Source organism: Chenopodium album, chromosome 16, assembly GCF_948465745.1.
Source record: "Chenopodium album chromosome 16, dcCheAlbu1.1, whole genome shotgun sequence".
Lineage (NCBI taxonomy): Eukaryota > Viridiplantae > Streptophyta > Magnoliopsida > Caryophyllales > Amaranthaceae > Chenopodium > Chenopodium album.
Genome location: NC_137849.1, coordinates 43902709 through 44043988, shown reverse-complemented (window position 1 = coordinate 44043988; position 141280 = coordinate 43902709). Strand labels below are relative to the sequence as shown.

At 33.8% G+C, this 141280-nt stretch overlaps 16 protein-coding genes across 23 annotated transcripts in view; 3 read left to right on the top strand and 13 right to left on the bottom strand.

Moving 5' to 3' along the window:
• Window positions 1-4580, bottom strand: part of LOC145585493 (NAD(P)-binding Rossmann-fold superfamily protein) — a 6171-nt gene extending 1591 nt beyond the window's left edge. Inside the window, exons 1-7 of one of the 2 annotated variants that reach the window (XM_081642196.1) lie at window positions 4147-4580; window positions 3512-3604; window positions 3049-3127; window positions 2882-2960; window positions 2342-2381; window positions 2119-2253; window positions 1881-2018 (exon numbers count right to left, since the gene is read on the bottom strand). In XM_081642196.1, the coding sequence (XP_081498322.1) occupies window positions 1881-2018; window positions 2119-2253; window positions 2342-2381; window positions 2882-2960; window positions 3049-3127; window positions 3512-3604; window positions 4147-4211 (629 nt within the window). In that variant the 5' untranslated portion in view covers window positions 4212-4580. Of the gene's footprint in view, window positions 1-1880; window positions 2019-2118; window positions 2257-2341; window positions 2382-2881; window positions 2961-3048; window positions 3128-3511; window positions 3605-4146 lie in introns of both variants that reach the window. The other variant, XM_081642195.1, reaches the window with a different exon arrangement.
• Window positions 4581-10818: 6238 nt separating this feature from the next.
• On the top strand, window positions 10819-13340 carry LOC145585492 (uncharacterized). The gene is made up of 5 exons (XM_081642194.1): window positions 10819-11127; window positions 11319-11459; window positions 11625-11744; window positions 12594-12689; window positions 12968-13340. The coding sequence occupies exons 1-5, from the start codon at window positions 10909-10911 to the stop codon at window positions 13073-13075; spliced, it is 684 nt and encodes a 227-aa protein (XP_081498320.1). The 5' UTR covers window positions 10819-10908; the 3' UTR covers window positions 13076-13340.
• Window positions 13341-19876: 6536 nt separating this feature from the next.
• LOC145584376 (putative germin-like protein 2-1) lies at window positions 19877-21158 on the bottom strand. The gene is made up of 2 exons (XM_081641232.1): window positions 21020-21158; window positions 19877-20493 (listed from the first exon to the last, which is right to left on the bottom strand). Exons 1-2 carry the CDS (start codon window positions 21156-21158, stop codon window positions 19877-19879), a joined length of 756 nt encoding a protein of 251 aa, XP_081497358.1.
• A 15718-nt stretch (window positions 21159-36876) lies between these two features.
• On the bottom strand, window positions 36877-43905 carry LOC145585491 (uncharacterized). The gene is made up of 7 exons (XM_081642193.1): window positions 43356-43905; window positions 40480-40622; window positions 40056-40327; window positions 39410-39564; window positions 38713-38975; window positions 38195-38257; window positions 36877-37439 (listed from the first exon to the last, which is right to left on the bottom strand). Exons 1-7 carry the CDS (start codon window positions 43642-43644, stop codon window positions 37188-37190), a joined length of 1437 nt encoding a protein of 478 aa, XP_081498319.1. The 5' UTR covers window positions 43645-43905; the 3' UTR covers window positions 36877-37187.
• Window positions 43906-46834: 2929 nt separating this feature from the next.
• LOC145585490 (uncharacterized) lies at window positions 46835-48316 on the bottom strand. The gene is made up of 4 exons (XM_081642192.1): window positions 48167-48316; window positions 47781-47890; window positions 47535-47665; window positions 46835-47295 (listed from the first exon to the last, which is right to left on the bottom strand). Exons 1-4 carry the CDS (start codon window positions 48216-48218, stop codon window positions 47157-47159), a joined length of 432 nt encoding a protein of 143 aa, XP_081498318.1. The 5' UTR covers window positions 48219-48316; the 3' UTR covers window positions 46835-47156.
• Window positions 48317-50694: 2378 nt separating this feature from the next.
• Window positions 50695-52578, bottom strand: LOC145585489 (putative pectinesterase 11). The gene is made up of 4 exons (XM_081642191.1): window positions 52076-52578; window positions 51767-51955; window positions 51419-51654; window positions 50695-50946 (listed from the first exon to the last, which is right to left on the bottom strand). The coding sequence occupies exons 1-4, from the start codon at window positions 52451-52453 to the stop codon at window positions 50799-50801; spliced, it is 951 nt and encodes a 316-aa protein (XP_081498317.1). The 5' UTR covers window positions 52454-52578; the 3' UTR covers window positions 50695-50798.
• Window positions 52579-55949: 3371 nt separating this feature from the next.
• On the bottom strand, window positions 55950-57341 carry LOC145584375 (putative pectinesterase 11). Its single transcript, XM_081641231.1, has 4 exons — window positions 56946-57341; window positions 56645-56833; window positions 56301-56536; window positions 55950-56170 (listed from the first exon to the last, which is right to left on the bottom strand). Exons 1-4 carry the CDS (start codon window positions 57339-57341, stop codon window positions 56023-56025), a joined length of 969 nt encoding a protein of 322 aa, XP_081497357.1. The 3' UTR covers window positions 55950-56022.
• A 9576-nt stretch (window positions 57342-66917) lies between these two features.
• Window positions 66918-69047, top strand: LOC145584373 (uncharacterized). The gene has a single exon (XM_081641230.1). It carries the CDS (start codon window positions 66918-66920, stop codon window positions 69045-69047), a length of 2130 nt encoding a protein of 709 aa, XP_081497356.1.
• Window positions 69048-71609: 2562 nt separating this feature from the next.
• Window positions 71610-72982, bottom strand: LOC145585488 (peroxidase 9-like). The gene is made up of 4 exons (XM_081642190.1): window positions 72707-72982; window positions 72420-72611; window positions 72127-72292; window positions 71610-72033 (listed from the first exon to the last, which is right to left on the bottom strand). The coding sequence occupies exons 1-4, from the start codon at window positions 72980-72982 to the stop codon at window positions 71621-71623; spliced, it is 1047 nt and encodes a 348-aa protein (XP_081498316.1). The 3' UTR covers window positions 71610-71620.
• Window positions 72983-76142: 3160 nt separating this feature from the next.
• LOC145585486 (uncharacterized) lies at window positions 76143-82255 on the bottom strand. Its single transcript, XM_081642189.1, has 13 exons — window positions 81759-82255; window positions 80840-80982; window positions 80245-80361; window positions 79664-79778; window positions 79432-79569; window positions 78826-78921; window positions 78613-78726; window positions 78204-78272; window positions 78054-78124; window positions 77886-77979; window positions 77469-77597; window positions 77245-77334; window positions 76143-76537 (listed from the first exon to the last, which is right to left on the bottom strand). Exons 1-13 carry the CDS (start codon window positions 82158-82160, stop codon window positions 76442-76444), a joined length of 1674 nt encoding a protein of 557 aa, XP_081498315.1. The 5' UTR covers window positions 82161-82255; the 3' UTR covers window positions 76143-76441.
• A 1678-nt stretch (window positions 82256-83933) lies between these two features.
• LOC145586615 (BEL1-like homeodomain protein 11) lies at window positions 83934-86763 on the bottom strand. 2 transcript variants are annotated; one of them, XM_081643499.1, is made up of 5 exons: window positions 86627-86763; window positions 85038-86242; window positions 84521-84909; window positions 84374-84434; window positions 83934-84282 (listed from the first exon to the last, which is right to left on the bottom strand). In XM_081643499.1, exons 2-5 carry the CDS (start codon window positions 85803-85805, stop codon window positions 84148-84150), a joined length of 1353 nt encoding a protein of 450 aa, XP_081499625.1. In that variant the 5' UTR covers window positions 85806-86242; window positions 86627-86763; the 3' UTR covers window positions 83934-84147. The 2 variants fall into 2 exon arrangements, with proteins under 2 accessions (XP_081499625.1, XP_081499626.1); XM_081643500.1 differs by lacking the exon at window positions 86627-86763 and having other exon boundaries at window positions 85038-86604.
• A 1732-nt stretch (window positions 86764-88495) lies between these two features.
• On the bottom strand, window positions 88496-94142 carry LOC145586614 (BEL1-like homeodomain protein 7). 4 transcript variants are annotated; one of them, XM_081643497.1, is made up of 5 exons: window positions 93644-94142; window positions 91671-92772; window positions 90187-90551; window positions 90041-90101; window positions 88496-89478 (listed from the first exon to the last, which is right to left on the bottom strand). In XM_081643497.1, the coding sequence occupies exons 2-5, from the start codon at window positions 92643-92645 to the stop codon at window positions 88909-88911; spliced, it is 1971 nt and encodes a 656-aa protein (XP_081499623.1). In that variant the 5' UTR covers window positions 92646-92772; window positions 93644-94142; the 3' UTR covers window positions 88496-88908. The 4 variants fall into 4 exon arrangements, with proteins under 4 accessions (XP_081499623.1, XP_081499621.1, XP_081499624.1 ...); XM_081643495.1 differs by having other exon boundaries at window positions 93730-94142; XM_081643498.1 differs by having other exon boundaries at window positions 93571-93651.
• A 7299-nt stretch (window positions 94143-101441) lies between these two features.
• LOC145585485 (uncharacterized) lies at window positions 101442-109476 on the bottom strand. 3 transcript variants are annotated; one of them, XM_081642187.1, is made up of 12 exons: window positions 109198-109476; window positions 108863-108930; window positions 108275-108371; window positions 108064-108192; window positions 107518-107626; window positions 107281-107425; window positions 106696-106738; window positions 106289-106462; window positions 104921-105036; window positions 104766-104836; window positions 101827-102266; window positions 101442-101727 (listed from the first exon to the last, which is right to left on the bottom strand). In XM_081642187.1, the coding sequence occupies exons 1-9, from the start codon at window positions 109411-109413 to the stop codon at window positions 104938-104940; spliced, it is 1080 nt and encodes a 359-aa protein (XP_081498313.1). In that variant the 5' UTR covers window positions 109414-109476; the 3' UTR covers window positions 101442-101727; window positions 101827-102266; window positions 104766-104836; window positions 104921-104937. The 3 variants fall into 3 exon arrangements, with proteins under 3 accessions (XP_081498313.1, XP_081498312.1, XP_081498314.1); XM_081642186.1 differs by having other exon boundaries at window positions 101442-102266; XM_081642188.1 differs by having other exon boundaries at window positions 101442-102266; window positions 104931-105036.
• Window positions 109477-110855: 1379 nt separating this feature from the next.
• On the bottom strand, window positions 110856-115776 carry LOC145585484 (putative ubiquitin-conjugating enzyme E2 16). The gene is made up of 6 exons (XM_081642185.1): window positions 115631-115776; window positions 115335-115438; window positions 115115-115217; window positions 114886-114949; window positions 111303-111391; window positions 110856-111190 (listed from the first exon to the last, which is right to left on the bottom strand). The coding sequence occupies exons 1-6, from the start codon at window positions 115658-115660 to the stop codon at window positions 111095-111097; spliced, it is 486 nt and encodes a 161-aa protein (XP_081498311.1). The 5' UTR covers window positions 115661-115776; the 3' UTR covers window positions 110856-111094.
• A 7931-nt stretch (window positions 115777-123707) lies between these two features.
• On the top strand, window positions 123708-128491 carry LOC145585483 (putative metallophosphoesterase At3g03305). The gene is made up of 4 exons (XM_081642184.1): window positions 123708-124122; window positions 124951-125192; window positions 125477-127024; window positions 127855-128491. The coding sequence occupies exons 1-4, from the start codon at window positions 123867-123869 to the stop codon at window positions 127969-127971; spliced, it is 2163 nt and encodes a 720-aa protein (XP_081498310.1). The 5' UTR covers window positions 123708-123866; the 3' UTR covers window positions 127972-128491.
• A 5374-nt stretch (window positions 128492-133865) lies between these two features.
• On the bottom strand, window positions 133866-140414 carry LOC145586613 (cytokinin dehydrogenase 5-like). Its single transcript, XM_081643494.1, has 5 exons — window positions 139564-140414; window positions 139255-139382; window positions 138504-138782; window positions 136164-136426; window positions 133866-134535 (listed from the first exon to the last, which is right to left on the bottom strand). The coding sequence occupies exons 1-5, from the start codon at window positions 140126-140128 to the stop codon at window positions 134199-134201; spliced, it is 1572 nt and encodes a 523-aa protein (XP_081499620.1). The 5' UTR covers window positions 140129-140414; the 3' UTR covers window positions 133866-134198.
• Between the last annotated feature and the right edge of the window lie 866 nt (window positions 140415-141280).

The window sequence follows — 141280 nt, the reverse complement described above, 5'->3', positions numbered from 1 at the left end:
TATGAATTATGGTCCAGATTGCATATATAAGCGCTGGAGGCTACTCAAAAGCAAGTGAGGGAAAAGGAATTATACAGTTCCTGTTGAGATTAGTCGCCAGTATCGAGGGATCTACAATGCATTAAATTCACAATTTGCGTTTTGAGGTTATGAATTTTGTGATATTAGCACTCCTAGATTCTGTGAGCTTTTCCAATGATCGCTGGAAAGGGCTTGAAAGGTGTGTGTGTTAGCCTTTATAATGGACTTAATCAAAATCTTTTTTAACCAGTGTCATCTCTAAATCAGATGTCCATCCAGGTAAGGGCTTATCATGGTCCTAAGGCAACCATGGGAGGTTGTTTTGGCGATGTAGAAATTAACCTCCACACTTCCCACCATATTAACAACATAATAGGCATGTGCTATGATTTTTCATAGGAGATTAGAAGCATAATCAGGACTGGTGTCATCTATAAGCCATTGGGTCATTGAGCAGCCTCACGATGTTTCTCAATTCTCAACGATTCTCTTAAGGATTATGAATCCATGCACAAGTCTCATAGGCATCACAAGCAAGAGTTATGGATGTCAGCCCCATCTAGCACAAGTACTGCTACTTTTGATTGAATTTTAAAATTGGTCTTACAAAATCTCTTTCATATAAGGTCCCTCAGCAATTGGCCATCCCCTACTGGCTTACTAGTTGCAAATAACATTTCCCGTGCATGCCATAGGGCTAAAACAACGCAAGGCCAAGCCAAGGCACCTTAAGACATGATTAACAGGGGTGGGCCAAAGTATGTATGAGATGGTTCCAGGCCCCACGCAGGCATCCCAAGGCCTTTTGTAAACCCTGAGAAGCACCTTGATGCATAATTTTGTTGGGTCCAAACAAACCTCTCCATACACGAAATTGGACCAATTTTGATGACCTGGTATCGTATATTGATGTGATGATATGGGATGATCCCTAGGTCATATAATGTTGTTTGGAACCATATATGGCCACTAGTCTATCACAAAAAGGCTCGTGAAACCCTTAACTTAATGAAAGGAGGAGTGTACGTAATCGGCTAAGTTGAAGGTAAAGGCAAAGTGGGCAATCTCAACCACCCAAATGGCCTCCCGACGTCCCATGGGGTCCATGAGAAACTCTCCTATCTCTTTCTGTTTTGGGCTCAAAAAAGTCGAAAATTACCAAAAATTGAAGGCTATAATCCACGCTTAACCAAATTTGGGAAATTTTTCCAAAATTGGAGTGAATGTGGTTGGTGTCCCCAAGGGTCATATAAATTGGTTTTGAACCATAACAAGCCTACCAATAGGTCAACATTTTCATTTATTATATATATATATATGTGTGAGCTACCTTAGAACACTAGAAGGGAAGAATTCCTTACATTATCTAGATGTTTTACTAGAGTTCAAAAGTGATGTCCAAGAGGTGTATCATGGCCTTTGATACAGCAATCAATGTCACAAGAGTTATAGCCTTCAAATTTGTTCATCAAGCTATCCTAAATTCAGCATCATTTATATTCAGATCGACAGTATCAATACAGAATGCTATTAAAAAGCTGCCAAGGATGCAGTACTTCTAATTTTCACGACACAAACTACCAATGTCTCATAGGGATCTCTTAACAGCATAAGTTCGTGTTAACTTCCACGGTAATAGGGAAGATTAAAGAAAAGAACAGCTAAAGAACCACATGCAGTGTGTTATTGGCCTACTGCAGTTTTGCTTGGTAACAGAACTTTTATGCCCACATACCTGTCGAAGATTAAGCAGTACAGTTCCAAATGTTTTCTTAATGGAACTAAGTATAAATGCTTCATCAAAATTGCTAAATTTACTAGGCATATTTTTCCAAAAATCCCCTAACTAGGAAACTAACCTCTGGACATGCAACGAGATACTTGCTTTTAGAGCTTGACAAATGTCTGCAACATGAACTCGGGATGTAAAATTTTTAGTTGCTCTCCTCTTCTGACGTTCTGACATTTCTTTCTTCTTTAGAATGGTATCAATAGCACTGCAATACAACATACATTGCATAAAAAATCTCCGCAGTAGCTACTTAAAGCTCAAAGTTTATAATTAAGACACCACTGATCGACAATTAATCAGCAAACCTTTTTCCAGGGCCATATATGCCACCAAGCCGAAATACATAGGTTGAGAGGTCAAGATCTTGTCCCAGCTTTAACCACCCTTCCTCTGACTTTAGTCTCATTTTGGTTAAGTTGCTTGAAGGCTCTGGGATATAACAGCTGCATATCAAGAATCTATAAGTTACCTGGGATATGATTAGCACAAGAAATTCTGATTCAAAGAAACTACTGTGCAGATGCTTACTTCTCATCAACCCATGCTCCTCTAGCATCTCCGTATACACCTGCATGTAAAAATAGTTTGTACAGAAAGAATAAGATGCCTTATTTACAAAACTTTATTAGCTCTTAACTGAATAACGATACTTCAATGAAACCTTCAGCTAGGTTTCATAGTCCATTAGTCTATTAAAATACTAATTAGCATAGTCTGCAGCTTTCCTTTGCATTATACAGTGACTTATTGAGATGGTGAGACCTTTTTTCAATAAACCCCTTCCAATGTACTTGAGAAACACATCCGTCAAGGAATGCTCTCCTGAGTCTCTTAAATGTATTCATATGGTTATCCATACTTAACCAGAGCAATCAAGTTAAATCGTATCTGGATTCTGGAAACAATAAGATGCACTCTTCAATCCCTATCCCATGTCATGTGACTCCCTATTTACACCGGTACAATATTTTTTAGGTAGATAGAATCAGTGTATGGAGCACAGTAATAAGTCAAAGCTATGCTTCATATAATCATATACATCTATGAATGAAAACATGGAGCACGTACTTGTAGTTGACAAATAACAAAGCCACTGGAGATTTCCATCTACCAAACTTTCTTTAAAGGTATCTTCATGTCGAAGAATCTGCATCAAGCATGTTAACAAATAATGAAAGAGTACACTTATCTGAGGCAATCTCAGTACTTAAAACATTAAAGAGTTTACAACGTACAGGATCACCAATATCCAAAATTGGAGGAATGGAAACTAAAAGGTGAGTACAGCATCTTAGTCTATCGAGGAACTTCCATCTGAGTCATATATTGGAGGATCCGAGGCAATAAGAAACGGAACACAGTGAATCAGAGTATCCTGGCAGAAAAACCTAAACCATCAGAAGTCTAGGTCCCTCCATAACAAGGGGAAAACAAGAAATTCCAAAGCAATTCAGGTCTTATAAACAGGTTTCAATGAAACTTAAACTACACTCTCTACTTTGTAGATAAAGCATTCCAGGGAACGCAATATTGTAGTATGATATGGTCAGCACATCCTACTTAAGAACCCTCTCATCAATTCAGGACAAACACCAACAGGCTGACTAGCAAAATCTTGTCTATTGATAATTTTTCAGGCAATTCAACAGCATGAAAAACCAAATACCACAAAACAACTGGACGAAAATAAACACTTACTCTGGTTCCCTGGCATCAAAAACAAAGGTATCAAATCCCTTTTGTTCAAGAACCTTTCTCTTTGCATCGCTCATACAAGTACCTGCAACTTCCCTACAACTTCCTCATGTTAGCAACCTCTTGAGGCAACTAAAAGTCAAACAACATTCAAGCAACCAAGAACTTGTAAGTACATACATGACACATCTCACTCGAATCCTTATATATAGCAATCAACATTCCAAACACTGGTAGTGATAAACCCACATAAACATAACTATAGAATTGCAAAATAATGCAAAAACCATCATAGAAGAATTAAGTCGATTTCAGTAGATAAAAGTCATAAAATTGCAGAAAACTTTATAAATATTATGCATTACTTTACCAAATTCAACCCAAATGACGAAACTCCAAAAATTAACACTACTTTTAACATAGCATATGAATGAAACTCCAATACCAATCCAAAACTTCAATTCACTTGGCCTAATTAATACCCAAAACAACATCTATCCCAAAAATCCCAAAATGTTCTTGGTCATTGTTATTAAATGATCATAAAAATTAAACCAACATCATGAGATATATCAACAAAATAATACGGAGTAACATAATAATCAAATTGATATAAATAAAAAGGAGAAATTATGTACCATCCTTCATTTTTGAGCTCTTGAGCAAAGAATTGACCCACATAACCCATGCCAAGAATAAACATTCTTTTGGTTGGAAACTCAATTTTATTGCTCTCAATTTCAGATTTTAAGTGAGTTGTTGATGATGGAGTTTGCAATGACGATAAAGTTAGGAACTTTAGTGAAGAGGGACCCCGGAGATTTCGCCGGAGTAACGCCGGAGTTTTCGGAAGTTGTGCCGCTGGTGTGTGAACTTCCAGTTTTTAAAGTGAAACCCAATTCGTAGTGTTGAAATTTCAAGCAAGTATTTGTGCATAACTTGGGATCGCGTTGTGCAGAACAAGGGTTCATTTGTGGTTTTTTGAGCAATACGTAGTTTTTTGGGTTTTTCTACACGGTACTCTAAGTTATTCACTTTTTCAACTGTGTCCACCCATTTTTAAAATTCCACACTGTAACAAGGTACCTTTAGTAAATGCGATATAACCCTATCCTAATTCCCCCGTTAACTTCAGTTAACTTTCCATTAACTTCAAAATAAATAAATTTAAAAAAAAAAAAAACCCATAACACCCAAACACCTCTCTCTCCTCCGTCACAAGTATCCACCACCACACCTCCAGCCGCACCACCGCCCTCCACCCACCCACCGACACACCCCAGGCCACCTGCGAGCCGAACCCCACCAGCAATCCCTACCATCACAGCCCCACCACCACCCATCACAGGCCCACCACCACCTAGTGCACCACCAAAGAAAGTGTTCGAATGCAATGGAGGAATTTAATTCGAATTCGAATTGAAATTTCGACAAATTAGTTTAGGGCTTTTGTTTCATTGGTTTCAAATTGCAAAATTAAGTTGTTAATTGTTGTTTTCGTTTTAAAATCAAAGAATTTTGTTCAAAACAATAGAAAACCCTAATATTTCCCCCAATTTGATTTTAATTGTTAAATCATCAATTTTGGTTCAATTAGATTGAGATTAAATACACAAAACTTGTTTTAATTGATTTTTCCACACGAATTATGGTTCAATTGGTCGAGATTGTTCGAAATACGCCCAAAACTTTTCGAAAAATGGTCGAAAATCTAGGCATGAAGAGGAGTTGAGAGAGGAGGGAGGAGGATGATGCGGTGGTGGGTCGAGGAGAGAGGAGCGAGCCACTATGGTGCGGCGGTGCAGCTGGATCGAAAGTGTGGCGGTGCGGCTGGAGGTGCTGCGGTGGTGCGGCTAGAGGTGCGGTGGTAGGTACTTGTGACGGAGGAGAGAGAGGTGTTTGGGTGTTTTGGGGTTTTTTTGTTTTTTTTTTTTAATTTATTTATTTTGAAGTTAACGGAGGGATTAGGGTAGGGTTACATCGTACACACTAAAGGTATCTTGGGGTTACAGTGTGAAATTTTGAACATGGGTGAACACAGCTTGGAAAAGTGAATACCTTAGGGGTACTTACTTTCACAAGGTCGAAAAGAATGCTTTGAATTCCAAGTGGGGTTCTAAAACCCTAGCTTTTTTTTTTGGGTTATTCTACGCTATGTCCCTAAACTTTTTCGGTTTCTAAGCTGTGTCAAACGTCTAATTGTACCCTATTTCAAAAAAAAAAAAAAAAAAAGGTCTAATTGTACCCTCAACCTCACTATTTTTTTAATTAGCAATAACCTTTGACGTTAACATTAAATAACGGACGTTAGGATTCGTTAATTGTCGTTACTAGTTACTTATTAAAACATAAAAAAAAAATTTAAAAAAAAAAAAAAAATCAAAACTCCCCCATCGCCAAACCCTAACCCCTCCCTTAAACTCGCCGAAAAATCGGTCGGCACTCCACCTTAACCACCTAAATTGTCCGGCTGGTACTGTACCTCCCCACCCCACCCACCCCCGAGTCCCCAACCCCCTCCTTTTCCCCTAACCCCTGTCGCATCCACCTTCTTTCTCGAAACCCCAACCATCCGACCACCCTCATTCTTCTGTTAAACCACCACGGAACAACCCCCAACTCCCTTTCCCACACCCCGAAACGACGAGGGAGGGTCGTTTTGAGGTGGGGAAAAGGGATTGTTGGTTGTTTCGTGGTGGTTGGTGGTCAGTATTCTAGGCTGGTTGCGTCACGTGGTTGTTTTCGTGGGGTGTTAAGGAAGGAAGGAAAGCGAGGGGGAAAGGGTGGGGGCTCACCGGCGGGAGGAATTGTCTGGGCGAGGGTGGGCAGCCGGTTGCCGGCATTGACGACGTGGGTTGATGGGCTGGGTTTTGTTGGTGGGAGAGGTGGTTGGTTTTTTTATAATTAATTCTTAATTAAGTTTTAATTATTTATTTTCTGATTTTTATATTTTTTTTAAAGTGTTAGACTAATTAGAACATGACACGTGTCAAATTAATAACGACACTTAACTTTTGTTAACGGATATGGCTGTCAATAGAGCTGTGCACCGGTCCAAAACAGGACCGAAACTCGGAATCGCCTATTTTTGAGGACCAAAAATCGGTCCGTGATCAATCAGTCCAGGTTCCAGTCTAGACCTGTTTATTCCGATCCGGTTATATAATTTTCTTTTCTTTTTTTTGCATTTTAATATCTTCATATATACATCATTTTTTACGCCTGGTTTTTGTTTGCGTATTTTCCGATTTTACACCTAGAGTTTATAAATTACAAGTTTTGCACATAAATTTTTTAGAAATTTAAATATAAAATTTATTAACCCAAAAAATAAAAATAAAATTCCAGTCCATTCTGGTTCGGACCGGAAACCTGGAATCACCAATTTGAGAGGACCGAAGACCGACCTAGAATCCAACAGTCCGGTCCGATTTCCGCTCTCGGGCCTTTTTTGCACACCCCTAGTTGTTAAAAGATATTGTTGATAAAATATCGTAAGGTGGAGGGCACAACTTACAACTTTGAAAAAGCATGGGTACAGCTTACGTAGTAGTTAACAATAACCATCTTGTTTTTTAGCTTATGGTAAGTTGACAGTTTTTAATTGGTGTTGTGAATTTGACCCACATACAATATTGTATGTGTAGCATTACTCGTATTTCAGAAGACCCGAAGTCAAGTGTTTCTTAATTTCTTACATATACTTAAAACTTAGGAAAAATTGTAAAAAATAATACAAACTTTAAGCGGTTCGCCAAAAACAAGTCAAACTTTTGATTATTTCTGAATAATACAAACTTTATAGGGTATCCGCTTAAAATAAGTCATGACCGGTTATGAACATGATTAATAGGTTATATGGGACACATGTCATTATATTAATGGTTTAACAATTTGATTAATTTTTTATTTATTTATTTAATTTTTTAATTTTAAAAGATTATTATTATATTTATTTATTTATTTAAAAAAAAACCAATCCCCACCCACCAGCCATCGCTGCCACCCTTATCCTGCCCTCCGGCGCCGGCCACGCCTAGTCCCGCCTTCCCTGACGTCGGCGCTGACCCTCTATCTCACGCCGCCCACTTTGCCTCTTCCCCCTCACCACCAGCCCCTCCCCGTAATCCCCTTCCTCCGCCCACAAAACCACCTAATACCCTAACCAAAATCCCTTTCTCCGCCCACAACACCCCCTAATACCCGTCCCCCACCTTCGAAATCCCTAACCAAAACCCTAGCGAGGTCCGATTAGGGTTTTTCGAAGATTGGGGATGGGTTTTAAGGGATTTCATGGTCGGAGGAAAGGAGATTTGGGGGAGGGTCGTAGGTGGTTATGGGGAAGAGGGAAAGGGGGTTGCGCGAGGATAGGGGGAGGGGGTCAACGCCGTCGCCGGGGGAAGGAGTCTGGGCACGCCGGCATCGGGGAAGGAGGTGGCAGCGGTGGGTCGGTGGCTGAGGAGGGCCGGAATGTGGGTGGGGATTGTTTTTTTTTTTAAAAAAATATATTTTAATTGTTTTTTTAAAAAAGAACAATATTTTAATTGTTAACCATGATTAAAGTTTTAATTAAGAGTTAATTAAACTATTAAACGAATTTATAAAAAACATAATAAAATTTTAACTGGTTTTAAAAATAGCAGGTAAAATATCTTGTTTAAAGCGGATAACTTACAAAGTTTGTATTATTCAGAAATAATCAAAAGTTTGACTTGTTTTCGACGAAACGCTCAAAGTTTGTAATATTTTTGACAATTTTTCCTAAAACTTAACAAAATGGGTAATTTTTGGTGAAATGTTAGGGAACATTCTAGTAATCACACAAAATTAAATAAAAACCTACCAAACTCCATCTCATCTCAAAAAATTTCCATTCAATTCTCACCTTCTCTTTCTCTTAATTCTTCTCTCCCAACATAATAAAATAAAATGAAGATTCACCAACTAACTCCATCTAAATCATAATGAACAAAATCTCAAGAATGAAGACAAGGCAAATCAAGCACTCTCCACATTTGTTGCAAAACTAAATGACAATGAACCCCACACAATCTCTTGTTCTGCCTGCCACCTTAGATATAATGTATTTATGTATATTTTTATTATGTATATTGGCATATTGCCTTACATACTCCTATACATAGAAGGTGAAAATGATGGATTTGAATCAAACGATGGTAAATAAAGGGCAATGAAATAGCTTGAAGAATTTTGGTGGTTTTTATATAAATTTTGGTAATATGTTTGTTTCTCTTAAAAAGTAATTTTATCGATATTAGAAAATAAAAACTTGAAAAAATACTTTTGAACCAAAATTATAAGTTTATAACATAACGTTATAATATACTTTGTATGTTGGTATTTCATATTATTTAGAGAGAGTCATAATTTAGATTATTCTCCACATATATATTCCTCATAATTTGTACACCATATTATTTATTTTTCACTAATTTGACTTGTTATGCCGTCTTTCATGCATTTAATTCAGCAGTAGTGTATAAAATTGCAAAAGCAAATATATATGTAAATAATGCAATTGGCAGCCACACCAAATTTGCCACGCAATAATTTCAACTAAACAAATACGTAGTAAAACACATTGAAGAGTTCCTGCTGTCATGCCCACCTATACATTAAAATCTCTATCAAATCCAAATTATTTTTCATCTATTAAATTAACTTTTGTTAGAAAGAGGTATTTTAGATAAATGATGCACATACATGACCAACTTTTGTAGTTTGATAACTTGTAAAAAACATGCAAGTAACTCTTCCTCTTCTAGGAGGAATATTTTTCCCTCGAAAGACAGGGGTTTTCTTCTTCTTTAGGAGGAATTGGCTCCTTCGAACTTCTCTCTTTTGAGGGAGGTTTTGCTTTTTTATTTCATGGATTACTATAGAGTTGTTTTATGGGTAAAATTTTGTGTATGATTGAAAAAAAAAGTTAATATTTCGATTACAATCTAACGAATCAGACGGAAATTTTCTGCACGGCTACAACAGATCGATAGACCCCCTAGCCGAAAAAGGCTATAAATCACAGCGATATGAAAGAGGGTATGAAGAATGTACGATTTGCAACAACGATCTTAGCTTTTCTTACAGTGTTTTTATTTGATTCAATTATGATGTATTTGTTAGATCTAAATTTCTTTGTAGATGTCAAATAACTTTTATTTATGAATCAATTTTATTTTTGAAAAAAAAAAAAGAATGCAAGTAAGTAACACCATTAATATACACTCATTTGGGTCAATTCTCTATGGATTGTATTTGCCATTTGGAATGTAATTTATGGTGAAGTACATATTTTAGTTGTATTAATTTCTCAACTTATCGCTAACTAGTCAATTTACCTCGTTATTAGTTTTACCTACAGTATCATTTTTCTATACTAAAATCTTTATTATATAAGCTAAGACTAAATTAAGTTCATTCATTTTTACCACATCTAACACATGTATTTTACCACCCACAAATAACCCACTTATAGATATAAAACTGCCCAATTTTTTTTTATATTCTAAAATACCATCCCCCCAAAAAAAAAAAACAAAAAAATTACTCCAATTACTCCCATCAATACTCCAATTACTCCCATCTAACAAAAATTGTCCCAATCTTCATTATTTCCCCTTATCCCTATTTATTATTACTACCAAACCTTGTGTAAATGTTGTAATAATGTACACAAATTATTTCTACAACGAACTATAAGAACTAGTTAACCTCCCTCATAAAACTGGCTGTACAGCCTGTACTTGAGCTCAATTTACTGAATAAGCTATGAAATGTAACAAGAAAACTCTTGAGCGTGAGAAGCATGTTTCTAAACTTATGCACTTGTACAATCACCATTTTTATTGCTAGCCGGTACCTTTCAATTTATTTATAACCAACCAACCAACCAAGACCAACCAATCTCCCACGTAAAACCTAATTTAATTCATCAAAATACGCACATTCCCTTACTCCATAAATATTGCAACATGTAGCGTATCGATATCCAATTCACAACGTTAACCATTAATTAATATTTTTTTTGTATTTATAAATACGTGTTATAAATTATAAATGTTATGGAGTAGAATAGTTGATACGATCAAGACATATATCACAATAACAATTATATCATCAAGAAAATTATACAGTAACAAATGATCAAAATAGAGTGCGTAAATAATAATATAAAAGTCTAGGTATCAACATTTATATGGAAGGGGGGAAGTATTAAATGTTCAACCGTTTATTAGCTCCCACCTCTACTATATATTTGACCATATTTTGTCAACCCTTTCTTTAATTCATATTTTGCCCTTTTTCTCCTCCATTGCCTTTCTTCTTTAATTTCTTTCTCCAAAATTCAAAAACATTTTTTTAAAAAAAAGCCCTTTCAAATGGAAGATGCTATGGTGAACACAACATTATTGGCAGTAATATCATGGAGTACCTATTTCATGTTAACAAAAAAATTGCTCCCAAATTATTCATATGAGTTTCGCAACAGAATTGTATCATCAACTCATGCAATTTTAGCTGTTACTTTAGCTTCTCATTCTGTTAAAGATTGGAGTTGCCCTGTTTGCCCAAGTAACTCTAATTCCAACCCACAACAGGTATAAATAAATAAATAAATTAGGTTTTTAATTATTCGCTCGTCTTTAAAAGATCTGATCTTCGTGTAATATGAGACAATCACTGTCTAAACAGGAAGAATTGTTAGAGACGGATGGAGTAATTTTCTTTGAATATTTTACGAGTTTTATTTATTTGGAGTAATGAAGGTTTAATTTGTGTTATATTGTAGATACAAGCTTTGGCAGTAACAATGGGGTACTTGATATATGATTTGGTATGCTCTCAATTTGACAAAAAATCAAATCTTGACAACACAATTCATCATTTGGTCAGCATTATTGGAATTGTAGCCGGTATTTCATATCAAAAGGTACCCTTATTTCTTTCATATCAGTAACACTTATTAACGTGTGATTTATTCATATTAAAAAAAATGTATTTAACGTGAGACCTACATTTAACAAAATCTCTTATGTATATATTTATATCCACGCTAATTTTGTGAGATTGATTTTAGTTTGAATACAAATTGTAGTGTGTATCAGAGATGATAGCAGCATTGTTCATAACAGAGATATCAAGCCCATTTTTACATCTAAGGGAGTTTCTCAAAGAACTTGGATACCGGGATACTGATCTTAATCTGGCTGCTGATGTAAGTTTTTTAATTTCACCTTTTACTAGAATTTACATATTCTCTCCGTGTCAAATTAATTGCTACATATGACTTTTCAACATAAAAATTTACTGATGTTGACTGTTTTTCTTTGCTATTTTATTGGAGATGAAAGATATTATCACAATGGATATTGTTAGATTTACTTTAATACCAAGTATATAATTTTTATACTACGTATATTATAATTTAATAAATTCTACTAATATACATTAAAAAATTTACTTCTTGGAGATGTGACGTAAATAAATATAATTTTAATAGAACAAGTAATTTTTGATAGAGAAAATGAGAGATAACAAAAATTTAGACATTTTTGTATATAATTATAATTGTTTGAAAAATCTATAAAAAATTTCAGCTTTGATCATTACGTCATTAGTGAAAATTATATCTAAGGAAAAATCAGTGTTTGAATAGATTGAACAACTTTTTATGTTGAACTATACAGACTTTTCAAAACATGTCTCTATTATAGGCTTGTTAATTAATCCGTATTTTGGACCTAAGAAAATTGTATTATTTAGACAATTTTTCATATTTTAGCCAAAAAAATAAAGAAATTGGAATTGATGTTTAAAATAAGCCAAATACAACTGCCAAAGTGCCAAGTACTCAGATGGGGACATAGTTAGTGTAATGTATTTATAATGTATTAATGTGGCATTAATTATACTGTTCGTGAATATACTATCTTTAGTACTCGTATCTATCACTTTAAATGACATATATTGGCCAACTAATAATTTGCCATTATATTTTAGGCCAATACTTTGTCCTATCATCTCTTATACTACGACAGTATGATTTTTTTGTATTGTGTGGCAGATAATGTTTGCAGTTACATTCTCTATTGCAAGGATGGTCTTAGGTCCTTTTCTCTTTTTTGCTGTCTTATCCGCCGATAACCCACTCCTAATCAAGGTATTCGGTTAATCCCTCTGTTTCTTTTTGTTATTTTATTCTTATTCGAATATATTTTTGATGAAATTTATACACGGGTGAAAATAATGCAAACATGACTAACAAATTATGGATTCATAAAGTTAACAAGGGTAATGGTTTTTGTATGTACAAGTTTTTGGTACTAAAAAGTTAAAATTATTTTAAAAAATCAAGTATATAATAGACATGTAGACATATATGTTGTTACTTGTAATATTTGTACCTCTTGTTAAACTCGACTATTTTTTCTGGTCCAGGCAATGGCTGCAGGATTACAGTTTGTTAGTGCATATTGGTTCTACAAAATCTTGAAAATGGTTCAAGTTAAACTCACTAAGAGAACAAGAAGCAAGAAGGTGGCTTGATGAATTTGTTATAATATAATGTCTAATCTTGAACTACATCTACATATATATACTATGATCGTGAGAAATTTGTCATGGAATCTCATATCATTTTCCCTTTCAATCGTATGTCTTATGTTCATATTTGGCACCAGTATTTATATCTAGGTCATCACCCGTCGATCGGAGCTTTCATCGTTCGCCTCCTTATTTTTTAACATGATTTGTTACAAATTGTCATCAATCCAAATTTTTAGAAGATTATTCTACTCTTTTTCTTAAAATATATATAATCAAGGGTATATTAATTAATTGGTAGAGCTACATTTGTATTTAGAATCAATGAGTATGTTTTTTTTTTTTGACAAGAATTAATGAGTATGTTATTAGTATGTGGATGTATTGTTTCCTCAAAAAAATTACTAGCAAGTGTATTGTTGTAATTATTATCTCATCTTGCACCCTGGAGATACTAAGACACGAAGTCAACAACTACAACAAAGGAAATGCGAGTTGCATCTTAGGCCCTGTTCTCTTCACCTTAAAAAAATAATATTAAGTAAAAATAATTTCAATTCAGTAAAAATAATTTCAGTTCAATAAAAATAAGTTCAGTTCAGTAAAATTCAGTTTTCTTAAAAAAGAATTATAATAGAAAATCTGGAAAAATAATTTCAGTTCAGCAAAAATAATTTCAGTTCAATAAAATTAATTTAAGTTCAGTAAAAATAATTTAAGTTCAGCAAATATAATTTTGTTTCAGTAAAAATAATTTCAGTTCAGCAAAAATAAGGTGAAGAGAACGGGGCCTTATTCTTTTCTTTTTCGATAATCTTTAAAATTTCATAGAACAAAGTAAAACACGTAATAGGTACAAAAAGGGGTGTCAATTCGGATGATTGGATCGGGTATGATATGGTCAGGTCGGATCGGGTAAATTTTTAAAGTTAAGTCATACTAAATTGTTATGTCCACGCGAGACCAAATCTGAATCGGATATTTTTCAGATCAGTTTCGGATCGGGTCGGGTCGGGTGTGCTTTTGACACCTCTAGGTACAAATACTCCTAAATACACGTAATAATCTCACTAAAAATACGGCTGTAACAAGTTGAACAATAACTCTTAATTATGGAAATAATTGGTAGATATATGGTGTTAGTTCATCATCATTTAAGGCTAAACGCGCTAACTTTGGTCCCACAAACTTGATGCCCTATTGCCCTTCATCATCAACCCTCTTCCGCCATTAATGTACTGACTAATCACTGAAATATTCTAGTTCTAGTGAAAAGTTGGAAATTGGTAGTGTCACAAAGGACATATAATAAACACTAAAAAAAAAAAAAAAAAAAAAGGACATATAATACTCCAAGCTTGGGAAATACTACTCCCTCCGTCCCCAAATGATAGTCCCTTATGGGCAAATTTTAGTCCCAAAATATTCATCACATTTGCTTTTTCCAACAATCATTAATATTAATTTGTTACCAAAATTCCCTCCAATTTACAACAATATTTGTGCAAATTTAAATTTTCCATGTAAATTTTGTTTTCCCATATACTTTTATTACTTTCCCTCTAAATGTCAACTTACTTTTTCAATGTACTTTTACTACGCTTATTTGTGTTTATTAATTTCCGTGAAAAATGCCCATAAGGGACTATCAAAAGTGGACTGAGGGAGTATATTGTAGCCTCTAACTTTTAAAAATTCTATACGGTGGTATGGAAAAATTTTAATTCTATAAAGTGATCCTCTATTTGACTAAATACTTGACACATTTAGCATTTTTTTTTCTTTTTTCTTTTTATATACAGTAACTTTCACTATCATTTTTTTAATAACATATATTTCGTACAAAACAAATTAAATCATGAAATAATTTGTTAAATCGATAGTAATAAAAAGAATCAAACTATCAACTATTTATTTATATTTTTAACAAATACATATAATTATATATGCCTAAAGTCAAACTATAGTATTGTCATTAAACATGGACAACGGGTCGTGACGTGCCGCGGTGGGGGGAGTGCCGTGCCGGCGCCGCGGCGGGCCGTGCCGTGCTCTGCCTAATTTTGGCACACCCCATTCCATGGCACGGCACTGCCCACGTGCCTGGAGGGCCGTGCCGTGGGCCAAACCGTGCCTTTTTTTTTAATAATAAATGTAAATAAAAAACGATATATATATTTTTAGTACAACTTAATTTTATATAAATAATGTGATTAATTTATGTTTATGTTAATGTTAATATATTTTGTTTTGAACAACTTTATTTTAATTAAGGTTATATAAATTATTTATCTAATTATGTTTAAGTTTAAATAAACAAATAAAAACAATTTTATTAATTTAGCAAAAAACAACAATGCATATAATAAAAAAAAAATTACGAGTGCGATAATTCGAAAACACAAAAAATTGAAGAATAACTTAGTTTATTATATGCCGGTAGCCGGTACGATAAATCGATAATACAAATAATTAATGATAATTAAAAATCGTAAAATATTTGGTGAATAACTTCATTTATTATACGGAATACGAAGTTCGATAATACAAAAATTGTACAATAGTGTATAATGTAAATATGTAATAATGTAATTATTATTGTTCGTCTTCGTCTTCTTGTGGTTCAAGGTCATCGGCCAATTGAGTTGATTGAGAAGTATGAGAATTAAAAGAAGTCGACGTTCCTTCATCGTCGTCGTTTTGTGCATAAGTACGATCTTGAGAACGAGTTTCGGCATCCAACCAATCCTTGAAGCAAACACACATTTCAAGTGTTTCGGGTTTTAGTCTTGTTCTTCTATCGTCTAAAACTCGTCCCGACGCACTAAAAGCTCTTTCGGAGGCAACGGAGGAGACTTGGATAGCAAAAATATCACGAGCCATTGCCGACAAAATTGGATGTTTCATGGTTTGTGATTTCCACCAATCAAGGATGTCGAGGCCAAACTTCTCTTCATCGTCCACGTCTTTCATGAAGTTGTAACTTAGGTACATTTGCAACTCCAAAACATCGCTTTGTGTTCTCCTAGTTGATGATGATTCCGTACCTGAAAACTTGGACATCATGTTAGCAGCTTGTGCAAATAAACCTTTGGCCCGTTTACTTACGTTTTTGGATGTTTGAGAAGGGGCAAATTGAGACACGGTTCCATATTTAGTTTCATAAACTCTATATAAAGAGAAAAACTCATTAGTCACCTTATTTTTAAAAGTTTCAACATCATCTTCCAAATTCATGTTACTATAATAAATATCAATTAATTAAAAAGTGCCATCATATTTTTGCTTCTATTTACGCCATTTTTCCTCCATAGATGGAAGATATCCATGATATTCATATTGTGATCGATGTTCGGCAAAAAGTTGTGCAAGTAAACATGCATTGCTAAGAAAAGAATGGGAACAAGGATTATATACAGAAGAAAAACAATGTGTCATACTATATAGTAATTGTAAAAAATGCATATATTTTTCACAATTAGCCCAATCATTTTCTAGTAAAGCACATTGTGGAAATTTCATATTATAAAAAAATGTTAAATCAACCTTGTACTCGATTGCCCGACTCAACATTTCATAGGTGGAGTTCCACCTAGTTGGACAATCCAGTGCTATTTTTATAGCCTTTCTCCTTTGTTGCCTGCAAAAACCTTTCCATTCTTGATATCTCAAGTTAGAGCTATTAATAGACGTAATAGCATTCCTTATTTTGTGATAAAATGGACCAATTGCTTGTGTTCCATCCTTCACACACAAGTTAAGAACATGACAAATGCATCTAATATGAAGTGCTTCTCCATCTAATACTAAATCGGTCAATTGGGGTTTAACCAAATTTGCACTATATGTCATAGAAGTTGCATTATCGAAAGTCATAGACATGATTTTATCCCTAAGACTATATGCATCAATGGCTTCCATTAAATGATGAGAAATGTTAAGACCGGATGAGGGTATTCAAGCATTTTAAAATGAATGATGCATTTTTGTAACAACCAATCATTATCCAACCAATGACAAGTAACACATAAATAGTGAAGTCCGTATCCACTATCCCATGCATCGGCAGTTAAAGAAACTCTACTAGGAAGATTAGCCAATTCATTTACTTATTTCAATTTATACTCTTGATAATTCTTCATGGCAGCAGATCGAACGATTTTTCGGGAGATTTTTTTGTGTTTGGGTTGTAGTGCTCGGTTAATGTAGTTGTTAAAGGCATCATTTTCGGCGAAAAGAAAAGGTTGTTCGGCATGTACAATCATTCTCCCAAGTTCATCCCTATCTCTCTCATAACTATAAATGAAGCCTTGTGGATGGAAATGAGAAATTTTGGGTTGGGTTGGATCATTAGATGGTCCACCACATCTTTTTGAATGTCTACTAAGGTGTCCCGTCCCTCCCTTGGTATCGGCCGAGAAAATTTTACTACAAGTCCGACACCGGGCTTTGGTTCCATTTTTACTCAATTGATAATGTGCCCAAACTTCACTCTTTCGGTTGGTTTGAGCAAATTCCTCTTCGGTACACCACTCTAATATGTTAGGATTTTGGGTGTTAGGCATTTGGGTGGATTGTTCACTCGACCCGGAGGCTTGTATTTGGCTACCTTGGTTACTAGGAATAGAAAATTCATGTTGTGATCCGTATAAATGAGGTGATAAATGGGTTTGTTGAAATCCCGAACTAGGCATAGTCCAAGGAGCCATATCATCCATTTGTTCGTGCCCTCCCGTGGTTTGGGGATGAAAGAAAGGGGTGGAAGTGTTTGGAAAGGGCATGTTAGGGGAGTGAAAGGGCATGTTAGGGGAGGGAAAGGTGTTAGGGGGGGGCATTGAAGTGTTTGGGTTTGGTGATTCCCTACTTTTTGACTTGGCTTTTCTAGAGGAGGAGGAAGTGTTCGGGTTTGATGCCATGATATTTAATAATAATAACAACAACAATAATAATACAAATAACAAATTAACAATAACAATAATAATAACAATTGACAACAATAATAATAACGATAGCAATAAGAATTAGTAAGTAGTTTTTATATAAATTAAGTTTTCAAAAATAATTATAATAATAGTAGATTACTTAGGTCAATGAGATCCCAGGTAGGAGAGGTTAGGAACGACGTTGTCCAGAGCCCAAGTCCCGCCTTAGACAAATTTCACTAACAATCTAAATTATCCACAATAAAAATAGAAAGTAGTTTTTATATAATTAAGTTGTTCCAACTTCCAAGAAAACAATAACAACAATAATAACAATAACAACAATAACAACAACAACAACAACAACAACAACAACAACAATAAATAATAAATAATAATAATAATAATAATAATAATAATAATAATAATAATAACAACAACAATAACAAATTAAAATAAAGTTGAGTTAGATCTTACAATGACGCTTCAATTGCTTTCCCAAATTTATAATTTCTCGAGTGTAAATATAAGAATTTTTTTTTTTTTTTTTTTTTTTTTTTTTTTTTTTTTTTAATAATTTTGGTAGTAGACTAGTAAAGGTAAAAATGTAAAATTTATAACAGAGTAGGAATTTTTTTTTCTTTGCACAAAAGAGAAAGAGAGTAAGATTGTTGGAATTAGAGAATAAGAAAATTAGAGAATAAGAGAGGAGATGAGTTGATGAATTGTGAAAATTTTGGAGGAAGATCGAAATGAGGTATTTATAGGGATTTTGGGTGGGAAAAATGGCCGTTTTATAGCTGTTGGAAAACGGCTACTTCCAACGGCTAGGCACGTGCCGGCGGGCCGGCCCAAGTGCCGGGTACCGTGCCGTTTTCCGAACTTTGTGTTCACGGCCCACTGGTGGGCTGCCGTGCCGGGCCCGTGCCGCCCTCGTGCCGGCACGGCCCGTGCCCACCTTTAATTGTCATGCATGTGCGCCAATTTTAACTGTGTCAATTATTTAGAAACGGATATAGTAGCTTACTCAACACTCATCATTAAAAACTCTTTACTAACTGTACTAATGAATTTAACTCCTTAGTTAATTAAGTAACTAACCCACCCCTTAATTAACACCACACCATTACCAACCGGGCAACCCCACCACCTAATTAAGCCACCATAACAACTACTTCCATTAGGTTGTGGTGGTCTAGCTACTCTGAAAACCTAGACCACCACCCCCAAAAGGCAAAAACCCCTACCTTTCTGCTATCCCATAGCATCGATCAGAACCACCTCTTTCGCAGTGCCAACAACAATACAAATGTTTTTCTATTTTTAGAAGATGATTATTAGATTTTGAATACTAATTATTTATTATATTTTTAAAAATTCTTTTTTATTTTCAAAACTATTATGAGTTTTAAAAAAGAAAAATCATTTTTAATTAAGTTTGACCAGCAAAAAATAAATCAAAAATCAATCAATCAATTAAAATTGAGTATAGTAGCAATAGTATTTTTAAAGATGAGCGCGATAAAAAACATTTAAAGTTTAATTTGAATCATGCATTAACAAACATATTTACATGTCTAAAGAAATATGTCAATTAAAATGCAACATAGAAATTACGATATTATAATTATATTGTCGTAGGCTCGTAGTCCTTTATTGAGTTTATACAATCCTTATACAAGTACACAGTACAAATTCACAATCATTCATACAAGAAACATAAATCAAATAAAAGTAAAGCATGATGACATAGTAGTCATCATTTTTATATATTCATTCAAACCGATATTTATTTCGTTCGTACTATAATATATCAAGCAGCGTGACATATATATTATAGTAGTCCTTTTAACTTCTTCAATTCATAGTTGAAAGCATTGCATCAAGCATCAAGATCCTTAGACTTTTGAGACAACGTCTCAAGGAATAATGATCTGGCGGAGTCGATTGATACGTGGTCATAATTATTCGAAAATTGAGAACGAAGTTCCTCAATCACTGTTTTATTCACTTGAAAAGCCTTAGTAAGAACCTTGTCCAAAATTTTAGGCGTTGTAACAAACAGACCATCAACAACATTAATTCTACCCGGGTTTTGGCTACCAAAAGCCGCGATAGCAAGGGCTGTTGATTTGCAAAGATTGAGTTGAAAATGGATTAGGCCTTGAGGGAACACGATTATGTCACCCTCATTCAATATAGTGTCGTAGAGTTTGTACTCGGTGGTCACAAAACCGGCGTAAAGAGTACCCTTAATGACCGCGAATGCCTGTGAGGCACGGGGGTGTAGATGGGGAGTGTTTAAGCCAAAGGGTGCGAAGTCTATACGAGCTATGGCTACACCAAGTGTGTTAAGCCCGGGAAATCGATCAACGTTCACTAGTGTAGCTTCTACTCCTTGAGGGTTGTCAATTTCCGAAGCTATGTCGAAACCTTTGTACAAGAAATCGTTGACTCTCACCTTCATTGGATTCTTGCAAAACTTCCCATTCACGAACACTGCATAATAAGGAAATATAAATTAGTATCTTGACATGTATGTAAAGTTTGACGGTATCAATTATTGTAAGACAGAGGGAGTATAATTTTGTTTCACGTGGCTAACATACTTCATCCGTTCCAAATTTGATTACGTAATTTGACTTTTTGCATTATTTACCTAACTTGCTTTGACTTTGTTTTATGATTTCGTGTTGAGAAATAATACAACCATGTGAGGTTTTGTTAGATTCATCTCAACATGTATTTTTTAAATATCAATATTTTTATAATTTTTATTACTATGTAATCAATATATTTGCAGCATTAGGAAAAATACATTAATGACAAACGTGCCCAAATGAATTGTGTCATCTAATATACTGTATGTCAATAACAAGTACTTCCTCCGTTTCTATAATGAATTGTGTCAAAATCAATTTTCATTTTATATATACGTACCGTATCAATGACAATGACGAATAGAGGAATACGTAAAGGATTACAAGTACATTAAATTAAGACATGAGAAGTAAAATAAACAGACCTGCAGAAAAGGGGTCGTCAACACCCACACAGAAATCCTGAAGTGGAGAAGGATCAGCTGCATGAGTAGTAGTAAAGCTCAATATTGCAATTACCGTAAATATAGCTAGAATAGCCCGATTTATAAATTTTTTCTCCATTTAACTTAGCTAACAAGAAATTACTTATCAAAATTATGTTTAGTAATTAAAAAGATTTATTTTATTATAAAAGTATAGTTTAATTGTGGTTATGGCAATGGCTAAAATGGCCTATTTATAGGCATTATAGCCCATAAATAGGGGAACAGTAGATTAAGTGATCAAAATATCCACTTTCGCATTTATATTCTTTCTTACTTAGTTACGTAATTTTAGTCACGTTTATCAATAAATTAAGAGCTGTACTCATAATCTTTAATTGCTTTACACAAATTTATAAGGCTTATTGGTAGAGATGATCTATCAAAACCCTAAAAATCAAGTTACTTCATTTACATGGTATTCCATGGCTTTCTAATAAGGAGAGTAGAGAGATAAAGACGAACTCATTGTTTAACCATTTAGGCCAATCGTCACTTATGTTCTAATCTTGCACACAAATAATTTAAATTAATACTCGTCCTATACTATAAAAGTATTGAAAACACATATAAATTATTAAATGTCTTTTAAAAAAAAAAAAAATAGAAGTTGCACGACTACAAAAATAACAACCTGGGGCAACGCTCGGAGCTATTCACTGGTATAGTGGTGTACAAATAAATATTCCTTCCTCTGTTTTGTAATGACCAAACCCTTTTATTCTTTCATTTGTTTTATAATAATTACAACACTTCCTTATTTGGTAAAAAAAAATCCATTATTAATTTTATTATTTAATTTCTCTCTACTTCAAACCCCCCTTATACTACTTTTTAAAAAAAACTAGTATTTAACCCGTGCAATGCACGGAATCATCTTTTTATTTAGACATTTTTTTAAATTAAAAACTTTTTCTAAAAAATAATAAAACACATTTGTAAATACAAATTGCTCTTTTTTAGTAAATTAAAATGTAAAAATATTTATGTAAATGTAATGCAATATACTCTTAACAGGAAAAAAAATACATTATATCATATGGAATATTAAATAATACAAATTACATCAAGCAAAAAAAAAAAAACAAAAAAAACTCTGAAAATAAATAAAATTTTGTTTCGCCAATGTATTTCAAATTCTAGCAAAATTAATATTATAAAACACCAAAAAAAAAATCGAAGACCAACAAATATTCAATTTTTATAAAACAATAATATCATTTAATCATAAATTTTCAATACTCCATACAAATCATTTAATTTATCACAATATTTATAATTGAAATTAAAATTGTAAAATTGCAAATTGAAAAAAAATAGAGGGAGTTAAACATAGAGAAAACAGAACTTTTTGTGACAAATTTGATGAAAGTGTGAAACTGATCGATACAAAATTTGGCCAAATTGTCTTACAAAATTATAAAATCGATTCAATTGTGGTGTAAGGTTGTATAATATAAATTAGGGAAGTATTTTGTAGAAATGAAGGAAATCAACTTAATTGCGGTGTAAGGTTTTATGATTCAAATTAGAAAATTAGGAAGAAAATTTGAGACATGCAAAAATGGGAAAAAGGATAGAATTTTTAATTTATAATGACTTTCGTTTGGGATGAGAGCTAGAAACTAAAGATTTCAGTAACTATTATTGGAGGCTATGGAAGTATGGAGTATTAAGATTCATAATAGGCATTGAAAGAGTATATTTATCCAATAAAAAACTATATGATGAAAAGGTATGAATGAAAATGTTTCCTTTAAAGTAGTTAAAAAAAATATGTAACTACAAATGGATAGTAGGGAAATTAGGGGGAAATGTCGGTGGCATATTGTATGACTTGTAAAAGTTCCTGTTTTAAATATAGTATAGATATATACTCCGTATAATGTTTGTATAACTATACTTTATATTACTGTATAAAATTCCCTCTTTGGTCCCATCCTATTATCAATCATCAATAACGATATACTAAAAGACACACCAACAATGACACGTGTCATCTCTTGGTGTATCCTTAATTTTTATTTTATTTAAATTTTTTATTTTTTATTTTTTATTTTATTTTTATTTATTTATTTATTTTTTTTGAAAACAATTTGTATTTAAGAAACAAATATTTTGCAAATATATATAACAACACAAATTTTTGCATGTGGCTGGCTACACGGTGTAGCCAGCTATAATTTCTATTTTTTTTTTTTAATTCTTAGCTTCTTCTCCAAGCCAAACCACACATCACCAACAACATATCTCTACTTCATCCATTTTCTCTTTCCCCTTTTTTTAGATTCTTCTCCAAGCCACACCACACATTACCAACAACCATATCTCTACTCCACCCATTTTCTCTCTCCTCTTTGCCAAATTGTTGTAATTAAAGTCCGAAATTGTAGAAATTGGGTGTCAATTACTGTGAAAAATTGTGATTAATTAACTTTAAGATCATCAACAACATTTGAAGTAGTGAAATCAATGAGAACCAAAGAAATGTGAACTCGTTTTCTTCGTGGAATCTTAGATTGAACATTTTTCTTAAAAAACTCAGCAACAGAAACAACAATAGTAATATGAGTAGATTGTAGAATATTTGTAAGGTACGACTGGTTTGGTCAGGGGTTACTTGTAGGGTGTTTCTAGTTTGGTATGGGGCCTACAAATAACCCTTGAATAAGTAACTCATATAAGTAACCCTTAAATAAGTAACTCATACAAGTAACCCCCTGAAATAACTCATATAAGTAACCCCTAAATAAGTAACTCATACAAGTAACCCAGTAACCCTTGAATTAGCCCATACAAGTAACCCCTCAACAAGTAATCCATACAAGTAACCCCTGAAAAAAAATACAAGTAACCCCTGAAAAATACAAGTAACCCCAAGATAAGTAATCCATACAAGTAACCCTTGGAAAAAAAATACAAGTAACCCTGAAAAATACAAGTAACCCTGACAAAACCAGTAACCCCGTTATGCGCATGAATAGTAACCCCGTTATGCGCGCGTCTGGGTCCGTTATTTTTACTGACTTGGCAGCAGGCTACACAGTGTGGCTTGCTGCACCAAAAAGGCTTTGATATAACAATATATACTTATTCAATATTCTAGAAGATTTTATATATTTTTTCAAAAAAAGCAAACATTTAAATATTGGTATATCCTTAAAAAAAAAAAAGCAAAAATGTAAATATAGAAATATACTTACTCTATATTCTAGAAGATCCCATATATTTTTCCAAAAAAAAAACACACCATGAAGTAATTAACTTAAATATGTAGTACTTTTTTTTTTTTTTTTTTTGAAAAAATTAACTTAAATATATTCACACTTAATAATGGCAACTAAAAATATCATAGTATGTAATATTATAGTTGACTAACATACAAATACAATGCTTTGAAAATTTGAATGAAAAAATGGCAAGTACTCATATTACAATAACTTTTTTGAGATATATTCTCTTAAATAAGTTAACAAATAAGTTAACTTTTTTGAGATATATTCAAGATATAATTTACTTAGTATTGATATATTTTATTTAAACATCATACTTAATTATATAGTTTACTCACTTTTGGTAACAAGCTAAGCAATTAGGTGTTCTATTATATACAATTATGTATTGCTACTATATTTTAATAGAGATGACTATATACTAAGAGAAAGTGAAGTATTATTATATTTAAATATTTGTGTTAAATATGTCAAATCTCTATAATGTAGCTTAAAATTAAAAAAGATTTGACAAATTTTTAATACAAATATTTATAAAGCTATACAAAAAATTTCTTTGACTAGTTTCTACATCATTTTATATTTAACATATCTTTCATAATTATTCATTTTGATCCAAATTTGTCAACTATGATTTTAAATTTTTTTTTAATTTTTAATTTTTTATTTTTTTTGTTTACAAAAAACTAATTATAAGATAGTTTAATAATAGTATTGAAAATTACCGTGTGTGGCACGGGAACTAACCTAGTTGTCCTAAAATTTTGTGTCCTCCCACTATTGCGATTATTATGAAACGGAAAGAGTTGTACTTCCACTCCTTCCTTTTTGTTTGGAGTTAAGAGTACAAATAGGTACTTAATTCTTCAATTTTTCACCTTTTAGGTACTCAATTTTTTTTGTTCACCTTTTAGGTACTCTAACTAATTTTCAGGCTAATTAACTCACCACTAACCATACCTAATTAAAAAATTAATTTTTTTTAAAAAAATATTAATTAATTTTTCTGTTGCAACAGTTAAAAATAAAAAAAAAAACATTAATTTAAAGGGTTCTGAACAAGAAAAAAAATGCCATGAATACACCAGCAACAAAGTAACAGCAAAATAGAAACAAATCTAGTTTTCTTAGGCTAAATTCATCTTCCACGATTTTTCCAGAATAAAAAAAAATAATAATAATTCTGAATAGCTGCTGCTTCATCTAGTTCATCCCCTCTGTACTGCAGTCCAGTGTCATCCAAGCAGGAAATTTTTTTTCTGAAGAGAGCCGGAAGACAGCAATAGAACTCAGGGGGTCCAATTTGGGGAAAACGTGAACACACATAATATCATCCATAGACAGCAATGGATGAGCACTTTGAAGACCCAAACAGGGTGTAACACCCCCAAATTACTCTCCAATAATAATGATACTAATATAATTAAGAGAGTAGTTTAGGAGCATTACTGCCACGTGATAACGTAAGGCTTTTAAAAACAGAGACTTGCAACGGAAGAAATACATCTTAGCTTTCATTAATTAATTGAAAATAGAAATAGTTTTTGAAACATAAATCTTCATGATACTCATACTAATTCATAACAGTGAATCTAGACTAAGTGATTTTGCCCTTCGTCCCCGATGCAACATGTTGACTCGTCGTCATTACCTATCTACTCATCATAAATGATAAGTAGGGCCAAGCCAAAACAAAAGAGAAATACGCGTTAGCAAAATGCTAAGTACATATAAGTGCTAAATACGTAAATTAATTTAGTTGATTAACATTTTCTTGCAAAATATATAATTCTCATGAAAACATGGTTATTCAAACTTTCCATAGACAAGATTTCATATTTTGGAAAACATCCAAAATTTATAATTCTCTAAAGTATTTTCTAATAAAGGTTGGATAATCAACCATTTCATAAACAATTTTCCCAACCTAAGTGTGCACACCCCTCAAGCTAGTAACTCATTTACATAGTCTATACTCGAGGAAAGACTAGATCATACAAAACTCATAGTCTTATCATTTATCTCCGCATAGTGGGAGTCAAGAAAATCCAATAAACATCTTTGATAAATCAATCTTCCAATTCCCATATATGGGATGATTAAAATGATAACATTTCCTTTTTAAACAATTTAGTAAACCAAGTAAGTTTACAACCAAGCTTATAAAGTATTTAAATATCAAACAATCGTTTTTATTAAAACAAGCTTACACGATTTATTTTATAAACATTCATAAATCATTGTTCAACATTCAAACATAGTTCATCATTTAAAACATAAAATACATTTATGAATAAAATCACATTAGTTAAAGATCTAGCCACGAATATGTACCTTGATCTTTTCACACAAGTACGAAACTCCTAATTACGAACTTGAAATTCCCCCTACAATAACCAATAACTCTTATTCAATAACTCTTCAACAATAAACCCAAAGACATAGAACACAAACTCTAATCTAGTTGTGCATGAACAACTTAAATATTAATTACGTCCTTTTTATAAGATTAATACTTTTATAAATAAATCTTTAGTAATAATCAATAATAATAATAATAATAATAATAATAATAATAATAATAATAGTAATAGTAGTAGTAGTAGTAGTAGTAGTAGTAGTAGTAAGTAAGAAGTAGTAGTAGTAGTACATAGTAGCATATAAGTAATAATAATTGTTTTCAATCAATTAGCCCAAAATAGAAGTGTTTAGGAGCCCACTTACTTTTAAGATTTATTTTTGGTGGGTTTTATATCAAGTAAATTAGAAAACAAAAGCTTAACACTTTTTTTTTTCTTTTGTGTTTACAGGAAGTACGAAGGTTGGTTTTGAGGAGGTGTTGGGTTGGGTGGTGCGGCTGGCTGGGCAGCAGGTGGAAGCGGTGCGCCGGCGAGGTGGAGGTGGTGCGGCTGGTGGCGCGCGGCCAGGGGTGGTGGTGCGTTTGGTGGTGGCGCGGAGGAGAGAGAAAGAGGGGAAAAAATGGGTTTTGGGTATTTCAATTTGCTGAAAATTTGGGAGTATACTTTGCTAATGAATTTGTTCAAGATCCTTGCTCTATTTATAGGGAAAATTAGGGATTAAAATAAGATTAAAGGTTGTAACTTTAATTTGCAATTGGTTGTTTTTGGAGGTGAAACTTTGAATATCAATTGGTTAATTTGGAGGTGAAATCTAATGGTTGGGAGCAAGTTTGATAATGGTGATTGAGTAAATGAGTTACATGTGGAGGGTGAGGGTGAATGTAGTCAGAAATTATAGTTGGGAGAGGTGTTAGTTGGAAAAAGCTAACTTGATGAAGCTTTCATGGAGGAATGGAGAAGATGAACGTAGTTTGTGGTGATTGGGGATGAAATTTTATTTTCTTTTTCCCTTTTTTTTTTGGCTAAAATTATGAGTTGGGTTGTAAATATCAATTGGGCTTGTAAGTAGTCATATGGGTTAGAATAAATGGCTTACTTGCCCAAACTATGTTCATGAAATAAGGCTCATATTTAAAATGATAATTTTATAATTAGAGTTTAGGAAATTATGTACAATTTCTTATTAAAAATCCACTTGAAAGTTGTAATATGTTTATAGGAAAAATTAATAATTTAATAATCTAAGCATCTTAAGAAAATATTTTATAAGCGTATAGGAAAATTATTCGTCCATTTTTATAAACGGGATTATAAGATCCGAAATAAGACATACTTATGCTTAATAATTATAATTAATAATAATTAAATTGGTTTAAAAATTAGGGGTATTACACAGGGAGCTACACGTTCTTCAACAAACTCAATCTCATTTTCAGCTCCTCCCTCAGCAATTCTTCCCTAAACAGAACACAATGACCATAATTTGAAGTTAGGCACTTCAAATTGACAACAAAAGCACACATAACACCATCAATCACACATACACAGTAGAAGCAAAACCTCCCCTATTTTACTTCGCAAAACACATACATTAATCAAACCTTTGCTCAAAATATACAACATGCGAACAAAATCCATCAACAACACTAACATATATCATCAAAAAACAACAACACAACAACAAATTATGCGCCAAAAACACAACAAATCAACATCATCAATTTCGTTAACAAAACCCACAAAACCATAAACCCAAACTAGCAAATTAAGATCATCAATCGGCCAAAATATTTGAAATTTATATCAAAATAACAACAAAAACAATGAGTAATGAAGGTTACCTCAAAAAAATGGCTGTACTAAGTGTCGTTTTCTCCAAATTTGCCCAAATGAGTGGTCGTGTTCTTCACCAACCTCGCAGCAAATTTCCAGATTTAGAAACAATAAAGGAGGAATAAAAGAATAAGAAAGGGGAAAAAAATTTGCTGACCTGCGCTTTTGTTATTCGAGTGGGCCCCACATTGAGTTAACCCAAGGTACTCAATTGTTAACCTTGCGTACTCAATTGTTAGGGGAAATTAATTTTTTTGGCCAGAATTTGGTACTCAGTACCTAAACGGTGAAGAAAATAAATTGAGTACCTAAATGGTGAAAAATTGAAGAATTGAGTACCTATTTGTACTCTTAACTCTTTTGTTTGTTAATCAAAATTTTACTATTAACCTTTTTATAAAAGAATCTAGAAGAATTATATTTCATCATACAATCTACCAAAATAAATAATAATAATAATAATAATAATAATAATAATAATAATAATAATAATAATAATAATAATAATAATAATAATAATGGTGATCACACCTCTGCTTGGCTTCGGGCGGTTCCTATTTCGGGGTTGGGTCAGACGATGAACGCCAAGACTTATCGCTGTGTGTTGTCCTATCGGTTGGGTGTTCCATTGTTCTCTATCTCGACGTTGTGCTCTGCTTGTTCGAGGGTTTTTGCTGGAGATATTTTCGGTGATCACGCGGTGTCTTGTGCTGGTATTGTGGGTATTAAACATCGGCATAATGTTGTTCGGGATACCCTTGTTGATGTTTGCTATCGTTCTGGGATTTCAGCGAGAAAAGAGGTTGACATTGGGTTGGCTGGAAGGAACGACGAGGCCCTCAGACCTGCGGATGTGTTACTTTATTCATGGGATCGTGGTCGCGATGTCTGTGTTGATTTGACAGGGTCTTCTCCTTTGACACAGTCAAGGCTACCTGACTTCATTCCTGGGCGGGTTGTGGCTGATGCAGCTCATCGGAAGCGGGTTAAGTATGAAGCTCGATGTCAGGCGATTGGATATGGTTTCATTCCCTTCTCCTTTTCTTCGCTTGGGGAATTAGAGAAAGAGGCTGTTGCGTTACTGAAGCGGATTCAGAGGTTCTCGACGACGCAAGACATTGGGGCTCGTGCTGCAGCTCATATCTTCACTAGGGTAGGATTTGCAATAGCTAGAGGAGTGGGGGCCCAGATTGTATCTCGGCTTCCCACTAATTTATCGTAGGTTGTATGCCTTTTGTTTTTTAGATATAATAATAATAATAATAATAATAATAATAATAATAATAATAATAATAATAATAATAATAATAATAATAATAAATCAATGCTTTTAGAGTTTGGGTTACGTGAAGCCCATCAATCTGCCAATAAAAATGTATGTGCAAAGGGGAATCAAGGAACCGTTAAGTAAGATGCTTTATCACTAATGTTAAGTATGAAGATTGCACATCTTTAATACTGATCTTTGATGACAAGCTTCCCTCCAATTCCCTTCTCTCTCTAAACGCTCTCCCTTCTCTCTAAAAGCAGAGCACTACTTCAAGATTTCCCCTGCCGCCGGCGGTCAGAGCAACGTTAGCTCAATTAAGGTCGTCAGCGAGCAATTCTTGACGGCCTCGAGGCTAATTAGAAGCGGTGCTTTGTTTAGCTAACCCAAACACTCAATTTTCCTTTAGAAAAGTTAGGGTTAGGGTTTGGTTTTCGACTTTTGGGGATTTTATGGTCTTACAATCTCAGACCATTCCCGCTTCAAAGGACTAGTGATTTGGCGATATAACTGCGGATACTCCAGGTGGTATAGGTGCAGCGGCGGCGGCGCATCTATTGGAGGTCTCTCGTTCTTGTGCCAAAATTTTTTCGTCAAAGTGGTTTCTTTTGGTATGGCTTATTTATGTTATGGGGAAGCATGTTTGTTCTCTGTGTAATAGTTTGGTTTTTAATTTCTAATTGCTGTTGGTGTTGTTAGTTGTTATTATTCATAAATTTTTTTATGGATAACTTTGAAGAACTTAGGGGGATTTTGTGTATTGCTCATGTTGAAGAGGATGATATCTCTTCTCATAATTTAGAGCTGCTAGTTGGGAAGTTGGAAAATCCTTTTGGTATTCTGAACTTTGTTAGGGGTTTGAAAGATGAAGGTAACACTTTTTACAAAGTGGGTAATATGGGATTAGCGCTTGCAAAATACTCTCTTGCACTCAAGATCTTATCTTTAGTTATGGTCTATAATGATGAAGATAAGTCAGTTTTTTCGAGCCTTGCTGTGTCTCTTAATCTTAACTTAGGTGCTTGTTATGTCAAAGAGAAAAACTTTGACAAGGTGGGTCAGTTGTGTTCTGCAGTTTTGTGTTATGATATTACTAATGTGAAAGCTTACTTTAGAAGGGCGGTGGCAGCTGTAGAGCTTAATAAACCCGACTTAGCTTTCATGGATCTTGCACAAGCGATTAGGATTGATCCCAATAACAAAGAGTTTCAACAGAAACTCAAGGAGGTGACGTCTTTATTGGGTTGGTCTCCGGATTTTGTTAATGAGGCACTAGCAGTTACAAGAGAGGATGAAGTGTTTAGAGATTACGCTACTTTTGGGAAGGAAGAAGAAAAGAGAAAGTTAGGGAAAAAAGGGAAAAGAAGGGAAGGAGATGGTGGTGGAGATGGTTGTGTTCGTAGGTGTATTGGTGTACAAGATGTCACCAAGAAGAAAAAGGATGTTGCTGGCAAATCTTTGAATTCGAAAGAGGGTAAAGTCAACCCTATCGATCAAGATCAAAGGCCCAACATTATTGATAACAATTCTGATCTGAAGTCAACTTCAGAAACAAAAAACCCAAATCTTACAGGGTCAAGTTATCGGTTTGGTAACCGAAAACGTATTGATTCCTATTTGCATCTTACTCCAACAATGTATGGAGTGATTTCTAAGGGACGAACACTACACTACTATTGCTCCTCCAAGAAGGATTTTATTAGCATCCGAGTATTGGATACTCCAAAGAAGATGAACTGCGTTAAAACTCAAGAAGTTTTAACACCAATGGAGATTAGTCACCCCCCTGTGAAAGGGCATGATAGGTGTGAAACAACTCCAAATTTGGCACAAGAAGAGTTGACCATAGGTATGGTTGATCAAGTGTCATCATGTGAAAGTTCGTCGATGCCTCTTCCGGTTGCTCCAGTCTGCGCCCCATCGAAGTCTACTGCCTGCCTCAACGTATCATCTTCTCAAAATTTGATGATATTGGCTTCCTCCCGTCGTTCTAGAGCTAGAAGGAAGAGTCATTCGCCAAGAAGCTTACCTTCCTCTATTTTTACTAACCCTTTGTTTTGTAGGATGAGTGGTTCAAAAAGAAAAGCGTCCTACCCCACCGAAATCCTTTGGTTTCCGAATAGAAAGTTGTTATATGGTTCTACCCCTAATGTTTTAATGTGTAATTTAGTTAATGTTTAATTTAGGGTTTTGCTGTTGTCAAAAAAAAAAAAAAAAAAAAAAAAGTATGAAGATTGCCAATGCAACAATGTGTTATATAGCTGAAAAGATAAGTTCATATTCAAAGTTTTATAGGGGCCAAATGCAGAATATGAAGATTGCCGAGCTCGGTCACGGGGGCCGGGCCTCCTCCTGTCCTCCAGCCCCCCTGTGGCTCCCGCCCTTGTATGTGAGTGAAATTGTTATTCTACATTAAATGATTTTAAATTGACAGGTAGTGTTAGAATCGAATGTATATCCCACATTGAAGAAAATAAAAAGTTTCATTTACTTTGTCAAGTTAAGGAAATACACCTCTCATTGCATTATAATTTAAGGTTAAACCTCCTTAAACTTATAAAATGGACTCTCATAAGTGGGGGTGGGCCGTGTCACATAAGTATTATAGTCGTGAGGAGTTCAACTACACTATATTTTTGAATATTCAAAAACGCTGAAGATTCAACATTAAAAATAAAGATGATGGATGGTTATGCATTACTAACTAACAACTAGCCTTTTGGCCCGTTTAATGCACGAGTTATAACTTAGGTTATTTTTATATGTATGTATGCTTTTCAATAGTTAAAACTACGAAGTTATTGTTTCATTACTTGAGGTGAATGAAGCGGTGAAAACTTATAAGAAAAAAAGAGTGAAGGTGGAATTGTGGAAGAAGATAGAGGAATTTAGTTAGCTATATATAGATGAATATTGTGGGATATGAAATGACATATTAGTTTAAGTTATACTCTGTATTTTAAGTTTAAGAGATAGAAAAAATATTTTCATTATACTTCATATGTTAATGTAATGTGTACTAATTAATTCAATTTTATTTTATCATGGTGGAAATGAAACACTTCATTTTCTTACTTATATGTGCAAGTTACGGAATGCATAAAGAGTTTAACATTATGTAATACATTTATTTTAATATTAAAAAGGTAGGGGAAGTGACATGTGGCATATGAGTGAGTTGTGAGGACATATGGCATATGATTAAGTTGTAAGGACTGAAAATAGGATAGTATACAAGGGTGCACAATTTGCATGGTGCACTCGATAAATAAAAAAAGGCGGAAATAATATAATTTGATTGAACAAAGAACATATCATGTTTGACAAAGAACATACTTATGTTTGACAAAAAACATATCTATATATGTTTGATAATATGTTCTTTTATTTTTATGTTTTTTAACATATATTGATTAAACATGTTTTTTGAGTTTCAATAATACAAATTATGTTCTTTGAATTTGGCTCATATGTTCTTTGAATTTGGCTCGTATGTTCCTCGAGGTAATGAGTGACGCACATATTGTATTTTTTTTTATATTTATTATCATATATATTTAAAAAAAATTTATCATCGTATGTTCTTTGAGTTTGGTCAGTGTGTTCTTTAGGTATGAACTATATGTTCTTTACATTATAACTTATGTTCTTTTAACATATGTGATTTTGAATTTTAAATTGAAATTAAATCTTGAAATATTTTTAGTTGAGAATAATTTTTGAGAGTGAAAACTATAATTATTATGGAAAGTTGAATTTTTAGAGAGTGAAAAAACTATTTTTGGGAAAATGATATCTTTGGTAAAAAAAAAATTCTATTAATGTGTAATTTTTCATGAAATTTTGATAAAATTTTTATTACGTTCTTTTTGTAATGTCTTAATGTTTTTTGGTAATGCATGTTCTTTGTCAAACACAAACACGTTCTTTGTCAAACACTTATATGTTATTTTTCAAACACCTATATGTTCTTTCCGCCTTTTTTTTTATAACTAGGTGCACCATGTGCATGGTGTACCCTGGTGCACAGATCAAGCATTATGTAAGGACATGTGCCATATGAATGATTGTGGTTTGTATTTTTAAATATTAAGTATAGATATAGATAGATATAAAAATATAGATATAGATATAGATTATCAATAGAGGAAGTTCTGATGTTTAATTGAAAATAAGTATTAAAATATCAACATTTCATATATTGACCTAATTGATTCACCATTAAAAGTAATGATGATTGGTGTTACGCTTTACTAACTAGTAACTACTACAATTATTGACAAATGGAGGAAGTTCTTATTTAATTGAAAAATAAAAATTACACATTGACAATCGAAAAATGAGAAAATTGCTTTTTGACAAAAACAAAGGAAGTAATTTCCCAATATCTTATGTAAAACCATTACTTAGGCTTTGTTTGGTTTGGTTACTTTGTCAATTATTTATCTGATAATTAAGTTTGTTGTGTCTTATTATATTTTAATAATCTCAAATTATTTGAACTGATTTTTTCTTATTTAAATATTGTTCTATTAAATAAGACTAAATAAGAAAGTTGAAGCAAACTAAATTATAGCCGAATATATGTAAAGGATTTTGCTAATGGACGCTTTCGGGACGTTAGATAAACACTTAAAATTTTCTAAAATAGTGTTAATTTGGGGATGCATGACAAAACCACAAGTCGATTGGTGTAATTAATGTTTTACAACTTTTTGTATGTGGCCTGTTGTACCGTGCAGTAGGGATTATTCAGTCAGGGGTTATTCGAGTTGTCAAGGTTACTTGAGTTTCTCGGTTATGGGTTATTCGAGTTGCTAGGGTTACTCAAATTACTTGGTCAGAGGTTACTTGAGTTACTCCTGACCAAGTAGCCCTTCAAATAACCCCTAACCAAGTACCCCGGCCTCGAGTAATCCATGACCGAACCCCTCTAATAACCTCTGATCAAGTAACCCCTTAAGTATGTAACCCTTGACTGAACCCTCAACTAACCCCTGAGGCCTTGACCGAGTAACCCTTAATCGAACTCTTTAAGTAACCTGGCCGAATCATTCGAGTAATCCTTGATCGAACTCCTTAAATAACCCTTAACCGAGTGATTCGAGTAACCCATGACCGAGTAACTCGAGTAACCCCTAATTGAGTAACTCGAGTAACCCCTGACCGAGTAACCCCTGACCGAGTAACCCCTGAAGTAACCCTTGACCGAGTGAATCCCTCGAGTAATCCATGTCTCAACCCCTCAAGTAAGCCCTGACTGAGTAACTCGAGTAATCCTTGACTCGATAACTCGGGCAACCCTTGCCACACGATGTGTCCTCCTGCACCAAAAAAAATTATTGTTAATGTTTATTTTAATTTAATATTTCTACTTTTAGTTATCTTATCAATTACTCTCTCCGTCCCTTATTGATAGTCCTTTATGGCTAATTTTAGTCCCAAAATATTCACCCCATTGCATTTTTCAACAACCATTAATATTAATTTTTTTTACCAAAATTCTCTTCAATTTGCAATAATATTTGTGCAATTTTAACTTTCACATGTAAATTTTGTTTTTCCATGTACTTTTATTACTTTATCTCTCTACTTCTTTGCATACCCAATGTAAATTTACCTTTCCAATGTACTTTATTACTTCTTACTCCCTCCGTCCCCGAAAGAAAGACCCTTTTGGACTGATTTCACGGGTATTAAGAAATTTAAATAAAAAGAAGTAAAAGTATATTGGAAAGATAAATTTACATGAGGTTTGTAAAAAAGTAGAGATAGAAAGTAATAAAAGTGCATGAAAAAACAAAATTTTATATGGGGAAACTAATTTTGCACAAATATTGTTGTAAATTGGAGGGTTTTTTTTTTTTTTTTTTTTTTTTTTTAATGTAAATGGGTCGATCATTTTGGGACTAAAATTAGGCCCAAAAAAGTCGAACTTTTGGAGACGGAAGGAGTATTTAGGTTTATTAATTTCCATAAAAATTGTTCATAAGAGACTATCATTAAGGGACTTTTCCATATGTAAATAGTGCATCAAAAAGTCATAGTGTTGTTTCCGGAGAAGTATTTACTACATAGTAATTACCATAAATGAATACCTACGTACAAGACTATCAATTTGTGATGCAAAAGTAGTTATAGGCATTTATATGACTTAATTTACTACTAGTAATTAATTACAGTATGATACTAGTGTGTGCTCATGATTATGTACGGACATTTTGAGGAAATTATGTACGGACATTTTGAGGAAATTATGTACGGACATTTTTTGAGGAAATTATGATACTAGTGTGTTAAAAAAAAAATTAGTAGTTGAATAAAATTAAAAAAGAACATATTTATTAATAAATACTCATAAAAACCAGTAATATATTAAAAATAAAACATAAAATTTTATGAACATTAATTACACTAATCGACACACAATTTTAACCTGCATTCTCAATTTTTACCATTTTATAACGTCTAAGGAGTTAGCAAGATCCATTTTAATTTATAACACTAGAACGTACCCGTGAATGCACGGGACAGATTATTCCTGTAAGAAAACAAGATTTAAAGTGAAAGGTTAGTAGTTATTTGGCCCTTCTTGGTTTGGAGAAAATGGGAGGAAAAGAAAAAAGGAAAAGAAAAATATGGTTTCCTATGTCTCTTGAAATAAATTCCAAAAAAAAAAAAAAAAAAAAACGGAAAAATAGATGGATGGGAAGTTTTTATTTTGGTAAAAAAAAATGAAATGCATAGAATTTGAATATTTGGGATTTGGAGGATTGTTGTGAAGTGTTGTAAAATTGACTATGCAATTGTATAAAAGATGTGATCATTAATACCCGTATTTGACCCAAGTTAGTTGCAGTTGCTACAATGCTACAATTAGTAATATATACTGGAGACAAAATTGTTGCTTCGAAGTTTCGAACTTTTAAAGTTTTATTTAATTACTCATTAAATTATAAACAATGGAATACTAACTGTTCGATATCATTTTGGTTGACTTACAAATTCACCAAAATAAAGTTCCTACTTCCTAATAATGGTATAGGAGAAGAGTAGTAACAATTTCTTGTTCTTGAAAAAATTAGAAAAATTCTACTCTTTCCCTAAAAAAAATTTAGCAAATCTCACAAATGTATAAAAAGTAAAAGAAAAAAAACACCCACATTCTTTAATATATTTGTAATTTCTGAAGAAGATGCTACAAACATTTTTGCAACAAGAATGACTAATTTCACTGCAAGGATTCAACATATACATACACCTGTGATTTGTGAAATTTCCGCTCCTATTCTCCCTATGTGTTAAAATAGCTTTTCTGCCTAAGAATTGTACAAACTTTTCGAGGAGGTTTGGTCCTCCTTTGAACAGAAAAATGGCCGTCGAATAGGGACCATAAGTCAGTCGAGGTTGGCAAATCAAGCGCTGTTCTTGGCTTTCCTTAATACTTCTTTTAGGACATGTGCTATTCGATCTGCCATATGGTGCTCAAGAAACCTCTCTTTCACCCTTACATAGCCTTTCCATCCCATGGTCAGCCTCCTCTCAACATGTGTTGCTAATTTCACAATGTTCCTCGCCAGAGGGGTGACACCTTCTTTCCCAGCAGGATGCAACAAACCCGTTGTCTCATTCACAACTATTTCCATAGTGCCTCCAGCAGCTGTTCCCTGGTGAACATTTGATTTGATGTCAACCAAACAGATTTAAATCCAAGATGCTAGCAATATACATAGTATTAAATTGCTAATAAAATAAGTATAAACACTTTAAACATTTTACAAAAATTGATTCAATCTGGAAGGCAATTTTAAGATGGTACAATAGTAAGTATTAGCACTGCACATAAATTTGCAACAAGAGAAGTCCAAGTCAGATATCAACAGAGCATAGTTATGGAGTGCTTGATATTTTACCATTACGCAAATACTGATAACTTTGAGCCATAGATGCAAAGTGGGAGTCCACAAAAATCTTGTACACTTAAAGACAGAGGACCCCTTACAGAGTAGCTATTTGCTACAACTCTACAAGATCATGAAGGTAGCAAAGAGCAATTAACAGGAAATTGCAAATTCTTGAACTATAGCAGTTCAGGTCAATCCGTTAGCAATATGACTGACAAAGAAATACAAAATGTAGCTGCAGTCTTAGTTTGCTAGGCAATGATGATGTCATGTTGACAGACACATTTTGACAGTTACACGATTACACCAATTCATGTTATCTAAATCCATCACCACACCATCCTGTACCCCTAGAACTTAAATTGAGGATCATCTTCAGGTATAATATGGCATGATAAATAGAAGTTTACAGCAAGTATCAATACCATATGATACTAGTGGTACCATTCTATACATTCATTCTACCCAAAATTTCACATTACTTACAAAAAATAGACAGCTGAAGAGAATAAGCTTACCAGGACAGGAAGCTGGAAGGCCATAGCCTCAATGGTTATCCTCCCAAAACATTCTCCACGAGCCTATACACAATCATAAAACTTTTATGTTAAGCTCAACCCAAGTTTCAAGTGCACGTTAAACAAGTTACAGTGAGACTAAGAGCACAGCAATGGTAAATAAAGCAATAGTACCCAGCAATGGTAAATTTGGCAAAAACCTAAACCATAATTCCACCAACCATAAGGCAAGGGTTAGACTAGTGTTACAACTGCTGTGTTATGAAGATAATGTATGCAATAGCAATGATTCAATATCACAATCAGAAAGTCTAATCAAATAGACACATGAAGATCTAAGTATTTATGACTCAAAACAAACAAAACTTCTGTTCTTTTTTGGAACAATGTTTTAGTTAAAAGGTCCTTGACTTGAGATACACTAATAAAAACTCTTTCACATTACTTGCAGAACAAAATTAAGCAAAAGCCCCCTTCTCCAATACAAGATAGAAGATGGATATGCCAGCTGCAAGTACCTGTGAGTTTTGGACAAGAACATCAATTGCGGCAAGATACGGAGCTACAGTCAGGGTCTTATTAATGAAGTGAACACGATTCTGAATCTTTTTCTCTGCAACAAAGCTACGGAGCTCTGTTTCAAATTTAGTTTGCGCACTTATATCACTTCCTACTACTACTGCGTGCACAGGAGGCACCTGCAACTTCTTTTCTTTAATAATCTGCAGGCTTTCCTGGAAAGCACGCAGAAATAGATCCTGACCTTTTCCACGAGATACACCTGCAGGCACAGAATGGTCACTGAATTTAAACCACTTTACCTTAAATAAAGTCTCGTTGAACAAAAAGAAGCATACACTCATTTCCTAAATCAAGACAACACCTAAGCACTCTAAAAGAGCTCCTTGCCACAATTTTTACATTTACTTAATGTCTCAACAGTTATTATTATAAAGCTAGTTCATATAGATGATGGAAGAACATGAAATTAAGGGAAAACTAGTCTAAAAATATGATTCAGTTTCAAGGAATGTGATTGGGCTTAGATATTTTTTTTCATTTATTTCTCGGAGAGACAATTATGGACCACCAGTCCACCACATCAAGAAACATCTTTTTCACTTATAATGCCCCCTCACACCCAAAACACACACACACACACACACACACACACACACACACACACACACACAAGCTTCAAAAGCGGAAACATACTATTTATGATAGCAAAGAGCAAATCCTCATTCTGTACGCCAAGGGTTGCTCGGACATGCTCACGTAAAACTCTCTTGGCCACACTATTCTCAGCAACTTCCATAAGGTCCTTGCTGTTTCCAAGGTGCACAACAAATGTGTCTGGCATCTTTATACTGTAGAGTTAACATATTTTCACAGTTAGGTGCAGCTAAAAGCAGATCAAACTCGAACAAATCAAATCAAGAAGTACAATAGAGCAAAGAATTTTGTTGCGAAACTATTTTCCAATGTGTTCAAGCAACCCTACATAAACCGCAGTTTCCACTAAATATGTCAGGATTCAAAGGATCGTCAACAAAAAATCAACCACATTCAGGTCACGATGATCAAGGTTTTGCCAAGAAAATGCCACTGCTTTACTAAGAAAACACCAACCAACATAAAGAGGCAAAAGAACGTGAAGAGAAGAATCTAGTCAAACACAATTCTTCCCATTTTTCTTTATATTTGAACTGATTTCTTCATGAGAATAGATTAAGAGCAAAAACAATGCAAGTGCACATATCACCTACAAAATAGTGTAATGAATTTATTTTTTTTACTACAGTAAAAAAAGTTCCTATGGAAGACAGGGTTGAGTTAATAAGCGAAAAAAGATCAATACCCCAAACGTTCTTTAGTTCTGTTTTTCCAATATTCTGCCGTGGTGTGAGAATCAATCATAGCAGCTGCCACAAATGGTAGGTGCTTCACATACTCCAAAGTGAAATAATGTCCTCGCATTTCATGAATCCACCACAATATCTTTGGAAGAACACGAGAAACATTATCCTTTAGCACAGCGTCCAGCCATTTCCCAGCAACAGCAGTATTTAATACAACTAGATCAGCTTTCAGAGCAATATCAATAGTCTTTTGGCCCTTCGCATGGAGAATCTGGATAATAGAAATTAATTAGTGAAAAGAAAGAATAATAGGTACAGATAGAAGCACTCCATTAAGCAGGTCATGGATAAGTCAGATCACCAGTGAAGTAAATATCTGAGGGCGGGTCAGGGAGGAAAAGGAGAGAGCTAAGGATGTCTCACCTGTACTCCCCTGTCCAGCATTTTACTTTCCAAACTGTATACAACCTCATCTGGTTCAGCTGGTTTTTGATAAGTAATCCACACGACTTCAGCACCAACACCTCTCAACAGAAATGCCAACTCCATCAGCAACAGTGGTCCACCTAAACACAAATGAGTCAGATAGAAAGTTTTAGACTGAAATCAACAGTGAAATTAAAACATGTATGGGGACTAGAGGAGGGGCAGGTTAGAGATTCAGATAGCATTATTTGTTCCATATACCAAAGGAACATAAAAATAACTCATTCCAGTGACTTCAATAGCTTGCAGGCAAACTATAGCGCTGGTAAGTCAAGGCAACCTTTACAGTCTATATTAAATGCTATGGTAATTTGATACAATGGCCGAGTCAGACAGGTAGATAAGTACCTTTGTCCAGTATCAATACTAGAGTGTAGGTAATAAAATTTTAAATGAAGCCAGGAAAACTCTAAACATTGTTATAAAACATGAGAATCAGGCAATTAGTCATTCTATATTATTCATAATCGAGATGTTACAAAGTTGATTATATTCCCAAGGTACTTGATGGAAAGCTAGATGGCATAGATGTACTAGCATGCACCTGTTTGAGCTTAGCTGCTGGAAAATTCAAGATCTGATTTCTATTAAGACTTCCAGCAATGTCAGAGATAGGTCTTTCAAAATGAATAAAACCTATGTCAGGAGAAATCCACATTGGATTTAGTTTCAAAGAAAGTGGAAGCCATCAGACAACTCAAGTATGTCCAAGCAAATTTTCATGCTCCAATCACCAGTGTGAACTCACGCTTAGATATTGATCTCTAATGTATGACTTATGGACTCTCAAACTGCAAAATAATAAATTGTATTGGGTCAAGAATTATATAAATCAAGGTGTATAGTGGAAACCATTAGGCGATCCTTGGGGATATTTTATCAATTTTCCCATTACTTAATAGAAATATATCATATACCCTATAAGCTGAACTTCTGCTCATGTCAAGAAATGTCATCAATAATCTTTTGAGAATCATTAAAGCTTGAAGGAAAAGAAGAAAAGACTATAGTCTGTATATGTCATGAGTGACATGCCCATTAGACAAAGCTATAAAGATTTCTCTCCTCTTCGCATGAACGATTTTCAAATGAACCCGAAGGTCATCTCCATTTATGTAAATCAATGGATGGAAAATATGATTTGCATTTTTGTAATCCTTAAAGACATGTAATAGTAATGACTAAGCTTACAGCATGTGGCCTTGACAGGACATCATACCAAGGTTGTACAAAAAAGACTTCATGATGATTTAGTTTTAGTGTTTCAAAAGTTATGTCTGATTTGCCTAACTCTTTTGGGTTGCTTCCCTTCCTGTCAAATATTGGGGCCTCATGGTCAATAGCTAACACGCAGATACGCCTCTCCCATGCCTGTTTTAGTTCATTTTTCAGTGGCTGCGTCACTATATGGGAAGTCTTGCTCTAATTAGCTCGACCAAGGAGCATGGGAAGTGCAAAACAAGGAAATTCCTTGTAAAAGCCCAAGTGCAATAAGGTGGGCGGACCAGTCTGGGTGTAAGAAAATGCTATTGAAAGATGCTTATAGTATGAGAAACTGTCTGAGAAGAGTATTTCTTTTAGGCCAAAGGTAATTGGTCATCAAAATGCTGTTACGGAAATAATATCATCATTCCCTTTTATTAAACCAAAAAATTCAAACCATAAGCCCACAACTCCATTGCCACCCTTTTTCTTCTCTCTCCTCCTAAAGCCCCCTTTCCCTCCACTGTTGTTTTCCACACTGTAATGGTAATATTAACTAAACCAATTCCATCTTATTACTCTTCACTCTTTATGAACCGCTTTAATAATCCTAGTTAAGAAGATAAAGGATCTGACAAGAGCACACTAACAATCTGTTAAACTGGAAACAAATCCCTAAATTTTAAATACTTAATAGAGGATAACAAAGAAAAGAAGGACAACACTTTAATCCATCAATTGAAATTCGGATGTGGAATCAAAGGGTTCAACAGATTCAACTGTAGCTGAACTGAATACAGAGCCACAATATGCAATAATCGACCAAATCTTTTTGACAAGCCATATTAACACATAAAAATACTGAAGGCGCAACAAGGCGTGTACCTCATTGAAGTGAGACACTTTGGGGGCGTTTGGTGTGAATAATGGAAATGGAGTGGAAAGGAAACAAATAAGAGGGTGGAAAGGAAACATTAAACACTCACATTTTCAATTGTTTGGTTTAATCATGGAAAGGAATCACTTAAACCTATCTCTCTTGTTTGAGGAGAGTAAGGGTAATTGTTACCTCAAGTTTTAGAGAAGTAATAAATGGGTGGTAAGTTGGAAACCATGACCCAAGCCAGCCAACCAAACACTTGGTAACGGTAATTGTTTAATTGAATCCGTTTCTAACCCAAAAAAAAAACTAAACCCAAACATGTTCTTCATTTCCAATCGTAAAATCGTAAATCAATTCATTTATAAAAAGTCATACAACATGTACAAAAGAAATCGAATTTAGCAGAGCTACATTAGGCCATAATCAGCGAAATGTTTTATACTTGTACAACAGTTTTTAAATCCTCATAACTAAAAGAAGCATTTTATTTTTCTTTCCTTTTCCTTGGCAATTATATCTATCCAATATTTTATACATTAAAGACTAATGAATCTAAATTATACCCTTCATTTTTTTTTTTTTTTTGAATAATAATCTTCATTTCTTAATATGTGATCAATAATATCCATCATAAATTCCAACAAATACTTTAAAAAAATCTAGATTTTGCTACAAAACCAACAATGCCATTAAAAAAAATGATAAAATGAGGGAATAATTAGAATACCAGAAAGCGAGAGTTGATGCGAAACCAAGAGAACGAGCTTAGACTTCATAAAGTAAAGCGGGCTCGAACGCGGCGATAACGACGACGACGACGAAGAAGATGAATGAAGGATCTGCTCATCCTTACCTCCATACAACAATCGATCATCACAAGAAGGAGAAAAACTAGCTCGAAAAAGCAATACAATTAGGGTAGAAATCGAAAACAGAGCTAAGATCGTTAACAACCATGTCTTCTTCTTAAGGGATTGCAGATGAAATGATGAAGAAGATGAAATTGGTTTGGCCATTTTGGATGTTAATTGTCGTTTTTCTCTAGTTGAATTTGTTAGCAGTAGAAGTGGGAGGATGAATGATTGATGGGATTGGATTGCGACATTTTCTAGGGTTTATGGTGATTGAAGAAAGGGGAGTGTGATTGATGATGAAATTTGGGGGAATTGGGAGGAGAGAGAAAGTGAGGAAGTAGGAAGTGTTGTCGTTGTTGTTAATCTAAATAATGAGAGTGGGAATGGTGGAGTGGTGATGCTCCAAGTGCCGACACCTGAATATTGGAAACAATTTCCTCGAGACAAGGAGGAGGAAGGTGGGATTTTATTATATTAGGATTTTGAGGTAGAGCCCGTAAAGGACCAAAGGTATTAAAAATTGACTCGATCAATCCGATTTGATTTCTAGGGATACAATAATTTATCATGGGTTCATGACTCAACTTTGAAATAAACCCGACTCGACATCACCAAACTCGATCCAAGTTGGTAGTTATTAGTTCGGTGTTAATTAGGGTTGGGTTTATATTAGACCTAATTTGATAGGGTTATTTCGGATTTTAATTGTGCATTCTGTAAATTATTATGCCCATGCAAATCAATTAATCACATTTTGAATTAGGTCATTTTTAATTAGATTGAGGTGTTTAAGGTCGGGTCAATTTTTGACACCTAGGAGTGACTGCATTAATTTATTTATAAAAGTACTCTAGATCAAAATGATACATTTTTATTGGAACTTTATTTTAATTATTGTTTTTTTTAAGGGGAATAAATGTGCAGTACAAAGTACCCCGATATCATTATGGAAGTTCTATTTGATCAAGAAATCCTTTTAGCTAGCCACTTTGTAAGATAAATCAGAAATTTGATTTATCTTGTATAAAATATGGAAGGTTATGATGCGACTAAATATAAAAAAATCTAATGATGTTAATTATTTTTCATAATTTTATTGTGTTTTTACAATTATTATAATTATTGTTGTAAGTAAACATTTTATAAAAGCAAAACTAGAGTTAGGCCCGGGCGATGCCTCGAGTTACTGCATTATTTCCATGATAAAGATCTTTATTAATATTTTTTTTTATTGAATGACATATAATATGGTAATGGATTAGTGGCTAACACATTGGAGTTTAAACTTGAGGTCGTGGATTCAAAACCTCTAAGAACCCCTTTTGCTATGGGGTATTAATGAAGTAATGAAAGGCAAGGCTTGAGGGGAAAGGTTTTGATGAATATGCGTTCTCATTACAATCTTGAAAACCAACAAATTTACCTCGAAGCCCCAGTTAATCTCTGTGTTTATCACATAATATTTTGGTAAATAAATCAATAATTTTATCCTAAATCATACTTCATTTAAAGTTACTCCATATGAGAAAAAAGGCCACCATGAGAAAGGGAAAGATGAGATAATATTCTTCATGAAGGCATTATTAGAGGTTGACACATTCCAAAATTCCTATCATTGTGGAAGCCATTGATTTAGGTAAAGGTTTTCCAAGACCAACAGGTTGAAATTTGTAATAATATTATTAATAAATACTCATAGGATAATATTGTTATTTTGTCATCACTGATAACTTTTAATTGACAACAATTCGGATATGTTCACTTCAGATTAATTTCAGTTCAGTTCAATTCAGTTCCTAATTTTCTTCTCTCGTAAATTATTCATTTCAGCTCTATTCAGTTCATTTCATTTCAAGTCGAATCAGTTCAGTTCAATTCAGCTCAGTTCAGTAAATGTGAACAGGCCCTTTAAATGAAGCATTTTATTATTATTATTATTATTATTATTATTATTATTATTATTAAATTCTCAAGATTATCTTTCTTTGCAAATTAGATAAATCTAATACATTAGCACTGTTTCATTTTAGTACATCTCAAAATTATTTGAATCATGATTTGATCTAATAAGACCCTAAACGTAGATATAAAATATTTTTACTATGGATGATTTTACGGATTTTTGTTCTTTCCTATCTTGTAAATTGATTAAAACCGATAATCAAATTTCTGAACGATTTGCCAATGTGGTGTTGAAAAATAAAGAAATTACTAGAATAGTGTTCACCTAAAAATATTTCTCAATTTAGTGTCCATGTAGGTTCGGAAATTACGAACCTAACTTTTTTCTAATAAAATCCTGATAAATATGTATATCATCAAATTATTATTATTATTATTATTATTATTATTATTATTATTATTATTATTTTTACACAAAGAGGTTTTTTTCTATTACTTACTCAAATCTTAATCAAGGAGAACATCAGAGATTACAGTATGTAGGATTTCTTCAAGCCAAACTTTCATTTATGCATATAAGATATATCTTTATAAAGTCAAACATCAAATTTTTTATCTTAAATAATGCTTACGATATCTTAATTTTATTTAGCATTGAGCCTCATCATTAATGCTTTTGTATTTTATTAATAGTAAAAATGGATATATGCACTATGGAGTATGAATATGTAGTAATATAAATATTTAAAAATTTTCTAGCATCTGTTGACTTGCGAGTAATCAATAAAGGAGCATAACTGCACAAAGCAACTAGCTTAAGGATGTCCCTAACAATGATATGACCAAAGCTAGACATTTCATGCTTCCCCTACTTCAAATAAGTGAATTGATTACTGCAGTCCGTTTGTAGCATATTTGTTATGGATATAAATTGCCAAAAAAATATATAACATGAAACATCAATGTTTGGAACAATGGTTAATTAAAACCCTTAGAGAATAGTATTGAGACTCCAATGATTTTTTTATTTAGACTTTAAATACAAAGCGATAAAAATTAGGTTTAGAGTTTTCCAATCCTAAGTGAACACTACTTTGAGAAATATTTTAAAGTGAACACTATTTTAGTAATTTCTTTATTTTTTAGCACCAATTTAGCAAATCGTTCCAAATTTCTAAACCAGTAAATCTCACATTTCAATGCAATGTACAATTTCATGATAATATTAAACATTACGGAGTACTCCATAATAAACAAGATTATGGTCCCCAACCCAACATTTGATTTCATACGTTGTCTTGTCATTGATAATGCTTAGATTAATCAAGCATACCATTGCTCAGAGTCAACTAAACGGCATTTTTTTTTTCTCGTAATAGGTGAAATTACCAAATGGCACATACTAACTTCCTCCTTTGGCAAGTAATAAGACATACTCCGATACTCGTACTTGTATATTAATAGAGCTAATTAATAAAATTATAATTTAGACATTTACAGACACATAGTAGACGCTTAAATTACTCTAAACCAAGACACATAACATATCTTTGTTACACACCGGCCACTAATCATACACGTATAGCCATGTATCATAAATTCATAACTATAGTGTGATGACAACATTTTCATGACACCCTTAGTCCTAAGTAGACACAAGATCTAGTACATTGATTAGGATCTAGTAGATTCTCCCACAACTTGGATTATCATACAAAGGACTTGCAACATAAACAACACTTGTATTAAAAACCTCGTGCTTAAAAGTATAATCACACGCTACTGATTCTTGTATCTGGATTTGTTGATCCTAACCTAGCAATATGATACTGTGCGGCATACTTGTTCTTAGGAACTTCTCCTTCTATTACCGGCGGCTCGTTAAGGAATGCCCAATTGCTTCTAGTCCACCTGCACATGTACAATTGCAGTTTGAATTACATTACTTTATATAATTATATTCATTTATGCATATAACTTAGAGGTGATCAACATCAGTACGCCCTAAAAATAGGACGGGTTTGGACAAATCTAAAAAGGTAAAAATACATTTTAGTTTAGAACCCAAATCTGACCTGAAAACCCGCTTTTTTTTTGGGCCCGGCTCAGCCCGAAGTTTGGTCACCTCTAAACTAACAAAATTAACTTACCAGCAATTAAGATGTTCAAGATCGGCATCAGAATCCTTGCCTACAATGATTTTACCACTCTTTTTATCCATCATTGGCAACGAAGTCGATCTTTTAAGCTCATTTGGAGCAGATTCTTCAGTAATTATATCCTGTAATTGTTGCCCATAGTGTAAATAAAATGGATAAAATCTCAAAATCAATGAAACATTAACGACTAATTAAGAAATTTATTAATTAATATCAAAGATTTATCATAATTCATACCTGAACTCTAGGAGAAACAGCTTTAAGATGTTCTTCCTCTGTTTTCTTCTTGAGTTTCCAGTAATCTTCAATCCCCTCTTTGGTTAGTGACTTGTTTCTCATCAATTTTACTAATTATCACCAATAAATTTTAGTTAGTCAAGCTGATTTACATTACACAATACCACGTAAACAAGGATTGTCGCAAATAATATAAGTTTATAACCGTGATAGGCTTAACAAGCACAACTTATTTTAAATGCTTCTCCATAACTTTTAGCAATGGATATCAAGTATTCTAATAATCCGTACACGGGAATAACATTTTATAAAACGATTTCTGAATTGCGTTACATTAAATTTACATGTTACAATTATATACTTCTATGAGACCAAGAATTTCATACCATATTTTTGATCTTGAACCGGGGAATCCCATCCAGACATTAAGGAACCCATGACTTGATATTTTTTGTGCTTCAACTTTTGTTTTTGATTTTGTTTCTTCACTCTTAATTTTTTTGTTGTAATGCACTCTATTTGTAACAAGATTTTTGGATTTTAAAGTTAGATAGATTCAAAGGATAGTGATGTGGTAGGCCCTACCATAATATATGATTCTTATCTACATTGTTATTTTAATGATACATCCTTTGATTTTTAAGGTAATGTTTCTCAAGCTATCTTTATCAACTTTGATTAAAAATGGACAAGATATTTTCAGGAATGTACTAGATAATTTATTAAAAATAGTAAGTTAAAGTTTGCAAAAATTATGGACTTTATTGTACATATGACAATGTTTATCTAAAAAACTATGGATTAAGTGTTAAACCGCTTAAATCTAGATTCATATGTACATTACATATGGCGTATAAGCTGTCAAAACTATGGAATTTATTGCAAGTTGACTCTAATATTTGGATTTTATAGTTCTCTCGATTATCAAACTTAGTTTTGGATGAAATATAGCTGTGTTGATATTTGATAATCTTAAAAATCCAAATTTGATTCTTTGTATAAAATACTTGTACACCAAGACATATATTCAGCATTCACATCATCACATATACGGTTGTATGTTGTGTGTCACGCATAGACGATTTCGCCGCTACAATACATGTCGTATTTTGTACCTTATCAAGTACTCCCTTCGTTTCTAAATACTACTCCGTAGCTTTATTTCTTCATACACGGAGTTTTAGGAGAAATTGGAGAAAGTAATAAAATATGAAGGTAGTGGGATTGGTGGAAATAAAAAATTGTACTCGTATAAAGTAAAAATATTTGAGAGAATTGAAGGAGAGGAAATATATGTTGGGTCCACTAGGTGAGAGAAATTAATTAAATATTGTATAAGCTTTTAAAATATGAAAATGAAGCAAGTATTTAAAAACGGTCGCAAATAAAAAGTGGAGCAAGTATTTAAAAACGGAGGGAGTATTCTGTGAGTACCTTATGATGTACTTCGTATATAAGTATAACAAAGTTTGTATCTATTACACCGTACGTATATAATGATGAATCATCAATCGGTGGTGGTGCAAAAACAAAAATAGTTTTCATCCCACGTAATGCATGAGATTATTATTTTTTTTTCAATTCAACACCCGAGTTACTTCAAGCTTATCATAGCTCTTAAATTACATATGATGTCATAAGTTGTGGATGAATACGGTAATGCATGGTGGACGGACTACGTTGCCAAGTCAAATATTGCTAATATTGCAATTAAATAAAAAAAAAAATGGCTAACTTGACTATATATATACGTACTTGTATTTCGTAAATAAGTAAGCAAGGTTTTATTCTAAATCGAATAATTCTACATATAATCATTAAGGGGGTGTTTGGTATGGGTTTTTGGTAGAGTTGAAAACGGAATTAGTTACTATTTCCCTTACAATGTGTTTGTTTAATGGTTAAAGAAACAAAAACCGTTTCCTGGCTCTAACCGTTTCCATTACTTTGTTTCCAGAGTAAAATAAGGAGAAACAAATAACGTTTCCAGAGCAAAATAAAGGGAAACAACTTTTCTCTCTCCTCTCGTTCAACCCTTCTAGTGAGAATTCTCAAATTCAATCGACAATTTTTCTGATAATTCTCCTAAGAAAATTGTAGTTCTCTTTATTTCACTCCAAAATTTTCAGTTTTCTACCTAAAATCTACAGAATTCTACTGCTTGTTCAATTTCTAGGGTTTATACGATATCAATTTCGCTTTCTGATTTGAATTCTTTACTTTCTTGTTTGATTGAAGTATTCTTTTCTCTTTTATTGATATTCTGCTGAATTTGATGGTATATATATTGCTATTATTGCATGTTTTTGTTGGCTATTTCCGTGTTTTCCCCCAATTTGATGGTATATATTGATTGATATGTGGTTGTATCATTCTGATTTTTATTATTTTCAATTTAATTTAGTTATTATTCGCTAATTTCAGGGCAAATTGGGTGAGGTGACGAAGGAAATGTGAACTCATTTGATAATATTCATTAATTTTTCTGATCAAGGTTTTGAATTATTGATTTCTGTTAAAAAAATTCGTTGTTGATGAATATAAGCTATTTCCCTTTTGTTGGGGATTTTTGGGCTGTTGTACTTATGCTTAAGTTTGAATTAAGCAACCATCAGGTTTTTTGTTTGAATTAGTGGTGTTCTACATTGCATAATGTGTAGCAAAAGTTAGCAAAGACAACAAAAAAAATAAAAGAAAAGATATTTGTTTCCAAGTTATCTATGCCAAATAAGAGGAAACGAATTGGCTGTAATCGTTTACGTTTTCTTAGTAATACCAAACAACTAGTAAGGGTAACACTATATAATACCCTTTCCCTTCCTAATTTATTTCCATTCTGTTACCTTTACTAAGTTGATACCAAACACCCCCTAACTCATAATGTACAACAATACTACAACTAAGGAACAAGTACAAATACAAAAAAGAGGTGACTAAAAAAAAAAACTCACTATCAATAATGTTGGTAATTTTCCAAATTATACATTGCCTAAATAAATTTGAATAAAAAGGTTAAAATTAGGCCCTAACCCAAGTTTTTCCATCCATCAAACTCATAGTCAAATAAGGAGAGGCTTGATGATTAGAAAGACTAAGTGACCACACAACTCGTCTTGTTCTTCTAGCCCCTGGTCCATAGCATTTGTATTCACCGTAGAATGCCGTCCTACATCAACAACCAAATTAAACCAATTATTTACCATTATAATTGTCTTATTATAATTTTTAATTAACCAATGAAAAAGGAAAGACAACCAAAAAATTGACTAGTAATCACATATTTAAATGGGACCCTTTTCGGAGATTTTTTTTCCCTAACCTAATGATTAGTTTTTTAGGCATAAAAATGATTATAAAAAATAAATAAAAGTGATACAATTGTCAATTATGTAATATATTTAATGTCCAAATTAAACTTGATGATTATATTGCGAGTGTTAGCCAATTTGATTGACTGATTGAGACATATATACTTGTATATAGTTAGTTTAAAAAACTTGTTTATTACGGAGTATTCTATTTCAAGATGTTGAATCCACGAAATTCTCATAAGAAAAGAAATTTTTCTGAGAATCTCACATACCATTGAAAAAACACGTGAAATTGACATCCGCTGGTAGAAAAAAATGTAATAATACCTGTGGGTAGATGGTTTGCCCCAATCATCCCATCCTTGAGGTAGAACCGCATTAGACATGTAAGTTTGTGAGAAAACCACTCTAGCATAAGGACCCCAAGGTCTGCCTAATGTACAACTTTTGACACCCGTGATTTTGCATCCCACAAAATAAAATCCTGTTTTTTCTTCTGATGATGATCTTCTTTGGGCTGTTATTGCCCCATTTTCTTGTGAGATTGAATGCAAATGACATTGCTGCACAATTTACATACACTTATTACTTTCGATTTAGCAAAAAAAAATCAAGATACAATTTTCATTTATGTTTGTTAATAAGTAAATTTAGTGAATAATTATGTATAGATACCTTGAAAAGAGAAGCTGCATTTCCAAAGATGAAGTCAGTGCCTCCTTCAATGAAACAATTGTAATAGAAATGTCTCCCACTTTCATCTAGAAGTGTATCTTGGTATGATGTAAATTTACATGCAAAAAACACCGCCTTTTCACTTGTTACCCTCAGTGCTACTGCTTTCTTCGTCGTACCATATGTATTCTGCACAAAATCGATATATTAATTACCAAATTAGTAATGTGACAATTAAATACGCCTATAAACTAAATTTTAATTGCTAAGATTAAACTCTAAATCCGAACCCATATTATAATTATTTACCTGAATAGTGAGGTAACGACCCGTAAAATCACTAGCAAAGACATTAAAAGTAGGAGATTTGAATATATCTCCACCATCATTCCAAGTGATAACCGTAGTATTTGCATTTCTACCACTTAGTGTTATAAAGGGTTTATCTTCAGGTACAACAATCTTCTCCTTGTAAATTCCAGGCTCAACCCTAATAAAAATATGGTGTATATTGTTAGACGGGACCGCGTCGATTGCATCTTGTATCTTCACGTAGCTACCCTTCTTCCCCGATTGATCGACCGTAATAATTTTACTCCATTTCCCTTGAGCATTACAAGTTATCGCCATTTCCAAATAAAACCCGATCACAAACAAGAAAATCAACAAACACCCACGAACTTCCATGGTACTGCGTACAAATAAAATAAAATAAAAGCGTTACAATAAACGTTACACCTAGAAGATTAATATTATATGATGAATTATATGGAATGTATAACAAAATTGGACTTAAAAAGAAGTGATGAACAAAGGAATTGAGATGGGTAGTGTATAAATAGAAGGTGATGGTTAGTTATAAAAATTATAATATAAGGTTTTTATAAAGATTAAATTACAAGATATGCCGTTTTGTTGCGGTTGTTAAGGGAAAAAAGTTAGCAAAAAGAGCATTTAAACACAAGTTTTCGGCGGGTAAACATAAATGAAGAAGAAAATTGAAAATGAGTTTAAGGAGGTAACAGTTGCTGATAATAGAGGAGTCGTCAGCGTGATTAGTACACACGTTACCCACGTTTTATCAAATACGAGATTTATTTGGTTATTTTGCAACAACTGTTTTTTTTTATAAAAAAAATGTTTTATTTTCTCTTTATTATTATGGAGTATAATAACTTATATTCTGTTATTGGGTTGAGGTTTTTGCGTACTTATTTCATTTAATTTCCTTCCACATTATATCATTTGTGATGGCTTGTTTTAACGAAGAATTGGACCGATAGATATATGTATTCATACATTTAGTGTAATCGTTGTATGATTGATTGACAAGGAACAACCAATAATAATGATATCACCATCGTTAATGTGGTGCAAGCCATGCAACTATTGTTATTTCGAATATATTTATAAGAAATTTTAAGAGTTAATATATTGTTACATCATTTGGAATATTGAATATAACAAAACTTTGAGCTTAATTAGTGAATGTCATATACTTCATCCATAAGCTATTCTATATTAATTGTCGTCTAATTTGTAAATTTTCGTATAACAATATTTTCGTACAATAATATAATATGTCAATTCGTTATTTATCAATTTAAAATATAATATATGTTACCTTAGTATATATGTCTTGAGGTGAAGGGAGAATTATAAAACTAGGTTATTAAGGGAGTAATTCAATTTGACTTAATTTACCATATTATAAAAAAAGGGTTGACTTCAGTTTGAATCTTGATTTGAGCTACAATTCAACAAAACAATCTGTCAAATTAGGTAATATTACACATTGATATATATGCAAGGAATGGGCTGGTGGGAAGTATGACTTCTTGAAAGGGCAAGAAATACATATATCTCATATTAAAGGAGAAAAAAACATTGATTCATCCACATTAATGAGATGTTCTAAATTAGGTTTTAAGCAATTAATAGACTTTGTTGTTCATAATTCCATAAATAATTGGATAAGACAACAATAATCCATTACTCGATCTTGTAATTTTTAAGTGATAATGCAAAAGAAGTGGAATTTGGTGGATTTTTGATGGCTTTTTGGTCACATTAACAATTATCTGACGTCTTTTGGGTGGAAATTGTCAAGATTTTGGTCTATTAATATACTTTGTACTTAGTTTAATTCGTAGCGTAATGTTGCCAAATAGTTAAGACATTCAGTGCATTGTTCTTCAAATGTGATGTTTTGACCCTTTTATGCCGTTGAAAATTAGCAATGGGTTCGTGCATCATCTCTCGGTTGTTTTTCATATTGTTTTAAAATTTTGGTATGGTGTGCTGCGTGATTTGCAACATTGCAATTGCGCCACTTTTATTGTACGGAGTGATAGAGTAAGGATATTTATTGTGTTTGATGTCAATTTAAGTAATTGGTAAAATTTTAGGAAAATGTCAAAGATATGAGATATTTTTTCCAATTGATTTTTTTTATTAAAAAAAAAAAAAAAGCACTCAAGCTCAAAAATGTCTTCTTATCCATGAAACCTGAAGTCTGAAGAAAGTGAAAATAACAACAAATCATTACAAATCAAACGAGTCCGCCCCAGTCAATCAACCTGATTGACGAAAACTTATAAGGGAAATTGTTCCGTGTACCCCTAAAGTTTTAAAAAATGCACCATGTACCCTTGAAAACTTTCAAATGCACCATGTACTCGTGACGTTTGTAAATAAATGCACCAAATAACCCTAATCCTCTAACAAATGCACATATCATTGACTTTTCAAACTAAAATCATGCCCACACACCGACTCACTTTTAGTGCTTTATATTTATGTAGTAAAACCGCCTAAAAGCACAAATTAAATCAAAATTTAAACTCTGTCGATCATTCTAAATCCTAAATTTTTGAGGTTAGAATTTGATTTATTAATTAAGTTTACTTATACTTAAATGATTTAGCATTAAAGTAACATTAAACTGTAATAATTTGATCTCTGAGTCTAAGGGTATTTGATGTAATTTTATACAAACCTCAAGGGCATACGGTGCATTTAAAAGCTTTCAAGGGTATACGGTGCATTTTTTAAAACCTCGGGGGTATATGGAACAATTTCCCAACTTATAAATCAGTCCCTTTTGTGAGCCCTATTATATCATATGAAATAATATAATAATGTTTTGTACGGTCTTCATTTATGAAATATTAAGGATGTGGAAATTTTTGAGATAAAATCTCATCTGCTCCAAAATCTTTAGTGGCTCATGGTTAAAACTTAAAAGTAAATAAGTAAAAATGAGCTAAGTTTGAATAATGTTAGGGTCTGTTATGTTCAATTTATTTTCACTTATTTCAGGTGTAATAAGTTCAATTAAGTTCAGTTCTGTTCAAATAGGTTCAATTCAGGTTTATAAGTTTTGATAATGATTAACCAAGTACAAATTACAACTAAAATAGGTTTTAATAAGGTCTAATAAGTTCAGATGAGTACAAATAAGTCCAAATAAGTGAAAATCAAGTGAATAGAATACACTCTTAGACTGCTTATGAAAGAATGATAACTCACATTTTTCAATCGCTACATGTGATAACTCACAATTATTTCTATTGTTAAGTACACATGATATATTATACTCAAGGCCCAGCACGGTGGATTTGCTTATTAGATGTAGCTTGAGTAAACATAAAGAAGAAAAATACATTAAGTAACAAAATTGCATGGTATTTATCTTGCTTTGACTTGCCCCTTGAATTAATCCAATTTAAGTACAACCGTATTAATAAGTCTTGGCTTAGTGGCAACAACCGAGGGCCGGGCATGTATGCATATGACAGCCTCGACAGGTTGCATTTCGAAAACCTTCTTTTCTCTATTTGTAATTTGTAATTCGTGATTCACAATGTCTTTATGACTCATTTGGACCCAAAAAAAAACCCTTTAATTAGCAATATATATAATATATGTGAGATGTAATCATTGTTAAGGATATACCTTTAGATTGGACTTGAACTAATGAGTACGCATCCTTTAAATACAATAATTATTGCTCTTGAACAAAAGAGAAGTGCTACTAATTAAAATAACTTAATTGAGCTTTATTTGCAGAGTTCCTTTTAGAATAATGTACTTCAATTAATTGATAAAATTAACTAAAAATAATCAATTCAATAACATAGATTTATCATTTACAGTATGTACAATCTGGAAAAAGAATAAAGAACAAATAAAGAATCATATGTACAATAATCAAGTAGCAATTCTACAACTTAAATTGATTAGTCTTTGAATGATTATGCTTTAATCTTCAATTTAGCTCTAATCATGGTCCTAGACAAAATTGTATCAGCTTCTTGATTTGTGAGGCTTTGCGACCACTCAACTCTTTTCGATCTGTTGGCTCCTGGTCCATAACATTTGCTTTCACCATAGTACACCGAACTGTTTAAATAGACAAAGATTGAACACATTAGCATAATGTATCATATAATGTGTAACATAAGAGTAATTGATAATCGATATATAGTTGATAGTCTTGATACTAACAAACTAAATACGGAGTAATACGCACCTATGTGTGGAGGGTTTTCCCCAATCGTCCCATCCTTGAGAATTAACCTCATTGGACATGTAACTGTTTACGAAAACAACTCTAGAATAAGGTCCCCATGGCCTTCCTAATGTGCAACTTTTTATGCCAGTAACTCGACAATCCACAAAATAAAATCCCGTGTCTTCTTCAGGTTTTGACCTTCGTTGTGCTGTTATTGCCCCATTTTCTTGTGAAATGGAATGTATATGACATTTCTACAACAATTCAAAATTAATTTAAATTAGTCGTGGTACAACAATAAAGATAAATTATCTATTTTCAAATATCATATGGACGCGATTTTATAGTATAATGTTACATACTTGGAATAGAGAAGCTGCATTGCCACAAATGAAATCAGTTCCTCCTTCAATATAGCAATTGCTATAGAAATGACTCCCTCCCTCATCCAAAAGTGTGTCTTGATATGAAGTTATTCTACATGCATAGAACTCTGCCCTTTCGCTCGAAACCCTCAAGGCAACTGCTTTCGCCCCCGGCCCATAAGTATTCTGCAAGAAATAATCAATATAATGTCAAACTCTGTACCTAAATAATAAATAGTACACGTGACTATTAATATATATAGGACAAAAAAAATATATATATAATATTTGTACATACCTCGATGGTAAGGTATCGAGCCATAAAATCAGAAGCAAAGACGGAGAGAGTAGGAGACGTGTATATATCACCACTATCATCCCATGTAATAGTAGTATTTAAAACATCTCTTCCGCTAAGTATTATAAAGGGCTTATCTTCGGGCACGGTAACTTTTTCCTTGTACGTACCGGGCATAACTAGGATAAGTGTAACGTCTACATTGTTAGTAGGAACCGCATCAATTGCATCTTGTATTGTTTTGAACTTGCCTTTGTTGCCTGATTGATCGACGGTTAGTAGACGTTTCCAAGTTAATTTCTCGGACAATATTCGAGCATTAGAGTTGCTAATGAAGCAACATAATGCAAAGACAAAGAAGATGATGCTAGGAAAATAAGAGCTTTGAGTTGCCATTATAATTAATTGGGTATTTGTATTTTGTGTTTTTGTGATCAAAAGATATGATTTGGATGTAATTGTAATATGATTTGGTGATTTGATTAGTGATTAGTGTATATAGAGAGCAGCATGACGTGATTAAGAAATTAAGACAATGATTGGGGGATGTAACGGCTGATATCTTGCAATTTACATTTAAAACATTCCATAAAAGATGACCATTGTAATTATATTATTACGTTATTATTTGCATGTAGTTTTAAGTTTTCGGCGCGTTGTTGAAATGTTCACGGTTCTTTCCCCTTTGAAATTTGGTTTGGGAGAAGATAAGGTTAGTCAACATTTTATACTAACTAGTAATTAAAGAATGCTAACGAAGATTATATATAAGCATTCATATAATGTTTTCTAATGTAATTATCTTAATATATTATGACTAAATCACGCGTTAATTTAATAACTAGCTATAATTTTACTTTTATTTAATTTCTTTGTTCGTGTGCTTATAGTCTTATACCTTAGCTTGTAATGAGCATATGGCTAAAAAATAGTCTTGGTTGTAAGGTGAAATTCTCCTAGTTATTGACTTATTGCTTATAGTCTTATCCATGTCAATTCATAATAGACATTTTAAACAATTTTGGGTGATATCTGTGTGATTGTATTATGATAAGATAATTAATAATGAGGACAATAAAAAATTAGCTACTGCGTATCAGCGTATGTGTATTTTGTGTTGATGAAGCAAATAAATCCTTCATTCAATGTATGTAAGCTAGTTAGCTAGCTCATTCCTTTGTAACAACATTATGGTGTTAACTTTGGTGTTCTGTTTTTATTTATTTATTTAATTTTGAAACCATTATTTATTTATTTAATAATAAAAATAGAATGGATCGAACGAAGTACATGAAAAAGTTTACCGTAGCAACTAACAAGGGTGTTCTCGATCCATTAATTAGCTCATTTTATCTACTTCCCCCATTCCATATACATGCCTTTATTATATTATTGTTCATGCAGTACAGTTTAATTGTATCTATTACTCCGTAATTCATAGTTGATTAGACATTGGATTGAAAGAACAGTATCATGTGCTATCTTAAAAGATTTGTTTATATGCATGTACTATTATTCCTGGCATTTTGAGTGTAAATTGACATCTAATGATTAAAAGTATGCATTAGAAATGGCACGAAATAATGCATATACATTAGAAATGGCACGAAATAATGCATATACGAAGTATAAATTAAATTTATTATTTTTTTATATAATTTTTGTAAGAAAAATAAAGAAAACATTAGGAACTCCTCCTCACGAGGGGATCAGAATTCCTAATGCACAAAGGAAATAATAGGGTACAAAGATGAAGATGTACAAAGAATAATACGTTATCACTAATAAGATGACCTACATTCGTGGTATAAAGTTGTTTAATAAGCATATAGTATTATAGTCACATGAAAAGTATATCATGATATATACATATATATATGTAGTCAATTGGTTATCCCCATCAGAAACAAATTGGGGGTGCCTTGGAGATCTCTCACCCTCTCCTTCAATCACTTACTTCAAAGAGAATTGCTCTACCCTACTCCCAAGCAAATGTAGTTGATGAAGGATTTATGTATTCATCATGTGCAATTACTAGATACATAAATGGATCAAATTATGGAGACATTTGAGTCGTCGTTATATCATAGCTAGAGGTACTAACGATCTTTGGGCTAGTAAAATAGGCCAAAGCCTAATTGGACGGATCCTATAAGGTCATACAAAGGGCCTAGATCGAGCATGAGAGGGGCGAGGCTCATGATGGGCCTCATCCCCTATAGTGACCGACCATAAGGAGGGTTTAGAGAGGTTTTGGGCTTTCTAACCTAGTCTAATTATAATATGATTATAAGTAGACTAGGTGCCTAGGTAATTCAATAGAACAGTTTTACTGTTAAGTTGAAACCCTAATTAGCAAATACGAAACTAGCTTCTCTCAAACTCCTCTCTTTCTCTCACGACACTTTCTCCTCCTCGGCGCCGGTTGTGGTGGTTCGTGGTGGTCGGTTTAGTCCATTAAAGATGGTGATTGTGGTTTCCCCTTCACTTGACCAATCTAGTATTGGTAGACGGTTCGTTGAATCCCATGGACTAAGTAGAGGAGCAACACGTGGGGCTCTATTCTCTCCCTGATTTGCCAGTCGAATTGCTTCGTGGAGATCACGCTTCAAAAGTATGATTATGTGTCTTGTGCGTTATGCATGTGATCTTGGGATAGTTGCTTAATAAATATGATTCATGTTTTCTGCATATAGTACCTATAAACTCCTACAGTTGGTGGGGCTCAAACGGTAAGCTCTCAACCAACTATACCAAGCAAGCTTAGTTTTTTTCTCACGCTTTGTATTAGTTAACTAGAGAAAGGAAATGTACTATCTATCTATGTATAATGTATTGATGGAGTTTTCTATGTTACGTTTTCTTGTATTCCGTATCAGTTAACTATAGAAAGGAAATAAACGATGTATGAGGAAAACATAATTTTACTAATGTGAGTTGGGCCAAGCTGTGAAAATAAACTCTATACAACATGAGGTTATAAGAATATATGAGGAAATTAGGAAATCATAATTTCACTAATGTAACGAACCATAAAATAATATAGATTTTCGGTCACATTACATAGAATTATAGACTAAGGTAGTGAATGAAAGATAACCTTGTTTATTATATTTTCGGTCATGAATTTGTACTTGTACTTTACTACTTTATACATTGTGATAATTTGTTTAATTTTAATAATTTAATTTCTGTACTTATTTTGAGGAATTAATGGGGATGTATTTGTCTAAAATCAATTGATGCCGAGTTGATTGAAGGATTGATTTAAATTGTTGCTATTTGCCGCCAAAAAAAGTGAAAGGTAAAAATTAATACGAGTATCTGTAATAGCTAATGACGATTTTGCTCCTAATTAACCAAATTTAGTCTTCCACTCCTTTCCTTCTCTCATCCTAGAGATTGGATTTCAATTAGGTGATGTCCGCGTTTGGGTTTTATTTAGGCTTATTTCATTACCATCCAAAAAACATAATACAAATTAATTGCGCCCTACCTCTACTATATGTCATTAACGATTCACTTATGTAGTTGTTAAAAATAGCAATTCATCAATATGTTTCGAAGAAAAATGAGTAATCAATTCAATGAAATTATATATATATTTAATCAACATAGATATATGTACAATCTGCCAAAAAAAAAAAACCCTAATAATACATGTACAATAAAGTTATAATAATTATGAACACGTCAGTGTTTGATTCGTGATTTGGCACCAATCATGGTCTTGGTAATAAGCGCAGTGGCTTCTTCATAACTGAGGTCTTGCGACCACTCGACTCTGTTTGATCTGTTGGCTCCTGGACCATAACATTTGTATTCACCATAGTATACCTAACTGTTTCAATGAACAAACGATCATATTAACATTTATAGCATAATAAGTTGATATATAATATACTTGTGTCACATATTATATAACACACGGAGTAATTGATAATCAATAATACGCACCTATGTGTTGAGGGTTTGCCCCAATCATCCCACCCATTAGGGTTTACCACATTAGACATGTAACTGTTTAAGTAAACAACTCTAGAGTAAGGTCCCCATGGTCTTCCCAATGTGCACCCTTTTATACCCGTAATTGTACAATCCACAAAATAAAACCCTGTGTCTTCTTCCGGTGTCATCCTTCGTTGTGCAGTTATTGCTCCACCTATGTCCGAAACAGAATGTATTCGACATTTCTACAACAATCCAACAAAAAATTTAATTAATCTTCGTATAACAATATAGATAAATCAACCAGAAATTAAAGTTGTATTCTTGAATAAAGTATATAATGTTACATACTTGGAAAAGAGAGGCTGCATTCCCACAAATAAAATCAGTTCCTCCTTCAATATAACAGTTACTATAAAAATGGCTCCCTTCTTCATCCAAAAGTGTATCTTGATACGAAATAAATTTACATGCCGAAAACTCTGCCCTTTTGCTCGAAACCCTTAAGGCAATTGCTTTTTCCCCCGGTCCATATGTATTCTGTAAGAAATTATCATAGTCAAATATTAATTCAAATCATAAATAGTATATGTGACTATTAATTTCGTATGAAAAAAAAACCTGAATAGTGAGATATCGAGCCATAAAATCAGAAGCAAAGACGGAGAGGGTAGGAGACGTGTATATATCACCACTATCATCCCATGTGATTATTGTATTTTCGGCCTCTCTTCCGCTAAGCATTATAAAAGGCTTGTTTTCAGGTACGGTAACTTTTTCCTTGTACGTTCCCGGTTTGACTAGGATAAGTGTGGTATCTACGTTGTTTGAAGGAACTGCATCAATCGCGCCTTGAATTGTTTCGTAATCGCCTTCGCCTGACTGATCCACGGTTATTAGTCGTTTCCACGTTAACTTCTCCTCCGACAAGTGACGAGCATTAGAATTGTAGATGAAGAAGCATGAAAATGTAACTACAAAGAATATGATCTTAGGAAAATAATAACTTTGAGTTGCCATTTTTGTTTGAAATATTTGGTGGTTTATTCGATCGTAATTATTGTGAAAGATATAATTTGGAAACGAAAAATTAAAGAACATAATGTAAGATTTGGGAAAATTGTTAGTGTATATATAGAGAAAGTAACCAGACAATTTCACAAAAAGTTTAGACCTTTTTGTAAACTTCTCAAGAACTCTCACTCTCCCTTCTTCTGACTTTAATTTTGTACTCCAATGTTGATCATCAAACACATAAGGCCTACCTTTACCACTGATCTCTTCCTCCTCTTCTTCTTCATCTTCGCTTCTCCCCTTCTTCCTAACTACAATCTCATCATCCTCATCTCTCCTCCTCCTAATCTCCCTCTCTTGCTCTATCTTCCTCTGCTCGCACTCGCTCTCGCAGACCTGTTCCTGTCTCTTACCCTCCTTCTCCTCCTGGCACCTCTGCCTGCACTGTCTGTACTCCTTTTCGGGGTCGTGCCGCGACTGCGGCTCATCCCTCTGCTCTTTCCTCTCCTTCTCTCTGATGTACTCCTCACAGGCAGTCTCACACTGATGCCTCTGTCTGCTGTCAAGCTGCCTCTGCTGCCTGCAGTGTTCTTTGCATAGTCTCACTTGTTGATCTTCCTTAGATACAGAGAGACTAGCGCATAACACTACCAGCAGAGAAAACACCAGCAGAATTACAGACACTTTCCCTTTCAACAACCCCATCTTTATCTTTCCTAGTTGAGTTTTTTTTTTTTTTTTTTTTTTAAAGTTTAGTTTTTTTCCTAGTTTTTTTCGCTCTTTCTTACTGTTTGAGTGTTCCTTAGGATTTATTATTTTCTCCAAATATTCAAATTGTCCTGTTCCTACTTATTACCTCCATAAATACTCTTCTACGTTCTTAAAATGCCTCATTATATTCCAACAACCTTTGTTTACCCCCATATCATAGGAGAGGATTTTATCCCTCCTCCTCTTCTTGAAGACGAGTTAGACTTGGACTGGAATTGCAGTGTTATTGGACGATGTTGGGATGATAGGGATGATTGGACTTCTGTTATGATTCAGCATTTAGTCTCCAGGTTCTGGCATTTGAGAGCCCCTGTCCGCGTCTTTCCTTATGGTAAGGATTATATATTTGTTTGTGGTACTCAAGAGGATGCAGAGGAGCTTGATTCTCGAGGTTGGGTTCACTTTCGAGGGGGTATGTTTGTGCTTCAAAGGCTGCGTGCTCATTCATTTCCCCTTAATCTTAATCTGCATCTGGTGGATTTGTGGGTTCAAGTGATCGGTCTTCCGGTCCGTTACTCTACTCCGACGGTCGCGTCTACTGTTCTTTCTCATGTTGGAGATGTTACTATGGTGGACGACACTCATGGTCAGTTTCCCGTTCCAAACCCTCGTGTTAAAATTCTCGTTGACTTATCGTTGCCCTTGATTCCTGGTTGTTATTTTCCTACTATTAATAATCAAGTCACGTGGGTTCGTTTTAAATATGAGGGTATATTTAGATTCTGTAAAAAGTGTGGCTTTGTCGGGCACGGAAGGAATTTTTGTGTGTCGGAACAGTCCTCAATCAATTACCATCTAGAAGCCCGCTTCCGTCAGCTCCACGAAAGCGGCGTTCGTGTGCTATATGGTCCTACCGATACGAATTTATACTCTAATGCTCTTCGAGGGATACGCCCGAATCGTTCGAACTGGACCACAGAACTTTATTTTAGCACTTATGATCCGGAGGATCCTATGGAAAACTCAGCTGACTCTCGTCCTTCGGATTACGACAGTGGTGGCATGGGCCTTCCGTTAGCTTCGGATGATTCCCGTTCAGGTTCTACCAACCATGATTATGCAATGGCTGACTCATTTCCAGGCTTATCTCCTCCTTCGGCGCCCGGTGTTTATCGCAGCCGCGATCACGAGGTTCGCCGGCAGTGGTTAGGCGGCAATCGTTATCTTCGGGAACAGCTGGAAACTCAGGATCATGTTGCCACATCTACGCCTTGTTTCTCTCATGCAGTTGGTGATAGACCTTGCTGGCAATCTGGGATGAATTGGCGATCAAATTCAACAGATGTCAATTTCTCTTCCTTAAGCTCACGTGATGGTTGGAGGCAATATTTGGACTCATCTGATCTTCAGGACTTATCTCTTTCTTCTAATATGGGCTCTGACCCACTCCTTCCACATCATCGCCAAATGGGCCGGGATTCTGGTTGGACTCTAAGGTCCAGGATTGTATCCTCAGAAATAAGCTCTCCTTCATGTGTAGGACATGATTGGGGGTCCAATTCTTCTAATCTGAAGTTGGGCTGGCCCACTTTCTTTAAAGACCCATATTTCCAAGGATACCATTTCATTCCGGATACGGATCAAGTAGTACCAGACCCACCTCCAAGTATCCCCAATTTTCTCCTCCGCCTATGGGGCCTTCTGGGCCCGTCTTTAACGACCCATTTGGCGCAGGTCCAAGTAATTGGGACGGCCCGACTTCAGCTGCATCACCATCTCCGACACTTTCTTCATCCTTTCCGGTGGATAGTTCGGAATTTTCAGGCTATGTGGTCGACTCTTCGTCTGGAGCTTTTGAATTTCCTCCGACGTCGGCTTTATCTCCACCGCCTTCAACAGACTCGGCTTCTAGCGAATCCGATACTATGGGCCCTGAATTCGAAGAAATTCCTTCGGATTCCCCTGTTCCCATGGACTGTTCTCCGCCACTCTCACCGCCGTCATTGGAGGTTTTAGTGTCTTCTCCACCCAAAGTTCCAGCCTGTTCTCCTTTGCGCAAAATGGGAAGTAAATTGAAGACCTACTCACGCTTGAAATTGCGTAAAAGTGGTGAGAAAATGTGGGAGTGGGTCAAGCAAAGGAGTCCTAAAAAACGACAGGGGGGAGCTATTTCGCCATCAGCTCCGCCTTTGCCGACTGACTTGCAGCAGCATTCCCCTGAGTCTTCCTGTCTTCCATGTTTTCTCCCTTATAAAAAACGAAGGGCAGAAGTTGACTCCTCTTCTCACATTTCTTCTGAGGGTTCGGTGACTTTCCGGGAAAAGTCACCCAGTTCGGAATGAAAGTAGCTCTTTGGAATTGTAGGGGTTTAGGACAAGCGGACTCCCCTAAAATTCCTTATATTTCAACTCTAGTCCGCTCTCATGGTTTAGATTTGGTGTGTCTTTTGGAAACTATGAACTCTGTAGATAATGTAGCTCGGATACTAGTATCTTTGCCTTTTTTGGGTTGTTGTGGCATCGATGCAGTAGGTCTTAGCGGCGGTATGTTTATATGTTGGTTTTCGCCTCTAGGTGTAGTTCCTGTTTATAGTTCTCAGAATGTATATCTTTGTAAATTAGTGCGAGGAGATGAAATAAAATTTATGATGTTTGTGTATGGCTCGCCTCATATTACTAATCGGATGGAGATTTGGTACTCGATTAGTAATTTATTAGAGTCTTTTTCCAATATTGTTATTATCGGAGACTTTAATCAGGTGGAGTATAGTTCGGATAAAATAGGAGGAGCTCTAACTATTCCGGGACAGTTGGATTTTATGAATTGGCGTTTAGGGTTGGACTTAATAGACGTTCCTTTTACTGGTCCTCGTTATACCTGGACGAACAACAGATTGGATTCTGATCCTATTTTTGAGCGCCTTGATAGAGCTTATGCCTCTTCTTCTTGGTTTTCAAACTACCCTGATACCAAACTTATCCATCAACCCATTCTGTTTTCAGATCATGCTGCTATTATCCTCTCTGATATTGCTCCTTTAGATACTGTTAAGCGACCTTATAAGGTAGAGAATTGGTGCCTTTCTGCTCCTGCTGTACATGCATTCATTGCTTCTATCTTCTCCTCGTTCCTCCCTGGTTCACCGATGTTTGTTCTGTCTCGTAAGCTCTCTCTGTCTCGGGATCGTCTCTTAGCCTGGTGTATCTCTCATAAACAGCTGTGGGGTATCAATTGGAAACAGTTGGTCTTTGATGTTGAGCATGCCTCGTCTCCTCTATGTTCTAGACTGGATCGATGTCTTTTTATTTCCACAAAGAATGAGAAGATTGCGGAAGCACAGGCGGCTTACTCCTTCTGGCAACAACGAGCTAAGACTAAGTGGGATGCTTTGGGTGATTCCCATTCTCGTCTTTTATTTTCCTCTGTTCAATCTAGGAAACGGAAAAATAGAATTCTCGGGCTTCGGGATGCGGCTGGTGTTTGGCAGCGGGATTCCGCCTCGATTTCTTCCATCATTCAGGGTTTCTATAAGGAGTTATATTCTCCTTCTTCTACTACCGCGACTTATGATTCTGTTTGGTGGAATAGTCTTCACCTACCTTGTTTGTCATCCTCTCAACAGAATTTTCTTATGGAGCCCTTTTCATCAGAAGAAATTCGCCACGCACTCTTCAGTATAGATGATAACAAGTCTCCTGGTCCTGATGGTTTTTCTTCTGCTTTTTTCAAGTCATTATGGCATATCGTGGGACCTTCGGTTGTAATTGCGGTTCAACATTTTTTTGCCCATGGTTATATGTTAAAAGACTGGAATCGCACGTTCTTAACTCTTCTTCCAAAGGTGGACAATCCAGAGTTTATTTCCCAGTTCCGGCCTATTGGTCTTTGTAATGTTATCTACAAATGCGTTGCAAAGTGTCTGACTGGCCGCCTTCGTCAAGTTTTGCCAAGTTTAGTTGCAGATTTCCAGAATGCCTTTATTCCAGGGCGTCTGCTTTCGGATAATGCTTTACTTGCTCACGAGATTCTTTCTTATATGAACAAGTCCAAAGCACGAAAGACCTTCTTCGCTGCCATTAAGCTTGATATGAATAAGCCTATGATAGGGTAAATTGGGATTTTTTGTTTCAACTCCTCCAGGTGTACGGGTTTCCCCCATATTGGGTTCAAATTATTCGTCAGTGTGTTTCCACAGTGTCTTATCAAGTTTTGGCCAATGGGAACCCACTTCCAGCTTTCCATCCTCGGTGTGGTCTTCGTCAAGGGGATCCTTTATCCTCATATTTGTTTGTGCTTTGTATGGAAATCTTGTCGGCTATGCTTCGAAAAGCGGAAAGACAGTCCCTTTTTAAAGGCATTTCCATTTCTCGAGGAGCTCCTTCGATTTCTCACCTGTTCTTCGCTGATGACTCTTTGCTTTTCCTACAAGTTACCCCTGCAGCCTGTACTAATCTTACAGCTCTGTTATCAGAGTTCTGTTCATTATCGGGCCAGGTGCTTAATCTTCAAAAATCATTTGTCAAATTCAGTCCTAATATCCCTCAGGATTACAAGGATTTTTTGGCTAAAAGTTTACGGCTCCATTGTCAGCCTTCTATGGGTTCATATTTAGGCCTTCCAGTGGAGTTTGGTCGAAGTAAGGTTGCGGATTTTAGTTTTCTTATTGATAAAGTCGTTCAGCGTCTTTCCTCGTTCGCTGCTCTTGGTCTTTCTTCAGCCGCGAAATTGGTTATCATTAATTCCGTTCTAATTGCCTCCTTCAACCATATTTTATCTGTCTTTCGAGTTCCCCCTTCGATTTGCTCTAAGATAGACAATCTACTGGCTCGGTTTTGGTGGAAGTCTGATTCTCACTCTAAGGGCTTGGCATTGCGATCAAGCTCCTTGTTGCATCTTCCAAAAGGAATGGGAGGTCTTGGTATTCGCAGGATGACCACTTTCAACTCAGTTTTATTGGCCAGACAATGTTGGCGTATTCATCAACACCCTCAACTTCTTCTCTCTAGGGTTCTGTCGGCTAAGTATCCCACGCTTCGGCTTTCTCACTCATGCAGAATACCGGGTTCTTCGTGGGGATGTAAGGGGTTATTGCATGGTTTGTCGGTTTTATCTGAAGGTACTGCATGGAAAGTTGGTTCAGGTTCTCAAATACGCATCCTTCATGATTCCTGGGTTCCCGGGGATCCTATTTCCTTTTGTCATAATTGTGAGGCGCCTTTGCCGTCTCATGTTTCTTCTATCATTAATCCGCGTTCTTACGCGTGGGACCCTTATTCGGTCTATCAGCTGTTTGACTCTTTAACAGCTAGTCGCATTCTGGCCATGGAACGGCCGAGCAGGCCTATGGATGATTTTGTTTACTGGAAATTTTCTAAGGATGGGAATTTTTCTACCAAGTCGGCCTATGCTATGCTTCTTAATCGCCTGAGTTCTCTTCATGGTGTCTCTGCTGTCCCTTCTTCATGGTGGCAACAATTCTGGGGATTACCTCTTTTGCCAAAGCTTCTTTGTTTTGGCTGGAAGGTTCTTCACGACGCTTTACCCCTTAGTGGTGTTCTTCAACTTCGTGGAGTCCCTGTAGATCCCACCTGCGTTCTCTGTCATCAAGATGTTGAGACTATGGATCATCTTTTTCGGGATTGTCCTTTTGTTTCTAGTATTTGGACTTCTGCCCCTTTCATTTCCTCTCTGGTTATTCGACGGAATATTCGGTTTACAGTCTGGCTGACTGAGCTTGTGACGGAGTTACGACGGTCTAAGTCTTGGGAGACTTTAGTCAGTTTGTTCTCTTTCTTTTGGTCAATCTGGATTGCTCGGAATCACAAGATGTTTCGGCGGGCCGTCATTTCTCCTGCCTTTGTTCTCCTTCTCATGCAAGATTGGATTTCTCGGGATTCTGTAGCTCACGATTATAAAGTTTCCTTTTTCTCTTCTCGGGCTTCCTCTCGGACGCGTTCCAATCCAGGGACTGCTTCTATACTGTCTCTCTATCCGGGTTGTTCTCAGTCCCCAGATGAGATTTGCTTGGTATTTGATGGAGCTTTCAATCCTCATGATTATTCGGCAGGTGCTGGATGGTTTTTCAGATCCTCAGGTTCTGACAGGGTTATTGGAGGTGGATCTAGAGCTTTTATTTCCTCTTCGGCTCTTCATTCTGAATTACAAGCATGTTTATGGGCTCTTAAGGCTGCTGATCGTCGTGGCTTTAGGCACCTTATTATCTACACCGATTGTTCTACCTTGGTTTCTCTTCTTCATAACAAAGCAAATCGGGATATTTCTTGCTTGTGGTTAATTCAAGACATTAAAGACTTACTCCTTCGGTTTTCCCCCTGTTTTGTTCGGAAGGTTCCTCGCCAATGGGTTGTTCCAGCTCACTGGTTGGCTACTCAAGCTCGTCAGCGATGTATTTTATTTTGGTCCTTTTGATTGTATTTTTTAGTTTGTTGGTTTCTTGTTAGTTACAGTTGTTTGTTTTATTTTTAAGTTCAAAAAAAAAATAAAAAAATAAAAAAAAATGAATATACTTCCCCGTTCTTGTATAATTGCACCACTTGCCTTTTTAGTAAGTTTCACAAATATTGCACCATTTCCTCGGAAAAAAAATATTTGTGTTCACACTTACTTTTTACTTTATCAATATGTCATATGGGCAATTTTGTATTTTTACCTTTCTCTCTCTTATTTTTTTCCACTACCAAATTATACCCAACCCCTATGGTGCAATAATAAAAAAAATAGAGGAAGTATGTATAATTTATAGAAGTTGACCAATTAAATTATAACAATTACGTATTTACGTTACTATTTGCATGCAATTATAAGATATCGTCGGCGCTGAATCCAATATTTTTCAGAATAGAGAATTTTGGTCATTCTTTTTCCTTTTTTCACCTTTGACGAAGGGTCTGTTCACATTTACTTAATTTCAGTTCACTTCAGTTCAGTTCAGTTCAGTTCCAATCAGTTCAGTTCAGTTCAGTTCAGTTCCAATCAGTTCAGTTCAGTTCAGTTCAGCTCTTAATTTCCCTCTCACATAAAATATTCATTTCAGCTCAATTCAGTTCAGTTCCAATCAGTTCAGTTCAGTTCAGTTCAGTTCCAATCAGTTCAGTTCAGTTCAGTTCAGCTCAGTTCAGTAAATATGAACAGGCCCGAAGTGAAGTAATATTTACATTGTTTTAACTTTCTATAATCTTTCGTAACTCTTCTTATTTCACATTTATAGAGAGCCATACGTAAACAACAATAAAATTTTAATCTCAAAATGATTTGCAGTTGACGAACATGAATCATCATAAGGAATTATTCAATATACATGTGACCATTATTTTTAGGTGGAAGCAATAATGAGGAATATGTGTATATAAAGTTTAGTACTCGGAGTACATTATAAAACAAAATATAGAATTAATTAAGGTTATTTATTAGTGCATGAGTAGTTTAGTCAAACAAATTGCTACTCCGTATTACATACATGCCGAATTACGTACGAATAGCTAGAGTGAAATTTAAATATCTTAATAATAAAATTAAAAAGTGAATATTATTAATATGGTATACTTCCGACCCACTACTTGCGTGTGTATCTTGATAGCGAATTGGTCAAGAATTAAAGACATTCAATGGAGGTTTTATGTTTTAACTAGTTTTTGGTCCGGACAATGTCCTGGGTCATTATATGTATATTATAAATGAGGTTTATAACAAAAATTATGTGATAAAATACAAATATAGATTAAATTAGTTACATTTTTTGTAAATAAAGTAGTCTAGTATAAATAGTATAAAAATATTTAAGTAAGATCAGAAAGATAATTTCACAAACAATGGAACAATATCGGTGTCTCGTGATACAATTCATTGACTTGAAAACAAATTTCTGGTGCCACCAAGGTGCTCAATTGTATTTGTTGGCACGTTTCCTAACTTTAACACACCACTTCCACACAAAGTCACTTTTGGGTGGAAGGTTTGAGTCAAGTAGCTTATGCCCAATAGAGAATGTGTATAGACTACTGTGTGGATGTATTTTTAAAGTGTAAAAATCAGAAAAAAGCTTCTTCTATTAATAGGGAAACATGAAAGAACATAAAAGAAAAATCTCAAACATCAAAGGAGTTAGGGAGGTGAATAATCACCTTAAACATCCTCTTAAATGGGGGGTTATGAGAGTTACTTATCAAGAGAATAATGGTAGTGATTAATTATCTTAAACATCCTCATAAATTGGGGGTCATAAGTTTAAACATTGATGCTAATAATTCATTATTTTTTTAATAAATTGTAGCAATTGTATGACATGGCGCCACATCATCTGCCTAGTCATGATGATACGTGACGGGCTCATGTCTTCTCATTGAGTTTTAATATATATATAGATTGCACGTGTTAATTAGACTTCATATATATCCGCTATTAAAGCATTATCTTGTTTAAGCTAAAAGGACGTTTTTCTTTATCTACCCATTTTTGTAACGAAGCAATCCCTAAACAGATAGAATTATCCCTCGTTACCCTTAAAACGGGGTCATTAGTACGTGATTAATAGTAAGTCAATGTTGCTATAAACCCGTATAAATATTAGAAGAAGGTGATTTATTTTTTTATTTTTTTATAAAAGGATGAGACAATTAATTTATTAAAATAACTACAATATTAAATTACGGTTAATAAAGTATAATATAATGTTTCCCTCAAAAAAAAAGTATAATATAATGTAATACTTTGTAATTATAAATTGAAGAAGTTATAACTGATCAATTGCATGGATCTTATAACACAATGCATATCTCCCTTAACTCAAACCCTTACTATTTTGCATAAGAATTTCATTATTACAAGGAAACATCAACCTTACAAATTACCAACAATTTTGTAAAAATAAATCGAACATAATAACCATGAATAATCAAACCTTAATACGGATTCACAACTTGACAAGAACCCAATAAATCACAAATTAAACCCAATAATCATCCTATTTAAAGTACTTAAATTAATTAATTAGGGCGACGACAATACTTCCTAACTTCACCATTAGACCCTAAGAGAGGGCTAATCTTTCCCATCTTAACCATGGACTTGGCAAATTGATCAAAGAACAACCCTTCATCTTCAGCATAAGACTTGACCAATTGAGCTAAATTCGCGTAATTTCCTGAATAAAGTTGTTGATCCGTGAACAAAAGTCCCCTGCCTCCCAAGATAAGTTTGTAGTAAGTGTTATCAAAGGCTTTTGGAGATGCATAATCCAATGGAGTTATGTTGTTGTCACCCCCTGATGAAGGACAAACTGACTTCAATTCATTTAAGTAAGCCTTTTCGAGGCTCAAATCTGGTTGACTGTTACCATTTTGGCCATACAACCTTTGCTTAAAACTTGTACACCTCGCCACCCCAATAGTATGTGCTCCTAGTGAATTTAGGAGAAGATGAATTTTAAACAATCGTGAAGATTATTTGTGAACAGAGGGAGTATAATTATTTGTATATGTGAAGCTCTTACCTGAGAGCGCGACAAGATCAACTTCATCTAGGCCTTGTTGTTGAAATGATGCAATAAGCTTTTGGGCTGTAAGAATAGGAGGAGGAATAGTTGCATTTGCAAGTAGCATATTTGCTGCTTTTGAGTCCCTTCTTCCTAATGGGACTTCCCAATTAGGTCCTCCACTCTGTTGATCCAAAGTCAAAATTATATTTGATAAGTTGATGAAATATAACATACCATATGAACTTAAAAGGTACATTTAGCTTATCTGAGGCATATTGTTTGTACTGTTTTATAAGGGAGGGGCTTACCAAGACACTGGCGGCGCGAGCTACCAAGGCCAAGATATCAGCACAAGAGACAGTTTCAGGGCATGCTTCTTCTAACCTGGCTTTAATTTCATCAATGACAGTAAAACCTCTCAAGGAATTTAGATTTGGCTTAGCCTTTTTCTCACTTACAAATGTGGCGCTATCATCTAGCAGTATAGAAGCATCACACCCCTGCACACAAAAGTTCACAACAATATCAATTACATTGATCATAAACTACAAAAAGGTAACATATTTTAGCCTAAAGAGAAAAAAAAAATACAAACCTGAACAAAGCAGTCATGAAAGTGTAGTCTAAGCAAAGAAGCAGCCATCCGAGGGTCTTGTGCAACAGCATTCTCCAAGACCGAAACAATAATGTTGTTAGCTTGAGGGCAAGAGAAGTCATAGAAGTACGGAGACAACGAGCTATAGTCGTTCCCACCACCGCTACCCCATCCAAAGCCGTACCCATAGCTATAACCCGGGTCTGCTTGAGTAACCATAAAAGGCGATATCAAAGAAAGGAAAGCCAAAAACACTAGGTGCATTTTTGAAGCCATGTATGTATGTGTGTTATATAATAAGTGTTGATCAAACTCTACTAAAATTTTTGAGTTTGGAATTGTTGATTCTAAGGGTACAAAATTGGTTGATATTTATAGACTAAAAATGTGGTGAAATTATGAAGAAACTAACCACTAAACTCAAGATTTCCTAATTTGATACATGACTTTGTTTATATGACTATATCAAAGTGGTTCCTCTGCTCCATTTAGGGTACTAATGTTAGTGCTCTAGTTTTACCTGCTCTAGGAAACATTTTTGGAAGTATTACGATATTATATTAATTAATACACTAAAGTTAGTATCCTTGATTCCAATTTCTTAACCTTTTCTCTTTTGCTTAATTTAGTTTAATTTGCCCGTGGTATTGTTGAAGACATATATACATATATATACATATTAAAATTGATTGACCAATTTTGTAGCCATTCTAGTATGTAATTTCTAGTGATGACATGATTTACGAAAATATCCTTAAATTAGTTTCATTCAATAACGTTTTTTATCCTCTTCATGAGATTTTTTAAAATTTAATTCAACTTGTGTTATTAAAGATTCAAAATTACAACTAGAGAGGTGGCAAAATTTTTGGACATCTTTTTATATTGTAAACTCTATGTGTGTATAAATTTTATATGGATAAATTGTTTTCAGTGGGTGAGGACTAAGATCAATTTTTTTTTACATAGTTAGGCCCTGTTTTTTTTTTTTTTTTTTTTTTTTTTTTTTTAGCTTTTGGGTGGAGCAGAGCATGGGTCAGCACAGCAGTGTATAGCTTATTGAGTCAGCATAGTAGAGCAGGGCAAGGAGCAAAGTAGCTCTAAAGAACAGTCTTATATGTCAAGAAATTATAAAACTAGTATGGATAAAGGCATAAAGCTACAAATTATGTGATGGTAATACACATTAGATAATTAACGTCTGTATAGGCCATTTAAGTAAGAAGCAAATTATAAGGACGAAAGACCCTAAAATGATTTTGACTTTTTTTTTTTTACCGCGTTTTTAAAAGTGGACATATTTTGTCACATTCATTGCAGCAATAACAATTACGAAGTAGCATATAACAGAAAACCTATGAAAATAATTAATGTAACAGAATAAATTGCTTTAGATTTAAGGCAACATAATCACCTTTAAAATCAATGACAACACAATTTAAGTAAAAAGTAACCTATAATTGGGTTAGCTCAATATTTTAGGCTATATATTTGTAAAGTTCTAGCTGGAATTTTGGATAAGATAATGATTACTTGATTATTGCATAATTAGTGGACTACTTTCACCTGCTCTAGTAATGTGATTAGTGAACTGATTATGAGGCTACTACTCTTTAACTTTGTTTGATTGAGGAAATATTTATTTAATGGGAAAATGATCTTAGTTTAGCCAAAGACACCCTTATAGAATCATAAATCAAGGCTAGTGGTTAAAATTGAAGATACGAGATATAATTCCACATATATCTTCACGATGTTGTGAACATATAAAAGCGTTTTAATTCAATCCAAGACGGGTACATTTGGCTTGTTAATGGGTGATTAAGATATTTGTATTACCATAATCAAAACTAGCACTAGCTAGTAGCTACATGGGGGAGTGTGTTCACGTAATTAATCATTGAGTGAAGTTTCAATTTTTCAAATTGAAAGGTTTTCTTTGTTCAATGTTAAAGAGAAGCCAATCGAGTTGCAAATTCAATGCAAATATGAAATGTAATCATGATCTTTATCAGGTTGAGAAGCTTATCCGTACACATGCTCCGCCTTTGGAGTCGTGCCATGTTTAGTTTCTACTTGGTTTGATTTTTGTTGTTTCGGGTCTAGCCCTCGTTTGCACCCAGAAAAATGGCGTGGGACTAGCTAAATCAGAGTTGGAAAGTCGATTACAATGGATACGTGCATGATAAAGCAGCAACTTTACACAAATTGAAACAAGTATAGTACAAAGCATTAATTAAGGTAATCATATAATGCATGCATAGCCTTTAATCAAGGGAGCAAAACAATTAGTTGGGAAAGGTCAAGTATAAGACATTGTATACATCACCATGGGGCACGATATGAAACAATGAAGTAGTGACGGATCAAAAAAAAAATTTAGTAGGGTCAAAATTGAGTGCATCTTGTCGCATACTCTCTATAACATTTGTTGCATATAGAAGGGAAAAAATGAAAAAGCGCATTTAAAATGGTACTTTTTATTGTTTCAGTTGTACATTTTTTATACTATTATACATGTATATTATGTCTTAGTAGTACTATTATACTTCCTCCGTTTTTTTTTGTTGACACGTTTCTTTAGTCACGTTTCCCAATGTACAACTTCAATAATTCATATCTTTAATTACCGACAAGTAAAAATTATGAAAAGTTAATATTTTGAAAATATATTTCGTGACGAATTTAACAAGATCCCACTTGACTATATTTTTCATTATATATAAAGCACAAAACACGGTCAAAGGAAAGTGTGTGAATAGTGCTAAAATCAAAACGTGTCAACCAAAAAAAAATGGAGGTAGTATCTCACAGTAGTATAATATTTTGATGTACCAATTACATACTTATTTGTACTATTAGCATAATATTTATACTACTACAATATTTAATGGTACTATTTACTTATTAAATGCTACTTTATACTCCCACTACAAATTCAACTTCATTACTACATTGTCATCCTATATGCAATGTTTACATATAAGAGCTACGTGCTAGATCTTAACCGTCAAAATTAATGCGTAGTATATGCTAGAATTTCAATTGAATAGATCTTAACCGTCAAAATTAATGCGTAGTATATGCTAGAATTTCAATTGAATCATACAAATTTACTTTTGTGTCTGCGTTACACATGTACAGTTTATCACTTCTCAGTCAAGTGTTAACAACTTTCAAGTTTTCAACCCCATGTATGTCATATCACATGGCTAGATTATCTAAATAGCATAGCAAAATCGCACAAAAGCTTTCACAAGTAACTAACTGATCGTTGAAATTTGGTGCACAAGTAAACTTTCAGTGTTTACGCGTTGACTTATTCAACAACAATCTTGATTCTTCAGAGTTACCAAGTGATATCATGCAGCAAAACATACAACAACTTAATAATACCAACAATAATAGAGCAACAAAGTCTAAGGGGGGACCAAAGTTGGTTAAAAGGGTATGATTCAGTTATAATAATGTGAAAGAGATTTGTGCACGAGCCAGCGACAGTTTTGAGAGGGGTTAGTTACTAACAGTTGGCTTAGTATTGATTAGAACTTAGAAGCGTGATTGTATGGTATTATGTACACTACAGATGAACTATGTACAGATAGTAAGATACACAAGCTCTTGAGTCTTGATCTGAAGTGTCGAAATGTAGCATCACAGTATTCACAGCTTCTGTTTAACAAAATATTCCTGAAATCATTGTGTACAATCTGGCAGGCCATGTATTTGCTGAATCTACAGTGATGCAACCAATTGTCTCATCGGTGTAAGGAGCCTTGCTAAGCGAAGTGGTACATGTGCTTTGACCAATGTTCCATTCTCTGTATAATCCTGAAAGTAGAGGGCATGTATAAGAGATTGTGACTCTTAAACAGCATTTGTTTACTTTGAATCTGATGTTAACAGTTGGTAAAATAAGAGAAGGAAATGATTCAGTGATATACATGCATCGACAGGAGACACGGTTGTTGAGCAGCATATATGTTAACTTCCCAGGAAAAAAGTTTAAAAAATGGATGATTAAGCAGTTCATACAGACTCAAACATTCAAGCATGGGTGGCAAACAAGTCATTTGGATCAAATTTGGTTGCACAATCATTTGGTTCAAACTTTGGTTGGTTCAGGACTGTGGTCATAGCTTATTATGAAATTACAAATTATTTTTAGGGTCGGGTTAATTTTAGATTCAGATCAAACCATAGACAATGTGATTATGGGGTACAGGTTAGAATGGGTGAGGGTGATTCAAATCATGTATTAACAAACGTGTCAATTTCAACAACTCTGCTCAAGATTGCAGGACAATATGTGTAACAAGGAATGTCCAGTTCAATTCATAGTGTTATTTCAAAAGGCCAAATTTACAGCAACCACCAGTTAATACATATTCTTTAGGTAAGTTGGGATGTAAATCTTGTAACAGGTTTAGGAAATTTCTATCTGAAATGTGCGCGCGTGCGCACACACACACACCCCAAAAAAAATAAAACCAACTAACCAATCCTGGTGGTTAGAGGCCAAGGAGAGATTAACTCACAGTTCTTTCTACCATTCCAATTTGATGTATGCTACTGAGAAGTTCTCCTTTGTCAAAAGGAACCAGTGCTTCAACCCACACCATAGAATCCTGTCACAGAAACACGATCTGGTTAAAGCAAAGCATTGAAGTTGTGAATAGAACTTAGTACATATATTTTGGAATCAGGGTTAGAAGGTATGGTAGCATGCATTGGCATTACACAGTACTGATATAGAAGCTACCTTCAGCTTTTCCTGAATGGCGTTGTAAAATTCATCAAGTCCATCACCATTCAAAGCAGATAAACAGACAACATTGCCTCGTCTCTTTGCTTCTGCCTTAATTTTCTCTGGATCACTCACCTTATCAACCTGACATGAGCATTAAATTAAGTTATACTGCAAATACAGCCTAAGATAACATTCACCTTCTCAGAAATGAAACTTCAAGCTAGTAATTATGAAATGGAAAGTTCGAACTGTATTGGTTCATATGAATATATTAGGAGGCTAGTATGCTACTGAGTACTGACAGCCTTTCATTAAGAATGTTCTAGTACAAAAATTCAGATTGCTGCATCTCTCCAAAGGATATATGGACTGGAGAAGAGAAAATTGCAGCATGTTTTCGGATTCTAAAGTGCTTATCTCAATCAATACCTTGTTCCAAATAATTAACATCGGAATTAGCGACACATCCAATTCTGACAGAACTTTATCCACAGCATCAATTTGTTGCTCGGCCAAAGGGTGACTGAAATCAGAAGCATCTGAATGAGATGATGAGGGAAAGACGAATTAAATCCAAACCTGAGTATCAATTAATACCTAATGTCCACCACATGCACTAGAAGTGATGATTCAGATATTTCCTCCAATGTGGCTCTGAAGGCAGCAACCTGCAACAAACAGCTTAGAGAATTTAATCAAACTAACCAAAGTTCAAAACATACATCACATTGCTGGAAAAGTATTTACCAGCGTAGTTGGTAGCTTTTGGATGAATCCGACAGTATCAGTTAAGAGAAATTCCTTCCCATTCTTCATCTAAAAACAAGAAAAGGATATTACATCACAGAAAGTCAACATAAGATAAGATTTCACTTTCATTCACTAAAAACCACAATAAGCTCTAAACAATGCACTTTTGTGAAATAATTATCTCAAGAAAACTATTTAGCTAGAGTTTTCCATCTTCAAACAACTGAAAAAAATGAGGACTTGATGTTCATTGCAACTTTGGTAGTGACATGAAGTAAACTAACCAAACTACAGTACGCTGAATTTAGATAATTAGTAAACGTGCAAACTTCTAATTGACATTTTTTGCTCAGATGAAAGAAGAAGATAAATGGGAAGGGAAAATCCCTAGATCTAACACACTCACCTGCACCCTTCTGGTTGTTGGATCAAGTGTAGCAAACAATCGATCCTCAGCAAGCACGTTCGCACCAGTCAATTGATTTAACAACGTACTCTTTCCAGCATTTGTATATCCTACCTTAGTTTTTCAATAAATGCAAGTTTCATCATTATCGCTGAACAGAGATATTCAGAATTAAATACTAATACAATTGTTTCAAGGTAAGCATCAACTTACTAAAGATACAACTGGAATAGGCACTGAAACACGACGATTGCGATACAGCTTTCGATGACGCCTAACAGATTCCAGCTCTTTTTTCAGAACACCAATCTACCAGGAAATGGTCGCCAGAAAGAAAATAAGCAACTCAGCATCCAGACAAAACAGATGATGGAAGTGAAAAAAAAAAAAAAACACACGAAGCATTGACAATTTTTTAAGCCTTTTCTTGTTATAATCATCAATGGTATTTTTGTCCACTGATCCAAAGCTAGATCAGAGAAAGAGTAATACACTAATACTTGTATAATCATGTAATTTACTATATATGGAAATAAACTAAAGGAGGTACTATGGAGAATGTAATTGGTTGTTCTAGCCTTCTAGGTGGCCATGGGAATAAATGTACCTTTAAGTCTTGAACATTCAGGTGGAAAATGACACCAGATTACACGCAAAATTCACTGCCATCTTTTCAGTTTTTATTTACACTAAATGAATTGCAAATTAATTACTTGAAGCAAAAGGGCAAAAGCGACTCAAAAGGCCAGACTAGAAGTTCCACTCACACAACCATTAAAATATAAACACTTTGGAAGTGGTGGTTAAAATCCCACTTACTTGGTCTCGTAGAATACGCTTGTCCACTTCAATTTGTTTCTCACCCATACCTTTCACCCTCCCTCCTGCTTGACGCTCTAAATGACTCCACATTCTTGTCAGCCGTGGTAATTGATATTCCATTTGAGCCAGTGCAACCTTAAGAGTGAAGCATTGAAGTTTTTCTCATCAGCAGTTCAGCACAGATGCCAATATAATTTCTTTTCATACTTAAGCATATTAAAATATATACCTGTAAAGCAGCTTCATGAGTCGCTGCCCGCTGGTTGAAAATATCCAGAATAAGTGCAGTCCTATCACAGACTCTAACATCTTTTCCAAATACTTTCTCCAAATTACGCAATTGCCTGCAATAGGTTCACATTCAGGACCAAGTACATCCGTAACTACAAAGACTACAATACCAACAACGTTTATGCCCACCATGACATTAAAAATTTACAATTACACTTCTTTTTTTTTTTTTTTTTTAATAGAAAGCAATTTAGTCAATAAGAATCCAACTCTCAATAAACTCCAACAATTGTGCCATATTATAGCTTAGTAATCCAACCTTATATACAGAGATTAGGAGATCGATGCAATAATGAGATAAGAGTATTCTGACAGAATACTTCTGCTAGTTATTGCCATTTAAAGGTACCCTCATGTCCCTCAGAGACTTCAATGGCAAATTTACAAGTTCATATGCTTATGATATATCTCTCAATCAACTGTAAACTTATATGAGTAGAAGTCGATAGCTAGACAACACACATACACCAATTGTCAGTTCCTCAAATTATTAAAAAAAAAAAAGAAATTCATTCTTACCCTGGTGAAAGCTCATCATCAAATATCACTGTTTCAACATCAAATGCATGAATTGCACTCTTGATCTCAGAAACCTTGCCTGAGCCAATATATGTTCTTGGATTTGGAGCAGCAAGCCTAATTCATACAGCAGGTATTGATGTTATTTAACCTGCAGGCCAGCAGTTCTCACAAAATAATAGTAAAGAAAATATGTATTTGATAGAAGATGTATGTGAACTAAATAAAAGATGAACACATGAGTACATGACAACTTATAAGTCATTCACATTGGGATTAGTAATCTAAGTATGGCTCAAATTAGAAGTGTTTTCACTTACAAGGAGTTACAACGGCTACAAAATAAACTCACCACATTGCTTTGAACTTGAATTCAGATGGTTATATTGTCATTTGATGCAATACTCCCTATACAATCCTCCAACCCTGCCCTAACTTTGACAGTCACACACAGAGGTACAAAACATGTCGACTGGAAGGTTTAGGAAATGCACAGACAATATATATCTCCAATGACCTAATTATTCAGTCCTAAGAGATGCCCAAACTAGGCCATAACCACATTATGTAATCGACAAACCCAATATATACTCACTTTTGATAAGTAGAGCCAACAACCTGAAGACCTGCTGTGTCAGCTAGCTGAGCCAACTCTTTCAGAGATTCTTCTATTCCAAAAGATTCTACTTTAACACCTTTTTGCTCCACACCCACAAGATAAGCTTTTTCAGCAAGAACCTGACATTACAATATTAGGCCACTTAACTTATTCTCCCAAGAGCCTCAAGCAATGGCAGAGGGCACATAAATAAGATAACAGTCAATCAATAGCAGTATAACACAAAATTAAAAATGCTTAGCTACGAGTTATCTATTCTTTTCTTCATGGTTAACATACCAACCAGAATAGCCTAAGGCATTAGAAACAGTGATCCTATGCTCAACCTCAATAGAAAGCCAAATATGCATATAACATCATAATACATCATCACCACGATTCCTCTTAAAGTATTGGATTGAGTTTGTTTAGAGGTGGTTTATGATGAACCCTAAATTTGATCATTAAACTAATAATCACCCCCCCCCCCTCTCTTTTGTAACGAACCTTACAGCCTTCTCTAGTTCTCTGCCATGCATCCCCATAGAAATTCTGCATACAGATGGTACCCTTGATGCAGTGTTGCATACTACTAGTACTTACATAAAATTGGTAAAATTAACAATCACAATTCTTACATTAGCTATGATCCAATAGTTCACAGCCATTATGTTAGAAAAGAACAATAATGTAAACGGGATTTGATCAGAGGCCTCGGGTTTCACCCCAAGACCTTATTCACATGTTATCCTCCAACAGTAAGCTATCTACAACCCTAATTTCAAACACCAATTCAAAACATAAAAATGTAAAGAACAAAGGAGAAAAGGATAGCTCATCAAATTCATAACTAAAACATTCAATTTAATATCAATTCAAAAGTACAGTAAACAACAGAATAAGAAAAGGGAATGACCTCCTTTCCATTTCTGAGCTTAAAGCGACGTTCTTCCTCCTCTGCCTCTTCTTGCTCCCTCTTACTCTCCCCATTAACAGAAAATGGAACTGGGTCTTCAAAATCATCCTCAAAATCACTAATTACCTCCTCAATTTCTCCAGTTTCTTGTTCATCTGGGGTAACAGGAGAGAGAATCTGATCCACACCATGATTAATTTGGAGAGAATTCACACAAATTAAATTCTTGGGGTTTTTATGTTGATGGGATTCTAAGCAATTTCTTGAATTTAAAGTAGATTTTTGAAATGGCAAGGATTGAAATTGAAGTGGGTAAAAATAATGGGATTGAGAATTTTGTAAAGAAGATGAAGATGATGAAGTTTTGGTGCTAATTATCCAACAGAAGCTGCTTGAACTCATCTCTTACTGATTATATTTTGCAATGGATAATGCAACCTTTTTTGTGTGTGTTTTAGATATTCATACTTGTGTGAGTAGTGAGTTTGGTCTTGGACTCTTGGGTCGGTTGGAATAAAATTAGCAAATGATTTACGTATTAATTTTTATCTTATTCGCTTTTTCCCTATTTACCCCAATTATTTAAGAATAAAAACAAATACGGATGTATAATACATAGTACTTACATATTTTAATGTCATTAAAAGTTTTTCTCTATGTTATTTAGGTCGTTCTTAAAAGATTGTCTCATGTCATCTCTATGTTAATGGAAAATTAAAACTTTTACTCTCATAAGATCCCACCATTTTTCTTTGCCATATATTTCACTTGACCAAAATCTATGAGTATTCAAATAAAATCAATTATAGGAAAACATGTAAAATTGAGGGGATATATAGTATGAGATAAATATTAATGAATTTGAGTATTTGATAAGGAAATTGGGATGAAATAGCATAAAATGCAAAGTGATGTTCATCAACCTATCAACATATCAAGATAAGCTAAATTTGTCTAGGGTTTTAGCTTTTAGGTCGAAATAGTTTAACTCGTTTGTAAATTGAAATATTTGTGACCTTTATTAATTTAACTTAGTTTTTAACTTTTAAAGTTGATAAATCTACCCAATATAAATAGTAGTTTTTCGTTTGTCTCCATATAATAGAGTCGATCTCGGTCTGTTAAGTAATTTGTTTCAAATATAATTTTTGTAATACAATCTTCTCAAAACTATCTTATGCCAACATCTCCTTCATAAATAACATGATAGAATACACTAGTAGCTTTTGCTTCTGCATAAAACCATGCATGGCCATTTCAAGCCCAATAAAAGAAAACATCATCTCATTGATCTTCGAATCTAATAATGAAGAGCCCAAGTTGTGGAGTCTCCAACACTTAATATGAACTAAGGGTTTGTTCTGATTTAGTGAACTGAGCTAAACTAAACTGAACTGATTGGAACTAAACTGAACTGAATTGAACTGAATATTTTATGAGAGAAGGAAATTAGAAACTGAACTGAACTGATTAGAGCTAAAGTGAATTGAAATTAACCTGAAGAGAACAGGCACTAAAAGTGGATTTGAGATGCATAGTTCTTAATAAACATCCTCAATTCCCAAATTTTGATTGGTTGAAGTTAATAAGATAGAGTGCATGCGAGAGTAAAGTGATGGTTATTTGCTATTTATGGTATTGGACATACTTGATAACACACCGAAAAAAGAAATAAGAGATAATCTTAATTGGACGAAAGAAGTAGCAAACTTTGGTGCTATAATAATCATACACGTTGAAGAGTCTTTTTGATGTAATAATTAACGAGGACCAACTTCCACAATTATTTGAAGCATCAATTCGTAGGATGTCCATATATTTATCTATCCATATCACCCCAAATCTTGTTGGTGCCTGCAGCCGTAGGTCAAGTGCAATATGTAGACCCATTTCCACAGCTCACATGCCCATAGTCTTCCTATTTTAAGGACCCATACTGACCCTACCTTGTTTTAAAGGTTCATCAATCATCAAACCCTTTTGACTTGGGCGTGCAATTAACGGCTAACTATTATCCAAACCATCTAACTATCGAATGGTCTTATGGTCGGGTTCACTTAAACCCGTACTGTTCAACATAGTTCCGCCCCTGCTTCATGGTTGATATCTAGATAGTCCTTCGAAGAAGAGCATTTTGCTTTAGGTGAATTCATAAGAAAGTTTGCATGAAATGAATTCAGGACTACAAGCTTCATTCACTCTTAAGATTAACTACAAAACTAGAAGATTAGTACAAAAATCGATCGAATCACATGAAGAAGATCAATATGCTCTAATTTCAGCTAAACTAATGCATCTAATAATGTACTACTTCATACATTTACAAATAGAAGATTTTACTTGGCATAAAACTAACCAATTTCAAGTTCATTTATAACAAATCATCATCTCATTGATCTTCTGTTTTATCAGTCAGACCTTCCCCTGAAGAATCTACTGAAGAGTCCCCAAATTCTTCTTTGTACATTTCTTCAATCATTGGTTTCCACAATCTAACCCTTGCATTAATAAACCAATTTGAAACCTACATAACACAACATAAACCCATCAGCATAAACTCATAAAAGTATTAGTTACATACTCGAATTTGACAAATCGAAAATCGATTCTTTTACTTGATTCTTTGTAAGGCCAGTTTGTGATGCCAATGTTAGCTTCTCTGAGTCATTTGGGTATCTGCAGAAACAGACAGTTTCCTAAGTAACATCATCACACATGTTATGAATGACATGAAAGACAAATTAGTCTTCTAATGGACTTACGGATGAAGGAAATGCTCAAACAGCCAAGCACGTAGTATGGCCACCGAGGTCTCAGGGAGTCCTCGAATAGGCCGCCATGCTTGTCGATGAGTTCCTTGTATTAGCCCAATCTGTTGGAGAGACATCCTGCTATTGCTATTTCGACCATCTCGATCTAACAAACTCAAATGGGACAACCCACTTCCAATCTTAGGTAAATCAGGTGAAATTTTTTTCCTAATAACCTTAATTTGGGTTACTATGGCATCTCTTAGGCTACAAAAATGCCTAGACATTGCCTGAAAGGCTAATGCAGTGTAACATTTCGCAGCGCCGTCTCCTGCAATCATCTCAAATGATGAAATCAAATCTTCCATCCTTTGAAAATACTCATCATATCTCCCTTCAACCTAGAACATTACAAAATCAATCAAAATTCAGCATATTATGTCTGTAACACATATATTTGGCAAAATTCAGTAAAATACGGCATTATAACATACTGTATTATACTTCAGAAACTGTCAGAAACACCAACCTGTTCTAGTATCGTAATAAGCTTGGAAAAATTGATTTGGAGGTCATGTTTATCAGCTGATAAAAACCCATTACTCATCAATTCAGCTCTCAATTCAGAACAGAGTCCTCTGCTACACATAAACAATCTCTTTACATCGTTTAATTCGATGTCTTTGCTCCCGAGATCGATTACCTCTTCGAGTATTGATTGTGCAGGCTTCAGATACATCGAATTACTGACAGAATATGCAGTAAAAGAGGAATTTCCCATGAAAGAATAGTCCCCTGGGTTACAATTTTCTTGATCACCAGAAGAACTAACTAAATTACTGCAAGCCTGTTGCATAAGCTCTGAAGTAAAGGTTCTTTGCCTGTATTGAGGACTATGAAGCACTTGAGAACCGAGCGAAAGCGAAAGCCTATTCGGGCCCTGGTTGGCCTCATTTGAAGCTCCAAGAAGGTCCATGAGGTGCCTAGTATGACCCATATCAGAATGATCATCCGGGTGTACAACTACTGATGAATGATCATGAACAAGGTTAATTGATCTTGACATTCTTTCTTCAAGAGACTGAATCGTTGGAAAATGGGTATTACCAAGAGATTGATGATCTGAAAATGGGTTACTTGAATTGACCCTTATAATATCAGAATTATAAGAATCATCAAAATGTGGGTTCTGATCATATTTATCAAAACGGGGTTGAGAAGAAATTGGGTTTGAGATTAAAAAGTGGTGTAAACTACTTGATGAAGTAGGGTTTGTTTGGGTTTCTTGTGAAACCATATTTGTAAAAAAGTGAGTTTTTTTTAGGAAATTTTTTTAAAGTGATAAAAAGCTTTCATACAAGAGAATTGCTAAAAACATCAAAATGTCAGCTTCATGAAAGATTCTACAAGGAAAGAACCAAATCTGAAGAGCAAAAATTGGAAGGAAGAAGAGAAGCTGATCATAAGTGGGAATCTAACTTTGCCCACTTCTGTTTTGTGGGGTCTCAACAAAAAATTCTCCTTTTTTTGGGATTTTTGAGAATTTTGGGAATAAATTAAACTGTAATAAATAAGGGTTTAAGAAAAAGCTTGGTTTGATTTTCATCCAAAAAAATAAAAATTAGAATGAAAATGACATAAAAATAGTTGAATGAATTATGGTAAGTTGTAACAAAAGATGATCTAATGGGTAAGACCCTAAAGATATCATCAGAGAAGAAACTGTACTAAAACCTGCAATAGTAAGCAGCAGACAGTTGGAATAGTGAACAGTCAAGTAAGAAACATCAACAATAATACAGTATGCAACAAATAATTATAAAAAGAAAAGTACAAGTACCAAAATCTAAACCCCCATTAATAAATACTCATATAAAAAGTGCAACAACTAATCAATTTTTACAATAAATACTTCAATAGCTATCAGAAAACAGATGAATTTCTGAAACAAAGGGCATTAATAAGTTTCAATGAATGTTGTTCACAAAACAAGGAATTTCCTGTCAGTTTTAACTAAAACCCTGAATTTTTTATATAAAACCTTTAAAATGGTAAAACAAAATCTAGAATTTAATCAAACTTCATTAGTATTAGTATGATTGTTATGCAAGAACATACCTTTAGGGTTCTTAACAGCAAAAGACACAATCTTTTTCTCTCTCCTTGGATAAACACTATTACAAACCATAACAAAGAAAGAAGCTTTTTATACAAGGGATTAAATTTTTAATTTTTATATATAAAAAGTTTTTAAAAAAATTATTAAAAAAAAAAGCTAAGAAAATAGACCTGTACAAGTTCTCTAAAAAAGCAAAGCTAAAAAAACTAGACCAAGTGGAAAAATAAAGAAAATTGACAATGACAGATAAAAGAAAAGTCTCTAATTTTAATTTTAATATAATTGATCTTTTTTTTTTTTTTTTTTTTTACTGACTACAAAAAAACAAGAGATCCTGCTTCTGCTGCTGTATATTCACAGCCCCTGCAATTTCATTTCTTTGGGAGACTCAAAAGCAAAAACTCTGTTTTCTCTCTCTATGTTTTTTTCTGTGTTTCTCTCTCTAGCCCAAATTAATAGTGCATGAAAAAGATTGTTTTTTTTTTTTTTCAAGTTTTTTGGAGTTTTTCATTTCAATTACATTGAATTTTAGTAGTAGTACCATCTTTATTCTATGAAACAGGGAAAGAGAGAAGAAAAGTAGGCTATCTTTTAACACACTCAGAATTTTTAGCCACTTAGATTGTCTGTTTATATGAGTCTGTACCCTCCTCTTAGAATATCCTACTTTAATTTTGGTTTAGCTTGATAACACATGCAAATTCATGAAGATGTAGTAATAAATGGTGGTTTTGGTAATTATGTGTATTTTTGTAAAAAGTACAGTGTCATGAAATAACTTCACTAAATTACATGTGTGAAAAACACGTTTGGAGACTACATGAGGCTTTATTTCAAAATTTCACCTAAAATCTTGATCATTATTTTCATGTAATATAGTGATGAAATACGACGTAACCTTTACCAACAAAAAAAAAAAATAAAAAAAAATAAAAAAAACTCTACCCATCATTAATTGTTATATACTACAAAGTTTAATGTCTCAACTTTATATGTGCTTACATAATCCAAACGACTATAAATAGCAACATCTTTTTTTTTTCTTCGCCTTTCGGCAATGCAATAGTCTTTAGTACATGCTAATTATATGCAATTACAAAAACTTACTAAAGTACAGTAGGCTCTTGAAATCCAAAGATAAACACTCCCAAAAGAACAATTATTATTTTGCTAATCATACCAGAAAATAAAAAACAAATCATAATAATACAATAATAATAGAGTAAGAATCTTAAGGTGAAGAAAGAGAGAGATTGGTTGGTTACAATAGGGAAGATGGCATAGATTCTAGATTTGTTTCTAGGTAAGATGGTAGGGGAGTCTGGTACTCTGCTAGGAACTTGTTTTTGTAATCATTACCATTTTTGTTCATATTCCTCTAATCCAGTTGTCACTCTCTTAATACACACAAATTCTTTTTTATTTTTTTTGGTTTTCATGAAATAAAGGGTCCCACAATTCCCTGATTAAAGAAGGGTAGCTTCTTTCTTGCTGCATAAAATTTTATACAATGTTTCATCTCATCATAAAAAATCCAAAATTTATTTATACATACTGTATCTGAATTTCTGAATCAAAAACATTCTTACTCAAATCTGATGATAATTTTGCATTGTATTGGTAAAAGTAAAATCTGGGTTAAAAAATATGTTTGTTTGACAGATTTTTTACTCCTATGAAACTTTCTGAAAATTTGGGCTGCTGCTGTAAAATTCTGGTGCAACTGAATCCCTAAGCAGATACTGCTTTAACTGCATTACTGCTATAATTCATGTTACAGATACTGCAGTATCTAAAAATTTCAAAATTTATTTTCTTAATCAATGTATTTAATCAATTAATTATACAAGAATTAAAAAAAAAAAATTAGAGTAACTATATTTATATACTCTAATTTTTTTATATTTTTTTTTATACTTTTAATGTTCTGTTTGTTTGGACCAAAATGTCACACAAAAATTACATGAATAATCCCTATCTTGTACAAATATATGCTATTTTCTCCAACCCAGTATCTATATTACATATTACATCTGGGAAATCTACAACAATATATTCAAATGAAATTTACACTACTCCTTGCTGTTTTTCCCACTCTGCAGGCCTGCTTGAATTTCACAATTGCGCAGTCGGCGTTGTAAGAACAGCAGGAGAGGAAGAATAAAATGCAGGTATTGCTATTGCTAAGGTTTAGTATATGTTCTAACCCCAGTTTTATTCATATAGAGATTGTAGAGAAGTATGCATAGAAACGTTTTTTTTTTGTACTTTTTTTTTTTATTTAGGCTACAAAATCATTTAGGATGTGTGATGGGTTACCGAACCTGTGTTGCTGGTTTACTTGCTCAAGGTATGGATTATAGTCCGAGGTGGAGACTCCCATAGTAGCATCTGTATTTGTGTTACCCCGGAATGTGACATCGCCTTCACGATGTCGCAAGCCTAAGGCCAGGGATACTTGGTTGTCTACACTAAAGCTGCCTAACTCGGACATTTGGTAAGCAGCAGGATTGGCCATGAGATGTGGATGCCCATGCCCTCCACCATTAGGGTCCGGAGAGGAAAGAGTCCCATTATTACTGTAAAACCCGTGATTGTCATTATTAGCACCAATACCTTGGTTGACATTGATCTTCGAATCATGAGCATCGTGGACTATTGATGTTGAGCTTTCCTGCATTTCCTCTCTTCTGTCTTCAGACCCCCAAGACTTCTCCCTTGCTAATTTGGGCGTGTTTTCTGGCGAAGATCTTGAATTCAATAATTCTGCTTCTCCGAATTCTTCTTTGTACATTTCCTCAACCATTGGCTTCCAAAGACGTACACGTGCATTGATAAACCAATTTGCAACCTGCTCCATTTCAAGATCAACAGCAACAAAATGTCAGTTTAAGTTGTGCAGTAATAAGATTTTCATCACAGTTTGCATTTAGACTCCTACATTAAACTTACTTTACTTGGTAAAGATAGATAACAAGTACTTTTCTTCCATTCCAATTCAATTTTATCACATTCGAATCAAGGAGCTTTTCAAAAATAAAATGGTAACTTTCAGCTTTCAGTGGGCATAGAGACAACTACGAAGTATTTTATATGGACTCTTCGTATCACCTTAAGTACCCATGTGGATACTTGACGCTCCAAGCCTCCACCATGGGTATGGACAGGTGAAGTTTTCAATTTTGGCCAAAATTGTACTATCTTACATAACTTTCTTCAGACTAATGATGCACACATCTGAGAGTGAATAGGCATCTTTAGGTAGTTTGGGGATGGGGGAGGGGGTGATGGGATGGGGAAGAGAAAGAGGCGGGAATGGATCTTCGAATCCAATTTCTCTGCAGTACAACGTTCTAAAGAGAGATTTTCAAAACAATAAAAACAATAATTCTATTAGCTTTCATTGGAATTACCTGACTTCTAGTCAATCCTGTCTGTCTAGCCAGCATAATCTTCTCCGAATCCTTTGGGTATCTGTTAGACATAGATTTAAAACATGAGCCTGAATTCACCTTTCATTAACAGAACTCGTAAGAGTCTAAAGAGGCAGTGAACATACGGATGGAGGAAGTGCTCAAAAAGCCAAGCACGAAGAATAGTAACAGCACTTTCAGGAAGTCCCCTCTGAGGCCTCCATGCATGGCGCATCATACCAAATTGCTGAAGGGCTCTCTGTTGCCTGAGTTGTTGATCCACATAGCGAAGACGAGGAATTACTCCAAGACCATTGTCTTGCTCTCCAAGGCTTTTTCTGGTTGCTTGAATTTGGTTAGTTATGGCATCACGCAGGCATCGGAAATGGCGAGAAATTGTTTTAAGGGCCAGTGCTGTGTAAGGCTTGGCTGCCCCAACCCCGGCTACCACATCAAAAGATGACACCAGGAGTTGCATCTGTTGACAATATTGTTTGTATCTTCTGTCCACCTGCAATCAGAGGCACACATGATATATATTATACCTCAGTTCGGCTCATTCACCATTCAATTACCTATAAGGACACATAAAAATGATTCCCAAAGTGGATTACATAACATTGCACCATCCTTCCAAGTGCTCCTATCAGTCATTGACAAGCAGAACAATAACAGCTTACTCCACCATGTCAGCTTCAAAAGTAATGCAAATGTAACTGCAAGCAAACCTATCCGAATTCCCAACCCAGAGACCCAACAGTTCTAAAGGCAGACATGCATCAAAGGGACACTTTCACTAAGAATGACAGAAGTTGGAAATTTATTCACAGTGCTTTCAAAGCATGTGACAATTCATTATCATCTCATACCACATAACCATTGATCAAATGAAAATCAACTATTTCCCTATTGTGTCTTCAAAATACAAGATTTTGGCTACTTCTTGCCCGTTATCAAACTCCAAGGAAAGCAAAACACAAAGTAGATCGCCCAATACACTGCATACACACTACATCTCTAAAAAAAAAAAAAGGCTATGTCCTCCTGTAATTGCATTAATCAACTCAGTTATATTTATTTACTATACTTGTGTAACAGCTTATAAACTCCTCTGTTTCATTCCCTATCAAGCCTTAAGCCACATAAATTCATTTCCCAAAATGGCTTTCAGTTAGATACCGACACTTCCAAACCACTGTTTCCATGGTTCTACCTAATAGCTTTGCTGTTATAATGGAGCTAAGAGAATCGAAATTGATCCTCATGATTACTTTCAACAACCAAACGACGCATCAATCAGCATCAGCAATATGGAAGAACCTCAAGCAACATATAATAACTTAAGGCAGCCTCTAATCTTTCAATCAGCTAGTATCCCCAACAAATTCGATACCTCCTCCTCACCTGGTCACCAACACTTTCGTCTAGAGCTCTGTCAATGTCTCCAAAACATCATAATTTTCTCAAGGATTGTTTATACCAACTATGATCAGGAACAAGATGTGGTAGTCCATAACATGCAATTTAGAAATCAGGACAATGCATTGACATATTACCAACCAAGAACACACGGGAATGGACAATTCAGAATCTATTGACAGTAAAATAAAACAATGCAATGATATCATACCTCATCCAACATGGAATGAAGCTTATCCAACTTGTTCTGCAATTCTTGTCTCTCAGCAGGAGATAGCTCCACCGTGGATCCAGACTCATTAGCTTCTGAGGCGGCTTGTGATCCGCCTTTAGACTCCTTGGAACTTTCATCTACCTTGCTTGTGTTTTGTTCTTTACCAGAATCAGATCGCTTAAGAGCTTCCCGGACATTAACTACTTCATCCAGCAACTGTTGTGCAGCCTTAAGGTACTTAGACTTCACAAGTGTGTTAGCCATTCCAGCCTGCTCATACTGATATTGATTACAATTCATTGCTTTCGCGTTCATTGAATATTGAGGATTGTTCAGAGCCCCAAACCTAATATTATTATGTCCATCTCCTTGCAATTCATAAGGAAAAAAGTCAGAATTTCTCATATCCTTGTTTGGGGAAGCCTCATCAACCTTACAGGCCATTGGCCTAACATTATTCTCAGCCGAAAAGGGAAGGTGAGGGCTTAGGACAGAGGAGAGTCCTGGATTGGAATACTGATACTGCTGAAACTGAGATGTAGAAACCGCGGTTGACATCTGTGTGCTAAGGCTAAGCGATAGTCCTTGCAAATTCTGCTCACCATCCACCATATTTATCTGACTCCTAGATGTCAATTGAAGTTCCCCTGGCATAGAATTACCGACGTTTTCACCTTCTCCTGAGTTAAGTGTCCCGCTCATGGGCTGCATACACATCGAATCCCCGGTAGGTGGGATAAACATCATCTCATTTCTCCCATTCATCGCAGGCATCTCAACACCATTTTGTGGATTCATTGAAGAACCAGGCGAAATCTCAGAGAACGAACCGGGTGAAGGAGATGTAAGATACATCATCATGTTCCCATGGAGAAGAGGTGACTCAGAGTATGATGCAAACTTTTGGTCCCGGACATACGGCGCTGACAGGACATCAAGCTGAGCACTAGAACTGGGGTAATAAGTGGCCATTTTTGGGTAGGATTCCTATCACTTTTACTCAAAAAGTTGCAATACACAAGCACAATTCCAATAGTAGAACATCAGCAGAAATCCTCATATGTCATATGATCAAAGTTCATGGACCAGTAACAACCACCTATGATAAGATAAAAATCACTAAATAAATAAGTCCAATCTGACAAAGCAATTCACCTTTTATGTTTTTACTCATCATCATCAAAATCTTTGTAACCCAATAATTATTAATCAGCAAAAAGGAATAATATCATACATATTCTAGAATCATCTAAGATATGATCAAATACACAATTACAATAATAATTTCAAGGAATTATATCAGATAAAGAATCAAAATTTAAACTTGCACAGAAATTAATAAAAATTTACAGAAACCCTATTCTGAAAATGTAAAAATAGACTAATAACTGAAATATAACACTCTAAATTACAATCAGCTGAAATTAGTGTTCTTGATAGTTCTTCATCACTAAGCTTAAACTTGTCAAACCCAGAATAGAAATTCAGCAACATGAACTATTATCAATCAAAGTGCATCATCAAAACCATGGTTAAATATAAAATTAAAAAAGCATTAAATTTATAAGTGAAAAAAATATAATTACACTCAAAAGCTAGGAAATTACAATTGAGGTATACCTTAAAGAAACCCAAAGAGTTTGTGCCTTAATAAGGGAACAAAGAAGCTTAAAATTGCAAAAAAGCATAAAAACCTTATACACTAAAGACAAACTGATCCCAAGAGATTTTGCGAACAATAAACCAACCCACCCTTGAAACCCTTTTCAATCAAAAAAACAATGACACACCCAATTAGAATAATATACTTACTACAACCAACAAACTATATATTATATAATTAATAAAAATATTTAATACAAAAATAATTAAATAAAAAAGTTTGAATTTTTCCTACCCAAATAAAATAATGAGTGGCTAAGATAGAGAGAGAAAAAAGAAAGTAGAGAGAGAAAGGAGTTAAGTACAACCTTCTATTTCTTGAATAATAAACAAAATGAATTGGTAAAAATTTAATCTTTAATTAATAATCTCTCACAATCAATCATATTCTCACCATTGGCACGTGTGAGAGTAAGAAATTTAGCACCAAAAAGATGTAAACTTTGAAGGGATTGAGAGTAGTTGTTGTTGCTGTTGTTGCTAATAGTTGTTGGTAACCTCCTCTGTTTTTTTCTCTCTCTAAAAATCTACAATATTTGGGGTTTAAGGAAGAGCTAACTACCAGTTGGTAGACCTAAACACTGTCTTAAACCTCATTCAAAAGCATACCCACTTTCTCTCTCTATACTTTCTCTCTCTAGTTGCAGAGGATTTTTTTTTTTTTTTGAGGATTAAATTGGAGAAGAAGCTCTGTTTTCTGTGGTCATGGTCATTTTTGTCCCTTGAAAAAAAATCAATAAAGTTTTAATCTTTTTTAGAAAATAAAAATAACCCATTTCATAAAAAACAAAAATACAAACAACCCATTTCATAAAATATAAATATAAAAAAAAAACCCAGAAATTATTTTCTAAATTAGAACAAAAAAAAAAAAAAAAACAAATGGACAATTGTGATAAGGGGGAATAAAATAATTGGAAGAGTTAGCTTTAGAGATAGCTGCATACTATTCGTAGGAGTAGGTGACAGTGACAACATCACACGTTTTAACGTATACAAAGCGATTCCTAAGTATATACGCCTCCAAAAATTAATTTTTAAAAATATGAATACACATTTTATTAAATAATACAAGTATAAAATTTCAATTTTTAATATTATGAGGAATTTATTTTGCTTGTTTGTTGGGTGTATTCATTATTCAATTCATATTTCCGGCTTGGTTGGTAATTTGGTATCCACAAAAATTATTCGCCCCCCTCAATTATTGAATTCAATTGCCTTGTTGAACCAAATAAATGCTGACAGAAGATGTTTTATATTTTTGGGTTTTTGAACAATTTTTGGATAGGAGTAGTAGCTAAGTAATTATACAATAGTACGAGTATTAAAATTGTATTAAAAATTGCGTATGCATTTTGGTGTATAGGAAGTCATAAAAGAGAAATAAATGCTTAAAAAATTTAATACGAGTTCAATACTAAATTATTTCTTATAAAAAATTTAGTAGTATTTGAGTAGCGCGCAAAATAAATCGTACCCATTATATATTATGCATGATAGTGTGAATAAGAAAAGGCATGTTGATTGGCAAGTAAAACCAATAATGAAACTCCAAAGTGAGATGAAAAGAGAAAGAAAAGTTTTTTCAAATAATGAGTGAATTCTAGAGAAAAAGAAGATAATCAAGGTATACTTTTTATGGGCCTAGCTAGGTGGGGGTAAAAAAAAAAGGAATGGGTTAGATAAAAGTTGGTGGAATTCCAAAAATAGTTTACAACAAAAAGGTTGGTTCCATTAAAAATTAAATAAATAATAAATTAAATTAAATTAAAAAAAGTAAGAAAAAAGGGTTGGTTAATGCTTGTGCATGAATTTGGATTGTTAAAGTTGTGCTTTCCATCATTTGTGAAGATAGTCGGTTGTACTTGAGAAATCATCTGTTGCAGTTGACCAATTATAGTACTCATTGGTTCATGACCAAGAGGTGTTAACTTAGATTGTAATTCAATTGTTTAACCTCCTAATTACTAAACTTTGTAAGTTGTGTTTCTCATGTATAATTAGGTGTTTTTTTGATATACAAGTATTCAATTGAATATGTAGAATTTAATATTTAAGGCACATATGTGAAATTTAATTAAATATGATGTACTTCCTAGTTCATTGCTATTATTATGAGAAGTTAATAGTGTTTTTTTTTTTTTTTTTTTTGGTTAAAAGCAGAAGTTAACAGTTTGATATTACACATTGAGGTTAATCTAGTAAGGGTCTGTTCCCTTCAGCTAAACTTCAGTTCAACTCGAATCAGATCAGTTCAGTTCAGTTCAACTCTTACTTTCCTTCTCTCATAAATTCATTTCAACTCTATTCAATTCAGTTCAGTTCAGCTCCAATCAGTTCAGTTCAGTTCAACTTAGTTCAATAAATCAAAACAGGCCCTAAGATCTCACTTTTTACACAAATAAAAATTAGTTCTATGCACGCATCTCTTATACTACCTCCGTTAACATTTACTTGCAACTTTGGGGTATTATTTGAGAAACATAAAATATTCCAAAGTTGCAAGTAAATGTTAACGGAGGTAGTATATGTCAATAAATATATAAAGCTAATATCGGAGAAAATTTGTCAGTAAAAATTGGTCTAAATGTTAATGAATGTATAGATAAAGTGTTTTTGAATGATAAATTATCAGTTATACATGGAGTAGCAAACTCAAAACTTCCCAAGAACTTGATAGCTTTGATACTTCGTACATATATATATATATATATATATATATATATATATATATATATATATAGTATTGAAAAGAGAATTCTCAATAATGTAACGCAATTAGAAAGAAATGTTTATTTTATTTTCCTAAAATAAAAATATATAATTCTTTCAAAAAAAAAATTATATATATATATAAAGAAAAAGTCACAAATTAATAATAATATAGATGGAACACGATCATCCCAATCTTTGATTTGCTACGACTTTAACAAACTTATATGACATCCACAAAAAGAATTGTTAATGATTAGAATTTAAGTGTCAAGAATTACATTGAAAAGAGGTGATAAAATGAGGTAAACCTAATTATTAAGTAAACTTTCCTTAAGTAACTAATTCCTTACACCAATCCTAGAAAAGAGGAAAAAAAATCCCGACATGAGGTGAGTGGACCGAATGTCTGGAGTTGCTTGATGTAATTAGGTCAACAACATTTAGTGAAGTACAAGTTGAGCTATTTTGTTCAAATAAGAGCTTGAGGTAATGCATGCATATATTCTCTATAACGATCTTGTTGTCAATTAGAAGTTGCTTGCATGGCTAATTTTTAAAATTGAAATTCATTAAAAAGATAGCGTCATGAGAAAAGTACACCCCAAACTTATATAACGACTTTGTTTAATCCATAAATTTATATCAATGTTGTTTCACATACCCGTCTAACACAATTTAACACTTAGTATAACTTTTCTAAGTTTATTTGAGCTATTTTAGTAATTTATCTTGATATTTTCTACTCCGTAATACATACTTATAGAAAATACAGCACGAAAAGGTGCTATGATATGACAATAGCAAAAGCTAATTTATTAAGTCCGTAATACATAGGGCCTGTTCTCATTGACTGAAATGAGTTAAACTGAACTTATTAGATCTGAACTGAATATTTTATGAGAGAAGGAAATTAAGAGTTGAGCTGAACTGAACTGAATTAAACTGAAAATAATCTGATGAGAATAGAGTCGTACTATATAAAAGCCAACACAATTATCTGTAATACATCAACAATCTACTTGTTTGAAATAGAAATAAAAGAAGAGATATGATTCCCAATCAAAAATAATAATAACTATCAAAATCTCATCAATTATACTCCTTTATTAATCCCAAAATTAAATGACTCTAGGTGGCTAACCAAGAAAGACAAGAAATAAATTTGCACAATCATTTTTTCTTAGCTACAAGTAAATCTTAGTGATGATACTATGTACTTTGGAAAAAAAAAAAAAAAAAAAGAATGATACTATGTAACCTATCATTAGCCGACATCTATAAATTCCATAGATTGCAAATTTAATGTAATAATAATAGTACACTCATACAAAGGACAACGATTTTGAATTAGATGCAAATAAAATACACATATAAATTTATTTTTAATTTAATTTAATTTAATTTTAAATACTACAAAATTGCTTACCTTTTACAAAAGAGTTTAAATGACTAAGACAAACACCTAAATCCTATTATTCCTAAAGTACAAAGCACCACTATATATATATTATAATGAAAAATTACCAATTCTAATAGTGTTACTAAAAGTCCACAACATAGGATAATAATAATTAGATATAACATAATCTAAGGTAAAGTTGCTTTCATGCTCATAATTTGCATGTTTAGTTGCTATATGATGTTTCGCTTTCAAATGGGATATTTCCACATGTTAATAGTATTATTTTTTGCATTGTTTGTTGTTTTTGTAGTATATACCTTGGAGAATTTGTAACAAGGATAGATGACTGACAAAATTGTCATAAGTTTTATACTAAAATTTGGTCATAAAACCAAATATAAATAAAACTTTTTGTGTACAGATGGACATTTGTGCTAAATTTCTGGCAGAATGTTCAGAATGTCATAAATGATGGTGGTTTATTTTAATGTTATGGAATTAATTAACTAGTTACTAAACAAACTTTGTTATTAAACTCCGTAATAACTGTAATATGAAACTGTTTGTTTCTCCTTTAGTAAAGCAAAAGGGATGTTGTACACTTGTATTCATGCCTTGATAGTTCCATCTTGGCATGTTAGCATGCATCGCTCTATGATTGCTCCCCTTCAATTTTTTTTTTTTTTTTTTTGAAGGATGATTGCTCCCCTTCTTGTAGGTATTGATCGAGTGCGACTGATCTTGATGATGAGACACATAATAAATTATCTATAAATATTATTCACAATCTTGACTACGGAGTGTATAATAAGTAATTTCTCGTTAAAATAAATCACTCTTAACATAATTTCTTGTTAAAATAAATCACTCTTAACATAATGTAATATAACCATCCCGACATGCTTACACTTAGCAACAAAGCATGTCACCTCAAGATGGTAATATCTAGAACTATATTCTAGGCTACTCTTCTCATATAACTACTAAAAAAATTATTAAGGCATCATTTCATTGTATGCTAGGAGAGTCTTTAATCTTGTTTTAAAAAATGTGGAGCTTTAAGTTTCTTCTTACACTTAGAATAAGAAGTAAATTAGTATGGCATAATGTGACGATTTTAGTAGTTTAGATCAGCATTGTGTGCACATTATTTATACAACAACAATAATGTTTCTATCAACTTTTGACTAAGTTAAAAGAGAAAAAAAGTTTCTTCCCTTTATAGAGGATATCCTTTAGCATATGTATAACTCAGTTGTCAATGGGTGTTGTGCTCTTCATTCAATATTCATTCTCATAATCTAATCTAAATATTCGAGTTAACTTATCTATACTCATATTTCATGATATATATATATATATATATATATATATATATATATATATATAAATGAAAATAATTATGAGAATAGCTTATAAGTTTGATTTCTCTAGCAGTTTCATTCACTGATTTTGATTAAATAGTCGGTAAAAAAAAATAATAAATAAAAAATTACACATCTAATGTAGCGAAATGAGTGGATGAATCAATTTCTCAATACAATCCTAACAATTCGAAGGTAAAGAGTTTTTCAATACATGTCATCTTATCCTTATAGATAAACTAGGAATTCTCCTCCATAAATTTGTCTTACTTTCCCGTCCCAACAATTATATATTCATGAATTTGATTTGACTAGTAATAGTGTCTAAACTAGGAGTACAATCTAAGAAAAGAACTCATATTTTAAATGCACTCGAGAGTATTTTAAGGAAAATTGTGATTACAATTCTAAAAACAACAACAGAGTGTCAAAATCGTACTCCCTAGGACTTATATGAAGTGTTGTATCCTTGAAGATTTGGTTCCACATTAAAATTATGGACTTTAAGCATAATTGAAAACATCCCCTTCAAGATGTTTGGATTAGAGCCAATTTATTATGGCTTGACCTTGCATGATTTGGATTGAATTTTCTAATATAACAATTGTGCTATTCTTCCTCATATAGGTCAAGAAAGGCCTAAATCACATTTAAGGCTATGTGGTAGTAATTCGCATGACACTTATTCCGATTCAATTTATGATATTTGGGCAGAAATTTACAACCGAACAAACAATAGGTGTTTTGGACAAGACAATCTAAAGAGAAAAGAATAAGGCGAAAAAAATAATAGATTCATAAAAGTTTAACTGCTATCTTCCCTTCCACCATTATTGCTTTCCTAACACACTATTAAACTATACCAAATTCTTAATTAAACTATACCAAATTCTTATGTACATTCACATCCTTTGGTGGTCAACATACATGATTATTTCAAACACTCCATAGAAAATAAAGAAGACTAAAAGTTATTTAATCCAACTTTAATTTTCTTTCAACCTAAAATAAATTGTTAGCTCATATTATACACTATACTATAATAATGTGGCAACAACATTAGTACTCCCTCCGTCCCTAAATTACATTCCTCTTTGGAAATTTACACGGGAATTAAGGAGGGAAGAATAAGACAAATAACAATAATTAGATAATGTAATGGGAAGTACAAAGATAGGGTAGTTATTATTCATGACATGTCATCAATCCTTTGCAAAAAAAAGGACCAATCACATGCTCCTAATTGAAAATTTTTAACCAATCATATTCATTGTAATTTGGCACAAGAATTATGAGTGAGATTAGGTAAGGATGAGTGAGAAAGCATTAAATATAAAACAGAAAAAGAGAGTTGATTTACTAAAAAAACTTACCAAAAATAGAAAGGAGGAATGTAATTTTGGAATACCAAAAATAAAAAGGAGGAATGTAATTTAGGGACGGAGGGAGTAGTAGTTTAGTACCATACACCTCTAGATGGTGATGTAATGAATTAGCCTCCTAGAAGGAACCATAAAAATCAACCAAAAATCAAGGCATTTTTGAATGGTTTATACTTTTTAACTCAAAACATGTGACATAAAAAAATGTATAACAAGACACTTTGTTTGGACATTACTTCTAATAAGGACAATAAAAGAAAGAAATATTAAAATTTTATAAAAATAAAATAATAAATAAATGTGGTGGTTAGATGGCAACAAACAAAAATTGACACGTAATCATAAATTTGTACCCAACCTTAGCTTCTACCTATTTGACAAATCTTCTCTTCCAATCATAATGGATTTATTTACCAATTAAAATAAAGTAAATTACATAATAATTTCATATAATAAGGTTACAAATAAAAACAAAAACTTTGAATTTGAGCGAATTCGTGTGTTCCATGCTGCTCCTGCTCCCTCGGTTTGTGGGGTAATCATAGATCAATCACGCCAAAGACTGCAATTTCATAAACATTATCTTGTTTCGAAATGTTAATGCAAACTATATTCGACCAAATTAATTGTTGATTTTACACCAAACTATTGTTTTATAATCTACTTAGTCTTGATGCCTACTTATTGTGTTATGACTTGTGACTAAATTGTATAGTTTCTTCACTAATGATAGCTTCTTCATTGGTTTTTTAAAAGAGTGAAATTGAAAATTCAAATGGAAATTTCCTTTGTTGGAGGAGAGTTTATATTATTTGAGGTACACTAAGATTTTAGAATCGCCTAAAGCTACAAAGGGCATTGATGTATACGAGACTGAATTTGAGCATTTAGATACAACCAAATTTACTAACATATGCCTTATAAAAATATGATTTTAAAAATAAAGCTTAAGTAAAAGGGTAAGTTTTTCTATAAACTTCTCAAAATTCCTTTCAATATAGTATGCAATGGAGATTGCAAGTAAAATTTCCATAATTATAAATCAGCAAGAGCAACATCAAATATTTTTCCGGAGGAATAAGGTAAGCAATCAAACTTAGCATAGAGTTTAAAAACAAATAGTGTGCTATGTATTAATTACTCGCAAAACAACACCCTTGAACAAAGTCTGGCATGATAGCAAGAAGCAAGGTTCACTGAATCACCATGAGATCGAGTTGAACACTTAAAACGCAAGAGAAAGGCGAAGATAGACAGGTATTGATATTCGATCAGATAAGCTCGGAATCTCATTGTTACATCATTCTAGTGAAAAGCCAAGAAAACAACAAAACATAGATATAAATTTGAACTTAAATGAACTCCAACAGAATTGTAACTCAAGATACAACATTCCAAGATTGGGGAAACAAAACCTAATTTAGGAACATTAGTCGTACAAAATGGCTCCAATTGCTTGACTTCTCTTCTCAATTCTCATCAATTATTCAAACTAAGGGCCCACTACACAAATGCAACCCGAAAAACTGCAATAAATGGCTCTAATTGCTTAACTGCCCTTCAAAATATCAGATTATTGAAATCATCAAGCCATAAAATATATGCCAAGTATGTATATAAAATACCTTAGAGTTGGTCTTCAATTTTGCATGTCCTAAATCATGGTCCCAGTGTTGTATTAGTGCTACTGATACTAACTCGAAAGACTAATTAAAGGAGTCATAATCTTCAGTAATAACACAGTGAAGGATATAGTAGAACGTCTAAAACTCGATGCTGGATTGTTGGACCACTTACATGTGTAGGAAAGGTGACGGCACAATTCTGTTTTCCCATGCGCCACTATAAGACTGATATCTGCAAGAGGGAATTACCTTATAATCTTCCCACCAACCGCGTTTTTTATTGCATCAGCAACAAAATCTTCACAGCACATGACGAACTTTTCCACAAATGATAGTATCTCAGTTCAACAACCAAGTACAAGGAGCTGATTTGTACTGATTTGCACCCTTGAAAAGGAATTTCGATGAATCCTTCTGCACTTATGTAGCGCAAAAAATACCTGCAGGTTACAAACTTACGTTCAATTTATAACATTAAATGCAGGTATCCTCAACTTCTAGCTACTCAACAGCTTATCAAGCCAAAAATATCAGCTCATATAATTAAAGTAGTGCAGGAGCAACTATCAGAATAGAAGAATGCAACCAAAACAAAGAACAAGGTGACAACGAGTGACAAGATCATATCCAAACAGGATGTTCTGAGGAAAAAAGGTTGCCAGCATAGAAACAAAGGAAATGACTATTCAAGACTCATGGAGCCATATAGTTTAGGCCAACCTGAGTAGAAGGAAAAGAAAAAAGACACCCTCAAAGTAAACCACTTTTGTTCTTTTATTCAGTTTGCCAATAACCTTAAATGCCCCCCAAAAAATAAAATAATCATTCTGTTCCCCTTGAGTTTTACCAAAAATTCCCAAACCTGCAAACCAGTAAGAAATGATTTTTATTTTTAATTGCACTATGAGTGATTTCACGCCGCACATGCATTACTTTTGCTATTAATATCTTTAATTATACTTTGTAAAAATTATAAAAAGTGATATTTGAAAAGTAGATTTCGAAACGGATCTAAATACATCCCACATGATTAAATTTTTTTCTTACGGATAAATCACAAAGATGGTCAAAGAACATTATGTGAATAGTGTAAAAGTCTTGTGGTTCAATAAGTATAAAATTTAAGACCTAAAAAGCAACCGGTCAGCAAATTAAATGAGCCACCAAACAAATTGAATTATTCGTATAAGATTAAGCTTACAAGGCTCAGCAAACCCATGATTAGTCAGTTGTATTTAATGACAAAATGGACCCTTTGTTGTATATCACCAAGTAGCAATGCTAACAAGGAATGAAAGAGCATAATTGAAATGACCAAGTAGCAAAAAGTTTATTAAGAAATATTTACATCAAAATGTAGGGCTATCTACTTAAATTATATACTTCAGCCAAAGCCTTATCCTCTGTCTCATTAAAAACCAAATTTTGCTCTTTTGTTTTAGCATGTAGAGCACAGATGCTTTCATCAATCAGATCAAGTAATGATATCTTCCATGAACCTTGTTTTTCAGACTTACAGGTACACTTGGTTCAGAACCAGGATCATCACTGTTATACTTAGCCTATATTACTAACAGAAAATGTGATAAAAGAGCACTGACACTGTATTTTGGGGTTTTCCATTTGACCCCAAGAACCTGGTTCACAACAATGTGCATGCTCAACAAACAATTCACTATGGAGCAAAGTTGATCATGGTTTTCATGATATAGCCAAGTCTAACATCTGGACAAATAACCCACTCTGAGTCTCTGACAGGGTTGAGAAACTCACGAGTAAATAATATTGGAGACAAATGCCAGTTGCCTGAGCATTAAGACAGAACGCATGGAGTAGCAATTGAAGCACACAACTTCTCTGGAAGGGCAAATATTTTAAGCATACCACTTGCTCCAGGTGTTGTACCCTGATAACTTAAGGCTTTAATGCTTCATGCTAATGAATTATTAATCTTTCAAACAAGGATTACAACAGTTCATTTGTTCCCCACTATATAGCAACCTGATATTGTAAATAATGTAAGTAATTAATCACCTAGACCTAGCAATGAGTTCCAAGTTGCTGCATATAGCAAATAAAACAAGAAAATAATCCTTTCATCCCAAATTAGTTTGTTCACTTATCTTTTTCGCCCATCCCACTTTAGTTTAAATCCATCAAAAATTGACAATGGCCACTATTGCCTTTTACCACTCTCTACCCCATTGATAATATAGTAAGGGACCCACACTCTCTCATCCAGTAAGATATTACCCCACTATATCCCATCATTTCCACCTTTTTTTTTTTTTTTTTTATCAAAATAACATTTGATTATCAAACACCAATTTATCTCCTAAGCCTATGCTTCATGATAAGTAAACAAACTAAACTAGTACTGAGGGAATTATTAAACATAAAATTAACAAAGGAATTCCATATAGAGGATAAAAGTTAAGTAGGCGACAAAGGAGAATACTAGCTCTATGTTTTTACTGAAGCTAAAGATATCAGCCAAGAGATCACACATGTTCTCTAAAGAGGTGGTAGGATTAAGGGCATTACTGAGACCCAATTCCTCATATATGGGTGGCTGGGACTCTGGGAGCATGGGTGGAGAGGGTGGCCAAGTAGATAAGAGGCAGGCAATGTAAAATATGGATAGGATAACTAGATAAGTCACCGATATTTGGAGGGTTTATTTTTGCCTTTTCTGATAACTATTGGGAAGTGATTGGGCTACAGAAAAGTAAGTAGATTAAGTTTCATCACTCCCTTCAGAGATTCACAAAACTAAGATTGATGAATGATGACCCTTGATTCCAAGGACTTGTCTACTAAGGTCGTAAATTACCTTTCTGAAATTCTGTTCAGTCACCCTTATAACAGATTCCCTCTTTTTTTTTATGCAATAATCTATGATATATAACAAATGTATAATGAGGGAACTTAACACATACCTCTTTCTCTAGCTCTGAGGCCGGAAAATTCTCATTAACAAATCATTTAAAAAAACTGGTTTCTGCTTTTCCTGTAGTAAAACAATACCTCAACAATATAAAACGCAAATAAAAAAAATGGAGGATGCAACCTAAATATAAAATTTAGAGAATACCATTTCTTGCCTCCATTTCATTCCTCTCCTACAAGTTGCTTCCCGAATTTCCTTAACGCAAGTGCATAAACTTCCTTCCTTTTCCTCGATGTTCCTTCAGCAACCAACTTTACAGCCTGCATCAATCACACATCAATGGCCTAATACACAAAAAAGTTTGAACATTTGAATCAATGAAACAAACACATACCATCATAATACAAAATGCAGCAACTTTATAGTTTATACAATAAAATATGAAGAAGAATCATCCAACAAGCAGAAGTCCAATGTTGATCTAAGATGCACACTTGACAAAAAATAACGGCAGGTGGAAACAATACAGGGTGGGCAATCTTGATATATATACTTCTGCCTTACTAGATTTTAGAAGTGATTGATTTTCTTCATTGAAACAGAAAACATTATTTAAACATTCAACAGGTATTTGAAGACCACAGCTGAGTACAAGGCATTTTAAAAGGTAAGCATCCTTCCTTTCAGACAGAAATGTAAGCCGATATGATAAGCACACATTATCTGTGCGCTGAAAAAACGGTTCCTGAAAAATAACATCCAAACACTTTCAACATCTGACAAGTTCAAAACCCACAGCCCATAGGAATTGCCCCCATCCCACACGCACAGTTGCACTCACATACACGCAAAAGTGAAACAACATGAACCAAAGTCCAAAAAATGACGTTAAATTACCTGAAGAGAAGTTCAGAATTTTTATTACAGAAAGCACAATTTAGGATTATTCAGATTGATTTTTCCATTTTTGCATATTAAAAATTAATTTATTGTATGATAAGAAGACAGAAAGACCAGCAGTACAAAAAAAAAAATCCCCTTAGAAAGATAAACAATAGAAACATTCACGAGGGTAGCAAAGATTAGTGAAGGACAAACCAACAAGTAAACTATAACAATAGTCATTAAACATTTCAGAGGAACTAAACATCCAATAGATGCATATTTCTTTACCAGAAATATCTTCCATGAGCAGAACAATTTGCCTCTGTCTTTCAATGCTCCTTTTTATTTACAAAGATCATACTCCCTAGATCAAAGGACTTTGTAAATCATACTCCATACTTCACTGAAACTTATCAATTACTTCAGAAGGAAGTACACCCTCTAGAAAAGAGATACTTCCTCCGTTTTTTTTTAGTTGCATTACTTTCCTAAAAAGGAAGTTTCAAATTAATTGCATCACTTACCTTTTTAACTAATAAATTCTCTTTCTCTCTCCTATGACATGAGCCCTATTTATTTATTTTTCTCTCTATCTCTTTCTACTCCAAAAATTGCCTAGGAGTCAGTGAAAACTAAAGTGATGCAACTAAAAAAACGGAGGAAGTAGAAGGAATGAACATCCATTACCATCGACAGACTATGCCCATTACTTATAAGCTCCTTGAGTTCATCCTCAATCTGAGAATCTGGTGGAGCTTCATCAATGCAGTCGGCCTTTCCCTCTATTAGAAGTGTCATTTCTCCCTTTGGTTTCCGAGATACAAATGCCTCCTTAGCATCCTGCAAGGTACCACGCCAAAACTGCAAGGCTCATGGAAGTTAGAACTCAATGACAAAAGGCCAAAATCCAATCTAGAAATTAATATAGAAGTCAAAAGTTCAAAACAATCAGAGTATCAGACAAATGCTAATATAATCAGATCCTTAAAATTATGGGAAAAACATTTCACTCATTCAAATCAGTGAATCACTAACAATTCACTATATAACCAAAATCCATACATCAAGCAATGAAACCCTCACTAAAATCATACCTCTTCATGAATTTTGGTCATTTCTCGAGCTATGACACATCTCCTGCAACATTACAAAGTATATGATCACAACCAATCACACAAAACAAAAGACAAAAAAAATGTTTAAGTAGTTGCAATTATTTACTACTCCTATCTCAAACTTCTGCATCTTTCCCTTCTATCCCCTTTTCATAATCACTCCACCCAAAAACTGATTGTTTCCAATGAAGCTGATATGCCAAGGGAAACAATTTGAAATAACCCAAATCAAGTTACTTTGATTACTAAACAGAAGCTATCAGATAAATAATTAAACAAGAGTTCACGGTATAAGTAATTAAGTAAAGGGGTGCTTGCCCTTATTATGAGTACCATCCAAAGGACTGAACGAAGATAAGGACAAGCCCCTGATGAGGACAGTAATCCTAAGAAAACCAACATGTCCTTTACAAGCACAATATAAATATCTAACAAATGTATTGAGAAACAATTTTTACTCCAATTTACAATCTTGACTACATAGAGTCGATAGAGTACACTTAAGCATTTGCCTATTTTATTGCAGAGTATATATCATCTGATTTGCATTTAGTAAACATTTACCTTGAGTCCCCAAAAACTGAAGAAGTTTCTTCAAGAAATTGGTGTAGCTTGTGTGGGGGAACAAAGAAAATCTGTGTTGCACTCTGATTGGCAGAGAGCAAGAGCCTCTCTCTTCTTGACCCAGCATGCTTAGGAAGAAATCCAACTAGATCAACAAAAGGAATGGAGGAATAAGATGCCACCCAACTACATTGAGGAAAAATTACAGATATGTACACCTGATAGTTTGCAAATTACCAAAGGTGAAGTCATCAGTTGGCAAACCCGAGGCAGAGAGAGCAGAAACTACAGCTGAAGCACCGGGGATGGGAACCACTATGATTTTTTCATCAACACACAGCTTTACCTGCGGACATAATTATTGTCACATGTTAATATTTTATGATACTTCATAACATTATCCACAACTCAATCTATGGGTACTGACCAAACCTTAAGTTAAGCAGAATCTTGATATTAAACTGGTAGCAGGCAACTTGTGTTAACAGAGGAAAATTGTGATAAGACATTAAGAACTATAGTTGATTAGACGAAATTCTAGCCATAATGATAATATCATGAATGGAATGCAAAATACTTTTAAAGGACACTCACAGTATAAAACACTTATAAAAGATAGTTTCATAATTGAAATGTGAATCAAGGATGAAATTCATCACAACCCCACCCTTTCCCAGATGAACAGGTCAATGGCTTGATGCCTTGATATCATTATAGCTAGTATTAAGAAAAAAAAATAGGGAAAAAAATTATTAATGAAGATTAAAGGACGCATCAACTGACCAATTCTGTTCCAGGATCACTAATACCAGGCATCCCAGCATCACTAATCAGAGCGACAATTTCACCCTCTTGTAAACGTTTCAAAACAGTTTGCCCTCTCTGAAACTCATTAAACTTGTGATAGCTCATCTAGAAACAAAACAAGCTCCAATCAAGATACAAACTAGCTGAATCTAGGGAACAAAAAAAATAATTCCATCATTATACATACAAGGGGCGTTTTGATTCCATAATAATGAAGCAACTTTCCGGAGTGTCTAGTGTCCTCAGAAAGTATCACGTCAGCTGATTTCAGCACCCGCAATGCACTAAAATTTAAGATCAAATTGAGAAGGGAAAAAGTTCAATACAACAAGAATAATGTAAGTCGAGAAACCCACACGCTCATAAAATATCAACAAAAATCAATTTGCTAGTCCTAGTGTCAATCAATCAAACACAAACCAACAGCTTGAACATCATCAACACAACCACACATAAACACTAAAATCTTCAGCATTCCACATGAATCGCCTTTAAAGGCCAAAGCTTGAAGTAATGCATCGAAATCTAACTCTAACATGACCAAAAAAACGAGGATATTTAACAACAAAATAAACGCAACGCCTCAGAAAACATGATGTCAAGTTGTTACTGAAACTCAACAGCACATCACAGTTACTAAATTTAAATAGAGTACATATTACATAGAAATTTATGATTGATATACATTTGCATTGATAGAAATATAGAATTAGCATCAACATTACAAGAAATGAATAATAAACAACTCGAAAATTTCGAAATGGGAGGCAAATACCGTAATGTGATATCTTCAAGATTACCAATGGGAGTCCCTACTAAATACAACCCCGGCTTCAAAGTCCCCTGTCATCAATTCTCAATACGATCAAAATTTTGAAGGATTATATAATTCGAATTTGTAAGCACCATTTATACTAAATTATGTTCAGAATCAAATAACATATACACAATTAGCATACCAATAATTAAAATTAAAGGGGGTACAAAATCAATTAACAAAATTAGGGGATAAACCCTAGTATATTGCAAATTTAAAACTTGACCCAATAAAAAATGGCACAATTGAAGTTGACCTATTTGAGGAAAATGGTCAACGGAGAGAGAGAGGACCTGTTTAGGAGGTTGTGGGAGGGAGATATCGGGTATATCAGAGTCAGAGGAAGCGATAAGAGAGTTGGAGCAGAACGAAACGACGGCGTATTTGGGGAAACGGAAGGAGGAGATTGAAGAGGAGAGAGAGTGGGAGAAGTGAGTGCGCCACCGTGAAACTATCGCCGGAGTATCCGAAATCGCCGTCCATGGTAGTAAGCGCGCCACTGCCACCATTTTCACACTCACTGGAGTTACTACAGGGCACAGGCTCTACTGCTTAAGCCAAAGGTCTGTAGAGCAGGCTGTATCCTGTAGGGGTATTTCTTTTACTAGTATTTTCTTTGTCGGGTCAGAACGTCTCACGGGTCAAGCAGATCAATCTAACCCAAGAAATTGGGCTAGATACGAAGTATTTCGGAAGCAAGAGAAGCAATACAAATCTATCATTCTATATTTCTATCTCAAAGTAATATTCAAATTTTTAACTTCGTGTCTGTGTGGGATCAGAGCATGCAAAACTACAACTTTCACGTTTTGGTTAAAGTTTTGACTGGATTATTTAGGTTAAAATAATTTCAATCATTTAAGTATTAAGAATTATTTGTTGCTAATACATGTTTGGCTAATAAGACAATTTGTTGTAGACATGTTGATCTAAGTTGTTTGTTTCTTGAAATTTCACGAATATCTTTGTTTTATCCATTCACATTAAATACTTTGTTATTTTCCCCTTTGTTACAAGATGTTAGATAAAGGGAAACGACTTAATGAGGGTCTTGTATCATAAGAGTTTCTCCTATCATGAGAAGGGTAGGGGTGAGGATCGAACCCTGGTCACACCGGGGGGGTGGAGGGGCTGACACCTGTCTTTTTTCATATGTCAAAAATACTTGTATCAATTTATACTAAATAAATGACTAAAAAATAAGACATTTGTAGTCAACTCACTCAAATTGATGAAATTTAGTTTAAAAATTTATTTAAACGGATCTAATTAGTTCTTTTTGGTCAAAACAAATGAAGCATAGAATTGTGCTTCATCACTTCATTGCTAAGATCTTTCATCTAATCATATAGGTCAAATAGGTGACTAGTGAGTAATGTTTGCCCACTACCAAGGAGAGACCATATTTGATATTTGGGAGGTTGAAGACAATGACGCATTGACACAAATTGTTTGTCGGTGATAGTTATGGTTGATTTAAATATTGTAATTGTTAATTGGATATCCAATCTGAGGTTATATATTTTCTGTTTTCTAGACTTTTGCGAATTTGCGTTAAATGTTATTGTTTTAACAAAATAATTTCAGTTTGTAATTATAATTTATTTTTTTTAATATACTTTATTGTTAATTGTAAATACTGGCTAAGCTTTTGCGTTAAAGTATATTTTTGCCCTAGGTATAGTTGCTCCCGGTAGTGGGCTGTCATTGCTCGGTGTCTTGTAGTGTCAAACTGTCTATGTGTCAACAGATTGTTAAAACCATAAACTATTGACACAATAATACACAAATTTGACATGAATTGGTCGTCATCTTTACTTTTCTTTAAGCCCTAAAAAGAATGCTTAAAGCATACTTGGTATATCTCAATGGCCTGCACACTGCACTCTAATCTGCACTAAACACATCCTGTGATTATCTTGCTCAGATTCCTTACAGTGGCATAGCAACATTAAACAAACCTGCTAACTTTCTCATACTTTTAAATCAGAAGCCATTGCTTTACATCTGATGTTTCCACATTTTAGAGGTTATCCATATCATCCCCCGAGCTAAACAAGAGGGTTAACATAAATCCTTTTTACTCTCGCATCCACTTCAACATCTCCTGGAGATAGGAGGCTGTATTCATCCTAGAAGTCAATTCTATATAACAGTGTTTCAATAGGTCTGACAAATACTACTCATATATTACACTTTATCGTCATGAAACCACCACCTCGTTTCCTTAGGAGATCTACCGTTCCTACATTTCTTCACATAACGGTCATTGTCTGCAGGGCGTTGCTGCAAAATGTAACAAAACTGTTTCAGTTATCTTAAGAATATGAGTAAGCAAAAGCTCAAATGGAAACTGCTGGGAGTCGGGGGTGTGGCCAGGGATAGTAACTCAACAAACCTTTGAGGTAGAGCTTGACAGCATTGAAAGAATACTGATACAAATTGAGCTGACTGTCATTGCTGGGGACCAAGAGTCATATAAAATATCTGCAATCATAGACAATACGAGAAAGTATGTGTTGGCAAGGTCATTTTTAACACAAATCATCTTAATGGTCCCATCCAAAATACACAAGAGCCTAAATCAGGGGAGATTAATATAAACAACGATTTGTGGAAGAAACAAGGACTGTGAGCTTGCACCACAAAATGGCCTACATAATGTTTGAATGACTTGTGAAATAGGTTTCCAATATCAATATCATGAGATTCATGACCATCCATTGGTAAACAAAACAAAAATGAGTAAAATACAAAAATGAAAAAAATATCCAAGGCACGATAACATCAACGCATAATGAGGTGGTAAAGCTATTATGATATTACAATCTTACGATACCTAAGCATAAAGATACAATCATTAAAAGTCTATCCACAAGAATCTCAATCTCAATCGCATAAGAGTGGCTAGTGTCTTCTTCATCAGTCTATCCATATATAGAAACTGAGGCTGGGAAATTTGAAACATGGGCATCACTGACTTTATAGAAAGACACAATAGTCAATGAATCTATTGAGCTACATAAGTGAGATTACACTTTATTTCAGCAACAATAACAACAGCCATTGGGAAATTTTAGTGCAGCGGGGTTTGGGAGGTCAAATCTAAAATGTAGAATGACTTTCAGGTGGAGCGTAGACCAATAAAGGAAATAACAAAAATTATTAGTGACTGATGAAAGAGGGGCATTCAGTACATATATCGGCTAAATGTTCCGAACCATCTCACGAACTGAGCTACCTGGAACCTTTTACGTTTTTAAAAGCTGGTAGTTGGCTGTAGAAAATTAATCATCTATTTAAAAAAAGTCTTCATTTTATAATATATAATGAACAAAAGACCCATGTAAAATATAGCTATTATGATATTCTAATATTTTGGCATGAAATGTAATTTGCCAAAGTCTATCCACAAGAATGACAATCTCGGTTGTAAAAAGAATGACAATCTCAATGCACATTAGAGGTTATATCCTCTTTATCAGCTTATAAGAAATAGAGATTGAGTCTGGGAAAAATGAAATACGAGCTTCACCAACTTTACAGAAAGGCACAATAGTCTATGCATCAATCAAGCTACAAGAATAAGATCATACATTATTACATCGTTAATAATGACAGACATTGTGGATCTTGCTACCAGCAGGGTTTGAAAGGTCAAAGATGAATGCAGCCAGATAACCCTAAGATGTAGAAAAACTATTTCATGTGGAGTTTAGAACCATAATGGAAATAATATATTCATTCTACTAACTGATAAAAGAGGTGCATTGAGTGCCTAAGTGTTCCAAACCATCTCATGAACTGGGCCAGCTGGTTCAAATTTACATATTTCAAATGATATTGCAGGTGTGTTGGCTTGTAGAAACTAGATCCTCTATTCAAAAACCTTTTGTTTTATAAAATTATTGAATAAAATATCCATGTAAGATGTAGCTCAAGCCACAGAGTGAATAAACATATGACTGTTCTAGTCCCGGTTTCCCCAGGTGAAGCTAAAAAGTATAAGGTACATATGCACTTGATATATCTTGTAAACAAAATGGAGTAAAAATTTTGTGAGCAACACAAAAATATTATAAAAACTAAGACTTAGCACTCAATTTGTTGAATAATTGTTCATCAGAACAAAAAGGCCGCAAATTTTTCAACGGAGTGAAGAGGATGATAATGCTAAATTTAAGTCTACAGGAGAAAACAGGCCTGATTATGCTCATAATCTAACATCAGATTGGAACTTCAAATAATTGGCAGAAATATATGTACTTCAGTACTTGTACTAATCTAAGAGTAATTCCCTGTTTCTCCTATTGATTAACAACATTCGTTTCTCATGGGGGCAATACAGTAATTTCCGGGGATATGAGTGGTTTTATATATTGTGAGGTGTTTCTGACTATGTCCAGCTGTACAAGTAGTGCAAAAGAAAAGATGACGGAGTTAACTTTCACCGTTAACTTACAAGTGAAGATCTGCATCTTGTTCGCAAATTCAAGTGTACCCAAAGTGAAGATCGAGGGATTAAGTCTATTTCCCTTAATTTTGAAATTAAATCTGGACTCATGACAAAATTTTGATATATTTGTAAATTGGTCTTCTTTTGGCATCCACTCTTTGCTCTTCTTCTTCCCTTTACTCACCTCCATCCATGGAATTCAAAGACTTTCAATGGAGATTTTAAAGCTCGCGAACATGTTCAATGGAGTAGGAAGTAAAACCTTACCATTTGGGGTTAACCATGCCCTTATTTCCCCATTTCTGTTAGGGTTTTTCGTTAATACGGCGGCGAAGCCGCCTGAAAGACAAAGGAGGACAATAAAGATGGAGGAACACAAAGAATATGGTGGAGGTGCGAGCTGAAGGACACGAAGGAGATGTGGTTGACAGCTTTAATGGAGGACGAAGGTGTTGGAGGACAGTAGAATGAGGAACATTGATAATGTTTGATTACATTAACGGCATCCCATATACTCAGCTGCTCATGCCAACTAAGCATGTCCCACATATGTCTACTCATCAGCACAACAACACAAAAAAGTTGGAAAAAATTGCAAATATGCCACTAGAGAAACAAAACCCGTTTCTCATGAAGAGTAACTGGGGTCTCCTCCTAATCTAACTGATGATAAAGGAAAATTCAATAGGCTAATAGGAGGCCGTGTACTCGTGTAGGCTTATTATACCGAATCAACATTAGACTTGTTACTAATTTTTATTAGGCAGCAAAACCGGTAAATAAACAAAAGATAGGCGCTCAGAAGTCATGCTTTATTCAACAACTATAGATTCACAAGAACAAGGACCATTAGTATTAGCATTATATGCATTGTTATCCATTCATCACATCCAAATATCTCATAACAGTTATAATAAGCAATCCGCTACAACATCCTCTAAAATATGGAAATCGAAGGTTATTCTTTTCATTAATAACTTTCATAATTCATAAACCAACTATAGGTTTATCCACTTTAAAAAATTAAGCATCAATCTCAATCAAATCCAACAAGTGCACACTCAACTCATCACCATTCAACACTATCTGCAAAATGCAAAATTGTCTAATATCACCCCATCTCCCTCTTCATCTACATAATCGTATGCTTTTAACATACCAAGACATGTCAAATTGTCAATGCATTTACAGAAACTTTCTTCCCAAATCATTTCAAAAAACAAAATCACAATATATAACATGTATGAGCAATGTCAATTGTCATTTGTCAATGAAAGAGTTGATCTTATTCTAACACATCATTCAATTCAATTGACTTCGTTAATACAATACAATCATACAAACATACAAGATACAACATATTTGTACTAGAATTCCACATACTCTCTCCATCTGAAAGTAGTCGTCAGATTGATAGTGTAATTTAAACTACGCGACAACTTAATACATAAATTATGAAACACATATAGAGAACAAGTAAACATCTAGGGGAAAAAAAGTTCATCTAATACAAAGAAAGAAGTACCTAAACAGATATGCCCATTGCTGTAAATGTGAGGATGCAGAGGAGCAGGAGGTACAAATATAACCTACACCCCAAAAAACAATAAATTAAACCAAATTCTAACCTAAAAATTGTGCAATTATAATAAACTACTATACTAATAATAATAATTTAACATAAAGTAATAAAAAATCAACAAAAAAAATTCAGGGGTTCAATTGAATTAGAAAAATAAATATTAAATAATAACCTGGGGTGCTTCCATAGGATAATGCTCAGGAAAATCAACTTGAAGCTGATAAGTCTCGTTTGCATACAAAGTTCCAGGTGCTCCAGAAACTTCGATCACCCATCTTTTTAAAAAGTAAAAAAAAAAAAAAAAAAAAAAAAAAAAAAAAAACCATATAAAAATCAAAACTTTTTTAATCATGGAAAAAAAAAAAAAAAAAAAAACCCAGAAAAAATTATACCTTTGAAGATTATCGGTGACCTTATGTTTGAAGCCAGCAGGAGGATTAAGCTGCCACTCAACAAGTTCTTTTTGGAGTCGATTTTGGGCGATTTTGCTTAAAGTCTGAAAATTTAAACATATAAGCATGTAAATTAGCAATTATTATTATATTATTATACACCGGGAACACGAAAGCAGTTTAAAACTGTGCGTGATTTCGGGAGCATGATACGGCATTATGTTTTCGAGTGTAAGATCTAAATTGCGGTAAATTAAGGCATGAAGGTAGAAATTAAAGAGAGAAAAAAGAAGAACCTTGCGTGATTGAGTGGAGGAACTTGTCATGGTTTGAGAGAGAGAGAGAGAGAGAAAGAAAGAGAGAGAGTGGCAGAAAGTAATTGTGGGATTTTTTAATGGGGTCGGAAGATTGAAGATGATGGAGAGAATTTACTAAAGTTAAGGATAAACCAGTCTTTCGTTAAGAGACATATTCCTATAAACCAGTCTATGTAGAACTAGGTTAAAATCTCGTGGTAATTATTTTTGACATTAATAAAGTATGTAAAAGATATTTAGAAATATTTTATTTGGATATCTATGAAATATAATTGTATTTTTTTTTTTCTTGGTGGAATATGGAATATAATTGTCAAAGTGGAAAAAAAATATATATATCATAAAATATAAGTAGTTTGCTTCATTACTCTTTGAAGGCAAGATATTACAAGCATTCGAGTGTCTTGGATGCTAATAGGGGCTATAATCCAAGCTTCTCGTGGAGAAGCATATGGGGAGCAAAGTCCTTATTGCGTGATGGACTGGAGGGTTGGAAATGGGCATAATATTAATGTGTGGTCTGATCCGTGGATATGTGATGACCAAACGATTCTTTATCCAACCTCAAGTGACTCGAGCAACATGGAGATGAAGGTAAGTGAGCTACTATCAGAGTACAACGGAGAGTGGAATAGAGAATTGATATGTAATATGTTCCCTGCGAATATTTGTGCTGCTATTTTTTCTACTCCGTTATTACCTATAAACACTGATGACCTGCTGTTCCGATCCCAGACCAAGGATGGAATTTTTTCTTTAAAATCAAGCTATTGGTTGGCAAGATTGAAGGGGGATGTCAGTGTGGGTAGTGGAGTTTCTAGTGATGATGCAAAGCTTTGGAAGGGGTTATGGCAGCTAAAGTGCCCTCCAAAACTCAAGCACTTTATTTGGAGTGCTTGCATGAGTAATTTGGCTGTCAAAGAAAGACTTATTTATAGGCATATCACTGTTGATGCATCGTGTCAGGTATGTGGTTATGGAAATGAGACTATTATTCACTCTCTTTTTCATTGTGAAGCTGCGAAGGAGATATGGCGACATGGGGATATGTCGAAGCACTTGGAGGGGGCTCCTGCTGGTTCTGTCATTGAGATATGGAGGTGGTTGGCGCATAAATTGAAGACAAAGGACCTGATTGCAGTGGGGGCACTGATGTGGGCTGCCTGGTTTTGTAGAAATAAGATCGCTTTCTGCAATGAAAGGCAAAATGTTGTTCAAGTTGCTACTGGTTTTTTTAGGATGGTGGATGAGTTTGGTGGCTATAAGCGTAGGGTGATGCCGGTGCCTGCAATGCAAGGTTCGGGTGCTGACAGTGCTGCTTCTGTTTGGGTCTACCCACCTGGTGGAGTGGTCAAGATTAATGTTGATGCATATGTTCGAAAAGGAAGGATGGTTGGACTCGGTGTTGTGGTGAGAGATGAGAGTGGCAGGGTGCTATTAAATGGTATCAGACGAATCCCCTACACAAGTCCTGATATTGCAGAAGGGGCTGCAGCTAGGTACGATGTGGCTTTGGTTAGGCGGTTTGGTTTTCGCAGTATTCATGTTGAGAGCAATACAACGAGTGTTATTCAAGGCATCAAAGGCAAGTCAAGTGGACTGACTCGATTCATCTTATCTATGACGATGTTAGACAAGATAGCTTTATGTTTGATTCTTGTGTTGTAACACCCCCAAATCTCCCTCTACGGAAATACTAGTATAATACGTATAATTATACCGTAGAGATAGACTTAGGCGTATTACCGCCGCGTGATTACGCAAGGCTACTCAACTTACTAACAAAACAATACTTTGCAGCGGAAACTTCAAAACTCTTCTTTAATTAATAATAACTATAGATAGAAACCAATGTTATGAGTACTCAAAAATAGATACAAAGACCAAGATTCCTAACTTAGTGAAACCAATCCCGGGACTCCAATGCATCAATTTATTGACTCCACCTGAAATAACACTGCTTACCATTACGGTAAACAGGGCGAACCAAAACAAATAAGAAATACGGGTTAGCAAAATATGCTAAGTACGGTAAGTGTAACATAATTAAACTCAATTTATTTGCAAACATGCTTTTGAAATCAATTCCAATAATTAATCCAATAATTCCAAACTCATGATTCAAAACCAATTCTTAATATTCCAATATCAATAATCAATAAAACCAATACCAATTATTTTAAAACCAATTCCTCATATTAAAACCAATTAAACCAATTCCTCTCCCAAGTATGCACACCCCCCAAGCTAGTCTCCTTATGTTACAAGGCTATTCTTGAGGAAAGACCCGGTCATACAAAGTCCAAGGCCTTATCAATATACCAAATCCGCATAGTGGGATTACTAACATGCTTATAAAGCATTAATAATAAATTTAATTCAATGATTCAATAAATCCTTTTAATATCCAATAAATTCCAATGTAATTCAAACTCCTTTTTAATAATTCCAAATACTTTCAAAATCAAAACCTTTTAAATAGATACTTGAGAACAAAATCTCATATTAAAAACTTTTCAAAATCAACAACTCTTCCTTGAAAAACCTTTTATTTAATTCAACAAACCTTTTAAAATCAAATCCTTTATTTAAACATGATAAGTAATCCAAACCATTCAAAACATGATTTAAAAATCAATCATTCAAAATACTTTTATTAAAATCAATACCTTCAAACATAATTTATTTCAAAATCATAATTCAAATCAATTTAATTCAATCACCAATCAAATCATGTAAAACATGTTATTCAAACCAATCACTTTCAAAGGTATCTAGCCACCTAAACGTACCTTGATCCTTGCTAGAAAAATCACACAAAAAGAACCTCAAGAACCTTGATTCCGAATATCAATCAACACTTCGCACTTTCAAAGTTCAATAACGAATACACCTTGCAAATAACATAACCATAAGGTTATCACAACATAAACTCAAATCTAATGTGCATGGACAATAAAACTATTTTAAAATAATACTTTAATATAAAATTATAGCTTTAAAATAGGTATTTGTATTTTAGAAAACTAACCATGAAAAAGATAAAAGAATAGGATTAAAGAGAATTGAATTTTCGTTGGAAATAATAGGCAGAACTTGCAGAGGTCATAACTCCTTCAATATAAGTCTGAATTGGGTGATTCTTGAGCCTAACCTCAAGGATTTTTCGAGAGGAACAATTTTCTGTGAAACAACAATACCCCAAAAACTGACCAGAAGTGCCCGAAAACTGGTTTCAAAGGTATACAGGATAATATCTGTACGAAAAGAGGAAAAGAAAAATATGAAAAGGTTTAGGGAAAATAAGAATAAGAGAGAAGAAGAGAATTGAGTTTTTGTGTGAAGAATATGAGAGGTATGAAGGGGTATTTATAGGCTCATGAACGAGGGAATTATGGTAGGAGAATGTAGGAAGAATTATGGTAAAAAGTATTAAGGGAATTACTTGGAGAAGTGAGTAAAAGAATTAAGGAAAGTTTGGATATTAAGGTGATTGTGTATAATTGAATATGGAATGTATGTATGTCATGAAAAATAATAAGGGCATTGGAATTACTTGGGGAATAATTAAGAAGAATGAATGGCAAGAAAATATGATGATTAGATATTAAAAAGATGGAGAAATAGAATTAAGGAAAATAAGAGATTTTAAGGAGATAATTAAAAATATAATTTACCAAAATAAGTCACCTAAAAATCCATCATGGTGGCTTTAGATATTTAGGGAATTAATTTGCTAGTTTTAAGGAATTAAAAATAATTGTGTAAATAATATCTATTGTATAAAATAATTAACTAATAAAATTCCAATTATTCACTAAATAAAAAAACTAAGAGAATCAGATTTTCTATACATAGAAAATCCGAAAATCATAGTCATTAAATTAGGAATTTTCGGCCATCTTAAATAAATAATAAAATATAATTTTATTTAATTAAAATATCCGGAATATATATAAATAATCCGGTTTTTAAATAAAATAAATGGATAATAAATCTTATCCAAAATCCAAAAATAATATTTGAGTTTTAAAATACTTTTGGCGCCAAAATTCAATTATCATTTTGGCTCCAAAATCCAAATAGTAAAATAAATTACTAAAATACCCTTTTAAAGAGAATACTAATTAGAAAATACGTTTCAAAAATGCGGGGTATTACATGTGTTTTTTCTCATGTTAGACGAGCACGTAATACGGTTGCCCATTGTATTGTTAGATGGGATACCGGTGTGTGTGATGAGTTAGTTTGTACTGGACCGTTTCCCCAAAGTATTACTGCTTTGGCGGACATTGATTTAACTTAATAAAATGCTTGTGCTACCTTTTCTTCAAAAAAAAAAAAAAAAAGTTTACTTAAAATTTAGCCCAAAAAAAAAAACCCGAAAAAAACGGAAATTTTTTTCACAAGGTAATAACAAGTGTCCTCGATTATTCCCTTTAAGTATAAGTTAATAGATTTTTAATAATTATTTTCTTAATTATTACTAATAAGTACGAAATATAATTTATAAAAAAATTATTATTCATAAATTATATATTGAAACGAATTCAAGAAATACCCATATAAGTACATGACTATAAATTAATTACTACGGAGTAACATTGGTTAAAATAAATTACTTCGTATGTAATATTGCAAAAGGTCAACATGTTATCTTCGTCCTTCATATTAGGAAAACATATTGTTGCTATATTATTCCATATATATCTGATGATATTATTTAGAAAAGTAATGAATTATCAATATTCTAGTTTCTAAATTAGCGTTATGTTATATATTTTTTAAAAAAATAATAAATAAAATAAAATAAAAAGGCTAATGTTTGCATGTTTAGTGATTTTAGTAAACTTACTTTCCTAATTGTTTGTGTAAGTTTGTCATTTGCAAATTGCAATGTCTTTTGCACTTTGCAGGTATATGAGCTCGTTGAAATAAATATATGAAGGATTGGCTTTAGAGCATCTTTAATGGTGAGTTTAGGGTCTGTTCACATTTACTGAACTGAACTGAACTGATTGGAGCAGAACTGAATTGAACTGAACTAAACTGAATATTTTACGAGAGAAGGAAATTAGGAGCTGAACTGAACTGAACTGAACTAAAATTAAGTAAATGTGAACATACCCTAAATTGTCAAATAAGTTTTTTTTTTTTTTGAGAAAGCCGACCAAGACGACTAAATATTATTAGAACTCAAAACAAAATCCTACGCAACTACATCTTCAACCACACTTGGACAACTCCCAACCCACACTCTAGTAGAGTACTCTAGTGGGGAAAGGTGAGCCATAGCATGGGCTACACTATTAGCTTCCCTAAAAACATGAGTAAAAATAATACTATCAAAAAACATAGCAATAGACTTGATTTCTTTAGCTAACAAACCAAGAAAAGAACCATCATTCTCTGACCCATTTACCAGCTTCACCAATCTCTCGCAATCACTCTCAACAATCACCTTATTCGCATTGCATTGAACAGCCATCTTCAGACCAAGAGCCATTGCCGTAGCTTCAACAACACTTGCATCCCATACCTGATGAACTTGCTGGCAGCCCACCCTCACAACCTCCCCCAAATGGTCTCTAATAACCACACCCGTGCCTGACCCAGCATTGCTAAACACAGCCCCATTAACATTCACTTTCAGCACACCTTCGCTCGGAGCACACCACATCGAGTTCCCCTCACGTTGTCTGGGATTAACACGTGAGACAACAGGGGGTATGCGTGCCTCATTGAATGCATTCAGCAGGGAGTCAACAACGACAATAATTTCCTCAAGGACCCTTGGCACCGCACCATTAGCCACAACATTCCTTTCGTTCCATATTTCCCACGCAAGCATCATAATCCTACACCTCTCCTCAGCACTTCTCAAACCAAGCACCCAATCAACCCAATCAGCCACAACAGAAAAGCTTGGACAATCAAAAACCGTACCCACCTCCTCCCATACACCTCTTACCAGGTCGCAACCCCAAATAGCATGGAGCTCAGATTCAACATCCCTATGACATCTTCTGCATATCGGTGATATGTTCTCTATACGCCTATGAAGACCTTTGCTTGTAGGGAGAGCCCCACAACATAATCTCCATACAAAAACTCTCACCTTGGGGGGAACGCATAACTTCTAGATTTTCTGCCTTATCTTTGTCGGGTTCGAAGAGCCTCTTCCACCATCATGCAAATTTCTATTGAAAGAAATAAAGTGATATCCTAATTTTACAATATATATCCCCAACTTGTCATAAGCCCAAACATACATATCATCAATCATGGTTGACGCCAATGGCATACTCAGAATTTCCTCGGCCTCAAATGGAATGAAATTTGCTCTTACCACATCAACATTCCATCCCCCACCATCGCTACACATAAGATCAGTCACACGATCACAGTTGCTTCCATCAATTTTCCTTGAAATAACTCGAAAAAATGGCGGTTTATCAATCCATGGATCACTCCATACCTTGACAGATTTACCATTCCCAATAATCCATTTACACCCTTTCTCAATCACCCATTTACTACCCCAGATGCTCCTCCATATGTAGCTCGGTCTGCTGCCCACATTTGAGCTAAGAAAATTAAATTTCGAAAAGTATCTAGCCTTGAGAATTCGGGCAGAGAGAAGCTCCGAATTGTTTAAAATTTGCCAACCTTGCTTGGCTAGCAAAGCATCATTAAAATCATTGAGTCTGCGAAATCCCAAGCCCCCTGACTGTTTTGAATCACAAAGCTTATCCCATGCCACCCAAAAAATCCTCCTTTCATCCTCTTTACAACCCCACCAAAATCTGGCCATCATTCTCTGCAAATCATAACAAAACCCGTTAGGTAGACGAAACAAATTCATTATATAGGTAGGAACCGCTTGGACAACTGCCTTTAAAAGGACTTCTCTACCCGCGAACGATAAGAGTTGTTGTTTCCACCCTTTCAACCTCTTCCAAACCCTCACCCTTAAAAAATCAAACACCTTTGATTTCGATCTTCCTACAAAGGTAGGCATACCAAGATATAACACATAAGATTTTAAGCTATTTGTTTTTTTTTTTTTTTAAAAAAAAAAACCAGTTTTTGTAGCTATTTTTTTGCCTCAATGGTTAGCTATTTAAATGAGCTTAACTTTCTCAAATATCATATAAGATTAATTATTAATCTCTTAAATTTTAGAAACTTTTTTCTCAAGCAAATTAGTTTGGCCAAGCTATTTGTATTTTTTTGCTTCAATGGTCAAGCTAATAGCTAGAGACTTTTGAAAATTATAACTAAGACCTTGTTTGGCGATAGCGTTTTAGGTAGCGGTAAGCGTTTGGACTAAGTCAAAACACTAGTAGGAAAAAATAAGTGTTTTTGGTAAGGTAACAATATGATTCATACAGCGGCTGCGCGGTAGGGACAGCGTTTAGGTAGCTTTTGTCAAACGTTAATACTTAATAATATTAGCATTTGAAAGGTAGCTGGTAGCTTTTGACAAAGTGTGTTTACTTTGTAAGTATTATGCATGTTTTCTTAAAAGGAAAATAAAAAATAGGTATTATGCATGTATTTTTACTGTATTTTAACATTTCAACCGCTAGTTTTACCAAAAACTCATACTATTAACCGCTACATTGACAGCTAGTCTCTATCAACTACTAATTGATCGCTACTCGCTACTCGACCGCTAAAAGCTACCCGTTATCGCTAGTTTTGCCAAACGGGACCTAAGTTTCTAACTATAACCATTGGAGTTGCTTTAATTCATTTACATAATAACGCCTTATCAGGCTAAATTAGCACTTGTGAGAACTTAGCCATAAGAATAGTGTGTGAAAGTACGGTAGCTATCGATATATGACAAATAAAAGTTAAGTATCAAAGTATTTGTTGATACAAATATTATCATGAATTTATGATCGATAAAAACCAAAAATGTCAAAAATGCATTAACCCAATTACAAAATTATCAGATCGACATAATAACTTAGTACTCGTATGACTCAATCCAAACCAAAACCAATCCAATTATATCCGACCAAGTCACTCGAATCGACACCTCTAACTAATGCTCCGTACTAAACTACGAGTATTCATTGAGTTTACCCAAACTTGTTAAAACGATGAACCCAAAAACAAAAACCTGACCAACGTCCCAGAGTTGGCGTGAAGTCAACAGCTCCGGCGGGAAAAGTTAGCCGGAGGAAAGTAAACGAAGAAAACTATGGCGAACATTACCATTAAAATCCTCCTCATCTTCTCGTTAATGGCGGTAGTTTTTTCTGGGCAAGATTACTCAAGTTCAAGCAGATTGATACAAGTTAAAGGAGGCCCAAATTCAGTGATTTGGATGGTTCAACTCTCTGATCTTCATTTCAGTGTTCATCACCCAGATAGAGCTCTTGATTTCAAGAATTTGGTGGGCCCTTATCTTTCTGTCATCAACCCTTCTCTTGTTCTTATCACCGGCGATCTCACAGGTTTTTTCGCCGTCTTTCTCTCTCCATTTGATGTTATTAAGCTTTGTTTTTGTGGGTTTTGCTTTGATTTTTAATGGGTTTTGGTGGATTTTAGAATTGGGTTTGCTTTGATTCTTAGAATTCTAGGGTAGGTTGGTGTAATTGAAGGGTTGAAGAGTTGTTTGATTTGTTGTTAATAAAGATGAAATGATTATGGATTCCTGAGACATTGACATTGTTAGTATTGTTGAGGTCATACATTGTTAATTATTGTTGGTTTTAGTCAGTTGACTATTGAAATTGTTGGTTGTGGTTGATATAATTCATTGTGTTTATGGCGAAATTATGTGTGATCGTTACATTCTTAATTCGAAGATTTTGATGTGAACTCTGAAGATATAATGGACATGAAATTTAGGTTGATTAGATGCACTCAAAATCACTAGCTATGTTGATCAGTTTAGGGTATATGGTAGATTGTGGTTTTGGACTGAAGTGGTATCACATTTTATTTGTTAATTTACAACATGGGAGCTTGGTGAACTTCCGATGATATAATGGACTATGGCTTTTTGGTTGAATTGATGCATTCACCAGAGAGGTATATGGTTGGTTGTGGTTTTGGACGTTGTATTGCATTTTAATTGGCAATTTACAATATGGGAGGTTGGTGAACTGATATAGAAAATAAAGGAATTCTTATGTTTTAGTGAATCTTAGGCATTTGTTTCCTTATCTGGTGTGCTGTTTGCTCAATTTGTTGGGTAATTTTGTTTTATACCTTATGTTAGCTAGAATATTTTGTTGGAGGACCATAAGGCTTCTAATACTTGTTTTAATTGCAACTAGATGGGAAGAGCAAAGATCACTTAAACATGAAACAAAATGAGCAAGAGTGGGTGGAATATCGGGATGTGATGGCAGATGTAGTCAAGAAGAGTGGACTTGACAAGAGCATCTTCTATGACCTTAGAGGCAATCATGATAATTTTGGTGTGCCATCTGTTGGTGGCACCTTTGATTTCTTTTCAAACTACAGTCTAAATGCTGAAGCAGGGAGAACTGGGCATGTAAACAGTGTCACACTTCAGGTTAACTTCATACCAATATTTTCTGAGATTATATAAATTACAAGTTGAATTTATTTTAGGCAGAGATAATTTTAAGAATGTGGTTTCAATCTTTTTATTATTGATTATAGATGAATCATTAAAAGAAAATATTAAAACAATCTGTGATCAAAGTAGGATCAAGACAAAAATACAGTATCTAGTGGCTCATCCAATTCTGATGACAAACTGACATCTGAAGGCTGTTTGATAATGCTTTAGCTTTACAATACTTCGTGTAGTAATATTTGTGCTGTCTCATGCAGACAGAAGATAGAAGGCATCTATTTGTTGGAATTGACAGCACCATGGCAGTTGGCCTCAGAGGTCCAACCAATCTTTTTGGGCATCCGACTGATAAATTATTAGCTGAGCTGGATTCTGAGCTATCAAAATGGGGTGCTGATCCGAAGAATCCAGTGGTAAAGATCACATTTGGACATTTTCCTCTTTCATTTTCAGCAACCTCAGAATCTGGGAGGACCCTAAAAGATGTTTTTCTCAAACATTCAATATCTGCTTACCTATGTGGACATCTCCACACGAGATTTGGCAAGAATTTGAAACGGCTTCACCGACCAAGTAATGATCTCATGCAGCTGAATATGCAACAGATGCCCTCCAAGATTTCTTCAAATGGATCATCCAAAGTCCAGGAATTCTGGGAGTGGGAAATGGGTGACTGGAGGAGAAATAGAGCTATGCGTATTTTGGCTATTGATAGAGGTCATGCTTCATTTGTAGACATCAACTTGAATTCGGGTACTAAAAAAACTATCATCTTACCCACTTTCCCCCTAGACTCTCGCTTCACATTGGCATCATCTCAATTAACCGAATTTGAACATCAATCATTGGACCCCTCACACTACATGACCATAAGAGCTTTGGTCTTCTCATCATCTCCAATCATATCAGTGGTGGCTCGAGTTTATGACTCTGAGCTTGGAAAGCTTATTCTGGTTTTGGAGGAATCAATGACGGAGATCAAGGATAGCTCCTCTAGAGGTGCTCTTTATGCAGCACCTTGGAATTTCAAAGCATTTCAGGACCCATCTCCAGAAAGATACTGGCTTCAGATAGAAGCAATTGACGTAAGAGGAAGATCAACCTTAACCGAGTTGAGGCCATTCTCAATAAATGGTCTTTCAAGTCCTCTGTCTTGGACATGGAAGGAGTTTATGGTCATGGGTTGCCAGTGGGCTGCTTTGTATTTCCCAATACTATGGCTTTCTGTTGGGTGTTCCTTCTTGATTCTTCTTCTCCCTGTGGCTTTGCTAATTTTTTCCAAGAAACAGTACACATTACAGAATTTCTATACTGACAAAAATTTTAAAAATGGTGTTGAATGGGTCTTGACAGAGTTGTACAAGCTGCGCTCAGTGTGGCTTGGATTTCTAGTTTACGTGTTCTACCTTGTTCTATGTCCTTGGTTTTCTGGGCAATTATTTACTGATGGTGGTGAAAGGGGGTCTATGACTTACAAGGGCTGGGTAGTGAAGCATCCGGAGATGGGTAAAAAATTGGAGTACCTTGGGTTTCCAGATATAATGGTGATAGTCATTCCTCATTTGGTATTTGTAGTTTTTCCTTCTATTCTAGTGGCCCTGGGATTGGCTATGGAAAGTGAAATTTATAGAATACACCTTTTAGCACTTTCAGGTAAGAAGGAAGATGATCATTGTAAAGGTACCCTGAAATCTAGACACAGTAACGCTCAAAATCACAAATCTTCCAAGTTTTATATTGGTACACGTTTGATCAGGAGAGTTTCTATGGTGGCTTGTCTGGCGATCTTCTACAAGCATTTTAAGGTAACTTTTCAACAATTCTTCTGAAAACTCTTGCCTTTTCTTAACATGCACTATTTGATTAGTTAGTTTATGCTGTATTTTCTGCTGTATTAATGTCACGGTACATGTATTATAGTTGGTATTGACCCCTTTCCTCGTACTCTAATTTCTTCTCTGAGCTGCATCCTTTTAAATTTGTCTCTGGTTGTGCTCTCTTTTACCTAAGTTATGTAAACCCATTAGAATATATTGTAGCTGTTATTTGAATTCGGGTTAACCCCGATTGGTACCAAACTTTTACCTATGTAAAATTATTGGCCACAAAACTTATATGAACTAATATTCAAAATTAGTGAAAAAGCGAGGCCGATGAGAATAGAGCTTTGAAACCCTTCCTCCAGAAAATTCTGACCTGCTAATCTGACTTTCTTTAGCTCTGCTGAATAGACTGAATTAGGCGACGCCTTTGTTCAGAAAAACAAAGAAAGGGGGAGAAAAATAATAGTAGCTAATACATATTTTCATTCATGAACGTCTCTAACAAAATTGCCTTAAATTAATACAGTGATGGTATGTGTGAGGGTAATTAGTTGTATTATCATAAAATTGCCTCTAATAAAAATATAAAATTGCCTTAAATTTATTCAGTAATAGCCTAGGCATATCTTCATTCATGAATGTCTCTAATAAAATTGCCTTAAATTGCCTTTTTCTTGTATTATCATATACCTCCTTTAGCTGTTTTAACTTCTCCTAACCTTTTATGCGTGTTTGTTCTGGGAGCTTTTGCACCTTTCATTCTCACTTATCATTATTCACTTTAACTTTCTAAACTTATTTCTGTGTTACAGAGTTGCAAACTGCTGGTAAAAGCCTATGAAATGAACCCGTTGTTACATTTCCCAGTTTATTCTTTCTCAATACCACTTCTGCTGGCATATGCTGTCTACAAAACCAGCAGACGCTAGCATCCTGAGCAAGCCTCAGGAATTTATCATAATTGATCAGTTTTCAGAAGAATTAGCAGACAATTTTCTTGAACATTCATAGGACACAGCACGCTATATTCTAATGCAAAACCTGATACAAGCATCAAGGTGCATGTGGGTCTACATATATGAGGTTGTTCATTACTGAAGAGTTCCGAGTATCAGAACAAGTCATGGTAACTGGTAAGGTTACTCACTTTTCAAAAACAAGCCAATACCCCAGTATTCACAATGAGGAAGCTAAAACTTCCTGGATTCCTAGTTGTAGAAACTTTTGTAAAAAAAAACAGTTAGGGAGCTATGCTAAAATTTATTGATAGAAAGTGATAGTATCTTTTTCCTTTATTTTTTATCGAAAAGATATACGAAGCATAATGATCCCCCTATGTCAGAGGATGATAGTGAGCTTCATACTCACCCAATAGGCTGGGTGTATAATATACTCCGTAACATGGAAATTACAAGTTACGATTCTTACGAATAATGACAGTATTCTAAAGCCATGATCAGCTCTTTTGAAGAAATTTGCTCATACTCCTATGGTAACTGTAATAATCTCTCATATACCAATTTCGCGATGAACAGCCTCTTGGGCTCTCTAATAGAAAAAAATTAGCATCATAAACGGATGATAATGGAACCTTATGAAGAAAGATCTTATAGTTCAAGTAAATGAATCCAATGCTGAAGAGTAAAGATCTTACACTTTCATATGCCAATTCATTAGTCAGTCGCTTTTCGTACTGAAGAATGGGCTCAATTCCCAAACTCTAAAGTTTCAGGTAATTACTAAAGTTGAGGTCCCAACTAAGTTAAGCCCTGACTCAACTAGGTTGTTATAGAGTGGGGGTGGGCCGGTGGGGGCGGTGGATGCTTATATTCATACTCCTAGCATGGTCCAACACTAAAGATGTGTTGAATTTGGTGTATGTAGAGCTGTCAAAAAGTCGTGTGGTGTTCGTGGTGGTGTCGTGTTTGTGTTTAATCTCGTGTCAATTTTGTGTTGTTCATAAAATTTATCAAAAACTATGTAAAATATAAGATAATTGCATAATTTGACCACTTCATCTAAACAGGTCGTGTTTGTGCTGATTTCATGTCGTGTCGTGTCGTGTCAACTTTGATTGTGTTGTCGTGCTGTGTTTGAGATTGTCAGCTCTAAGTGTATGTGTGCTTATGCAAAGCATATGAGATGGGTGGCTAGAACAGTTGTCTAATTTCTGACTTTTAAATGTGTGACAAGAGATCGAATTTTACCAAGCTTATTATTATTAGTTTTATCGTTGTTTCTTCTTTACGGTTAATTTCACTATGGTAATTTAATTTGTAAGTATGAAACGATGGCTTTGCATTTTGTTGTTGTGATAGTATTGGTGTTTGTTTAGGTAAAGGGCTTTTCCTTTGGAGAAATTTAGTCCTAGTGCTTGAAATAAGAATTTCATAGTCACCTACCTTCCTTCCTCATCGAAGCTACGACGTTTCCCTTTATTGAGCAGTAAATTTTGTATGCCAAAGTTTTATTTTGATTACATAATAATTGAGGAGGTTCTATTACTGAGGAACTCCTTTCAGTGGCATACTATTCTAAATGTGAACCAAGCTCAAATCAAGACAAGACATAAAATTTTGAATATATGTTTCTAATTCGATGTACTCATGTATGAGTAATTTATTTACTTTTAGTGTCAAAAGAAAAGGAATTAATTCTCATAAAACATATAAGTAACACAATTTATTAACACACCTTATTACGAGTAACCAAAAATTTAACTGAAGACGTTAATGAAGGTTGAGAAAAATAATTAATTTTAAAAAATTATAAATAATACAACTTTTTATGAGTAATAAAAAAATTTAACTGAAGACGATAATTTTTTTGAGAAAAATGAAGATTTTGAAGCTTAAAACTTCACAATCACCAAAATATTAAACTCATATAAAAATTTAAATATGGAGTAAAATGTCCTTTACAAGCCACGCAAGTTGTAACTCGACCTAATGCACAAAAAGGTTTTGATACATATTATATGTCTCTCAAAAGATTGAAATAATGTTGGGCATCCCACTCATCCTATTTGCTTTACGATTCAAAACATCCAATCTCATGGGAATGAACCATCTGCCTAATACCCCACTAATCACACACTTTCCTAAATTCACCTCTTTGTAGTCCGTTAATTAATTCGCTAATTGTTAGGATATATATCTTGAATTTACTTTCCTCCTACAAAGCATCTCTTTGAAGTCATCAATAAAACTTTCTTTGAGTAGCACATTATTAGTGAACCATGTAGATATATACTACCTTCATTTTATATTATTTACCACGATTTGACATAAAATAGAAAGGAAAAATGTCTAATCATTGCAAATAATATGAAACGAAGGTACTATGTATGTATTTTATTTTTTTTCGTTGATCTTTCTTACATATATACTTCACGGCCCTAACTAAAAACTTCAAAGTTGTCATCAAATATCAATCATTTGTGCACCTGGAAACCAATGAAATTAGTGTTCATTGTAAGACCTTTTTCAACATTAACAGGTCCCAATTTTATTTTATTTTCAATACACTTTTTTTCTCTCTTAGACCCCGCAGCCAGTTAAGAGCTGACGAATTCCAACCAAAAAATTTGGACTTTTTGGCCCTACAATTTTGTAAGTAATCTTCATTAATATTATAATCTACGAAATATATTCTTTTCTGTTGTGGAGTGCTTAGCAAATCTCGTACTATACTTAAATTATAAAATAATGTGGGAAATAATTATAGTTGGTCGAACTATATATATAGTTTACAATTAATTAATATAAACGAAATTGGCCAACTAATCAATTACAAAGTAAACCTTTTTTTTTTTTGGTGACATACGAATTCTTTGTTAAATGATAAGATGAAAGATTTTATTAGATCAAATTCTTCGTTAATCAACAAACTTAAATGGTTAGTTTTTAAGCTGGTGATCTTGTAAAAGTAGGTGTGACTCGTGTGAGTGTGTGAGTATGTGACCCTAAGGTCACAACTCACAAGGCAGTAATCCTACTAACAAATAAAATCACCTTCATTGTTTTGACATGAGAAGTCGATTTATCAATTAGTTTATAATAACATAGAATTAGTACATAACTACATAAATGATTATAATATATATTGTACATAATGTTTTGATGCTACTTTAAAGAAGATTATGAATCAATGTTGTTCGCTTTTAATTAAGTGGTAGCAAGATTAGGATTCGTTGTTAGAATCATGCAACAGAATAAGATCATCAAAAAGGAAAAATCGAATTACTTCAAATCTAAGCTACAAGCCACCGCGCGCATAATTAATGATCAAGAATTACCATCATTAATCATTGCGTCATCTACTAGTTTAATAAGCTATTATTAGTACATTTCACGTTTTTATTGGCCTAAGTAACTTTAACAATTGTAAGTGGATTCTACACATAATTTGGGCTATAAAGTAATTTTAATAAGATACTAGAATTAAGAATATGCTAGGATTAATTTTATCAACTTGTCTACAATTATTTCCTTAACTAAAAAAATTTAGGTTATCACCCAAAATTGAGGTTTTTGCATTTGAGTAATTAGAATATGCTAGGATTAATTTTATCGAATTGTATGCAATAAAGATTTTCAAGGCTACTAATCCAAAATTATTACAACTTCAAAAGGCTATATACACAAATATCTTTGTCCCAAATTACATAGTCTATAGAAATTTACTTCATAACAAGTGACTTTTACATGAGTTTTTAATCTTACGAGTTTTTGCTTTACAACTCGTAATGAATACTGAAGTCGTAATCGAAGCTAAAGGACAAATAAAAGCATTTGTAGCTAGGCTAAGACTTTGGTACATAGCCAATCAAGCATGATTGTCAATTTCAAGGGTGAAAAATGAGCAAGGGACCAATATTTTTATCACAAAATGAAAAGCATGGCTAATTCATAATTCATTCCATTAAGCTGTCGTGGTCCAAACCAATCGAATTGATGAATATTTACGACTTATTTTAAGTTAGATTATGACATCTACCAAAATGGTTCCAGACCAATCACATGTACATTTTTATTTTTCATGGAATTATTAATTTTATTGATAGTGCTATGCAACACTGAAGATCTAATCTTGCCAAAAAAAAACTGATAAGGAAGCATCATATCATATGAAAACATAATTATTTCATTCATGAAACTTCAGTGGTCCAGCTTTCATTATTATCAACTTTGTAAATCTTTGTATTATCACATGTTTTTCACCTAGGAAGTGTATGATGAAGTATTCTGTAAGTTAAATTAGTAGAATTATAATACGAAGTATTTGTTAATTAAGCTAGATTTTCGACTATTATTTTGACTATTAGTTAAGAGCTGGTTGGATTGGGTGAGTTATAATACTATGAGTAGTAATTAAGTTTTGGACTTTTTGTGAAAAACTACCTTATACATTCCAATTTTTGTGAAAAACTACCTTATTAAAAAAAAAAGTTGTAAGAAACTACTTTATAAACAGTAAATGTTGTAAGAAAATACTTTATAAACACTAAATGTTGTAAGAAACAGCCTTATAAAACACTTAATATTGTAAGAAGCTACCTTTTGCCGGATTAATTAATTGAATAAGGGATGTTTAATGACCCATTTTCAATCATTTTTTCTCTTTCTCCCACCCAATTTCTCCATAGTCTCCATATAACCCCTAATTTCCCTTCTCTTTCATAGTTAAATCAAGCACATAGTAGCAACTTACAACATTTAGTTTTTATAACGTAGTTTCTTACAACAATTTTTTTATAAGGTAGTTTTTCACAAAATTTGGTATATATAAAATAGTTTTTCACAAAAAGCCCTTAAGTTTTCGATAGTTACAATAGTTTCTACATGTACAAGGCTCATCAGAGGATTTGAAATTTCGAAAGAAGGGGGGAGGGAGGTCATAAAAAAAGGAGTGGAGGATGGTTTGATGGGATGAAACAATACTACGACAAATGATTCATTTCAAACTCGTATCATCGTATGTATTGAAATAAATGAATTACAAGGACTTGAACAACATTCGAATTTTAGTCCAATATGAAGAATCACACTGAGAACAAAGACTTATATATATATACTACTCGTACAAGTATAGTATTTATTAAAGTATGTGGAGATTTGATACTTTCAATTATTACCTTAAACTAATAATGGAATTGATTCTCTTATTGTTCTCTCACCCATACAATAATTGATAAGACATTACAATAATCATAAATTGTAATCATAAATTATTATTGTTATCAATTGCCAACAAGTTTAGTGCATGTCTCTCTCACTGGAACATGATTTTGTACCATGTTTCACTCAAATTAATAATGAATGTAAGTATAAACTGCAAGTATACATATTGTTATAATATTCTAGTTATCGATCTAATAGATTTAATTTGATCCAAACATGTCCATTCTCGTTATATTACCCTCTAATATATACATGAGGTATTTTTGTTCCTAGTTGATGCCAAGGATATTTTCAAAAACTTTCGGATGCCAAAATAATGATTTTCATTTTTCTTGTAGTGTATTTACTACTCTCTAGTACAGTCTCTCCGACTACAATATGTGATTTTAAATGTTTCTTATTTTGACTATTTTATGAGTAATCACCGTCTTAACAGAAACAACAAAAATACGCATTATTGTTGAATCACCAAGTCCAAAGTATGTCTCTCTCAAATCTTTATAGAATGAAACATCCCAATCTTAAAGTTGTGTGATGGAAAGAGGCCCCCTCTAAGTTTATGAAGATACTAGCTAAGCCTACCGACTGAGTTTCATAAAAACAAAAGACAGTGGCCTGGACCTGGATGCCTTAACAAATACTCAGAAGGTGCCATATATATGCCCATACCAATTTAATTATAGCATTATGATATTTTTGGTTCGTCCATACATCAATCAATTTCATGCAACACTTTTTTTTAACTTCCTACAATCTAATTAGCTAGCTACTGTTCCGTGAAAAAAAGAAATATTATAAATTTGAAGAGAATAGTAACATTTTTACTTAAATACTTTGTTAAATCCCTATTCGACTAATCCCTAATTAATTGTATGTACAAAACTATATATTCAAGTCAGCAACCTAGCTATGTCATTCTTAATTGTTGGTACTAATCTGACTAAATGTTGGATAATGATCTGATATTGGCTTAGTCATCTCAAAGCAACATCATTAACATCAAGAATTGATTCGAAAATGCGTTGTCCAGTTGCTAATATACGCTTAGGATCGAATTCCATCTTCATTTTGTAAAAATGATCCCATTTGTCACCGAAATGGTTAATCCACTCTTCTTGTGTGGTGTAGTGAGGCAAGTATTGCTTAACACCAACCTTTGCCTCCTCACAAAACTTCAAAATCCTTCGGTTTTGATCGGTCAAGTATTTTAGGGTTTGTGTCTCTTCCCCATTCTCAAGTGCAGACCTAAGCAGGGCAACCAAGTAAAACACCTCTTCATTTGGTGTCACGATCGAAGTCCTTTCATCCCACCTACACCACAAACAACAAACATGGTTAAGATCTAGGAGAAAATCAATCAAACTTATTCAAATCAAACAAATGACAAACAACATATAGTTAATTAGAGTATTATTATTATTGCATTGATTTACATGTATAATTTGGATTAAGGGAGGAGGGACCCAAAAAGAAAAGGGTTGAAGGGTGGTTGGAATTCAATGGTACAAAGATTGGCAAATGTTTTTGGAATAATTACATGTTAATTAGAAAAAGGACATGAAGCCTAAGTGGGTCATATGAAGATCTTCTGACAAGAGAATCTCCCCACTTGCAGAAACAGTGTTTGCCCTTTCTTACTTGTTGGGTTTCTATCAACAAAAAGAGCAGCCCTTTTCTTATCCTAACTGGCACTTGTTGTTTCATCTAAATTAATTTTAAGTTGAATATATTAACTAATTTGTTGGGGCCTCTTGGTTTCTTGTTAATTAACAATCTCAAGCACCATTATTATTTCTTTTATTTGTTGTTAATCATTGGCTTCAATCTCCCTATATTTGAATAGAAACAAGACAAAAACTCCATCATTACACAGCTGGAGATTATTAGCTTATGTTGTACTAAGATAGATTAAATCCAAAACTATAATAGTTAATTGAATCAACTCAATAACACTAAAAGGTTTATATTTAATCGAAAAAAAAAGGTAAGCTAGCTTTTAGCCATATAAGATTGATAACTCCAATTTATTTAGCAAGTTAGACAGCTAATAACACTAGATATATTTATCGATCAAATACAATCAATACAGAGTAACAATATGTGTGGGCTTAAGACCTATTCTAATTAACTGAGTTGAACTGAATTGAACTGAGTTCAACTGAATTGTTTATGAGAGAAGGAAATTAGAAAGTCAACTAAACTGAACTGAAATTAAACTGAAGAGAACAGGTCCTTAGTAAGAATTGAAAATAATTTTAGATATTCCAACTCCCTATTAGTTGCCGAAGTGTTAGGTGATTATTGGCTTTGGTATTGCTAGTGGAGTAGTGGCAAGTAGTTTAGTTCAAGTGTGGAAGAGGGAAGCAAAGTATAGAGACATAATAGTGATAATATGTAATCGTATTAATATGTAAGCAAATATGTAAGCAATCAGTGTCACAATGACAACATTGATTCCCTTACGATCATGTACATATATATACTTAGGAGTATGTCAACATGTCACACATGCATACACAAAAAATATACCGTGAAAGAATCATGTATAGTAAGCCATTTGCTATGATGCTATCTCTGATTAGACATCAACACAATCAAAATATGACTTCATTATGAGTCAATTCTCCAGTCAAATAATGTCCACATGCATGCTACATGTAACATGAAAAACCTATTGGACAATAATTTTATGACGAAGTTTTGAGTTAACAACGTACCAACTAACTGTATATGCAAAGTAAGTTTTAAAATACTAACTCCGATTTTTTTTAGTTGTAACTTTGGATATAAAAAGCGGAGGTGTATCATAATACGGCGTTAGAGTGATTGAATAAAATATATTTTTATTTACGAGGAGAGTAGCTTTCGATAATAATTAAACAAACGAATTGTACACAAATTTACATAGAGAAGGTAACAAAGGGAAAGATTGAGCTTACTTGTATTTGTTCATGGGATAGATGAGAATAGGTCCACTAGTTTTATTTCCCAAAATGCCCTTGAAAACTCCTTTGTCAAATTCATCAATCCTTGACTTAGGGACAAATAGGTTTAACCAAGGGTGTGGTACCTCCCATAAACCCTTGGACCGGAGTTTCAACTCGGCTTTGTGAACCCGGTCCAAGAAATCGACGTAGGGTAGATCGGTTGTGAATACTGAAGCTGGTATGAAGTCAAGATTTTTCAATAATGCATCAATTTCCTGTTCAAAATAAAAATTAGCACGTAATTAGCAACTTAATTAATAATTATTGTGTATGATACACGCAATACTTTATTATAATAAACAAATGTCACCAATAATTACTAGAATGTATGCATAGCATCATAATATAATTATAATACGAAATATAAGGTATTTAATTATATAGTATAAGTAAGAACACAAAAGCTGCGACCAAACAGTTGCTTTAGTGAAGATAAGTTTGATTCTTTCCAACTAATTTAATGATTTATTAATACATGCCAACAATGACTGACTGACTGACTAGATTGGGAATAATCTGGCAGGTGGACTGCTTAGATTTTGTGACGATTTAAGTAAGAATTTAATTATTGTTTAATTAACTAATTATAAACTAAGTACTTGTTAATAATGTAAAAGAACCTTCTTCTCAATCTTACACTCAAAACTGCCCTATTTCTTTGCTTGTTATTGTAAGTACTAGTTGTTTTTACTCTACTCCGGTAACATAAAGGAGCCACCGGAACTTTCTCGGTCACGGGTTACACGGATTTTACCGACCAGCCGCAGAAATTGTATGTATAAGTTACTAATAAATTAAATTTTAATGGTTAGGAAACAATGCACTAAAAATGCTTAAAAGCTAAGGTATTGAAGCACTGACGGTCCATTGTAGGGAGAAAGTTAAGAGAATAATTTGCAAGCATAAAAAAAAGTTCAACTTCAAAAGAGAATAAAGATTCCTAAGAGAATGAAATTAAAAATAATTTTTTGATGAATTGAAGTGATCTTGTCACAATTTTAAGAAATCTTTAGAGATTTATTATAAATCAAAAATTGAGTTCAATTAAACTTTAAATCTTTCTTGGTGTGGCTGTGGTATCTTCTCACATGCATGCAGCCAAAGAAAGATGAAAGTAACCTAAGCTAAGTAAAAATAAAATTAATAAAATAAAGGAATCTTGTGAAAAATGGTGATATTTTTAGATCTTATATATTTTAGCCAGTTTCACTTTATCTTTACTTTATTTTGTGAATTTATATTTTTGATAACCTAACTTCTGATCTCGATTGAAGGACTATAAAGTTTTTAAAAGGAGAAAATTATAAACATATTTTTGTTGAAATTATACTTTTGATCATGTGAAATAAAGAAAGAAAAAGTAAAGATAATTTGACTCAGTAATTTTTTCAAATCATCCATAATGTTTCTTCTATAGACTTGCTACCTTAGTTTGTTGAGTGTACGTCACTAGATTGATTAATTCATATGGATTGAGTATAATAGTATAATACATTAGGTAGGAATACTTCTTACGGTAGTTGCTAGATTAGATTGCATTTTTTTCTTAAACTTAATGGACATTATAATTCACCAAATTATTATTATTCTTATGCTTTTTTTTTTTATCTAATGTATCAAGAAGATATTTGAAAGTAATTATTCAACATCAAACGATATGATTCATAAATTATGTCATAGATTTAAAAATATTTTTAAGAGATACAGATCAATTCATAATCATGTCATAAATGTAAAAATATTTTGAGAGACACATACATATCAGTTCATAATTATGACATAATTTTAAAATATTTTAAAGAGATACGTACAGATTAAGTATATTTAATGTGTATATGTAACTCTAAAATGACAATACAATTTATTCATCAAATTTGACCATATTAAGAATAAAGACCAAAAATAAGACTATATACTTCAACAGCTGCCTAATTAGTGTCCCCAATTAGTTAGCCATCAATTGCCAACTAGCAAGACCAACATTATATGGATAAAATGTCTCTTCATGCCATGCACGTTAGTATATGTGTGTTAAACTAGTGTCACATGCTGTCTATATAATATAACGGCACCTCAATATATTCAATCACATCAATAATGAGAAATTCAATCAAATCAATCAATTAATACTAACTAATTAATGACCAATATTTTGTTTTTAACCATATTACCAATCAACTAACAATATTAGACGACCAATAATATTTTTCTTGATAATGCAAACAAGTTTAGCTTAATAAAACTACAAATGATGGAGACGAGATTTAATCACGTGATAGGAAAAAAGTTTACCTGATCAACAGATTCGGAAGAATCGAAGTAGTTCTTGGTGATCTCCAAGCAATATAGGACATCCCCATTGTTAGAGGCACCAAGGGAGGAAATCTTGACAGGGTTTTTCGGTGAGAAAAATGAGGATCTCCAATTATTAATTAAACCTTCATCAACAATAACAAAACCTTCCACATAATCAAATTTTTGACTACTTGGTTTGTCATGCAACGATATTAGATACTCTTGATCCTTTGTAAATGCCGTAAAATTAGAGTATAACACTCTTATCCACCTCACCTACAAATCAGAAAAAGGGTTAATATTTTCTTTTTCATATTATATATAATTAATTAATAAGTAATGCTTACTGTAATTAAGCAATAACTAATTGAGAAAATACAAAAATTATTGCAAGAATTGATTGAATTAGTATAGTAAAATGTATTTTATCTTTCGGTGCTGTCGTGTTATTTGTTTTACTTTTAGGGAGAATTTGACATTGGGCTTAGTTTAAGCGGCAAAATATTAACCCTTCCCTTTTGAGTAACTAACAAATGGTGTCCCACTTCCATTATGTCAACTGCCATTTGCTAAACACCCCACCTTTATAAAAACATTATTATAATTTGATAATCAATTTTTAGTACACTTTACCATCATCAATCTTTATTCACCAAAAAATTAGTTTAGTTGTCATGTTATCGGCTTAAATTACACTATCAACGTGACAATTAACTTACAAACAACGTCAAATGAGTGAAATATATACCCGTTGTGGAGCAGGTTCAAGAGCGATTCTAGCACGAGTGATGATACCAAATTGGCCTAGACCTCCTAACACGGCATGAAACAATTCCGAATTTATTTTCTCAGAACATGTCTTAAGCTCTCCTTTTCCTATACAAAAAAAGAATAAAAAAGGGTCAAATTTCTTGCTCTTTTTCATGCAAAAAAGAATGAATAAAGTGTGAAAACAACGTGAAAAAAAATGAAACAACTATTCTAAAGTTAATCATAATTACTACAAAAAAACATAATCAAAATGAAAAATTGTAAGTTAATTATAATTAAAATTTACCTGTAACAACATCAAGCTCAAAGACGTTACTAATTTGAGGTCCAAAATTAAAAGCTTGACCGCTAATTCCAGCATTAGACAAAGTACCACCAACCGTTAGATACAAATAATCAGTCCAAGATCTAGGTGCGAGTCCATACTCTAATGTAGACCTTAGCACATCCACCCATAACTCTCCTCCCCACACATCCACATACTCTTCTCTTACATTCACTTTGGGCCCACTCGGCCCATTACTCCCATCCCTCCTCCCCATCTCTACCACCACCCCGTCCGCCGTGTGCGCCTGCCCGTTTATGGAATGTCCATGTCCACGGGCAGACACGGTGAACCCTGACGTTGACGTGACAGTCTTAACAAGATCCGCCACGTCAACGTCGGACCTCGGACGGAACACGGCTACGGGTTCCGTCTGAGTAAGGCGTCCAAAATCCACGGACGCTGACTCCACCTCAGCACGGTCTGTGCTGAGGTGGAGTAACTCGGTGGGGCCTATCGTTGTTAGCCCCACCGTAACTATCAATCTGTATATTGCTATTGCAATCAAAAACAACCTTGTTGCCATTTTTTTAAAAAAAATTTCTCTCTAATCTTTAATTTTGTTTGATGTTGTAATTTATGGAGTTGGTTTAGGAAAGGAGTGTTTAAGAGGGGTATATATAAAGGGGAAGAAAAAAATCTGTTGGCGTAAGATAATAAGTAACACTTCAAAGATTTAGGTAACGAAACAACATGCAGAGATTCTGATATTGGATTGAGAGAAACGAGGAAGATGAGGAGAGAGAAAATAATAATGGGTCAGATTTTTCAGAAGGTTTGTTTGTCTTTCTGTTTTTTTTTTTAAAGAAAAAAAAAAAAAAAAAAAAAAAAAAAAAAAAAACAGAAGAGAAGTTTATAAATGAAATGAGCAAGATTAAAAATGGGGGGTGTTGGTAGTGAATATATATAGGACAGAAGAGGGACACGTGGGGAGTCACGTGTTGGGGAGGAAGGGAGGACACGTGGAAGGAAGGAAAGGGAATGAAGAGAGGAGAGTGGGGTCCAGAGATTGGATACGGAGGATCTAAAGTGGGGTCACATGCAGAGTAGGAGTTCACGTGGGAGAGTGGTGTGTTAAAATGACAGACTTTAGATTTACAACTTAGAAGTCGACCAACATGAAATGATCTTAGAAGTGTTGTGTACTTATGTATGTATCTACTTTGAAATGAGGGGTAATCAACAACCAAGATTCTCTGATGTTTGGATGCAATTTACATGTGTAGATGTATAATGTTGAGGGAGGACCGAATCAGGTGGAGTGGTCTTGGATGGTACGTCCGAAGTAATAGTTGTATGCCTGTATTTACATAAGATTATTGTTTTAGGATGCTTAGAGTTATATTGTGATGATTTTAATAGTATTGTACTATATATGAAAATTGAAACTTATCCTAAGTTGTTAGAACTATTGGAACTAGGAATTTAAAAGAAGATATCGAATCTGATTTTGTATAGAATTGAATTAAGATATCCTTAACTAAACCAATTTAAATTAGATGTACAACCTACTTGTACCATTTGGTAGCAAGTTAATGATGGGTCTGTTAGGCTACATTTTAATTATAAATATCTTTAAATTTAATAGAGTTGATATGTTCAAATCTCGACTCCCATGACTTTTTTTGATCCAAGATCCGCTATTACATCTTGATGCAACATTGTATGATGACATATG

What these genes read in the sequence shown, in the direction of transcription:
- LOC145585492 (XM_081642194.1), top strand. Translation starts at nt 10,909, where the DNA reads ATGGAAGATGCTATGGTGAACACAACATTATTGGCAGTAATATCATGG. An exon ending in CCGGTATTTCATATCAAAAG is followed by an intron (nt 11,460 to 11,624) that starts GTACCCTTATTT and finishes TACAAATTGTAG; the next exon opens with TGTGTATCAGAGATGATAGC. An exon ending in ATAACCCACTCCTAATCAAG is followed by an intron (nt 12,690 to 12,967) that starts GTATTCGGTTAA and finishes TTTCTGGTCCAG; the next exon opens with GCAATGGCTGCAGGATTACA.
- LOC145584376 (XM_081641232.1), bottom strand. Translation starts at nt 21,158, where the DNA reads ATGGAGAAAAAATTTATAAATCGGGCTATTCTAGCTATATTTACGGTA. An exon ending in TGACGACCCCTTTTCTGCAG is followed by an intron (nt 20,494 to 21,019) that starts GTCTGTTTATTT and finishes CTTATTATGCAG; the next exon opens with TGTTCGTGAATGGGAAGTTT.
- LOC145585491 (XM_081642193.1), bottom strand. Translation starts at nt 43,644, where the DNA reads ATGGCCAAACCAATTTCATCTTCTTCATCATTTCATCTGCAATCCCTT. An exon ending in AGAACTAAAGAACGTTTGGG is followed by an intron (nt 39,565 to 40,055) that starts GTATTGATCTTT and finishes TTAACTCTACAG; the next exon opens with TATAAAGATGCCAGACACAT. An exon ending in TTCTTGTCCAAAACTCACAG is followed by an intron (nt 38,258 to 38,712) that starts GTACTTGCAGCT and finishes GATTGTGTATAG; the next exon opens with GCTCGTGGAGAATGTTTTGG.
- LOC145585490 (XM_081642192.1), bottom strand. Translation starts at nt 48,218, where the DNA reads ATGGGTTCCTTAATGTCTGGATGGGATTCCCCGGTTCAAGATCAAAAA. An exon ending in GGTTCAAGATCAAAAATATG is followed by an intron (nt 47,891 to 48,166) that starts GTATGAAATTCT and finishes GGTGATAATTAG; the next exon opens with TAAAATTGATGAGAAACAAG. An exon ending in CTGTTTCTCCTAGAGTTCAG is followed by an intron (nt 47,666 to 47,780) that starts GTATGAATTATG and finishes CAACAATTACAG; the next exon opens with GATATAATTACTGAAGAATC.
- LOC145585489 (XM_081642191.1), bottom strand. Translation starts at nt 52,453, where the DNA reads ATGGAAGTTCGTGGGTGTTTGTTGATTTTCTTGTTTGTGATCGGGTTT. An exon ending in GTCGTTACCTCACTATTCAG is followed by an intron (nt 51,956 to 52,075) that starts GTAAATAATTAT and finishes GATTTTGTGCAG; the next exon opens with AATACATATGGTACGACGAA. An exon ending in GGCAAACCATCTACCCACAG is followed by an intron (nt 50,947 to 51,418) that starts GTATTATTACAT and finishes TTGTTGATGTAG; the next exon opens with GACGGCATTCTACGGTGAAT.
- LOC145584375 (XM_081641231.1), bottom strand. Translation starts at nt 57,341, where the DNA reads ATGGCAACTCAAAGCTCTTATTTTCCTAGCATCATCTTCTTTGTCTTT. An exon ending in CTCGATACCTTACCATCGAG is followed by an intron (nt 56,834 to 56,945) that starts GTATGTACAAAT and finishes TATTTCTTGCAG; the next exon opens with AATACTTATGGGCCGGGGGC. An exon ending in ATGCAGCTTCTCTATTCCAA is followed by an intron (nt 56,537 to 56,644) that starts GTATGTAACATT and finishes GAATTGTTGTAG; the next exon opens with AAATGTCATATACATTCCAT.
- LOC145584373 (XM_081641230.1), top strand. Translation starts at nt 66,918, where the DNA reads ATGGAAATCTTGTCGGCTATGCTTCGAAAAGCGGAAAGACAGTCCCTT.
- LOC145585488 (XM_081642190.1), bottom strand. Translation starts at nt 72,982, where the DNA reads ATGGCTTCAAAAATGCACCTAGTGTTTTTGGCTTTCCTTTCTTTGATA. An exon ending in TTCATGACTGCTTTGTTCAG is followed by an intron (nt 72,612 to 72,706) that starts GTTTGTATTTTT and finishes TTTTGTGTGCAG; the next exon opens with GGGTGTGATGCTTCTATACT. An exon ending in CTCGCGCCGCCAGTGTCTTG is followed by an intron (nt 72,293 to 72,419) that starts GTAAGCCCCTCC and finishes TTGGATCAACAG; the next exon opens with AGTGGAGGACCTAATTGGGA.
- LOC145585486 (XM_081642189.1), bottom strand. Translation starts at nt 82,160, where the DNA reads ATGAGTTCAAGCAGCTTCTGTTGGATAATTAGCACCAAAACTTCATCA. An exon ending in AGCTCAGAAATGGAAAGGAG is followed by an intron (nt 80,983 to 81,758) that starts GTCATTCCCTTT and finishes TTGTAATGTCAG; the next exon opens with GTTCTTGCTGAAAAAGCTTA. An exon ending in AGCGTATTCTACGAGACCAA is followed by an intron (nt 78,922 to 79,431) that starts GTAAGTGGGATT and finishes ATTTCCTGGTAG; the next exon opens with ATTGGTGTTCTGAAAAAAGA.
- LOC145586615 (XM_081643499.1), bottom strand. Translation starts at nt 85,805, where the DNA reads ATGGTTTCACAAGAAACCCAAACAAACCCTACTTCATCAAGTAGTTTA. An exon ending in TTTGAGCATTTCCTTCATCC is followed by an intron (nt 84,435 to 84,520) that starts GTAAGTCCATTA and finishes CTGTTTCTGCAG; the next exon opens with ATACCCAAATGACTCAGAGA. An exon ending in CTGGCCTTACAAAGAATCAA is followed by an intron (nt 84,283 to 84,373) that starts GTAAAAGAATCG and finishes TGTGTTATGTAG; the next exon opens with GTTTCAAATTGGTTTATTAA.
- LOC145586614 (XM_081643497.1), bottom strand. Translation starts at nt 92,645, where the DNA reads ATGGCCACTTATTACCCCAGTTCTAGTGCTCAGCTTGATGTCCTGTCA. An exon ending in TTCATTCCATGTTGGATGAG is followed by an intron (nt 90,552 to 91,670) that starts GTATGATATCAT and finishes CTCTGATTGCAG; the next exon opens with GTGGACAGAAGATACAAACA. An exon ending in CAGGATTGACTAGAAGTCAG is followed by an intron (nt 89,479 to 90,040) that starts GTAATTCCAATG and finishes GAAATGGAGCAG; the next exon opens with GTTGCAAATTGGTTTATCAA.
- LOC145585485 (XM_081642186.1), bottom strand. Translation starts at nt 109,413, where the DNA reads ATGGTGGCAGTGGCGCGCTTACTACCATGGACGGCGATTTCGGATACT. An exon ending in TCAGTTTTTGGGGACTCAAG is followed by an intron (nt 106,739 to 107,280) that starts GTAAATGTTTAC and finishes GTAATGTTGCAG; the next exon opens with GAGATGTGTCATAGCTCGAG. An exon ending in TGACCAAAATTCATGAAGAG is followed by an intron (nt 106,463 to 106,695) that starts GTATGATTTTAG and finishes TGAGCCTTGCAG; the next exon opens with TTTTGGCGTGGTACCTTGCA.
- LOC145585484 (XM_081642185.1), bottom strand. Translation starts at nt 115,660, where the DNA reads ATGACAAGTTCCTCCACTCAATCACGCAAG. An exon ending in GTCACCGATAATCTTCAAAG is followed by an intron (nt 115,218 to 115,334) that starts GTATAATTTTTT and finishes CTTTTTAAAAAG; the next exon opens with ATGGGTGATCGAAGTTTCTG. An exon ending in CAATGGGCATATCTGTTTAG is followed by an intron (nt 111,392 to 114,885) that starts GTACTTCTTTCT and finishes CTATGATTGCAG; the next exon opens with ATATTTTATATGACTCTTGG.
- LOC145585483 (XM_081642184.1), top strand. Translation starts at nt 123,867, where the DNA reads ATGGCGAACATTACCATTAAAATCCTCCTCATCTTCTCGTTAATGGCG. An exon ending in TATCACCGGCGATCTCACAG is followed by an intron (nt 124,123 to 124,950) that starts GTTTTTTCGCCG and finishes AATTGCAACTAG; the next exon opens with ATGGGAAGAGCAAAGATCAC. An exon ending in TCTTCTACAAGCATTTTAAG is followed by an intron (nt 127,025 to 127,854) that starts GTAACTTTTCAA and finishes TCTGTGTTACAG; the next exon opens with AGTTGCAAACTGCTGGTAAA.
- LOC145586613 (XM_081643494.1), bottom strand. Translation starts at nt 140,128, where the DNA reads ATGGCAACAAGGTTGTTTTTGATTGCAATAGCAATATACAGATTGATA. An exon ending in TTGAACCTGCTCCACAACGG is followed by an intron (nt 138,783 to 139,254) that starts GTATATATTTCA and finishes TCTGATTTGTAG; the next exon opens with GTGAGGTGGATAAGAGTGTT. An exon ending in TATCCCATGAACAAATACAA is followed by an intron (nt 134,536 to 136,163) that starts GTAAGCTCAATC and finishes TTTGTGGTGTAG; the next exon opens with GTGGGATGAAAGGACTTCGA.